General features: G+C 45.0%; 1 protein-coding gene across 1 annotated transcript; it reads right to left on the bottom strand.

Moving 5' to 3' along the window:
* Positions 1–24,740: 24,740 nt before the first annotated feature.
* Positions 24,741–116,940, bottom strand: CPM (carboxypeptidase M). The gene is made up of 11 exons (XM_030549477.1): positions 116,907–116,940; positions 116,150–116,219; positions 105,467–105,611; positions 101,099–101,255; positions 63,451–63,548; positions 45,731–45,903; positions 41,516–41,700; positions 41,092–41,262; positions 37,592–37,744; positions 27,243–27,391; positions 24,741–24,987 (listed from the first exon to the last, which is right to left on the bottom strand). The coding sequence occupies exons 1-11, from the start codon at positions 116,938–116,940 to the stop codon at positions 24,754–24,756; spliced, it is 1,569 nt and encodes a 522-aa protein (XP_030405337.1). The 3' UTR covers positions 24,741–24,753.
* Between the last annotated feature and the right edge of the window lie 24,824 nt (positions 116,941–141,764).

Below are 141,764 nucleotides of genomic sequence, written 5' to 3'. Positions count from 1 at the left end.
TTTCTACAAATTCCAGTATCTGTTTCTTAGTCAAGTCATTGGGGAAAATCGGAACTCCTTAAGAAATTCCTAGGAAAATTTCTATTTTGAAAAATAAAATGTTGACGTCATTGCTGAGAATTAAATTTATTTATCAAAATAAATTGGGGGAAATATTTCTGAGACTACTTCAGATCACCCAAAGATGTGAAAGCAGCACAGTGATATTTTGCATAAGAGTTGTTTTTTAGTTCAGTAGTTTTTTTAAATTGAATCTGTGATTCTTTGTTTTGTAAGGTTTTTCTGAATATTGAAGAGTTGTGAGGTGTAGATTGGCCAGTTATATATTGAAATCAGACTTCAATATAAAATGTTGATCAAATTTCTTTGGAAAAAAATCTGTAAAATTAAATATCCTTAAAACTAGTGTGTCCAGTTCCTTGGTAACTCACTTTTCAGTAATGAATTTTAAAAAATCTCTCAGTACTTGACCTCTCCACCGTGCCCCCCCCCCCCCAAATTCACTGGCTTGTGAAACTTCTCTGTACTTTACATGTTGCTGAAGGTTTTGTTTGTGTGGTGAATTCCAAGAATGCTGTGAAAGTGTGCATTTACATAATTTTTTTTTAAATGCCGTTAAGTTACTTAGTTCTACTGGTATTTTGAGGATTAAAAATGTAAGGTTTTCGATAATTTTGATGAGAATATTGTAGAAAAATGTGGCTTTCTTTTCTTCCCTAATGAGGTCCTCTTGCAGAGCGTAATATTGAGAAGAGAGGTGCAGATTTTGGGGCTTTCTGATTTCAAGGGCAGCATTCCAAAGTAGTTTAACCAGTAAAGAATGGTGAAAATGGGAGCACCGTTCATTTAGTGATGTCAAATAGTGAGGCCTGGGCTAAACACAAAAGTTGAACCATTTTAAGTGTATCAGTCATCCTTTTAACATATGCGCAAAGTGCCTCAAGTGGCCAGGACTCATCACCAAATTTGGTCTGCTGGTTGGATCAGTAGCTTCCCCAGCATGGACTGGGTACTGATGGGGTATGCGACATGAATGCTAATCGATGGCTAAGGGGTACATCTCCTCTAAGTTGGACACAGCAATACCAGTATAATAATACTTATAAATTATTCCCTCGTGGGAATGGGTATAACTGTGTCCGCAGTTGGGGCTGTACTGCTATAACTGTTTGGTAAAAGATCACATCTGTAACAGTAATAGTTATACTGGTATGTGTAGACCAGGCTGAAGACACTTATGACAGGGATATAGAAAAGCATATTACAGAGCAACTAACAGAGCCAGAAATGATACAGTCAAATCTTAATAAACCACACAATGATTTGTGTGCAGTTTGCACACTAAGTATTCTTCTAGCCTCATTTCTGAAAAAAGATTGAATTGCCAAGGACTGCAGTGAGGTTTCATTTTACTAAGACTTACTTATTTTTACATTTTTCTAGTACTTTTTTAATTATGGACATAAATAATTCATATTGTACTATAGTTGGCAAATAAGTGAACAAAACCATTTTGTGGTGGTTTCCTTTTTAAATTTTTAATCGCTGAAATTTCAGCAGTTTGCTAGCTGGAAGGATAAAGCTAGTCTCTGATAAAACTGTGGACATGTAGTCCCTTCGGTTTTGTCCCTTCTCTTAGTCACTTGAGGAACAACACCATGAATGTGCTTACAAGAGAGCAACCTGGCTTCCTTCCTCCAAAAGGATTTGGTTGTCTCTCTGTCATGTACAGCTTTTTCTAATCCATGCATATTGGAAAGAAGGGCCCAGGCATTTAAATAGGGATGGAGTAACCTATAAAATTTTGGAATAGGCTATAGCGATGGTTGCAGGATTTCTGTGGTGCTGGTTTTGTCACAGTAGAGAAACACCTTTCCATCTTTAGGCAGATGCTTCTTTGTAGTTGAGGGTTACTTTTAAATCCACAACTTTTTTTTATAAAGAACTCCTTGCACAGCTTCTGCTTATTATTATGGTGTGTTACTTCATAAACATAACTATGCTAAAACTTGCAGACAACTCCTGTGTTGGATGCAGAAGATCAGAACCAAACAGCAAAGTGATCTGGGGGCTATTAAGAGTAGTGGGGGCTATTGAGAAGAAGGAAACAAAAATGTAAAGTCATATGTTCAGAAAGAGGCAGTAAATACAATTGCTACTAAGGGTTTTAACTCTTCTCTTCTACTCTCATAACAAAATACTGCTGCCTCTTGCTAAAGAATTGCACCTCTAGCTAGCACAGTGGGTATGTATTTTTCATCATTCCCTGCTTTGGAAAATTGTCAATTATGTAATTTCCTTTTATCAAGAATTTTTTCCTCCCCTGAGAGTAGGGTATCCTTTGCTTAGTTGTCAACTTTAGCAGAGGAATAAAACAAGCAGTCCACAAAGTTGGATTCCTGATATAGGCTATTCTGTGTAAGCCTTGGAATGCTATGAACCTGCCCATAGCCAAAGTGATTTTGTAATTTATGACTAGGAAATCTTCTGACAGTTAAAAGAGAGAATTTTTTTTGTGCAAATTGTGAAAATGGGCCAGTAAAATCATTTACCCTCGTCACAGCACTGTGGAGCTGGATATTTCAGGGCTTCCATGTCCTCCTGTGTCATGGAAAATTGATATATTTGTCTGAATTAAGTCTTTCGGGAGTACTGTGTGCATTCTTGAGTGCTGCATATGAAGTAGTCTTTATCACCAAAAAAATTATAAACTTTTCTCATAAGGTAAAAATCCAAGATTTGCTCCGGAATGTATGCTATTTACATGAAAGCACAGATGCTCCTAAGACATGGCAGCTGTCCTAAGAAATCAGGTTATCAGGGTTTGCTATCGTATCCTCTCAACATTCTAGTCTTCTGAGGCTTTCTTTCAAGGTTCAGAGTTTAAAAGGAAGTAGAGAAATCATGTACCCAAATTAAATTTTCCAGTACTTTGCTAATAAGCCTGAGTCTGAGAATGGCATTCATAAACATGTCTTAAAAATATATTGGAGCACCTCAGTAATTCTATCAAATGCCAGTTTTTCTATATTGAAGTCCCAGGTTGAAATCTACACCAGACTCACTTTTTTACAAGTATCTGACCCATATGTTGAGGACCTAGAGTTCATCATGAATTATACTCCAGTTCTTCTAAAACCAGGCAAATTAAACCCGAAGCAGAGTTAATGGTGACCAACCTTCAGTACATCTCTTATTTATAATATACATAAATTATTGGCAAATGCACCTTTGTTACTTTAGTTTGTGCAGTAATCAATGCAAAACAAAGTTCACAGCCATATTACTTGTATGGTGAGCTCTCTGAAATTCTACTAATTTAATGTCAGGTTAGTTTTAACTCTTAATTTATTATCGCTTGTAAATATTCTTGTATTTTTGGAAACTTAGCAATGTTTGCTGGTTTTAATTTATTGAGTGGGAGGGGGTGGAGGTGGGGAGTGGATACCTGGAGAGACAAGGTAGGTGAAGTAATATCTTTTCTTGGACTAACTTCTGTTGGGGTGAGACATAAGCTTTCAAGCCACACAGTTTTTCTTCAGGTGTGAGACAGGTACTCCTAGTGTCACAGCTAAATGCAAGCTGGAACAGATTGTTTACTACAAGTAGTTAGCACATATTCTAATCTAAGGGCTTGTCTACATCAGAAAGTTGCAGCGCTGGTGAGGGAGTTACAGCGCTGCAACTTTGAAGGTGTACACATCTGCAGGGCACCACCAGCGCTGCAACTCCCTGTTTGCAGCGCTGGCCGTACTCCCGTTTTGTCTCGGGTGTAGAGGATCCAGCGCTGGTGATCCAGCGCTGGTAATCCAATGTAGACACTTACCAGCGCTTTTCTTGACCTCCGTGGAAGGAGGAAGCCTCTGGTAATCAAGCTGGTCTCCTTTCCCGGTTTGCTCTCTCGTTCCCGGAACCCCGAGCAAGCAGGTCTCCTTCCCTGCGGTTTGCAGGGTGGCTCCGGGAACGCGAGAGCAAACCGCGGCGAAGCTGGTCTCCTTTCCCGGTTTGCTCTCTCGTTCCCGGAACCTCGAGCAAGCAGGTCTCCTTCCTTGCAGTTTGCTGGGTGGCTCCGGGAACGCGAGAGCAAACCGCGGCGAAGCTGGTCTCCTTTCCCGGTTTGCTCTCGCGTTCCCGGAACCCCGAGCAAGCAGGTCTCCTTCCCTGCGGTTTGCTGGGTGGCTCCGGGAACGCGAGAGCAAACCGCGGCGAAGCTGGTCTCCTTTCCCGGTTTGCTCTCGCGTTCCCGGAACCCCCCTTGAAGCTGCCCAACAGCGCTGCAGTGTGGCCACATCTAACACCACTTGCAGCGCTGGTTGCTGTAAGTGTGGCCACTCTGCAGCGCTGGCCCTATACAGCTGTACTAATACAGCTGTAACAACCAGCGCTGCAAAATTTTAGATGTAGACATGGCCTGAGGGACATTCAAGGTAGAGTGGCCTGTTAACACCTTGCTGTCATAAGACAAAAAGAGGAGGCTAGTGGATTGCAGTTTGTTTGTAATGAACATAAATCCAGTGTCTGTTCAGGCCATGAATTTTAGGGCTTGGCTACACTGGCACTTTACAGCGCTGCAAGATACAGCGCTGTAAAGCCTCAGTGTAATCAGTGCCACAGCGCTGCTGCAAGCTACACCCGTAAGGGATGTGGTTTACATGCAGCGCGGGGAGAGCTCTCTCCCAGCGCTGGCGGCAGCGCTTTGAAATTTCAAGTGTAGCCATACCCTTAGTGTCTACCAGAGTTAAGAATTTTAAGCTCCCAGGCTCATCTTTTGAAAATTGTTGAGGTTTCCTTTGCGGATGAGGACTGATAACATCAGATATAACACAATCACTTTGTGGTTGGTTTTTTTAATTCATTTTTATGTGTAAAAGCCAGAGCTGGCATTAGAGGGTAGCAAGCAGTGGAAACAGTTTTTAAACAAAAACCCTTGCATTGTTTTCAACTGCTATATACCAGCATAGTATGATTGTATCTGAACCGGAAAGTAAAATGATTAGAAGCAAAAGTGGCTTGTCCAAGATGAGAGAGGAACAAATGAAAGCTACAAAAATAATGAAATCTGTTGTTTCCATTTTAGTAATCTAAGAGGCTGTTGGGTAAGAAGGTTACTTATAGACAGTGGGTATAATAGCCAAGGGATGCTGAAAGGATGCTTGGGCCATTGCCTGGCTCGCACTTCGCCCAGAGGCCCTGCTCCTGTGTCTCACTCTTACTCTGTGGCCCTGCCCACGTTGCCTCTTCCCCTGAGGCCCCCAGCCTCTCATACCTCAACCTCCTCCCCTGTGGTCCCTCCCACTCACATCTCTGTGCCCCCGAGGCACAAGTGGCACAGGAAGAGGAGCCCTTGGGGGAGGGGACAGAGAAGCACAGTCGGTGGGGGTGGGGGACCAAGGGGGGGCAGGAGGCTGAATTTGGCACTGGTGCCCCTACCACCCTTCTAGGGAGCTACCAGCCCTGGGACTCAGCCTCAACTGCAAGAGTCATGTCGCCCATGAGGTTACTTTAGAGTAATTTCTTTTAGGTGACAATGGCTCTTAACCCAGTTTAAAAAACTTAACTAATTAGTTTGAACCATGTGTGGATGGCTGAACAGCTGTGTCCCCTCAATTCCCCAATCTGGGGTGCCTTTTACACTGCTTTGCTGTGAGAACAACCGCTTGTGGCCAGTTCATTCACAGCCTCTAGCATGCAAAACCCTGTTATCTCAAGTGGAGGTTCTCAAACACTGGATCCAAACACACACTGATTTAGATAAAAAGTTTATTAACTACAGAAAGATAGATTTTAAGTGATTGCACGTAATGAGGCATAAAAATCAGATTTGGGTTCAAAGAAAATAAAAGGCAAACTAATACCTAACTTAACAAGCTAAGTGTACTTAAAAGCATAATAGTCTCAGCATAAGCTTACAGCAGTCTGGCTGGATTGCTTCAGCCAGAACCACCTCTAGTTCAATAATGCTTCCTTTGTCTTTCAAATGTTCCTGATGGTGTGAGTAGAGATGAGTGGAGAGAGGTGGTTTAGCAGCCTCTGTTTCTCATTCTTATACCCTTCTTCCCTCTTTGAGGATTACCTTCAGCTGAGGTTCAGCAACAGTCAGTCTGTTTACATAGAAGACCCCCAGCTGTTCCATTACCAATATGTAAAGTTCTCATTCACACCCTTTTCCCTGCCAAATAATGGCTGCTTAACTAGATGATAGTCCTTCCGTCCTCCCATAGAATATCAGGGTTGGAAGGGACGTCAGGAGGTCATCTAGTCCAACCCCTCAAAGCAGGACCCATCCCCAGACAGATTTTTAGTCCAGTTCCCTAAATGGCCCCTCAAAGATTGAATTTACAACCTTGGGTTTAGCAGGCCAATGCTCAAACATTTGATTGTGCTGATAACTGCCTGGAGTCTCAATGTGTTTTTGTCTCTGAAAAACCAGTTAGGGCCTGCTTTTTTTAACTTTGGAGCATGTCACTGCAATGTTATACAGTGTAGAATCTTACAACTTTACATACAATGTTACCACACGCATTTTACCAGGACAATGTTCAGCAGATTATGTCCAAATATCTCACTTTTTTTTACAAAATGTATCTTATTCTTTTAAAAAGGATGAACATGGGGGTAGAGTCTGTCACACTGCTATACTGCTTTTACCACCATGTAGGCACACTCAGACTATCCCATCAGGCCAAATGTTTTAATACATAGACTCATGAGACAAGTTGAGGGGTATTCTTGCTACTACTTACACCAATCTGCATGTTGTTATCAGAAGGATCTTTTTATATATTTAACTGCATGTGTGATATTTAGTACACTTTTTTGTGATCCTTCACCTCATCTGGTGCAGAATGATACAAGGTGTGGATATTTGGATGATCACATGGTGAATTATAACTGCAGGGATATTTGTGTATTTATGTAAACAGAAAATACTGCATGTCTTTATGCAACGATTCCAAACCTCGTTCATTCCCTGGTTTGGAGAGAGAGACACTTTCCTCATTGGCAGTTATCTATTTGTGCTTAGAAGGATTGATTTAACACAGCTCACCAGAAATAAAGCCCCCAGTCCACAACACCCCTGAAGCTAAAATCTTGGATGTTTAAAAATTGTGGCAAAGAAAGGATATATTTTTTTAAATGAAAATCCCAGAGATTTTGCTGATCTCTTCATAACTGTGTAACAAATATATAGTTATATAGAAAAATTGGAGAGGGGGGGCAACCTGTCTACTTAGTTACTACTTCTAAGTGTATACTGTTTTACTTTAATAGCACTGACACTATAAAAATTCCAAGTGATTGAATTTTTGTAGTATATTGTAGATGTTAATATTTATTAACAGTACTTTAGAAATCTGGTATATTTTCCCTTGGTCTTAGTAAATATTGCCCTTACCTTAAAAAGTGGTTTTGGTTTTGGTTTGATTTTAAGGACAAACTTTGTTTGCAAACTGAATTATATCTGGTGGATTAAATAAATCCTGAAAATATTTGCTCAATCCTGCAGTTTTTCTGCATGTAGAATTCCTTTGGTCTTTGAGGATGTATATGGATTACAGGATTGGGCCCTTGCTCATTCAAAATAAGACCACACTGCATTGTAGTGATTTCAATATTGACACCACTCATAGGTTCATCAATATTTTAATGGCTGGATTTGTAATAGCAAATCTCAATAGTATCTGTCAGTGGCCATTAAAATTAAATAGCATTTAAAAAGTGCATGTACCTTTTAAAAGAAACAAATCTTTTCAATGCTGGAAAAAATATGTAGGATATATTTGAATTATTTTAGTGTCCTTTGTACGAAATCACAAATCTCAAGGAACTTAAGGTTTTATTTTCTGTTTATAAAATAGAGCAAATGTAATAAAGAATAATTTGAAATCCCTCCTGACATTTGTTGTCTTATTTTTTTTCTTCTTGACTGTATTAATCAAAATGATTTGAAGGCTTCAAGGTCAGTATTTTCTTTGTTAGAGAATGAGATCTGTGTTTCCTCATTGCCAGCATATATTTTCTTTTTTCTTTATTTTTTTTTAATTAACTTTTTGTAAATCCATGTATATGCAGCCTTGATCCAAAGTCATTTGAAGTCAGTGAGAAGCTCTTAAGGCTCCTCATTGACTTCAGTGGGCTTTGGACATGTACTACTTATGCCAACTTAGGTGAAAACAATCAGAACTTAATGTCTATGAATACTGCTAACTAAAAGGTTCTGAGCTCCTGCTGCATTACAGATTTGTGGTTTCATACAGTCAATGATCTTGCTCTGTGTTTACTGGTTTGTAACTCATTTTTCTGTTCTTACACTACCTCAGTCCCTACTATAACATAGAAAAAAAATAATAAATGCCTCCTATAGAGAAGCTAACAAATATAGGAAAATTCTTATGGTTAACTTTCAAAGAAGCAAAACTCAGTGAATTGTAATTTGCATGTGCAGAGATATTGTTGTGAATCTCTGTTGTTCTTGACAGTCTTTTTTTTTTTTTTTTAATTCACCTTGTAAACTACATGCGTTTCTAAGGGCTTGTCTACATCAGAAAGTTGCAGCGCTGGTGAGGGAGTTACAGCGCTGCAACTTTGAATGTGTACACATCTGCAGGGCACCACCAGCGCTGCAACTCCCTGTTTGCAGCGCTGGCCGTACTCCCGTTTTGTCTCGGGTGTAGAGGATCCAGCGCTGGTGATCCAGCGCTGGTAATCCAATGTAGACAGTTACCAGCGCTTTTCTTGACCTCCGTGGAAGGAGGAAGCCTCTGGTAATCAAGCTGGTTTCCTTTCCCGGTTTGCTCTCTCGGTCCCGGAGCCACCCAGCAAACCGCAGGGAAGGAGACCTGCTTGCTCGGGGTTCCGGGACCGAGAGAGCAAACCGGGAAAGGAGACCAGCTTTGCCGCGGTTTGCTCTCTCGGTCCCGGAGCCACCCAGCAAACCGCAGGGAAGGAGACCTGCTTGCTCGGGGTTCCGGGACCGAGAGAGCAAACCGGGAACGCCGCGGTTTGCTCTCTCGGTCCCGGAGCCAGCCAGCAAACCGCAGGGAAGGAGACCTGCTTGCTCGGGGTTCCGGGACCGAGAGAGCAAACCGCGGCGAAGCTGGTTTCCTTTCCCGGTTTGCTCTCTCGGTCCCGGAACCCCGAGCAAGCAGGTCTCCTTCCCTGCGGTTTGCTGGCTGGCTCCGGGACCGAGAGAGCAAACCGCGGCGTTCCCGGTTTGCTCTCTCGGTCCCGGAACCCCGAGCAAGCAGGTCTCCTTCCCTGCGGTTTGCTGGCTGGCTCTGGGACCGAGAGAGCAAACCGCGGCGTTCCCGGTTTGCTCTCTCGGTCCCGGAACCCCGAGCAAGCAGGTCTCCTTCCCTGCGGTTTGCTGGCTGGCTCCGGGACCGAGAGAGCAAACCGCGGCGAAGCTGGTTTCCTTTCCCGGTTTGCTCTCTCGTCCCGGAACCCCCCTTGAAGCCGCCCAACAGCGCTGCAGTGTGGCCACATCTAACACCACTTGCAGCGCTGGTTGCTGTAAGTGTGGCCACTCTGCAGCGCTGGCCCTATACAGCTGTACTAATACAGCTGTAACAACCAGCGCTGCAAAATTTTAGATGTAGACATGGCCTTAGTCACTAAAGAATGAGGGAGGTTTCGTGCAGCTCATTTAACACGTGTAGTTTCCTATAGATTGAAAGAAGTTGTATAGCATAGTGGATAAAGTGTTTGAAAATGCAATGGTAGTTTGCACTAAGGCTGTACTTTTATTAATATTGTAGTTGATTGATTTTTTCCATTAATGGAATTGCATTATTTTTATAACAAGTTATATATATCTGTACCTATAATAAACCTGATACAAAACATATCACGAAAAATGTTCTTGTGATTTGATCATTCAAAAGGCCCGGTATTCGAGGGGATAAAGACACCTCTGTAAGATTTGAGGGAGATCCATAAGAGAGAAATCATTACTCAAAAACTTTCTGATTTTGCTGTAGAAAAGGGATGTCTAACAGAACTGGAAGAAAGGAGAGAAGTCGAAGCTATTTAAGAGAATTATTTTAGAGAGAGTATTACTGACATGGGACTATTTCTACCATCTACATGAGAACCGTACAGTTAAAACGTTACAGTAGTTGTCTTTAACCATACTGTATTGAAATGTCTGCATTCTGATTTTTAATGCTTTGCTGTCAGTTCACCTCCGGTGTAAATAACAAACATAGTTGTCCAGCTTCCCATTTTCCCCCAGCTAAAAACATGTTTGATTAAAAATTTTAATAGCGAACTTCTGTGTTTTTAAAAAATAAATAAATAAATTGTGTGCTGATTGATGCCAAAGACTGAGGGGGGTTAGAGTTTATTCAGCCCAAAATACAGTGAAACAGAATGTTCTAAAAGTGGACATGGAAATAACCGGATGATTGACATTTTGTGTGCTGAGCACCGATATCTATTATGTATGCAATCCAAAATACAGTAACATTGCTAACGAATAGTGTAGTAGATAGTGTTTCTGAACCTTATAGAAGGACTTGTGTTGCACTCTATTATGCCACACCCATATATATATATAATATATATATAATATTAAAAAAAAACCAATAGAGTGTCTGTGCTGTAGGATATGTTTGTGAAATAAACAGCTGTATTATAAGATTGATTATGAATAGTAAAGACATAAAATATGCTCAAAATCAAAGGATCTATTGGAGAGAGAACTAAAATCATTACCTTGGAAAAGTTTGATACGCAATAGTAATACTATATACAACATTAGCAAAACATTAAATATTCAGTGGACTAAATGAGCTTTACAATGCTGCAAAATTATTCCATTTCTACAGAACAGAGGAATAAGAAATCAGTTCCTAGAGGAATCACATTTTCAGAAAATCGGATTATTGCCTTCTGTCTTCTCAGTGAGCGTGGATTATTTCAGCAGCTTTCTGAAAATAGGAGGTAAGAATTTTTCACTGCCTCTCAGTTTCCTCGTATACATTCTTGTTACCGCTTGCCATTCTACTACTGGTTCTTCACGTGCTGGGCCCTGTGTGTGTTCCATTGTAGGTATGCATGGGCTCCATGCGCCTGAGACCAGGAGAGTCGCTGGGAGTGTCCATTGGTCTGTGCCTGTGCTCTTCCCCTCCTCATGCTCTGAACTAAATGTGTAAGGGGGGTGTGTGTACCAATTGCCTCTACTGTTCCTTCTTATCACTGCATGGTTTGAGATGGAACAATCCAGTGTCCTCCAAGTTCTTCCTTGGACTTTACATAGTGTACATACAGTGCTTATTAGAGAGTTTTATTTAGTACAGCGAGGCACTGAGGAGTCATATATCCCCTTTGGGGACTCCTTGCCTGTGTCCTGTTGTGGACATTGAATTATGCCCAAGGATACAGGATTCAAAAACTATGTTTCCTGCCTTCAGGCCTTCCCAGTCAGCAACAACCTTCAGAAGTGATGGTACTGCCTTGAAAAGCACACATCACCAGATGCAGATACTGCTCCTTGCCCAGACACACCCAGCAGGCATGGGAGTTGAGGATCAGAAATCCTCTTATGGAGCAGGTGAGACTTCAGTCTGATCTAGGCTGGGCGACTCACCTATACATCAGTCAGAGGTGTTGAGAAGCATGCCTCCTAGCACCGTGGCTTCTTTAACAGGGGTGAGTAGCAAGTGGAGTTGAAGACTCCTGAACACAAGGAAAGCGCACTCTAAAATCTAGAGAGGTCTCCCTTCAAACCCTCCTCTAAGATGAAGATTTCCTCTCCAACTCTCTCTGAGTTGGCTGAATTGTTGCACTCTGGTCACAGATCCCAAAAGAGTCGTGGTGCCAAGTTTCAGGCATGGAAGGCTAAGATTTTGGTTCCAGGGCCAGCTTCTACTGCTTCATCATCGGTACAGAGCAAGGAGAAACACTGTGGCTTCCACTACCCTCTGTACCAAAGAAGACAACATTACAAAGAGCCATTTGCACCGGTGGTACTGACATGCTCACATATATAAACTATGATTTCCAAGACACTTCCTATACCTGCTCCATCAGTACAGGAGACAATCTTCATTCCCTGTCCAGGGAGAGGTATACTACCAGTGAGGATATCATTCTCCTCCCTGATCCATGCACTTCTCATTCTTTTGGAATCTGTTCTCTGTTGGGAGATTTTGATACCATTTGGTACAGAAATACTACTAAGAAAGTGATTGTTCTCCACTGCCATCCAGCACTAGGGATGCTATGACATTGATGGAACCGAGGGTGTCGCCATGAGAAAAGACGGTTACTTACCTTTGTAACTGTTGTTCTTCAAGATGTGTTGCTCATATCCATTCCAGTTAGGTGTGTACGCGCCGCGTGCACGTTCGTCGGAGAAATTTTTACCCTAGCAACCCAGACGGGTCGGCTGGGCGCCCCCTGGAGTGGCGCCGCTATGGCGCCCCATATATATCCCAGCCGACCCGGCCACCTTTCAGTTCCTTCTTGCCGGCTACTCCGACAGTGGGGAAGGAGGGTGGGTGTGGAATGGATATGAGCAACACATCTCGAAGAACAACAGTTACAAAGGTAAGTAACCGTCTTTTTTCTTCTTCGAGTGATTGCTCATATGCATTCCAGTTAGGTGATTCCCAAGCCTTACCTAGGCGGTGGGGTCGGAGCGCAATGTGGCGGTATTTAAGACTGCTACGCTGAAGGCCGCATCCTCTCTTGATTGTCTGATCAGCGCATAGTGCGCGGCGAATGTGTGGACCGACGACCAGGTCGCTGCACGGCATATCTCCTGCATAGGCACGTGCGCAAGGAAGGCCGCCGACGTCGCCTGAGCTCTCGTGGAATGTGCCGTGAGGTGGCCAGAGGGGACACGAGCTAAATCGTAGCATGCACGAATACATGCAGTTACCCAGGAGGAAAACCTCTGCGAGGATATAGGCTGTCCTCTCATTCGTTCCGCGATCGCCACAAACAGCTGAGGGGACTTCCGAAATGGCTTTGTTCTCTCGATGTAGAAAGCCAGCGCTCTACGTACATCTAAGGAGTGTAGCTGTTGCTCCCGCTGAGAAGCGTGTGGTCTCGGGAAGAAGACGGGGAGGAAGATGTCCTGGTTGGTGTGGAAGGTGGAAACAACCTTAGGGAGGAACGCCGGGTGGGGCCGCAGGTGTACCTTGTCTTTATGGAAAACGGTGTAGGGTGGGTCCACTGTGAGAGCTCTCAGCTCGGAGACCCGCCTGGCCGATGTAATGGCCACCAGGAAGGCAGTCTTCCATGACAGGTACATGAGCAAGTCGCCAGTGGCTCAAATGGTGGGAGCGTGAGCCTGTTCAGGACCAAGTTAAGGTCCCAGGTAGGGGCAGGGTGGCGTACTGTGTGGTATAGACGTTCCAGGCCTTTAAGAAATCTGGAGACTAAGGGATGGGAGAATACGGAGCGACCCCCTTCCCCTGGCCGGAAGGCGGATATGGCCGCTAAGTGTACCTTTAAGGAGGCAGTTGCCAGGCACTGCTGTTTAAGGTACCAGAGGTAGTCCAGGACCGTGGACGTCTGAGTCTGTGTAGGGTTCACCCCTTGAGAAGCGCACCAGCAAGAGAAACGCTTCCACTTGGCCCTGTACGTTGAGCGAGTGGAGGGCTTCCTGCTGTTAAGGAGTATATGCTGGACCGGTGCGGAGCAACTGAGCTCCACCGTGCTCAGCCATGCAGGAGCCACGCCGTGAGGTGTAGTGCTCGTAGGTCCGGGTGACGAAGCGCGCCGTGATCCTGGGTAATCAGGTCTGGGTGGAGAGGAAGAGGAATTGGGTGGTCCACAGATAGGTTCAGCAAGGTGGTGAACCAGTGCTGTCTGGGCCACGCAGGTGCGATCAAGATCAGATGCGCTTTGTCCCTGCGCAGCTTCAACAGGACCTTGTGCACCAGAGGGAACGGAGGGAAGGCATACAGGAGTTGGTGGGTCCACGGCAGGAGAAATGCGTCCGAGATCAACCCCGGAGAGAGACCTTGGAAGGAGCAAAACTCCTGGCACTTCCTGTTGGACCTGGTTGCGAAGAGGTCTATGCGGGGAAATCCCCACCTCTGGAAGATGGAATGGATGATATCCGGTCTGATCGACCATTCGTGGGAGAGGAAGGATCTGCTGAGGCTGTCCGCCAGCGTGTTCTCGACCCCTGGGAGGAAGGATGCCACCAGGTCTATCGACTGGGCTATACAGAAGTCCCAGAGTCGAATGGCCTCCTGACATAGGGGAGACGAACGGGTCCCCCCCGCTTGTTGATATAATACATGGCCGTTGTGTTGTCCGTGAGTACGGAAACACAGCGGCCTTGTAGGTGTCGTTGAAACGCCTGGCAGGCGAGGCGGACTGCCCTTAGCTCCCGGACATTTATGTGGAGTGACAGCTCCTGGGGCAACCAGAGGCCCTGGGTGCGCAGGTCCCCTAAGTGGGCTCCCCACCCCAGGGATGACGCATCGATTGCTAGAGTTACCGATGGTTGCTGTGAATGGAATGGCATGCCCGCACATACTAGAGATGGGGTCAGCCACCAGTCGAGGGAGCAGAGAGGGTCGGGGGGGATCGTCACTAAAACATCTGGTTGGTCCCTGCTCGGTCGGAATACTGAATGAAGCCACGTTTGGAGGGGCCTCATTCTGAGTTTGGCATGCTTTGTCACATAAGTGCAAGCGGCCATATGGCCGAGCAGTGTGAGGCAGGTTCGAGCCGAGGTGAGTGGGGAGGCTTGCAAGCTCCGGACGATCACCCCGATCGTCTGGAAGCGAGGTTGAGGTAAGAAGGCCCTGGCTTGAACTGAGTCCAGGGTCGCGCCTATGAAGTCCAACCTCTGTGTGGGTATCAGGCTGGACTTCTCGGCATTGATAAGTAGGCCCAGCTGTGAAAAGAGGTCCGTAACGGCCTCGACATGCCGTCGCACCTGAGACTGGGAGGACCCTTTCAGGAGCCAGTCGTCGAGGTACGGGAAGATGTGGATTTTCCGCCGACGGAGGTGGGCAGCCACGACGGCCATGCACTTGGTGAACACCCTCGGGGCTGTCGAGAGGCCGAAGGGCACAACTGCGAACTGGAAGTGCTGGTGTCTGACCGTGAAGCGGAGGTACTTCCTGTGTGGTGGAAAGATGGCGATATGGAAGTACGCGTCCTTCATGTCGAGGGCGGCGTACCAGTCTCCAGGATCCAGGGATGGGATAATGGGTCCCAGGGAGATCATGCGGAACTTCAACTTGAGCATCCATTTGTTGAGGCCCCTTAGGTCTAAGATGGGCCTGAGACCTCCCTTGGATTTGGGAATCAGAAAATATCGGGAGTAGAATCCCTTGCCTCTCTCGGCTAGAGGTACTTCCTCTATAGCCCCCGCCGCCAGGAGGGAACGAACCTCCTGCAGGAGGGTTTGCTCGTGAGAGGGGTCCCTGAAGAGGGACCGGGAAGGAGAGTGGGAAGGGGGAGAGGAAGCAAATTGCAGATGGTAACCCTGCTTCACTGTGCGTAGCACCCAACGGTCTGACGTTAATCGGGACCACGCCGGGAGGAAGTGGGAGAGGCGGCTGGAGAAGGTAGGGGAAGGATCCTGTGTTGAGACTGGTAAGTCGTCCCCGGGCGCACCTTCAAAAGCCGGACTTGGGGCCCGACTGTGGTTTGGAAGGCCCTTGGTTCTGGCCTCCCTGGGAGTTGGGTTGGCGTTTGCGTCCTCCCCGGCCACGCCATCTATTGAGGTCCTGCCTCTGACGGGGTGGGAAGTATGGGCGCCGTGCTTGGAGCCTGAAGGGTCTATGCTGGGTGGAAGGGGTATGCATCCCCAGCGAGCGAATGATGACTCCGTTGTCCTTTAAATTTTGCAATTTGGAGTCCATCTTCTCCGAGAACAACCCTTTCCCGTCAAAGGGTAGGTCCTGGATTGTATATTGCAGTTCCGGGGTAGTGTGGAGGCTTGAAGCCATGAGATGCGCCTCATGGTTATCCCAGATGCCAGGGTTCTGGCTGCCGAGTCAGCCGCGTTGAGGGAGGCCTGGAGGGAGGTCCTGGCCACCTTTTTACCCTCCTCCAGGAACGCGTTAAATTCTGGGCGTGAGTCCTGGGGAAGCAGTTCGGCGAACTTTCCCACCTCCGTCCAGATGTTGTGGTTATAGCGTCCCAGTAGGGCCTGCTGGTTGGCCACCCGGAGTTGCAAAGCCCCTGCCGAGTATACCTTGCGACCCATGAGGTCCATTCGTTTTGCCTCCTTGGACTTGGGGGCTGGTGCCTGCTGGCCATGCCGTTCCCTGTCATTAACCGACTGGGCCACTAGGGAGGAGGGTGGACATACAGGTACTCGTACCCCCGAGAGGGTACCATGTACTTCCTCTCCACCCCCTTAGCTGTCGGCGGGATGGAGGCTGGTGATTGCCATAGGTTCTCGGCAGTGGACTGAATGGTCCTTATGAACGGAAGGGCTACCCGGGTAGGAGCATCGGCCGAGAGGATGCTCACTACCGGGTCCTCCACCTCTGCGACCTCCTCGACCGGGAGGTTGATATTAAGAGCCACTCGACGGAGGAGGTCCTGGTGTGCCTTGAGGTCTATCGGTGGAGGTCCCGATGCCGACGACCCGGCCACTGCCTCATCTGGTGAGGAAGAGGAGGAGGATACCCCGGGGATGAGGGTCTCCTGTACGGCCTCTTGCTCTTGACCTGGTTCCTGCTCTTGTTGTCCCGGGGAGTGCGTGGGCGACTGTCTGTCCGACTCAACCACTGGGGGGCGGGAAACAGTGGCCTCTGGTACCTGATGCTCTGAGGCGGTGGGACGTATCTGAGGCACGGGGGCGCCCTGGGCCTGATGGTAAGCCCAGGGTGTCCAAAAACCCCACTGTTGGGCACCCGAGTCCTGTGGTCGGGGGTCTTGGAACACACCCAGCGGTGCCTCGGGGTCCTGGTCACCATAGTAACTGCCCGCCTGGGAGGATGCTGACGTGCCCCTTGATGGCCACGGTGGTGCTGCAAAAGTCGGTGCTGCGGTACCGACCGACCTCACACCTCTGGACAATGGTGACCGGTGCTGGCATCGGTGCTGGGATTGAGACCTGGACCTGCGACTGGCTAGGTGCCGGGAGGTCGACCGGGATCGCGAGCGCTGTTGCCTAGATCTGCTCCTGGAGGTGCGGCGCCCACCTTGGTGCCGAGAGCTGGAGTGGTGTCGGGAGTACCGAGTTGACGCTTGGGAAGTAGACGGGCGCCGGGAGCCCGACCGGTGCCAGGAGCTCGAGCGGTACCGGGGTGATCGGTGCCGGGAATCTGAGCGGTGCCAAGGCGATCGGTGCCGGGATCATGATCGATGCCTTGAGCCTGAGTGGCGCCTTGATGTGGAGCGTCCACGGGACCGCGATCTGGAGCGGTGCCGGCCTGTTACACTGACTGAAGCTGGTCTGGTCAGGGTCGGTTTGCCCACAGAGCAGAGAACCTGCTCCGGCGGTGCCGGGGGTAAGGGCATCGGTGCCTCGGTGATCGCAATTAGCTCCCTTGCCGCTGCGAATGTTTCCGGGGTAGAGGGAGAGGCGAGCTCTACCACGGTGTGTACCGGGGAGCTGCCAGGTGCCGGACTCGACAGCCCACGCGGGGTCGGAGTCAACGGTACCGGCTTCGGCGGTGCCGCGGCAGGTATCGGTGCTGGGCGATCCACCTTCTGTGCAGGGTCTGACTGCGGGATGGCTGAAGGCGAGATGATCTGTGCCTTTGCAGCCTTTGGCCTCGGGGAGAGGGAGCGGCTCTGGGCCGGTTTCGGTGCCGGCTTCTTGGTGGTGGCACTCGGTGTGGCGGTGCTCTTGCTCACCGGCTGACTTGCGCTCGGTGCCGAGGGCAAGGGTGTCAGGGCCACTTCCATGAGGGAGCTGTCGCAGTCTAATGTCCCGCTCCTTCTTGGTCCTCAGCTTGAAGGACTTACAGATCGCGCACTTGGCTGATAAGTGCGACTCCCCTAGGCACTTCAAGCAGGAGTCGTGGGGGTCTCCCACGGGCATGGGCTTGTGACAAGCCGAGCACTGCTTGAAGCCCGATGAGCCGGGCATGGGCTCCGGCTCCCGGTGCGGGGGGAGGAGGGGTACCCCGATCCCCTCGCTACCACTACTAACTAAACTAAGTACTACATATCTATATATGTACAATAACAACTATAATTACTATATACAACGGTAGCAAAACGAGCTGCTAGGGAATGTGGAGGTCAGCGAAGCCACGCTCCACAGTTCCAACGACCGACACGGGCGGTAAGAAGGAACTGAAGGGTGGCCGGGTCGGCTGGGATATATATGGGGCGCCATAGCGGCGCCACTCCAGGGGGCTCCCAGCCGACCCGTCTGGGTTGCTAGGGTAAAAGTTTCTCCGACGAACGTGCACGCGGCGTGTACACACCTAACTGGAATGCATATGAGCAATCACTCGAAGAAGAACTGGACTCTGTTTTCATCTGAAGCATCTGACATTGAGGAAGGACTATCATTGGTCCCCACCAAGGGAAGTTAGCCTGGCTGCAGGATCCAGAAACTCCTGGCCCCTCCATAACCCTATAGGGTGGCATACCATTGATACCCTATGCTCTGGGGACCCCCTCAATGGTGTTAAACCCCCAGTAGGTTGGAAGAGAAGCCAGGAAGTAATTTCCCCTCCCTCCTTCCTATAGGTACCCTTGATCTGTATCTGATCACGGGTAGCAATCCCCTTCTCTCACCCCCAGACTTCCCCCCCTCCCCAAAGGAAGGAAAAAGCACTAGGCAAGTAATGGGTACTAACAACAATATGATTTATTAAAATAACTAATAGTTAATGCACAAATTGGCATAAAGCTAGGACCTCCAAACTATAAGTGGGTCAACAAGATAAAGAGATAAAACAGTACATCACCATTTCACAGGGATACCAGGAGGGGAACAGGGATGTCACAACAGGATCGGGACCATGGCTGGTAGAAGAACAGACAAGGACAGCAACCAGGAACAGCGTGGCCTGGACAAGGATCAGGAGCACTCTTGGGAACAGGTGAGTTGATCTTCCTTGATGATGTTCTGCAGACATTGAGCTGCCTGTGGGACAGACAGCATGCTTCACAGGGTGTGCCAGGCTTTTGTGCTCTCCTGTTACTAGGCAGGCTATTCCCAAGTCACATGACACAATTTTCCCGCTCCTACTGAAAAAGGGCAGCAACTGATGAACAAGAAGGGGGTCAAACATGGAAGCAAACAACCACTTAAACAAAATGGAAAAACCCCCAAACAAGCCTTACAATGGACCCTTCTCATTGGCCATATTGAGGACCATGGGATCTTTATACACATTAGCCAGAATTGGTACAGTCCTGTATAGAATTACACTATATCCCTCTTCAAGAGAGCAAGCTGAGCTCTCCCAGAGCCCAAGGAAGAGGAGGAATGAGGATTGGATCTATCATCATCATCTCCTGAGAAGGCAGTTGCCCCAGCATTACTATGTTGTGCCTAATAATCACAAACCATTCCAGCAGCTATTAAGGAGCATTGATAAGGTGCTTCAGATCCCTGTGGACAAGGTCCAGAATCGCCACACAACGCCTGGACAGTCTACAGAGTGCAGGGCTAGTAGGGTGGTGCTCTTAGTGTAGTGAATGAGGTTCTCCTAGTACCGGCTAAGATGGCGTGGCACACTCCAGCACCATGTGCACCTACTTCTAAAAGTAGTGAAAGATATATATTTTCTTAGCTAAGGGAGCAGAGTTTTCTGTTCACTCATCCTGTCCCAAACTCCTTCGTGGTGCAAACTGGTGGTGAAAAGTGGAGACAACTGCATAGCCGGTTTACCCCTTTGGATAAAGAAGCTAACCACCTGGATCTTCTGGGAAGAAAGGTATTCACAATCAACCAGCTTGCAATTCCAAATTTAGTCAATTATCAAGCATTACTGGCAAAGTAGAATTTTGTCAACTATTCCAAGTTTTCAGATTTTTGAGACACGCTTCCACGGGAAGACACACTTCCAGGCCCTTACTGAAGAAGGTAGGCTGGTGGCCAGATCATCTCCAGGCTGTAGTAGACATGGCCAATGCAGCCTCTAGACTGATGGCAACAAGAATCCTGGCTTCACTTTTCAGGGTTCCGTGTGTAGGTACAGGTCACTGTTGAAGATTTACCCTTTGAAGGGGCAACTTGTTCAGCCAAAAGACTGAATTATTGCATATGTTAAGACTCAAGGTCAAACTTCTGCGCTCAGGGAACATCCCTGAAGTGTTGCTGACCTCTTCACAATTGTCTAACAGATATATTTATATGAAGAAGAAAATAAAGCCTAATGTTATTATTTCTAAGTAAAGCTATGTTTTAATCAAGGGTATTCTTAGTAAAAGTCATGGACAGGTCACAAGCAATAAACTAAAATTCATGACCCATGACCTGTACTGCACACCCACTTGGATGCTCTGGGGTGGGAGGTGGCCCAGGGTGCCGCAGGTACTGTGGGTGGGGGGGCAGCCTGAAACCCCCATTGGTGCTGGGAGAGGGCGGTGGCAGTGCACAACCCAGGACCCCACTAGTGCTGGGGAGGAGAGGTGGCTGACAGCTTCGCATGGCTTCCCAAAGCAGCTGGCCTGTCCCGGCAGCCCCTAGGTGGGTGCACTTGGGACTACCACCATTGTAGAACTAGATGTGATCAAGTTCTACTCAACCATACTCTTTCAAAGGCCTTCAGTTTCCAAGGTGGATTGGTTAGGATGGTATGGCCAGTCTGCAGTTCCACATTGGTGGACAGAAAGAAATTGGTCCATATATTTACCTTTGTCCAGAAAAGACAGCTCGCAGGACAATCCCAAAGCATATGGTGTAAGTTGAGTACCTGCTGCATTGCAACCAGCATTTGTCAAACCTGGGTACTCTGGACTTGAAAAGTCTATATGGAATCTAGTGCATTCTCCAAGGAATTTTCTATTGGACCTATCTTAACACTGCTTGCTAGATTTGGGGTTGTATAGTGGAAGAAATCGGATTCCACTCAATGTTGATAAGGGAAACTAATCACTCATCTTCTCATTTCTTTCTAACGTTGTCCGTGCTGATTGCCAGTTTGCCTGATAGTTTGGAATACAGACTAGACAATGACTTAAGTAGACAGTGTAACTTTTTCAGGAAGCTCCAAAGTTAAGGATTCTGGGGCTGCAAAGCCATCTGAACCAAATTGGTGTTGCAGAGCATGAAATTATTGCCATTCCTTCTTTGGGTCCAGTTGGAATTTCTTCCTAAGACAAGGAAGGAGCATGAAGGAATCATTTTCAATTATGTGATTAATGCTCAAAAAAATTTTTTTTTTTTTTTAAATTCAATCAGGCCACAGAGTGCGTCTACATGCAATTAAAATTTTTGAATGACTCCAAACTGAAGTCTCTGAATGTAATAAGGAATGATATTTAAACTGAGGCACAACCAGATACCAAGCTTTCCAAGATGTCAGAATTGTGACCGATTTCTTCTTCGGAAAATTGTACAAGTCTGATTTTAGAATTTATTCTAGCGGTGGTGGGGCTACAGTTCCTTCCTACATGTTCAGCCAGCCTGGAGAGCCTGAGCATTGAACGGCCAATCATTATGCCATTTGTCTCAAGATTCAGGCTAATATAGTAAAGCCTAAAGTTGGGTAGACTCAAAGCCTGATTTGATAGGCAGTTGCAGTTTTTCCTCAAAGGATATTCTGGGCTTGTTGCCCACACCCCGCAAGAAGATCTTAAAATGTTAATTCTGAAAAAAAAAATACCAGAAGGGTAATTATAAACTGACAAGGAGCTAAGCATAAATAGAAGCATTAGGAGGACATTCATCTTTAATATATGAAACTCTACTCCAAAGGAATAGAGGGAGGGAGGGCCTGCCATCTATGTACATCCAAAACTACTGGTGTGGTAAGAAGATCAAAATTAATTTTGACTCTCTCTTTTATATTACTAGAAAAGCAGACTCCTAAACCACTGGCTGATTTCCTCCTGTTGCCAGCGAAAAGTTTTGTCTAAGAGGGTGACATTATGCACTTTCTGAGAGATACTGACAGCTTCCAACTTGTGCCAATTAATTTTGTGCCCTGGTGATGAATAAAAGTATATCATCATATTTTTGTCTATTAGGACCCTATGTCTAATACCTTGGATCCCCTACCGTGCTCTGATTTGTATTGCATGCAGCTCCAAGGCGAAATCAAATAGGAGAGGAGACAGGGACAACCCTCTCTATTACTGAGGGACTAGAGACTGAAAAGGGGAAATGTAGTTATTGGTTGCAACCTGGGATTGGAGCATGGAAGTCTAACCTAGGAAATGAAAGAGGGACGAAGTCCATATTTTTATAGGATGAGGAAAAAATACCTCCAATTTGCTCTATTGAAGGCTTTTTCCACATCCACCAACAGAACAGCCATCAGTTTTAAGGCATTTTGATAGTAGGACAGCACATTAAGTTGAGTGTTTTCTGACCCTTGTGTCTCTTGTATAAAACCCACCTGGTCCAGGTGTATTATGCTCATTACTTTTTCTAATCATCCAACTAGGATTCTAGACAATATTTTAATATCAGTTGATTATGGATATTAGTAAATAGTTAGCATGTTCATAGGCATCTTTGTCAGGCTTAAAACTGACAGAGATTAGGGCTTCATTCATTGAAGAGAGCAGAGTGCCTCTACCAAAAAGCCTCAGTGTATACTTTGGCCAGTCTGGAAGTCAGAGTGTCTTTGAACTGGGCATAAAATTCACCAGGAAAGCCTTCGAGGCTGGGGCCTTACCCAATTTCATGTTGCACAGGACAGCTATGCACTCAGAAGTTTGTAAAGGGGAATCGAGCAAAATTTTTTTGTTCTTCTGTTAGCTGGGGGAGTTGCAGGGTTTTTTTTTGGTGTATTCCTCAAGTAATTAAGCGTTAGGGGAATTTTCATTTAAATATGAGCATTGGTAGAATTTAGAGAATTGTTCATTAATACTTTTTTGATTGGTGAGTATCTGCCTCTGACGAGTGAACTGAGAGGATGTTAACTCTCACTGAATTAGTTTCTCAGTTTTGTTGCTAAATTCCTAGTATGTCTCTCTCTCTCTAAACAAAGCAAATTCAGCCTGAGCCAAGGTTAACCTATTAATTTCATATCTGAGATGGGTCATCTTGGAGTTTATCAGAAGAGGGAGAATCAGCCTGCTTGAGCCTTTACATTACATTCACCAGCTCACCCTGCTTAGCTCTCTCTTTATGAGAGAAGTAGGATATTATTCTTCCCCTTAAGTATGCCTTGAAAGTGTCCAGTGAGATTGCTTAGGAGATCAAATGGTTGTCATTGGTCTCAAAGAAAAATTGTGTTTCTTTTCCACACAGTTTTTTTTTTTAAATTGTGTCTCTAATAATAAAGAGGAGTTTAACCTTCATCTTCCAGTAGCGCCTATATTTCAGGAGATGAGTAGCAACACCACAGGTGCATGATCAAAGATCATAATAGGTGTTATTTCACTGTTAATGAAATACAAAGCCACCTGATACCAAAAAGAATTCACTCTGTGATTATAGAGAATGCAAGGGTGAGAAAAAGGTTTCTACCTCTAGGATTCTGCCTCCTCCACGTGTCCTTTAAGCCCCATTCTTTCGTCTGGGCAATAATGGTCTGCCTCACAGAGGATTAGGAATGGTGGAGTCTGCTCGATCTGTCCAAAAGCAGGTCTAACATTTTGCTGAAGTCCTTTGATATAATCAGATTTCCTAGGGAGGAGTCAATCTCAAAATAATTGATTGAAAAATGAGGAATCATCTTTGTTGTAACAAAAGTTAACAAAAAAGTGTATGTAACATGGGAGATGCCAGCGTTGTTAATTAAGAGCCTTCCTTCCATGTCTTTATCGGTTGATAGGATTTATGGGTTCAGTTTTTTTATTGAACTGAATTAACACCTGCCTAGACTTGGCTGGGTAATTACTAAAAAAGCCTCAGGCTCAATGAGGTGGGGTTCCTGGAGGACTGTTAGATCAGCTTTCAACTTGAAATGACATTTGTTTTTGTTTTGTTTTTGTTTTATAGGGTTATAGTGACCCAAGGACAGAAAGGCACATATGGATTCGGGGATCCCCAGGGTTTACCAAAAAGGGATCATGAAAGGTCTCTACTGAAAGCCTGTTTCACACTGGTCATCATGATTGTGAGATGTCCGTACAGAGAATATCTGAGAGGTTATGTATCCATGCTGAAAATTATTCTAACTAGGCCTTGTAGTCAAAGGCAGGTCACTCAAAGATAGTGTGCCTTGAGTCATACTTCTCCAGACAGGGAGGTGGGAGACACTTATATCCCTGGTGGACCATTGTGTGTCTTACAACAGAAGTCTATAAGCATACTGAGTCAAGTGTTAATGAAGAGCTTACCTGGACTTCAGAAGGCAATTAATGGGAAGAGTTACACAGTGTGGGGGATGACCCTGTTTTCAGGTGAAGATCAAAGGTCTTGGTCTGGTATATCTGGGGTGCAGACAGATACCTGAGCTACCTTCAACTTGTGAAGACAAACCTGCTGCAAGCTTGATCTTGTGAAAGGGGGATGGATTTCAGCATTATTCTGGTATATTTAAACAGTCAAAACATTTATTGATTGTCCAGCCAACATTTTAAAAATATGGTAAACTTGGTTAAAAAAAATCTTAGGTTTCAATTATACAATAATAAACACTCTTTTGCAAATACAACTTTTAGCTCTTAAAAAAACACATTTGTACATTGATGTGCTAGAGATAATGTCTTCAAGTCTCACCTAATTCATTCTTGGCTTTATTTGAAAACTGTATACAAAACAGTCATTAAAGCCAAGAAATGCAAAGTAGGTTTTACTGCTGCTGAAATGCTTTCAAAATCCTGATAAAGAGGTTTGGTAGGGCATGAAGCATCTCCTGCTAGGGTGGAGATCTCTGAGAAAACAAAGTCATATTTCAAAGCACTGAAGTTTTCAGGACCATTTGGTACTAGCAGTGTCTTTAATATTGATCCAGATCCAGGTGCTGTAGCCTAAGGACAAACAGGAAAATGTTCTTACTAGCTTGTTTAACATGTTAGCTCTTGTCATTTTAGTTCAAAATATGTGTAAAGTAAATTATGTGAGTGCTTCTTTGCATCTAATGCAGAGATTGGATGTTGTGCTCCTCCTGTATAAATTAGTTAGGTAGATTGTGAAAGTAAAGATATAGAATGAACATTAAATGAGAAGAGTGAGAAATATTTTACACAAGTTTAAGTCTATTTGCAATAACATTGCCGATAACAGAGGAAAAAACATACTAGGTATCTCTTGGCAATTTTTTCACAGAGAACAAACGGGATTTAGTTAATTTTGCTTTAGCTGGTTTATTGGCTAATGATGAATGAACAATTAACTATTGGATGAGACAAATTATCAAAGCAAAAGAAATGAAGTCTGCATTGAGTGAGCCGAAGTAAGAATATTTTGTTTGATTAAGATGCTAAGGACAAGAATAAGTGCTGGGTAGAACTCAGAATGTGTTTGTCCATATTGGATGGAAATATCCACAGGGAATAATAAATATTGAACTCTGACATCACTCAGGATTTCTCCTTGCTGTTTGTTGCATGTATTAACAGTTAGATGGGAGTCTCTGCCTTGCATAGGCCAAACAACTAGAGTCAACAACTGTCATTCACTTTGCTGGCTGTAGGTTGGGAAGTGTATTTATTTCTTTTTTTAAAATGAGATTCTATTCTTCTGAAAAGTGACTGTATAAAAATGGCAGCTTCTTACTCAGTCAGTTCCCTCATAAGGTTTAGAGTCATATCTGTTAATTTAAGTGATATGTTTACTCTTGTAACTCTGCGGAGTCAACACAGCTAAGATTGAGTGAGCAGTGGATTTTATTCTATCTTGTAACTTAATACACATTTCTGTTAATTTACAATTAGTTAAATCTATGAAACTCTTTTGAAGAGCTGAGTGATGCAGTCAGAGGTCTCAGTTGGCCTGCAAAACCTATCAGTTGTGGTGATGCATTAGAAGGAAAAATCCAGCTTCACTTTCAGATCCCCAATATAAGTTTACAGGGCTGGTTGGTAGAAAAAAAAATCTCGCCACTTGTAAACAGACATCTGATGCGAAAATCCACTGAAGCAATAAGTAAGGTTACGACTTAGTCACGGATGTCATGGAATCCATGACTTCTAGTGACCTCCGTGCCATCAACCTGCAGTGGTTGGGTGCTGCTGAAGGCCTGTCATGTTACTGCCTAGATATTAGGCTTTAGAAAATGCTGATAGTTTGTCCAACTTTGCATTCCTTTTAGAAAATAGGATTTTCTGTACTGATTTTTCTCATTCAAATGTGCAAATATGGCTCTGCATACACAATGAGAAGGTGCCATTTTTTTACAGTCACTTTTCAGAGCAGCACCATGCCTCAACTGGAAACATTGGAAATAGGCAGGTGTAGCTGCATTTTTTAATATTTTTGATGGATACTATTGATGGTTTTTTTTAATCTTTTTTTTTTTTTTTTAGATTTGACAAATTGTCAACCTGTCAAAACACAGAAAGTAAATATCCTTAAATCAAGCTCTAATAATTTCTTAAGCAACATTTTTCTTTCTCTGCCTCTAATTTTGATGATCATTAATGGAAATAGTTTTGTTGGGGTTGTATGTGTATGATGAAATCAACATTTATTGACAACCAATAAAAATCTAGCAAAGAATCCTGTGGCACCTTATAGACTAACAGACGTTTGGAGCATGAGCTTTCGTGAGTGAATACCCACTTCGTCAGATGCATGTCTATAAGGTGCCACAGGATTCTTTGCTGCTTTTACAGATCCAGACTAACACGGCTACCCCTCTGATACTCAATAAAAATCTAATCCTGCTCACCCTAGAAATATGCAACTACTATTTAAAAGGCCTCTGAATGAAAGAGATTTTGTTCTGTCATGCCAGTCCTTGCCATTCTCCCTCCCCTTGTACTGTGTCCACATGAGGCTTTTTGTACTTCTCACCTACTCACTTTTCAATAAGTAATGGGTATTGCTAAATGCAAAGTTGATGAATAGTGATTTGATGATATTACCAAGAGGAGAATGGCTGGCTGTTTTCAGCAATTAGGGGAACTCCCTGCCCTGTGTAGACACTGTACATTTATTTTATTAAAACAAAACAAAAATCCAAACCCCAGCACCTTAATTTTATAGGATCCTGTCTCTGGCAATTTCAAGAACTCTCTGAACATAATTTAGAAATGAAGACTTAGCAGAGTAGTCATCTTACATTAAGCACATAGCTTCCAGGCAGGAGGAGAAGATAATATTCTCCATGTTGATTGGTTCTGTAAGGACAGATATGTTCCCTTCCTTTGGCTTCAACTATTACATTTGGTATAGGCTGTCCATGCCTGTCAAGAACTTGACCTTTGACACCTATGAGGCAGGGAGAGAGTATGTAAATGTGATTGTTGGTTTCACTTTCCGGTCTGGAAAAGCCAGTTTTTTCGGCATTCATTGCAGCATATGCTTGTTTCATTAATTTCCTCCGAAAACTAGACACAGAATTCTTAATCATTTACCTTCCATCAAGTTAAAATGCAGCAGTGTCAGCTTTTCCATTTCATTCTCTAAAGATACAATTTCGTAATTTACACTGATGTTGCTGCAGCTGTTCTCTACAGAAAAACTTGCTTAAATCTCTTTTATGCCCTTGAATTTATTTACCTAGCTTGAAACAAAACAAAAAAATTCATTTACCCTGTTAGTGTGGTCAAACATTGCTTCTTGACTAGTGTTTCAAAAAGGCAGAGTAGTATTGTATATTTACTTATATTTTAGTCTTCCCAAATCTTCTAACACACCAGATTTCCAAGAATGAGCAGTTTTGTTAACTGACTTGTCTGCAGCAGTTAGTTGAGACAATATTGATAAAATGTTTTAGCTCAGTTTCTGCTATTTTAGTCAATATATTTAATTAAAAAGGTATAATTTTGGCTCAGTAGCAACCTTGTCACTGTGTAAAGGTTGTGGGTTCAGATCCACTCACCCAACCCCATGTTATTGGTGATTTGTTTTTTACTTATCTTGTTCAATGACACCCACAGGTTGAGCAATCTTACTCTAAGGTTTAAACAGAGCTGTATTAAATCCAGATTTCATTGTATGTGTGTCTTCCAAAAGAATATCTATCTGTTAAAATTAATGAGTAAAGTCTAGCCTATCAACCACCTTTCAATAATCAAGGACCATGGGCAAAAGGCTAATGGGTATCTCTTGCTCCAAATTACTGCAACAATAAATAACATTACCATCATCTGTTACAATAAAAACAACAAAGCCCCAATACAGCAAAGGCTCAGTTTTCCCTTTTGATATTACATTTTTTTTTTCTTCTTAGTTACAGGTTAATTTTGATGTTGATCACCTCGGAGTTAGATTTATTGCAATTTCCTTTTATTCTGCTTTAGGACCCATGCAGGCAGCTTCTGTCTCAACCATCCCACTCCTCCCCTGCATCTACCACCACACACACACTTCCACTAAAGAACTCAACATTGTCATCTGGGACAGATGTTCAAGATGAACACTTCTGAAAAATTTGGTTGCCATGAGTCGCTTCCCACCACTCTCTGTTGCTAAGCTCATGCAGATAAATGTATAACCAGTGTTTATCTAGTTTATAAAGCCTTTCAGACATTCATTTTGCCTCCTTGCAAGCTCTAAAGATTATTTTGCCAATAGGGTAACAAGAAGCAGTCAGTCTGTTAAAAGTGCCAAAGAAAAGGCACATAGGTCAGTTCAGAATGCAGAGAATGTGCTATGACCATTAAAGAAGAGAAGACATTAAGTTTTAAAACTGAGTTAGAAAATGAACCAAATTTAGCAGTGACATTAGGAATGTAAGCAGGAAAGTATGGTAACTGGCACTGATTTGACAATGTGTGTATAAAATTAATAATTGATGCTGAGTGTGTATTTTCTAAGGACCAGATTCATTCCAAGTGTAAGCAGGTACATTCCTCTCATTCCCCATATGCAAGTGGAGGAAAGCTATACAGGCATAAGGCACCTTTATAACGTATTCACACTAGGGGTTGTACTGGTATAACTCTTTCAGTAAAATATCATACTCCTAGCCGATTCAGAATCTTAGAAATGCAGGGCTAGAAGGGACCTCGAGAAGTCACCAAGTCCAGCCCCCTGCATTGTGGCAGGATTAAGTAAACCTACACTATCCCTGACAGGTGTTTATCCAAAACCTTCAGGGATGGGGATGTCACAACCTCCCTTAGAAGCCTATTCCAGAACTTAACTACCCTTATAATTAGGCAAAACTTTCTAATATCTAACCTAAATCTCTCTTGCTGTGAATTAAACCAGTTACTTCCTGGCCTACCTCCAGTGGACACAGAGGATTGATCCCTGGTCTCCATATAGCAGGCCTTAACTTACTTGAAGATCCTTATCATGTTCCCCCCTCAGTCATCTCTTTTTAAGACTAAACTTCCCCAAGTTTTTTTAACCTTCCCTCATAGGTCAAGTTTTCAAAACCTTTTATAATTGTTGTTGCTCTCATCTGGACTCTCTTCAGTTTGTCCACATCTTTCCTAAATTGTGGTGTCCAGAACTGGACACACTATTCCAACTGAGGCCTCACCAGTGCCAAGTAGAGTGGGACAATTATGGCCCATGTCTGACATACAACACTCCTGTTAATACCCCCCTATAATTATATTAATACTTTTTGCAGCTGCATCACATTGTTGACTCATATTCAATTTGTGATCCACCATATCCCCTCGATCTTTTTCAGTAATACAACTGCCTAGTCAGTTATTCCCTATTTTGTAGTTGTGCATTTTTTCTTAAGTGTTGTAATTTGCATTTGTCTTTAATCTTGTTGATTTCAGAGCAATTTTCCAGTTTGTCAAGGTTGTTGTGAATTCTAATCCTGTCCTCCAAAGTGTTTGCAACCCCTCTCAGCTTGGAGCCATCGACACATTTATAAGCATATTCTCCACGTCATTCATGACAATATTGAATAGTATCTGACAAGGACTGCACCCCGTGGCACCCTACTAGATGGCCTGGATCTTCCCTTTTCCAGTCCCCCAAGCGGGCTGCCCAGCTTCCAGGACCTCGGCCACCCATTACTCCCCCTTGTCTTTGTCCTGCTTCCCAGGCAAAAGGTGTCACCTGGTCACTCTCCGCTCCTGGGTCTCAGGTTACATTTGCGTGGACAGCTTGGCAGCTTCACCTGCTCCGAGAGCCTGAGCAAAAATCACACTCCCACTTCCCACCACCGAAATATTGATGCAGTACACAGGAAAAGGCAGTACACATAGTATTAGTATAGGACACGTCACACTTTGTAACCTTGTTATCCTCTCGGTGCTTACAAAGTAGTTTAATAATTTGTTCCAATATCTTCCCAACTATCAAAATTAGGCAGACTGGTCTATAATTTCCTGGGTTCTCTTTGTTGCCCTTTCTAAAGATAGGTACTATGTTTGCCCTTCTCCAGTCCTCCATGAGCTCTTAACAATAATTGTTAATGGTCTGAACTTGCTTCAGCTCAGTCCTTAATTACTCTAGGATGAATTTCATTGAGCTCTGCCAATTTGAATACATCTAATTCATCTAAATATTCTTTAACCTGGTGTTTCCCTATTTTGGCTTGCATGTCCTTCCCCCCCACCAATGTTGTTAATAGTAATTTGTTCAGGGCTGCCCAGAGGATTCTGGGGGCCTGGGGCCGTCAGCGGCGGGCGGCTCCGGTGGACCTCCCGCAGGTGTGCCTGCAGAGGGTCCGCTGGTCCCACGGCTCCAGCGGAGCATCCGCAGGCATGCCTGCGGGAGGTCCACCGGAGCTGCGGGACCAGTGGACCCTCCGCAGCCACGCCTGTGGGAGGTCCACCGGAGCTGCGGGACCGGCAAGCGGCAGGGCACCCCCCGCATGGTGAAATTTCTAGAGCCGGCCCTGTTCGGCGGCGGGGGTCCCTTCTGTTCCGGGACTCACTGCCGAAGTGCCCCGAAGACCCGCAGTGGGGTCCCCCACCAGCAAATTACCACCGAAGCGGGACCCGCCGCCGAAGTGCAGCTGGCTCTTTGGCAGTAATTCGGTGGTAGGGGGCTCCCGCCGCGGGTCTTTGGGGCACTTTGGTGGCGGGTCCTGGAACGGAAGGGCCCCCTGCCACCGAATTACCGCTGAAGACTGGGCTGCACTTCGGCGGCGGGTCCTGCTTCAGCGGTAATTTGCTGGCGGAGGGTCCTTCCGCCCTGGAGCGGAAGGACCCCCCCCGCCGGCGAAGACCGGGAGCGGAAGAAGCTCTGGGACCCGGCCCCGCAAGAGTTTTCCGCCCCCCGGAGCGAGTGAAGGACCCTGCTCCCGGGGCCCTGAAAAACTCTTGTGGGGGCCCCTGCGGAGCCCGGGGCCTGCCCCGCCCTCTGGGCGGCCCTGATTGTGTTCAATATCTGTTCACCATTAACCTTCCTAGTGAAGACTGAATGAAGCATAACAGTCATTAAACAGCTTTCCTGATGTCATCAGTTATTAGCAGGCCTTCCTCACTAAGTAGAGGAGCTACACTTTCCTTTGTCTTTCTCTTGCTCCTACTGTATTTAAAGAACCTCTTCTTATTGCCTTTTATGTTGCTTGCTAGGTGTAATTCGTTTTGTACCTTAGCTTTTCTGATTTTCTCCCTATATACCTATGCTATTCTGTTGTACTATCCTTTAGCAATTCATCCATGTCTCCACTTTTGCAGGATTCCTTTTTGATTTTCAGGTCATTAAAGAGCTTCTGATAAAGCCATATTGGCCTCTTACTATTTTATCTGTCCTTCACATGAGGATAGTTTGCAGCTGCGCATTTAATATTGTGTTCTTGAGAAACTACCAGCTGTCCTGAACTCCCCTTTCTCCCTTAGATTTTCTTCCTGTGGGACTTTACCATGGCCTTCCCTTTTCAGATTTACAACCAATTCTTCCCTGTTGGCAGGGCTGATGCTACCATTTAGGCGACCTAGGAAATGGCCTAGGGCGCCAGAATTTTGGGAGGGGCGCTATTTTGCCAGGGGGGGCGGCACGCGGGTCCGGTGGACCTACCGCAGTCATGCCTGTGGCAGGTCCACTGGAGCCTTTAGACCAGCGGACCGCCTGCCGGCATCACTGTGGCAGCTCCACCGGAGCCTTTCCAGCAGCGGACTGTCCGCCGGCATAACTGCGGTAGGTCCACTGGACCTGCGGGGGGGCGGCGAAATGGCCGTCTGCCTAGGGCGTCAGAAACCCTGGCGCTGCTCCTGCCTGTTGGTCAGTCTAAAATGGCTACCCCCTGGTTACTTCCTCCACTTTCTGAAACAAAAAGTTGTCCCCAATACATTCCAAGAACTTACTGTAAATTTTGTGGTTTGCTGTATTAATTTTCCAACAGATATCTGGGAAGTTAGTCCCCCATTACTACTCCATCTTGTGTTTTGTGTATTTCTGTTATTTGTTCTAGAAATACCTCCTCATCTTGATTTGGTGCTCTATAGTAGACCCCTACCATGACGTAATGCCCATTTTTTCCCTTTTTTCTTTACCCAAAGACTTTCAACTGGTCTGACTCTTCCCTCCTTCTGGTCCCCAGAACAGTTATACCAATTGTAATTATGTATGTAGAGTCCCATTTCAGACAGAGATACAGTATAAAGTAGGGCCATCCAAACTTTTACTCAGCTGAGGGACCATAATAAGAATGGCTGCAGCATTCAATTAGGCAAATTTCAGGCTCTTTCACCTTTAATATGAAAAGCATGGCCAGTGGATAGAACATAAGAACAGCCCTACTGGGTCAGACCAAAGGGCCATCTAGCCCAGTATCCTGTCTTCCAACAGGGGCAGGTGCCCCAAGGGGAATAAACAGAAGAGGTAATCATCAAGTGTCGCACATTCCCAGCTTCTGGCAAACAGAGGCTAGGGACACCATTCCTGCCCATCCTGGCTAGTAGCCATTGATGGACTTATCCTCCATGAATTTATCTTAGTTCTTTTTTGAATCCTGTTATAGTCTGGCATCCTCTGGCAAAGAGTTCCACAGGTTGACTGTGCGCTGTGTGAAGAAATACTTCCTTTTGTTTGTTTTAAACCTGCTCCCTATTAATTTCATTTGGTGCCCCCTAGTTCTTGTGTTATTTACTCATTTACTTTCTCCACACCAGGCATGATTTTATAGCCCTTTACCATGTCCCCCCTTAGTCATCTCTTTTCCAAGATGAAAAGTCCCAGTCTTATTAATCTCTCCTCTTATGGAAGGCGTTCCATACCCCTAATAATTTTTGTTGCCCTTTTCTGAACCTTTTCCAGTTCCAACTGATATTACAAGTCCTAGCCTGCAACGCTTTATTAGCATCTAAAGGCACATCTACATGGCGTTTTTTTGGGAATATGATTTTGCATATAAACTTTGGCAGAATAACAAATCCAAAATAAGCACTTATGCTGAGACTGCTAGTTGCTGCAAGGTATTCTTGCATATAAAATATTCCGACACTGTAGAAACCTGTGGGCTTCCCCTCATGTGCCACTGATAAATTATGTAAGGGAAGAAAACCCATTTTGGCCATCTACTACACTGCTTATGTTTTTCCTTGAAAGCAAAATATCTGTAAGCATCTAACTTTTTTTAAAAACTATTCAGAAAGAGAAGATTATTTAGGCCTGTGCTTCTCAATCTTTTTGATACCAGGGAGTGACTTGCTGCCTTCCTAAGCCATATTAGGGCAATCTCAGGGATTGGTGCTGGTCCATAGGCTGGTCGTTGAGTAACAATGACTTAGACTACGTCTATACTATGAGCAAGAGGAGTGATTCCCAGCGGGCCTGTGTACACATACTCACACTAGCTTTCATCTGTGTATGTGCACATGAGCAGGAAATTGCACTCCTAGGTCACAGTGTAGATATAGTCTTAGAGTGCAAGCTCTTTGGGGCAGGAACAGTTTTTTGTGTTTATACAATGCCTACCACAATGGGGTCTTGGGCCATGACTGGGGCTCTAAGGATCTATGACAAGTTTAAAGAGTAGGGTGTATTTCTGCCTGTGAATCCTGATCATTCCCTGCCCTCAGGTTTTCTTTATAACAAATTTTACAAACACGTTAATTCCATAATATGCTATAAAATACGTAAGTATGCTTACTAGAAAAGTGCACCTACGTTTTCCTTCCAGGATATGGAATCAGGGCCCATATGAGCAGGCTCCTATTTAAGCACTGTATGCCTATGCATTAACCCGTATATGAAAACTTGAAACAAACTGTTGCACAGGGAAATGTCTCGTGTGTGCGCTGTGGGTTGGTCTCTGTTAAATCACTGCTCGCTTCTGACCTCTTCCATTTAAAAGTTGCTGCCCTCTAGCACTGCCAGCCTTTGCCCACATGGGGGCAGAGTTGCTACATTTCACTTAAAAAAAAAATCTAATTCCTTCTTCCCCATGCTGCATTTCTCTGAAGTGAAACCCTATAACTGTCTTTAATTACTGAACATCCCAATAGAAACTGCCATCTCTAATCACACACAGCCCACTGTAAATTACCCAGGATCGCCTCATCCTTTGAAGTGTGGGCGTCACTTTTAGGTGCACCACACTGTGCAGAAAACTCATACTAAACCACAGGTCGTAGGTTTAGAAAGAAGTTTAATGAGGGTGAGTTCAGTGACTTCTGTCTTATTCCTGGCTGAGGGAGGGACTGGGAGGGTTCCATTGTGGTGACATGAGGCAATACTCCTTGAGTGACGAAGGCTTCTGCTCAGTTAGGGTGACCAGATGTCCTGATTTTATAGGGACAGTCTCAATATTTGAGGCTTTTTCTTATACAGAAGCCTATTACCCCCCACCCCCTGTCCCGATTTTTCACGCTTGCTGTCTGGTCACCCTATGTTCAGTCCTTGCTGGGCAAGCAGGGCAAATGTTCCTCTCTCTCCCCTTCATACTAGGGAGCATATGAGGAGCATAGGTGGACAGTTTCCTCAAGGGCTAATATCATAAAGCTGAAGTCTGTTGCAATGTTATCAAATCTTGCAATACATGACGTCTTTCTTAGAGACACAGCTTCAAAATTAATGTTTTGTTTTGTTTTTAAATGAAAAGTAAGATTGTAGCCCACAGGATTGTGGAGAAAAGCTTGAAAACGTGACCTCAGTACATCCCACTTGCTTAGAAACCAGAAGGCAAAGAAAGAGAATCCAAATTATTTTTTTTTAAATCTTACTGCATTTAAGCTAATATCTTGGGATTTGGGGCGGGGGGGAAGGGAGGAGATGGGGCATGACTAATGAATAAGGATAAGATTGTTACGGAGGTCACGGAAGTCATGGATTCCATGACTTTCAGAGATCTCGATGACATTTTCTGCTTCAGCCATGGGGTACAGGAGCTGAAGCTGTCAGCCAGTGGGGACCCAGAGCCTTGAGCTGGTTTGGACAGTGGGGGAACCTGGAGCTCCCAGCCGCTGTGAGTGGCGGGGGACACAGAGCTGCCGTTGTGGCAGTAGTTGCTGAACCCCTTTTCCCCCCCTCACAGCAGGGCTTGGGTGTCATCATCCCCCATCAGCCTCTCCCCTGCCAATTATTTTTAGTAAAAGTAACAGACGGGTCTTGGACTTCTGTGAATTTTTGTTTACTGCTTGTGACCTGTCTGCGGCTTTTACTAAAAACAACCATGGCAACTTCTTAACCTTACTAATGAGTTTTGGCAATACTAGTTGCCAGCTGCTTCTAACTGGCTCCTAGTTCTGACACCTCAGTAAAGCCACAGAGGAGTGGGAAAAGCCATTAATTTTCTAAGTAGTTGAGCCGTGCTCCTTCACCTGTGTGTGTGTTCTCTCCCTGCACCTAGCTACTACAGATTACAATCTCTTATGCCCAGTATTGGCTGTATGCCCCTCTCCCCCTCAGCATATGTCTCCATCAGAGCTGGACTCCTGTAGATTTTAGATCCCAGCATCTCTCTAACTCCTTTTGCCTTCTGAGCCTGGAGGATGGAGGCAGAGGCTAGGATATTTGTCTGACTCCTCAGAGGATCCTGTTTTGAACACTGCCCACTGGTGTCCACTTCCCAGAGACTGGTTGAACACAAGTCTCTATTTTAGGTGACTTCAGTTTTGTAGCTGCTCTGCATATAGGAGCACTATAGAGATCAATGGGAAGATCTGTGCAGAGAACAGCTGCAAAAATGGGCCCTCTGTGTGGTCACTGGCTTATGAAGTTTTAATTGATACGTTGAAACCTGGACGGCTGTCAGGCATGAGGAAGGCAGATGAATTCTGCTCTTAATAGCTCCAGGAACCTGAATGAAGCAAAGCCACAAAAAGTAAGCCCCACCCTTTTCCCATTTGACACAAATGATATGTTTTGTCAGTCCATTTAAAAAAGCTTTTTCATAAATGTCTCTTAGAATGGCTGCATCTTTCCACAGATTTCTATTTTAATCAATGCTAGTCATTGTTCACTGCCCCAATAGGTGTGAAAGCTGGATGTATGTGCTTTGACTGCTATGTGTCACTACTGTGACCATATCTATCCAACTTGAATAAAGCTAGATACAGTAAAAGCTTTGTTATCCATCAGGTTGGAGGAATCGGGGGTGCTGGTTAGTCAAAAATTCCGGTTAACTGAGTTATACTTACCAATGGAGGGAGGGAGGGAGTTTGGGTGCAGGAGAGGTTGTGGGACACGGGCTCTGGGAGAGAGTTTGGGTGTGGGTGAGGCTTGGGGCAGGGGGTTGGGGCATGGGAGGGGTTTTTGGGTATCAGATTCCGGCGGCACTCACCTTGGGCAGCTCCCTGCAAGTGGTGACATGTCCTTGCTGCTCCTAGGCGGAGGTACGACCCGGGGGCTCTGGGTGCAGGCACTACCTCCGCTGCTCCCATTGGCCATGGTTTCTGGCCAATGGGAGCTGCGGAGCCAGTGCTCGGGGTGAGGCAGGGGCAGCACACAGAGACCCCATAGCCATTCCTCTGCCTAGGAGCAGCAGGGACATGTCGCTGCTTCTGGGGAGCCACGCAGAGCCAGGTAGGGAGCCTGGCATCCCTACTGAAGATTTGAACTTGGAGATTTCAGAAATGCCAGTTTCTAAAGCTTTCTGTTTGGTAAAGTGCCAGATAACACAGCTTTGACTGTAAATGGGTCCACTTAGTTTGGAGATTTCCTCTATTTTCTCAAACCCCAATCTCAGGTTAAATGGGGCTCACCTACATCACTCAGTTTTTTAAAAAATGTTTGCATTTTTCTTCAGAACCATCTATGAACGAATGCATTCACAATCTAATATTCCAGATGTCCAAGTTGCTTCTGGGCAACATTCTCTGTCTCACTATCCTCCCTTAGCCACCATCATGCTCACAAGATTGTTTCTAAAATGAGGATGGCGCACACAGCTCTCTGCTACATCCGTCTCTTAATTCAGCAAGAATCAAGAAAAAACCGATTCTATATTGAAAGGCAAAGTCCCTTATAGAAGTAGTTCTTTTGGTTCTAGCCTGTTGCTGGAGAGCCTGTTACATGTCCATGTCCATGTTGTTACTGCAGCTGACCCTACAAGCTGTATTGGAAGTTGAGCAGATGAAATTCAAAATACAAAAGCCTACCCACCGAGATGAACTTGTTTAATGTATTCAATCAAAGCAGCTTTGTTGTCATTCCAGAAGTCCTGAAGTTGACTTGCTGGTGGATATTTACAGCATGACAACTCCAATGTAATTTCAAAACATTGTCCCCAGATGTAGTTGTAATCCTGCATCCCACCTAAGAGAAAAAAAATTCTTTGATTATTACAGCAAGAGCCACTGAGTAAGAGCTAGAAATGGTCTAGAAGACTTGCAACTTTTTCTAAACTCTAGCCTTCTTGAAGCATTTCCTTCATTTCCATGATGCAAGGGCAATTCAGTTAGACAAATTACCACAAATTGGGAAGTACAATTGTTTTTTAATCCCATAGTCAGTTAGATTTATGATCCCCCGTGGAAAACCTGCTTACTTAAAAAAACAACCATCCCAAAGTGCGGTGGAATTACTAGAACGAGGCTATAATAATGGTTGAAAAAAGGCACCCTTTGATACAAAACCTCTCTTCAACTACTTGTATCTATAAGGGAGACACAAAATTATATTTTGGCACTAAGTTTGTCATGCTCAGTTGTGCCTCACAATCCTTTTAGTCATTTGAATTATGAATGTGGGGAAAATGTGATTTTTTTTTTTACAAGAAAAAAATTGTTCAGGTGTGGGGTTTTTTGGCATGCTGAGAACCAAAGTGAATTGATTTAAACAGGGAGGATACACTATCTTACACATATTTATCTAAGCAATGATTTAGCTTAAAATACATTTATTCAGCATTTTAGTTTTTACACATTTTATTATGTTAGAAAATGGCAAATGATATATCTTATTTACTAGATTTATTTTTATTTTTTGTGTGTGTCAAATTATTTGGATGGAAACTGGAATTAAATTAGAAATTCACAAAAACAGCATTTAGATGTTTTTATTAGTTAAATAAAACTTACTGTAAACGTGCTGGGCACAAAAGGAAAATATGTATTTTTATCAAAGCATGTTCTGCATTTAAAACTGATTTATTAAACAAAGGAAGTATTATCTGTAGTTCATGAATTGAACTGATTGTTTCTAGTCACTATGTCCTTCAAGATTTTAGAACTAGAAGATCTCACTCTCTCACACTGAATTTTTATTCATAGATTGGAAGAGGAAAATAAGCTTCCATGTTTTTTCAACTCCTAATTGATTTCTTAACTTTGAATTAACTAGCTAATGAACTGAAATACATGAATAAACTGAAATGAGGAAAATATTCTCTACAACTTCAGAAGAGGTTACTGCTGGACTAGCACTACAACAATCTCTGGTTCCAGGTGCTAAGCCAATGGCTTCCACCACTTCAGTGGTTTGACTTTCTTTAAAACTTTGGCAGTAAACAGGTTTGAATATATTTTTTATTTAAATGCTTTAAATAGGTTATAGTAAGTTTGGACTAAACATAGGTTGTCATAATTTCAAATTTAATTTTGTGTGTTTATTTTTAAAAATAAAAGGTATTTAATTTAAATAAAATTCCATTATATATATTTTAATATAATGATTTTTATCCACCTGCTGTAGTACTTTGGTTTTAAAAACCTGGATTTGGCATTTGACAAGCTTGGGAGAAGACTAGTTGAGTAGTTGAAAATAGTTTACTAAATACGTGTATAGTGTCACTTTTCGTAATGATTCTAGTACATAGAATGTGGTTATTCAGGTGTGTATATCTGGTTATTTACACATGGATATAAATAGGGGTGTTTTTGTTTCAGTGGTTAGACATGAAGATGTGTTATGTAAATGTGAAACTGGTTCTTTCATTTTTAAACAAAAGGAGAGAGATTTTTTTATCTCAGCTACACCAGATGAACTCTACTGATAACTGGAGTTACACTTGATTTACACAAGCATAGCACAGATAAGAATTTGGCACAGAGTTCATCATATATGTATGTGCATCTGTTAATGCATAAAAATTAACCTCTTCCCTCTCAATTTGTGTATTGTAGGGGCGGGGGTGATGGAGCAAGTGCAAATGAAGGAGATGGACTTGTGGTGTTATTTGAATGAGGAAAAGCTGGCCTGACAGCAGAAGGGAAGGGGAAACCTTCATGGCTGCTTGCCAATAGACAGATAGCTGTGCCAGGTGGTTAAGGAGGAGCTCTGAAGAGATGTGACAGATTGACAATGTTCTGCACAAACTTAATTTCATAAAGATAAACTTTACTGCATTAAGTATAATACCCTTTGGTCCACTGTATTAAAAATGCACCTTTATGTACTATTGTGGAATTGTATGGAACTTTGTTAGCCAGAAGACACAATTAATGCAATCTGCATTTAATTGCAATTAATGTAATATGAGGAACTTCAAAGGACCTTTTGGAACAATGCATGTAAAGTGGATTTCCTAGGAAATACTTGGGAGTAAGGGGAATGCAAATGACCCATTGGAATCCATCCCTTTGAACTTATGCCCTTGGCAGAGAAACCAAGTGTCTGCTAATTACCTGCTCCCGGAAACTCCAGATCAAAGATCCCTGAACTGTATAAGGGCTGGCCTAACCGAGTCATGAGTGTGCTTGTTCTGACTGAAACTGTGATGAACTTGAAACCGTCAGGAAATCCCTTGGGTGGGGTTCTGAAGGATTGCTCCTGCCAGAGCTCATGGTAGGGTTGAGGTGAACTCTAGTTAATAAATTAGTATGTGTGTAGGTTCTTTTATTGTTTTTGATGTTTTCTCTGTAGTGCTTTTATCTTAATAATAAAATAGGAAGTGCTAGGTGGTTAACTTACAATTGTTACTGATCCCTGTTAGTCTCTGAAGAGAAGCTTGCTCTGAGTGCTTGTCTTTTACTGATAACAACATGGGAGGGATAGCTCAGTGGTTTGAGCATTGGCCTGCTAAACCCAGGGTTGTGAGTTCAATCCTTGAGGGGGCCATTTAGGGATCTGGGGCAAAAATCTGTCTGGGGATTGGTCCTGCTTTGAGCAGGGAGATGGACTAGATGACCTCCTGAGGTCCCTTCCAACCCTATGATTCTAAGTCAGAGAACTGTTCAGCCTGGAGATTACTTGGTCAGAAGAGAGAGAGATGCACCCAAGAGAGGTAACAGCCAGGGGAGATGGAAGCCAGAGAGCTGATGCCCTTGCTGGACCACAGAGGGGGAGTACGGGTGCAATTGCCCTGATCTGTGACAAGTGCTATGCTGGCTGATGGAGCAGTAAAAGAGCCTGGCTTAAGGGCAGGAAGGAGCTGAAGACCCAGCCAATGGAAGCTGGCCCATTAACTTGGGTTAGCTAACGTACTGGTACATGCTGAATGATCCACAAAAGCTTGGGTCCTGAAGTGGCCAGATTAGTATGTGCAAACACAATGGATAGCTCAAGTTAATTAACAATCAGCTCACTTGAGTAAAACTTGTGTGGACAAGTCACAGAACTTTCGCTGTCAAAGAATGCAAAGGTGTGTTTTAGCAAGTACATTTTGGAGAATCAAATAAAAGTAGTGGAGATCAGAGAAAATTGGAAAACACTGAAATTTTTACCTTGCAGTTGGTACCAAGCATACCCATTAGTAATGCCATATGGAAAGACTGGTTTATTCCCACATTCATTTCCTTTGTACATGCTGGCATGGTTGGAGGAGTAGGTTTTTGCAAGGTGTATGAAAACGTCATCATCTCGTGATCGGCTATAGCCTTGTAAAGAGCCAGTAGCTGTATAATAGAGATGGCCACAGTACAAGCCAAGTTAATGTTAAAACACACAAAATATTGTCTTACATAAAAAATATGAAGCCCCCAAACCTACACATCAGTTTGTGTGATCCAGTGAAACTGTACTTTCAGTGTATCAGTGAGCTTGTGTAAGTCCGGTGCTTCTCTTCAACACATCAGGCATTTTGTTTTGCTCATACTGAAGCAGGCAGAAAAAACTGGACCCAAATAAGAAACACAGATATTAGCTTACCTGGGTTACCGTTATCAAATGTATAACTGGCAACCAGTGCTCCACCATGCAAGTTAGCTGAAAGAACAAATGTCTCATTTTGTATCCAATTTATCACTGCTTGAGTCTCTGGCTGGATTGTGACATTGTTACTGTTGAAAACATCAGGGAAATTCCTATTCAGATCTTCCCCATTCTTATTGAACCTGTGAAAGAGAAAATATAGTTCTATATTTGTTAATCTGTTGAATCTGAGTAGATTCACAATGCTTTGGATCTGTGTTAGTGACTGTTGGGAACAGAGTTACTGGAACGGTACATGGAAAGAATGAGCATCACAAACTGTGTTTTCACAAATCACGAAATAGTGACTTTATTCTGCATTGTGTATGCTACTAGCCTCTGCCCACAATGGGCAGATTACTGTAGAGTAATTAATATATTTCCAAGTGGAGACATTGGGAGTGATGCTTGAAACATCACACAAAACATAGTAAAATGTAACATTGCATAAGCAAATAAGGGAGTGTATGAAATAAAAGGGTGTGTTTTCCACTTGTTTAGAAAGAAACCATGACTCACACATGACTGCCAGTCATAATGCAGTCATTCCAAGCATGTGGCTACAAAAACTTTATAGATATTCAAAGCATTTTTTCCTCTGACGGTGTTTGAAATTCCAACCTGTGTTCAAGTGCTTATTTCTGCCTTTCTTTTCTCCACTAGGAGGACAGTCTACCCATCTGATTAATATTGAGCTTTGGGTGTTAATTTTTAAAAGTCTCTGTCATGGTACAATTCCCCACACTGAACCTTAGCGTTCAAAATATAGGGTACCAGCATGAATTCCTCTAAGCTAATTACCAGCTTAGAACCTGTAGCGCTGCCACCAACCAGGAATTCCAGTGCCTGGTACACTCTGGTCCCCTCAAAACCTTGCCCGGGGACCCCCAAGACCCAGACCCTCTGGATCTTAACACAAGGAAAGCAAACCCTTTCCCTCACCGTTGCCTCTCCCAGGCTTCCCCTCCCTGGGTTACTCTAGAAGATCACTGTGATTCAAACTCCTTGAATCTTAAACAGAGAGGAAAATGCACCTTTCCCCCTCCTTCTCTCTCTCCCTCCCAGATTCTTCCTGAGACAGAAAGTAATCCTGACACAGAGAGAAATTAACCTCTCTCTCCCCCTTCCCTCCTTTCTCCCCACTAATTCCCTGGTGGATCTAGACCCAGGCTCCTGGGGTCTCACCAGAATAAAAAAACAATCAGGTTCTTAAACAAGAAAAGCTTTTAATTAAAGAAGGAAAAACAGTAAAAATTATCTTTGTAAATTTAAAATGGAATAGGTACAGGGTCTTTCAGCTATAGACACTGGGAATACTCTCCCAGCCTAAGTATACAAGTACAAATTAAAATCTTTTCAGCAAAATACCAATTTGAACTCCTTTCAGCCAAATGCACATTTGAACTCCTTCCAACCAAATACACATTTGCTAATAAAGAAAACAAACATAAGCCTAACTCGCTTTATCTATCTCGTACTCACTATTCTGGATCTATAAGAACCTGTATCAGGGAGATTGGAGAGAAACCTGGTTGCACATCTGGTCCCTCTGAGCCCCCCGAGTGAACAACAACCAAAACTAACAGCACAGCACAAAAACTTCCCTCCCTCAAGATTTGAAAGTATCCTGTCCTCTGATTGGTCCTCTGGTCAGGTGACAGCCAGGCTTACTGAACTTGTTAACCCTTTACAGTCAAAGAGATATAAAGTACTTCTGTGCTATTAACTTTTCTTATCTGTTTATGGCCAAAAGAAGGCTGTGGGGGGATATGCTTGTTCTATATAAATATATCAGGGGGGTTAACGTTAGGGAGGGAGAGGAATTATTTAAGTTTAGTACTAATATAGGCACGAGGATGAATGGGTACAAACTGGATATTAGGAAGTTTAGATTTGAAATTAGACTAAGGTTTCTAACCATTAGGGGAGTGAAGTTCTGGAATAGCCTTCCGAGGGAAGTAGTGGGGGCAAAAGACTTATCTGGCTTTAAGACTAAGCTTGATAAGTATATGGAGGGGATGTTATGATAGGATAGTTTAATTTGGGCAATTGATCTTGGATTATCACCAGATAAGTCTGCTCAATGGTCTGCGGGGAGATGTTGGATGGGATGGGAACTGAGTTACTGCAGAGAATTCCTTCTTGGGTGCTGGCTGGTGAGTCTTGCCCACATGCTCAGGGTTTAGCTGATCGCCATATTTGGGGTCGGGAAGGAATTTTCCTCCAGGGCGGATTGGCAGGGGCCCTGGAGGTTTTTCGCCTTCCCCTGCAGCATGGGGCATGGGTTGCTTGCTGGTGGATTCTCTGCAGCTTGAGGTCTTCAAACCAATTTTGAGGATTTCAATAACTCAGTCCGGGGTTAGGGGTTGTTATAAAAGTGGATGGGTAGGGTTCTGTGGCCTACCTTGTGCAGGAGGTCGGACTGGATGATCATATTGGTCCCTTCTGGCTTATGAGTCTATGACAGTCTCATTAGCTTAGCATCAATCCTTTGGATGCTTCACCCAATGGGAAAAAAAAAACACACCCTCCATTTAAAGATTCTTAGCCCACTTGTTTCAGGAATAAATATCTACCTTATCCAAAAGCAGGGCTTACTCTAGTTCGATAAGGTGCCAAATCCCCTAGGTTGCCAAAGTGGCTATGATAGCCATGGCAAAAGACCCAAGAGAACCCAATTCTTAGTTACACAAGTAGTCCTAGCACAATCAGCACAACTACTTGCATGAATATGAGTTGCAGGATTGAGCACTTTGTTCTTCTCTATCTTCCCAACTTTGTTAATTTGTTCTCTGCCACTTAGCATTTCTCTTCCTTATACTTTTCCATTCTGTCTCTTTTTCCTCTGGTTTTTTAAAATTGTCTACCTTTTTTAGTCTCTGCAGGGTCACCAGCAATAACACTAGAACATACAGGGGTTTGCAAAAGTGGCACAGCGTTTATGTTTTCTTTGGCATCAAATATTTTGCACACACAGAGCCAGCTGCCATTAGTGCAATATCCCTTGAAGCCAGGACCATTTGCACAACCTTATCCACATTACTGAGACTGCTTTTTAATACTGTTTTGTAATTCTGCCTTTTGTTAGCATAGATGGGGCCTAGGGCTTTGTCTTCATTGGGAACTTGACAGTTCTCCTGCCAATGGTCTAGTACCACTGCAGCTATTGTGAACATGGCTGCTAATATTTTTACCCTGTCTTAACTGGATAAAAGCAATATGGACAATGTACAAATGTAAAAATGCTGCGGGCAGTCTATGCTAGCAACATTGGAGCTAGACCAACCGTCAGAGAATTGACAAAAATTCTCAGTGGAGATGTGCTGTAAGAATACAGCCATCATTGCTTTAGAGGAAGCACTACACAGCACCTCCCCACCGATGCAGAGCTCTCTATAGCTGTCTGTTCCATCTTTGCCTAAAATTGGCCCAGAGTAGAAATCAACTGAGACACCGTAAGTGTTCTGCTGTAGGGGTGGGTGGAATAACGTGTGCTTTTGTAGTGCATAAAATGTCTAGTTTTAATGTGAATTCTTAAATTTTCTTTCTTGGTGGGGCAGGTGAGAAGTGGAGGCTTCACCCAGTTTGGCATTTGTATTGTTAAACACTGTATTCATTTATGTCTTCCCCCACCCCCAGCAAACAGATTCATTTTAAGATTTCCATCTTCTACCTCATCTCAAAGAAGGGTTGGGGGCAGAGGGCATTCCGCCTGTCCCTGATTCTGAAAATTTGAGATTCTCAGTTGAAGTTAAGTCCTTGTGACTGTTTTTATTTTTTGGCATCTTGGGGATCCCGAGATGATGTACTTTGAGTCAGAATCCAGAACAACCCAAGGTTAAAACCACTTAAAACCGATGATCATTCCTCTCTAGTTCAGAGCTGGCATTCTCTCTCTCCTCCCTGTACCCCTAGATCTCCAAGGGCACATGCATGCACATGCTTTCTCTCTCGCACACCCAGTGTCTGATAGCTTTCTTCAAAGCAAAGCCCTGTGGTCTTCTAAAGACTGTGGCCCAAAACATATCCCGAGTGTAGCTCCTAGGCTATTCTATCCACCAAGTATGACCCAGCTGCTTGGCTATCTCTAAATGTTAACAAAACAAACAACAACCTCCCTATTTACTGTCTCCTCTGCCCCCTACTCTACCCTGAAAAAACACATATCCTTACCTTCCTTCTGAGTAATAACAATCATGCGTTGTTGTAGCTTCAAATCCATCCGGGTTCATTGATGGCATGATATGAATCCGTGTGCTATTGATTAGCCTTGTAACAACTGGATCACTCTTATCATTGGTCACCAGGAAGTCTATCAAATAGAGCAGCAGCTCCCTGCCAACTGTCTGTATTGAGAAGAACAGTTTTTATTTTTCAAGTCCACTGTGAAGAAAGGAAGACACTCAACACAGTGCTTATTTGATCTGACAAAGATAATACTGTATGATATAAACATGACACAAAACTATAATTATAAAAGAAATGCACTGTGGTCAACATTATTTTGTTACAATTCTTGGCCTCTAAAAAATTAAATGTAATTTAATAGAAGATAAAGAAATGAATGTGCAGGGGCCACTTCTAACAAGTGATTTTAAATTCGGATTGACTGGGGTTTCTTCTGTAGTGGGAACTGAACTGTGCCAGCTACAATGATGTTTAAGTAGTATACAGATAGGGATTGTTTGTTTGAGACCCATCTTAGAACTATGCATTGTTGGCACGTTAGAATATTAAAACCATCCTATCAATGCAGGGTTGTCTGTACTAGGGAATTGCACTGTTGCATGGGGCAATATCTTCTTACTAGCCATCTTGTTTGGGTGCACAGCGTGCACCATATCTACACACAACACACTATTCAACCACTGGTGGGCCTGTGGATTTCTGCACTGATCCCACAGTCCCTTGGACCTTCCTGGGGCAGGTGCATAATGCCCTTGTCCAGGGGCCCGTTACTTCTGTCGGCAGCGCTGCCTATGGATCTTTGCACTGGGCCCTGTTTATTCTACCACAGAACACTGCTCACCCATATGGATACATAGCTTCCACGCATCACTTGTCGGCTTTCAGCACTGCTACTCGCACATTACGGGCACAGAAAAATCACCACCACAACTGTGGCTTCCAATAGTGGTGTACAGACTTATGTCATACATCAGCATTTGTAAAACTGTCAACATAACAATTTACAATAACTGCTACAGTTCTTACTTAGTCACAAACTTCTACGGAATAAAGGATTCTGGTTTGGGCTAGTTCCTAACCAGCATTTTACACGGGATTTAGAACTATTCATTACAGGATTCTTGAAATATGATGTGATCTTTGCAGCAGTTCATGTATTGCTAGGCATCAAAACACCGAACTTAACTAGTCCCACAAGAGAGGATTTCTTCTAAAAAATAACATGAATGTTAAATGTTTTTTTAAAATTCATTTCTTTTACACTTAATCTCTTTAAAAACATAGAGGATCCCAGTAATAGTCACTCATGAGTTTGCCGATTTGTCTTAAATTGTTGGTAATTATCTTCCTTGTCTGGTATATAAACAAAAAACTCTGTTTTATGAATCCAGAAATTAGTAATAACTAAGGCCCTGACCCTGCAACAAACTCCTTAGGGGGGATGCCCAAAATAAGTCAACAGGGCTTTGTTTTGGTGCAGACCTCCATTCTCACAGACAGGGGTGAAAGTAACTTAATGGGGTTGTGTTGCAGGGCGGCCAGGGTCCTGGGCAAGGTGGGGGGGGTGGCTCTGGGCTCCCAGAAGAGACGGGGCCTGGGGTGGAAGTGGCAGGGCTGGGGCCAGACTCCCCCAGCCAGCCCTTCAGTGCTGCCCGGCCCGGGGCTCAGGTGGTGATTTAAAGGGCCATGGGCAGACGCTCCTGGCACCCCACATCCCATCAGTGGCCCTGCCAGTACAGACGACTGTGTACCAGTGCCCACTTTCTTAGTGGTACGCTGTACCAGACCAGCTTACTTTCACCTCTGCTCACAGAGCTCATAGCAGGATGAAAGCCAAAAAAGAGAAGAAGGTAAATGCACTTTGTCACATTCCCCTACCCCCTATTCCACAAAATCAACAGTACTTAATAGCCCTCAGTTTTTGTGCAAATTATTTTATTATATGGCTCTGAAGTGTAGGAGTAGAATTTAAAAATAAGTTTATCGAAGAAGAGGAAAGTAGATGCTGAATGATGAGTATTTAACAAACAAACAATGGACTTCAAAATACTTTTTTACTGATGTGGCAGGGAAAGCTGTCTGCTTACATTGCAAAGAAAGTGTGGCACTATTCAAAGACTACAACTTAAAACCGGCATTTTGAGAGCAAACATGCATCTACATATAAGAACATGTCTGCCGAAGAGAAAGAAAAGCGCATTAGATGGTTACTCGAATGCAAAAGAGCAAAGTTTTTTCACAAAACTGTCCACAGCACAAGATGGAATTAGAAGAATGAGCTACATGATTGCACACAATCTCCAAAAACAGCAAACCATTCTCCGAGGGAGAATTTATCAAGGAATGTTTGGTTGACTCTGCTGCGATATTGTGCCCAGACAAGAAAAAGCACTTCGAAAACATTTCATTGTCAAGGTGAACAGTGGTGAGACGTATAGAAGAAAACTCTGAGAACCTGGACCAACAGTTGAAAAACCAAGGTAAATGATTTCTCATACTTCGCACCAGCACTCAACAAAAGTTATGACATTAGAGACACAGCCCAATTGTTGATTTTCATTCAAGGTATTACTGCAAATTTTGGACTCACAGAAGAACTGGCATCGATGCAGTCAATGAAAAATATGACCACTGGAAAAGATCTACTGGAGGCAGTAAATAACAGTGTCTCAAAATTGGGATTGGAGCGGAAGAAATTGGTGTGTGACCACTGATGGAAGCCCTAATCTGACAGGCAAAAATGTTGAATTGTTGAAAAGAATACAAGACCAAGTGACAAAAATAAACTCAGAGCAGAAAATAATTTTTCTACATTGTATTATTCACCAAGAGGTCCTCTGTAAAAGTGTTCTAAAATTAAGCAAGGTCATGGATACAGTTACAAAATTGGTCAACTTTATTGGAGTATGAACATTAAACCACAGGCAATTTGTCTCTCTGCTAGAAGAGTCCGAGTCAGAGCTCAGGGATCTTCAGTACCATACAAATGTTAGATGGCTTAGGTTGGGGGAAGTTCTGAAAAGAGTGTGGAGTCTGAGAGCAGAGATTGATTTGTTTTTGAAAACGAAAGGCCAAGATGTGGATTTCCTTCAACTGAACGATGTGAACTGGCTCTCTGATTTCGCATTTGCCACTGATGTTATGGGTGACATGAACAAACTGAACTAGAAACTTTAAGGTAGGGGGATTTTTGTTCATGACATGTATTCCCTTGTCAAGTCTTTCATGACAAAGTTGCTCCTGTTCCCATCAGATTGGAAAAGATGGTTACTCACCTTTGTAACTGTTGTTCTTCGAGATATGTTGCTCATATTCATTCCAATTAGGTGTGCGTGCACCACGTGCACGTTCGTCGGAAGATTTTTACCCTAACAACACTCAGTGGGTCAGCTGGGTCGCCTCCTGGAGTGGCGCTGTTATGGCGCCGGATATATACCCCTGCCGACCCAATGGCCCTTCAGTTCCTTCTTGCCAGCCTACTCCAACAGAGGGGAAGGAGGGCGGGTTTGGAATGGATATGAGCAACACATCTCGAAGAACAACAGTTACAAAGATGAGTACCGTCTTTTCTTCTTCGACTGCTTGCTCATATTGATTCCAATTAGGTGATTCCCAAGCCTTACCTAGGCGGTGGGGTTGGAGTGAGATGCTGCAGAATGCAAAACTGCTGAGCCAAATGCTGCATCATCTCTGGACTGTTGAACTAATGCGTAATGTGAGGGAAAGATGTGAATCAGGTAGCTGCTCGACATATTTCCTGCATAGTAACATGGGCCAGGAAGGCTGCAGATGAAGCTTGAGCCCGAGTGGAATGGTCGGTGAGGTGGCTAGCCAGAACATGAGCCAAACCATAGCATGTACGGATGCAGGATGTTACTCAAGATGAAATTCATTCGGATGAGACCGGTAGGCCTTTCATCCAGTCTGCCACAGTTACAAAGAGCTGAGGTGACCTTCGGAAGGGTTTTGTTCTCTCAATATAAAAGGCGAGAGCCCTGCGAATGTCTTGGGTGTGCAGCTGTTGTTCTCGAAGCGATGGGTGCGGCTTCGGGAAAAAGACTGGGAGGAAGATGTTTTGATTGACATGAAAGGCGGACACCACTTTAGGGAGTAAGGAGGGGTGTGGTCGCAGCTCTACCTTGTCCTTATGGAATACCATACACGGGGGGTCCGCTGTCAAGGCCCGAAGCTCAGATACTCGTCTTGCTGAAGTAATAGTGACGAGGAAGGCTGTCTTCCAGGAAAGGTACAGCAGCGAGCAGGTGGCCAGTGGTTCGAAAGGAGCACCCATAAGCTTGGCTAGCACCAGGTTGAGATCCCAGGTAGAGGTCGGGCATCTGACTTGAGGGTACGAACTTTCCAATCCCTTGAAGAACCCTGAAACTACGGGGTGAGAGAAGATTGATTGGCCATTTTCCCCTGGATGGAAGGCAGAGATGGCTGCCAGATGCACCTTTATGGAAGAGACTGCTAGGCCCTGTTCTTTCAGGGACCAGAGGTAGTCCAGGACAGTAGGAACAGACACCTGCCCGGGGAATGAGCTACACTGAGCACACCAGCAGGAGAAATGCTTCCACTTGGCCAGATATGTCATCCTAGTGGAAGGCTTCCTACTGCCCAAGGGCACCTGTTGGACGGAGGCAGAGCAACGCAACTCAGACTGGCTCAACCATGCAGCAACCATGCTGTGAGATGAAGAGACTGCAGGTCTGGATGGTGAAGCCTGCCAAAGTCCTGTGTTATGAGATCCGGCCAGAGTGGCAGGGGAATCGGGTCTGCCATTGAGAGGTCGAACAACATGGTGTACCAGTGCTGCCTCGGCCACGCTGGAGCAATCAGGATCAGGTGGGCACTGTCCCTGCGGAGCTTGAGTAGGACTCTGTGGACGAGTGGAAATAGTGGGAAGGCATAGAGCAGGTGCCTCTTCCACGGGATCAGGAATGTGTCTGAGACGGAGCCCAGGGAGCGTCCCTGGAAGAAGCAGAACACCTGGCATTTCCTGTTCTCTCAGGAGCCAAAGAGGATGTGGGGAAACCCCCATCTCTGGAAAACAGAATGGATGACGTCCGGATGAACTGACCACTTGTGAGACAGGAAGAATCTTCTGAGGTGATCCGCCAGAGTGTTCTGGACTCCTGGGAGAAAAGACGCTACCAAATCGATCGAGTGGGCTATGCAAAAGTCCCAGAGGTGGAAGGCTTCTTGAGAAAGGAGGGAGGAGCGTGCTCCGCCCTGCTTGTTTATGTAAAATATGGCCGTTGTGTTGTCCATGAACACTGATACATTACGGCCTTGGAGATGGTCTCCACACCTGGCATGCTAGACGGACCGCTCTCAGCTCCCGCACATTGATGTGTAAGGCCAGCTCTTGAGGCGACCAGAGGCCTTGAATGCAGAGGCCCTCGAGGTGGGCACCCCAACGCAGAGATGATGCGTCCGTGATTAGGGCCATCGAGGTTTGCGGTGGGTGGAATGGCATCCCTGCACAGACTAGAGTGGAGTTTAGCCGCCAGGTTAGGGAGCCCAAAAACTTCCAGGGAATAGTGAGCACCGAGTCCAGGCTGTCTCTGTGTGGTTGGTATATTGAAGCAAGCCAGGTTTGAAAGGGACGGAGGTGTAGCCTCATGTGCTTGGTCACGAAGGTACAGGAGGCCATGTGACCTACTAGGCTGAGGCAAGTGCGCATAGCCGTTGTCGGGAAGGTTTGAAGACCTCGAATAATTGAAGCTATTGCTTGAAAACGCGACTGCGGGAGGCAGGCTCTGGCCAGATTGGAGTCCAGAACCGCTCCGATGAAGTCTATTCTCTGCATGGGTGTCAGAGTAGACTTCTCTGTGTTGATCATCAGGCCTAGGCTCCCAAAGAGCTCTTTGATGATGCACAGGTGCTGCGACACTTGTAACTGGGAAGTCCCTCAAAGGAGCCAATCGTCGAAATACGGGTAGACGTGTACCCGATGATGCCAGAGGGAGGCGGCGACTACAGCCATGCATTTTGTGAACACACGCGGAGCCATAGAAAGGCCAAACGGAAGTACAGTGACCTGAAAGTGTTGATAGTTGACCACAAAAAACGGAGGTACCGTCTGTGTGGTGGGTAAATTGCGATGTGGAAATATGCATCCTTCATATCGAGGGCGGCATACCGGTCTCCCGGATCCAGGGACAGGATAATGGTCCCCAGGGTTATCATGCGGAACTTCAGCTTTATCATGAACTTGTAGAGTTCTCGCAGGTCTAGGATCGGTCGTAGACCTCCCTTTGCCTTGAGGATTAGGAAGTAGCGAGAATAAAACCCCTTGCCCCTCATGTCTTTTGGCACCTCCTGTATGGCTCCAAAAGCTAGGAGTGACTGGACCTCTTGTAAGAGGAATTGCTCATGAGAAGGGTTCCTGAAGAGGGACGGGGAGGGAGGTTGCGAAGGCGGGGTTGAAACAAACTGGAGGTGGTATCCCACTTCCACGGTGTGCAGGACTCAACGATCTGAAGTTAGCTGGGACCAGGCAGGGAGGAATTGGGAGAGGCGGTTGAAAAAGGGAGGAGAAGGATCCGGTAGAGCAACTGGTGGGTCGCCCTCGGGCATCCCATCAAAAGTTCTGCTTGGGCCCTGCTGGTGGTTTAGGGGGCGCCTGATTTTGACTTCCTTGAGGGCCAGACTGTCTCCAACGATTCCCTGTATCACGCCTTCTGCTAAAGTCCTGACGTGGCCTAGGCAGGGCGTAAGGGCGGTGTGGCTGGGGCCGGAAGGTCCTGCGTTGGGTCACTGGTGTGTGCATACCCAGCGAGCGCATTATAACGCAATTGTCCTTCAGACTTTGCAATCTGGGGTCAGTCTTATCTGAGAACAGGCCCTGGCCTTCGAAAGGCAAATCCTGAATAGTTTCTTGTAATTCGGAGGAAGGCCTGTTACCTGGAGCCAGGAGACACGCCTCATCGTCACTCCTGATACCAGAGTTCTGGCTGCAGAGTCAGCTGCATCCAGAGAGGCCTGGAGGGAGGTTCTTGCTACCTTTTTACCTTCCTCAAGTAGGGCCGTAAATTCTTGATGGGACTCCTGGGGAAGAAGCTCCGTAAACTTCCCCAAGGACACCCACGTGTTAAAGATATATCGACTTAGGAGGGCTTTTTCGTTTGCCACCCTAAGTTGAAGGCCCCCGCCGAGTATGTTTTGCGGCCTAGGAGGTCCATGCGTCTAGCCTCCTATGACTTAGGAGCCGGGGCTTGCTGGCCATGACGATCCCTCTCGTTCACCGATTGCACCACTAAAGAGCAAGGAGGTGGGTGAATGTAGAGATATTCATACCTCTTTGAGGGGACCATATATTTTCTCTCTACTATCCTTGCTGTAGGTGGAATCGAGGCTGGGGATTGCCAAATGGTGTCCGCATTAGCCTGTATGGTACAGATAAACGGAAGTGCCACTCTAGTAGGTGCATCAGCCGATAGGATGTCCATGACAGAGTCCTCTATTTCAGGGACCTCCTCCATCTGTAAGTTCATATTCTGAGCCACTCGTCTCAAAAGGTCTTGATGGGCCCTGAGATCAATTAGTGGACGGTCTGAGGAGGGTGTTCCCGCCACCGCCTCGTCAGGTGAGGAGGAGAGGAGGAGAGGCCCGGGACCAGGGGGTCCTGTGGAGGCTCCTGTACTTGAGGAGCGTCATCTGGAACCTGTGTGTCTGCAGATGGTATCGGAGCCTCATCCGTGCCCGTGGGGGGAGGCGGCTTACTGTCGCCTGTGGTACCCGGTGTTCTGACGGGGCCGATCATGGAGCCACTGATGGAGCACCTTGGGCTTGGTGGTATGCCCACGGTGTCCAGAAGGACCAGTGATGAGGCCCTTGCTCGTGGCTCTGGCTCTCTGGAAATATATGGCTGGGGACGTCACAGTCACACTCCTGAGGAAAGGATGCGCTACCAGCCTGTGATGACACCAATGTGTGTGTTGATGGCCACGGCGGTGCCAATAGGCCCTGGGAGGGAACCACTGTTCTGGATGCTCGATCCCGGGGCGGTACTGGGGAGTGGTACCATGAGCGAGACCGGGACCTTCTACCGTAGCGGTGCCTGGAGGTCGACCGGGATCTCGAGTCCCTTCGTCTGGAGCGACTGCAGGATACACGGTGCCGAGAGCAGTGCCGTGAGTCGGATCAGTACCAGAAGTATCTGGCTGGCGAACGAGATGTCGAATGGTGCCGCGAGTGCGACCAGTACTGCGATGGAGAGTGGTGCTGAGACTGCAAGTGGCGCCGGGAGCAGGAACAGCATGATCGAGAGTGTCTGTGAGACCGTGATCTTGAACGACATCTCTCTGTTGGACCAACGGAAGGTGGCCTTACTTGGGCCGGTTTCCTGATGGATTGTATGACCCGCACTGGCGGTGCCTGGGGTTGAGACCGTGTCGGCTCCATCATGGTGATGAGCTCTCTTACCATGCAGAAGGTCTCTGGTGTAGAAGGGAGGGCAAGCTCAACCATAGCATGAGCCAGGGAGCTGTCAGGCATCAGACTCAATGACCCTTGTGGGACCGGAATCGATGGTGCCGCGCTCGGTGGAGCCGCAATCGGCGGTGCCACAGTTGACGGTGCCATGGCAGATGATTGTGCTGGACAAACCATCTTCGAAGAGCACTCCTTCTGTGGAGCTGAAGCAGCTGGAGTGCTATGTTTCTCCCTGGGCCTCGGGGACAGGGAGTGGTGCCAAACAGATGTCGGTACCGGTAAGGGTCAGTGCCGGGGCACCTTCTCAGTACCGGAGCGGTCCGGGGTCGAAGGGGCGCTCCTTACAGAAGCAGTCTGTTGGGCGCTCGATACAGACACTGCAGGATTAAGTGTCGACTCCATGAGGAGCTGTTTCAATTGAAAGTCCCGCTCCTTCTTCGTCCTTGGTTTAAACGACTTGCAGATGCGGCACTTATCGGTAAGGTGGGATTCCCCAAGGCACTTGAGGCAAAAGTCGCGGGGATCCCCTATTGGCATCGGCTTTTGGCATGCCAACCACGGTTTGAATCCCGGTGCCTTGGGCATGGGCACGTACCGGGGTGGAGGAAAGGGGCTAATCTCCAATCCCCCCTTAAACTATATACACTAACTATAAATATAACAAATAACACTAACTATAACTACAAGAACTCGAACTATACACACAATAAACAGCAAAGAACTACAAGTAGCTAGGGACGTGGAGATCAGCAAAGCCGCGCTCCACAGTTCCAACGACCGTCATGGGCGGTAAGAAGGAACTGAAGGGTCGTTGGGTAGGCAGGGTTATATATCCGGCGCCATAATGGCGCCACTCCAGGGGGCGACCCAGCTGACCCACCGAGTGTTGCTAGGGTAAAAATCTTCCGATGAACGTGCACGTGGCGTGCGCACACCTAATTGGAATTGATATGAGCAAGCACTCGAAGAAGAAACAAGCAGTTCACACACTTCCCCACTTTGCAACAGATTACAATATCTGACCAGAACCTGGAAATAATTTGTTACTGATATGCATGCTGAATTTTCTTGCCACTTTGAGGATTTTAGAATGATAGAAAATAACATGGCTTTGATCTCCTCCCCTTTCACATGTAATATGGTCTGTGGACAACACTCCAAGTGACCTCCAACTTGAGCTTATTGACTTGCAGAGTGATGCATTGCTTGTGGAGCAACTTAACTAGTGTCACTTCCGAGGTTTTACGCATCTCTCAATGAACAGAACTTTCTGAAGATCAAGGCTCATGCCCAAAAGATGTTTATACTGTTCGGATCAATTTGTGTCTCCGAGCAGACATTTTCTGTGATGAAATTCAATAAAATCAAAGAACAGATCTTGGATCAATTATGACCACCTTGCAGCAGTGCTCCGCATTGCAACAACAGAAATGACATCTGACAACCTCCCTTGTTAATGCCCAGAGACTCTCTTTTTCACACCGAGTTTAATTTCTTCTTTTACACTTAATTTTAATAATGAACATAAGTTGTAAGTAAAAGCTTAGTGTTAGTGTTGTTACAAATTTTACAAGTGTTCACAAAACAGTTTGCAATATAAATTGCCTTCTATGATAAGTTTTGGATAATCACATATTCAGTTAATTTTTATTAAGTGTAATTACTTTGTGTAAACAATATAACGGGGGTCTTTTTACAATAGATGGTGAGGTAATTTCATTCATAGGAAATGTGCAGTCTGTGACGACTTACCAAAATTTGTGGAGTGGGCCCCCTGCGAAAATCATTGCCCTCCCCTGATCTAGAGACTAAGACCAAAGAAATAGTTCCCGCCTCTATAGATGTGCAGGTCCGATGCAAAGAGGCATGTCTGGAAACCCATGATAAGACGCTGAGCATGGAAAGAGAGTACCAGGAGGCTTCTGTGGATACCAGTGCGTTAGCTGATGAGCTAGACATGCAGAAAGTCCCCCCAAAAGGAGCAGGTAGCAGTCTAATAAAGAAGCAGGTGTTCTGCGGCATGAACACTAAGATCCCATGCACAACAGAGGCAGCAAAAATGGCAGTTGCCCCCTCATCTACAGAGCAAACCTCTACAATAAGGGACTGGGGCAAGCTAGAAGAGAAAGCTGCTACTGCTGATCGGAACCAGGCTGAAATCCTGGAATTATGGACACAGGTCACGCAATACCGGCAGATGCTGGAAGATATCTGCTCTTTATGGGACAGGATTGTAGGGCAAGCAGTAAAACAGGAGTAAGGCTGACCTGCCTCACAGTGGAGAAGGAGATAGGGGAACAGCAGTGCTTTCTGCTGCAAAAGGAACTTACTAAGCTCCAGAACCTGCTCAAGGTCCAGCCAGGATCAAAGTCCAACTCGGCTAAGGAGAAAGAGCTGGAGTTGTGTGGACCAAGGCCACTGCAGAAGGAAGATGATTTGGACAAGGACATATATCTGCCTGCTGAAGCAGAGAGCTGCCAGACTATGGTTCTAAAACCCTAGGATCTTGATGAGGCAGCAGAGCAAGGCCAAAACCAGAAAATCAAAGAACTATACTAAAAAGAAGAGCTCTTCTCAGAGGAAAAAGGAAGCTAAAAATAGTCCTAACATGCTGAATGTTGTCCACACAATAGTGTGGGTATGGAAAGAACTGTTGCTAAGCCAGGTATTGAAAGCAGTGGGCAAAACAATACAGTCCCTGGTCTTTGGAAAACCTGGAAGGGATCTGAACCTGGATAGAGAGATCTTTAACTCTGAAGGATGTACATGCAGATGCATCCAGAAGGACTCCTCTCCAGATCTGGAGGCCACAGTAAAAGAGTTTATTTCTTGGGAAATCCCAGCTTTGTTGATCTGAATGCCTCGCATGTGGTAAATTATGACATGCCACTGAATATGGACAGGGCAACGAGTTGTATGGGCCTGTGGTGCCCGTGCTCCACCAATATGAGAGCACAGCGGACTGGTTCCACCAAAGTTCGGGACCAGGTCTCTCCCCCGGCCCTACATGCTGCCCCCATGTACCTCCCCCAGAGCGTCCCTTCCGGCCTGCCACCCTTGGGAAATTTAAAAGGGCCCCGGGCCCCCGCCACCACTACTGACAGCGCAGCAGAGCTAAGGTGGCTTCCTGCCCGCCACTTCACTTCCGGGAGCAGCCAGCATGTCCCTGCGGCCCCTGGGGGGGGAGTGGGCATTTCCATGCACTGCCCCTGCCCCAAGTGCCGATTCTGCCAACTGCGGCCAATGGGAGCTGCAGTGGCCCAAGCAGCGGTGCGCGGAGACCCGTCTGCAGCTGTCTGCAGCTGCTGCCAGAGGGGGGTGTGGTAAGCACTGCACCCAAACTTTCTCCCAGAGCCTGCCCCCGCACCTCCTCTTGCACCCCAATCCCCTGGCCCAGCCCAGAGCCCACACCTACTCTGGCACCCCAACCCCCTGCCCCAACCCAGAGCCCACACCCAAACTCCCTCCCAGAGCCCGAACCCTCCCTCTCCCACACCCAAACTCCCTCCCAGAGCCTTAGGCAGGTGGAGGGGGGCAAGACTTGGACCTATTCTGGGCACCACCAAAAATTATACAAACCTGCCACTCCTGAATATGGAGGGTTATGTGCAACATACGGGCTACCTACAGAAAGGAGGACCCAGGCTGTGGTAAACTTCATATTTCTCTGAGGGAGATAAGAGTATTGCCCAGGACCTGGTGGACTTCCTAATGTTAGCCAAACAAGATGTTCCCCCTTGGCTGAAGAACATGGGTAAAGAGTAACTAATTCAAACTGGATTCTCCAGAGACCAACAGACAAAGAAACAGCCAACAAGACTGATGGGTGATTTCTGGTAAGCTTTTAGCCTGCATCTAGAAATGTTTATGATTTGTTTTCTCTGTAGTGCTTTTACCTTAAGAATAAATGTGCTTGCTTACAGAGAGCTGTGTGGTACTCATAACTGCTGGCAATGACGCTACCTTAGCCTTTACGGAGAAAATAAAGTGCAGACTTTAGCCTGTTTAGGCAGTCTGGCTTGCTGGGAATATCAGTGTACGCAGGGACCTGCGCTGTTTCCGGGGGAAAAAAACCCAGTCCGGAAGGAGAGAGACTTGTGTCTTCACTCAACAGAGGTAATGGCTGAGGAACCAGGAACCTAGAGTGGGTGTGCTTGGTGTACCACAGAGGAGGAATACATGTGCAGTTGCCCTGAACTACAATACCAAGCACTAAATGCTCCAGGTATACTCCACTTGATTTGCTGAGTTTATACTTGAATGAGCCAGAGCCGGTTTAAAACTTGTATTTGTACAAATACATTTCCTTATTGGATGGTACCCAGCTGTATCTGTGCCAACCTGTTGATATTTGGCACTTGTAACAAAACAGGAGAACTACTGAATATCATGAGCATGCGGTGTCTTCCTCCCTTTTGCCACTGAATGAAATGTCAAAGCCTGTTTCAGAGCTAGTAAGTGCACTAGGTGTTGTTACCAATTAGACCTGTTCTATCCCACACAGTCTCTAGTTATCTTAAGATATGGTTTAGAAGAAGAATAGAGGGAGCTGGGGTGAGAGGAGGAAAGGAGTGGGGAAGTAACTTGAGATTGGTTTAAAGCACTATGTATGTTGTGGAAGAATGTTAATCCTTTGCCTTTTTAAAAATGTCATGTTCTGGTGAATGGACTTCAGAGATTTCCAAAGACAAAAACAATCATAGTGCTACTGACCTTGTTTTTTAGTTACAGTATAAACACGTGTGTGTTATGCTGCTTATTGGCAAAACACATCACATCCAAGTTATTTAACTTAGGCTAGAGTTGAAAGACAGGAATCTAGCAGAAAACAGAACAGTCCACTCTATAATCAAACACATCCTTTGCAAGCTCTTTTCTCAGCATCTTCCACTTTTTTCTTTTTTTCATGCCATGGTGCACAGCAGAGACAATCTGCTAGTCAGTTTTCATACGGTTCCTTGAAGCAGTTTCTTGGGGTTTTGTTTTTTCCTGGTGCTCAGCAGGTCACCTTTAGCCAGACTCTTCCTGGGAATTTTGAAGATCTAGATGTGGTTTTCACTTATTTCTATTGTCTAGAGTTAGGAGGCTTCTTAAAATCCCTGGGAAACATCCAAATATATAAAGAAGACACTTGTCTAAAAGAAAATCTTGGGACACAAAACACAGGAACTGCAGAGGCAGCTAGACGGAAAGATTTGCTTTGGCAGGTCTTTTACCTCAATAATACTTGATATTTGAACACAAACAACCAAAATGCAACCCACTTATCCACCAGATTATCTACTTCCTACCTAGAAGCCTTTCTTCAATAATAATTCTTTTCATTACATGGAGGTTAATGTTTTGTGATGTCACAAGAAGCCAACATTATAGATACATTCTTTCACTTAGGCTAGTTCAACACTGATCATGGGCCCAGTTTCTTGCAACAGAAAAAAGATAAGATAGCTGTAATTAAAGGAAAAACTATTGTGAGTTGTAATAAGATAATAGGGCAGTGGGAGCTTTCTTCTGAGGCCCAGACAACTTGATAGCTGTAACAAAGTTAGGGGAGCCAACTGTTCAGATTAACTGGTGAATGGGATAGAAATGTCCAAGTAGGTAATACTTAGAAGTTTTAATGAAACTATGGGGGAAGCTGCATACCGCGGTGTAACTGGGATCTCTAGTTTAGTTGTGCAAATGGGGCTTACATCATTAGAGCTGGCTGGAGAACAGCAATTCCACTGCACAGCAATGGTTGAGGTTTCAAAATTTGTTTTTATTCTGCATTGCAACAAAAACAAATCTTTTCAAAGGTGGGAGAGACTCGTGTTCCAGTCCCTGCTTTTCAATGCACTTTTCATTCCAGATCACTCTGGATCAGGCAAAGCAGGGACCTTGAATCTGGGGCTCCCACATCCCAGGCCAAATACCCTATCACCAACCAGAGAATGAGTCTCTGGCTACGTCTTCACTACCTTCCGTATCGGCGGGTAGCAATCGATTGCTCGGGGATCGATATATCGCGTCTCATCTAGACACGATATATCGATCCCCGAATGCGCTTATACCGATTCCGGAACTCCACCAACCCCAACGGAGTTGCGGAGTCGACATGGGGAGCCGCAGACATCGATCCTGTGCCATGAGGATGGTAATTCGATCTTAGATACTTCGACTTCAGCTACGTTATTCACGTAGCTGAAGTTGCGTATCTGAGATCGATTTTCCCCCGTAGTGTAGACCAGCCCTCTTACTTAACTTCCTGATGAAAACTTCATAGAAACAGACCAGTCTCCACACAACCTTTTGGCTTTTAAACAGTATATTTTGTCAGAACTTCATTTAATCAAAAATGTTCTGATCAGTTCTAATCTGACCTGAGCTGACAGTGATAAAAAACAATAACTTTAACATTGTTGATCTGAGCTCCATTCAGGCCCAGGGACACGGAGCTATGCCAAATAGAATGAAAATTTGTTCTGGTCTCTAGACACACCAGAGTGGAGAGTATAAAACAAACTATTAGCATGACTTGGTTATGTCACTATTAAAATAATTTAACCTATTCTAAAAATAACTTTAATGTTCTGATTCTGAAAAATAAACAAATCTATCTGCTCTCCAAAACAGAGGCCACAACATTAAAATGTCAACTCCTCTGTTGGCAACCTTCCAAAACCACAGCATGTTGTGTTTTTCTTCCAGCTGCAGATATGCATGGACTGCACACAACTCAAACACATCACAGATCATTCTTATGAGCAGGGTCTCCACTGTAATACCCAACATTCCAAACAAAATAAGTAGGTCCAATTTTAGCTTTACCTGTCTGAACACTGTCCTTCTAAAACTCTTTGTTGTTGACAACTGGCTCCTCAGGGGGATATACAATACATACCAGGTATGCTATACAGCGGGCAAATGATGAACGTACAGCTTCATTGTAATAGTTGCTAGCCTAAATAAATCAAGTCAATGCATGCTGTACACGTAACACAACACTTATTGGCTTTATACATTAAAGGGGAGGTTGAATACCGCACCAGGGGACCAGCTCAGCAGAATTTTAGACTATGTGAATGAACATTCAAAGTCCCTGATGTTTTGCTGTATAGGACTTAGCTTCCTGTACTATAAAATCTGTTTATGGCCAGAGAGGAAAACTAAATGTCAACTTTACACATGTTAATTCCGTACACAGAACATGGACCTAAAGGTGATTATGTGTCCCTGGAAAGCAGGAACAGCCCTGTTTCCAGGATCTCTTCCAGCTTCCCAATTGTTTTTTACATATGCACCAGAGTGCTGTTACAGCGTCTTGAGGATTTGATTGAAACTGGTTGTTAGAAGGAGCTGATGGGCAACTGAGCTAATGAACTGTGCAGGTCAAGGACTACTCCCCTACAAACAAGCCTGTCTTAGTATCACTGTTTATCTCTGTCTACTCAGTCAAATGCACATAGTGAGATTCTGAGCAGTGCATTGAGCTTAGCTACCCAGTGCCCAAAGAACAAAGTCTGTGCATTCTAACAAACAATGCAAGAAACTAGTTTAATTAGGGGACATTTGTCATAGGTCAGTGTTGTAATTACCTCCGTAAGCGTTTGGGGGCATTGACCGTTTTTGTTCTCTGTTTGTATGGCACCTAGCACAATGGGGCCTGGTCCGTGATGAGGTCACCTGGTGCTACAATAAATTAATCCACAATATTGTTCTAGCATAGTTTGTGCTATTCTTTAGGAGTAGAAAGCCTGTGCTATATAATCTATATTTCTTTCTAGATTTCAAGAATGTATAACATGGAATTTTGCTGCTATCCTACAGAATTATTGCCAAGAACTCCCTCTCAGATTGGGAGTCTACATCAGTCAGATGTAGTCGATTTTGAGGTAAAATTTAAGGCATCTTTTACATGCCTATTAAATGTAGCTATAGCTTTTGTTTTAAAAAGGGACTTGAGTAAGATATAGATGAAATATTTGAAGAAAGGAGAAATCAGAAAAGTGAAAAAATGAAATCTGTGCTCACAGGTACAGTGGATATTGTACAATGGGATTACAGTAGTAGCCAAAGCAGCAAAGAGTCCTGTGGCACCTTATAGACTAACAGACGTATTGGAGCATGAGCTTTCGTAGGTGAATACCCACTTCGTCGGATGCATGAGTAGTAGCCAATGTATCTTCAATAAAGACATTCTTTCTACAATGCCCTGATGTCTGCAAGTTTCTGTTTTGTATTCATAAACTGTTATCAGCCACATTAGGTGAGGCATTTTAGTGATGGGTACCAATGCAGAGTCTGTCTTCAAAAGTAAGCCAGCTGGCACTAGATAAGGCAATTATCACTCATTTTTGGACTCACTGGGTTGTACTTAATATTACTGATAAGGCTGTAGTACTTTCCTAGAAAGGCTCTTACATTTGAGACTCATTCCAAGTTATGCTAGAGTCTCAGGGCATTATCCAGAAAGGGGACATGTAAAGTTTACTCCATGTCTGCCATCTCAAACAGGTATCAACTGATGCAAGAGGAAGTCTAATGTGCTCTGTGTAAAGTGCTGAACTCTGCAACCTTACATTTAGCTTCTGTGGACATTCTGCATGAGGTCCATATACCATACATTGAATGTTTAATGTGCTTTCTCTCTAGTGGACCTTAGAGGTGATCTGTAATGGAGAAAAGAGAATGCTTGTTCTCTTTTTGATATATGAAGGAAGCCTAAATGATTTGTTTTTCCTCAAAAAATAAATGCTTATTTACATTAGAAATTCAGGTCTTGTCTGGGGTGGAAAAAGACAGGCGAACTAATGAAAATGGCAGTATCACAGATCCAAGGGAGGGAAAGTTGTGCTATTAAAAGGGAAAGATTTTTAATCTGACTGTTTAAAAGCTTTTTTGGAAGTTTTGTTGACAAATTTTGGAGAAAGGAAGTCTTCTTGTTAAAAATTAATACACATTCCTTCAATTAACTTAAGAGCTCACACAAACACCTGAGACCTTCCAGAGATCCTCCACCAAACCCAGGAAAGATCAGACTTGAGATTTCTTAGATTGAAGAAAAACAAATAAAATGTAAACATTTCAGGCTTTTTCAAATAGGCACAAAGAGCATAAGCCCATTTCAAGTCCTTTGTAGGTCACCTTTTAGAATTTGGGAGAAACTGGAGGGGTACAGTAAACCCCAATAACTAGTAATACGAGCATAAGCAAAATTCCTTTTAAGATCCCTGGTAAATGTTTTGCTACAAATTACATTGCAAAAATTGAAATTGTAGACGTACCTCATCCCCATGCATATTAGCAATATACTTGAATTCTGGTATGCCAATGGTATGTTGGGTTGGAAACCTTCCCAGAACAAGAACCCACAGGTCTCTACCTTTAAGAGGGGAAGGGGAAAAGAAATTTTAAGTGTCAAATGAAAAACTTTTTTTTACAAGCCTACCCTCCGTATAGCATAATATAGTAGTTCTTTTTTTAAATAAACTTCAGAACTGTATTTTGTCTTCAAAGCCCAAATTAAAAATGTACAGAAGTATTTTTGTATAATATTCCAGTCTTCAAGCTAGACAGTTATCTAAGATATTCATCTGGGGGGGAGGGAACCACAAACACACAAGTCTGCTACTAAGCAACAGGAAAACAAAAGAAAACAGCTTCCTCAAGAACAGGCAAAATATTTCAACACCAAGTAAAGTAGGACCATCAACTTGCAAAATAAAATACAGTAATGAATTGTTGGTGAGACATCTGGAGACACTGGAATAACTATAACAACGTTTCTCTGAGGTAAACAGGGATAAGAAATGAGTCATAAAAATAAAGTTAAACTATAATGTATTATCTATAGCAATAGTTTTTGTTGTTGTTGGGTACTGGTCTTGCCACCTTTCCTCATGGGAGGAAATTGCAGGATTAGGCCCTTGATTATCAAATTTAAATTGGCTGCCAAAATGTGATCAGATTTAGGAAGTGAAGTAAGATACTCTGCCACTATTCAAAGCTACCATCTTATCTTTCATTGAAAGGGGAGAGTTAAAGGGAAAAATAGATTTGCTGAAATTAATATTCTGCCTAGCAGACCCTGGAACTACCCACAACCAAAGCACTCATTACTCTGTGTAAAATAAGCTAATGGATGGAGACAAAACTTGTCTTGTACATGTAAATAAATGGACCTAGTAGGTGTCTGTTCTTATTAGCAGCATGCCAAAATTATAAATGTTAAAGAAAAACAGGAAGCCTATACCTACTTTTAAAAAGGATAATATATGGAAACATTACTAATCTGTAGCAATTCCACACAAAGGATTGCACTACAGCAAAAATAAAGGTACATACTAACAGAAAACACTGCCTTATTGGGTGACCAGATGTCCTGATTTTGGAGGCTTTTTCTTATATACGCACCTATTACCCCCCACTCCGTCTCGATTTTTTATACTTGCTATCTGGTCACCTTTCTGCCTTACCTAGTGGATCTGTGGGCCTGCTTTTTCCAATCTTTTTTTAAGCTTGTCAATTTTTTTTAAACCAAAAGCAGACCACATGTAATGGACCACTCTGATGCACATACACATTTAGCCCTAAATCTGACTTCTTCAAAGTGGATTGCATTCAGATATTCGATCAACAAATATTTTTGTGACTAGTAGAGCTTCTGTTTTACCATATTAGAGCCATTTTACATTTGTGAATCTTCAAAACTGGTCTGCATGATTCGTCTGAAGAAATCAAATAAGTTTATTCCATACTTTAAATACTTGGCTGATCAGTCTGTGAGTTCTAATACCAAATACTCTGAGCCAACCATGGGTGATATTCACTTAATACCAAACTGCTTTGCAAACAAAAAGGCTTTGGCAATATTTCAGTATACAGTCTCCCCCACTCTCCTCTCCTCTCCTCTCACTCCTCCCCAAAAAAACCCTCCCCAGCGCAATAAAAAACAAATTAGAATTCACCAAAATTTTTATTTGGCTAGTATCATTCAGCCAGATCTATTTAAGCCCAGTATGTGCCACCCTTACTCGCAGTTAGCAATAATACCTTACCATACAAGTAGTCCCACTGAAGTCAGTGGAACTACCCTCAGAATAAGTAACAAAATGTGAGGAAGAATAGCAGAATCTGATGATTCTTGATAAGAAAGAAAAGAGATAGTAACAGCATGCAAATCTATTATCTATCTGAGGGTTTTATACTGCTGCCCACCATCATAGCACTTGCAGAGTGCTCTGAGACTGACTCCTGATGGTCAGCGCAGGTGACCAAGACTGGCTAGAGCTGCCTCTCACTCTAGTCAAGTTCTCAGAAGCCCTCCGCCACATGCCCACCAATAAAGTATAGTATCTCAGTGCCTTCTGTGTAAAATCTATAGCAATAGTGAAGTCCCTAGTGGACTTAATGGAGTTTCCAGCACATATCCCTTTTTGTCAAACTCTGCTTGGGGTAGGATGTTTGTTGGGGGAAAGAGAGAAGGGGAGTTAGTAGGGGGTTGGAAATAAAAGTGATGTTTAGATTGTCAGAACCATTTATGATGGAAGGCTTTTGCAAAGAGGAAGGTTTTGCAACATTTCTTAAAGATGGGCAGACTCTGGACTCACTAGATCACCTCTGGAAGACTGTTTCACAGCTGGATCCCCTTGCCAGAGAATGCCTTCTTCTCATCTCTCACATCTTTGTGATCTGCATTGTTCCAGGGAAGCGCAGCCCTCATGGTGGTTCATAGTCAAAATTTAGTCTTTGATGTAGCTAGGGCTTGACCCGTTATTACTCAGCCTAAAATCTAGAAAATCATTATTTGCTATAGGATGCAAAATAAACTTTACATAGCTTTGACACATCCACTTCTGTTCCATACAAAAGTTATTAATGAAACTGTTTATGTTAAAAGGTCACAGGCAGGTTCCACAAGGGAGAAACCCAAAATATGAAATAACTAAACTTTTAAAGCACATCCACTCTCCCAAAACACAAGACAAACTTGCTGTAGTAGAAAGTCTCAAGCCTGGAAACATCATCTCCTGAAAAGGTGCTACTTTTATTCCAAGGTGAAATCCTGGTGCGGAGCAGCATGCAGTCCAGATAACAGGACTAAGCATTCAGCCATGTGCACATGGGACCAAATAATACTTTGAGTGCACAGCGTCAAGGTATTACGGAGTTCTTGACTGGGAACAGCATAAATTAACAAGCTCACCAAGGCAGGGACTATTCTTTAACAATTGTTGTACAGCATCTAGTACCTGGTAGAGGCCTATAGGAACTACTGTAATCCAAACACTGTTAAACTCTTGGGATTTTTGGTGTTTTTCTTAAAATTACAGTGCTTAGAGTTGTGCAATTATGTTAGAATGAGTTTTTTTTTTAAAGTTTATAGTACTCATGATTGTAAAGAATCTAGAAAATGTGAACACCCAAAGGCACAAAAGGCAAAATAAGACCCCACATGTTTTAAAATCTTGTGATTTTAAAGCCAGATTTAGTTCTGTGCATTTGGGATTGGCAATACTGTATTTTCTTATAGCTCTTGATTAAACATTTGTGTTTCCACTACCAAATACAAAGGACTTTGAATTTATCTAAATAATTCCGCTTTGAAATAGGACAGTATTTAAACAGAGATTCATTAGGCTGTTTCAGTAGGAAAAAGGCAAGTGCCTCTTCTGGAGAAGTAGCACCAAATCATTAACTTCACTGAATTTTTGCTTGAATAAAGACTGAAGATTTTGGTTCTTCATGATTAGTGAAGGGTATGAAAAAAATGGTTACTCAACTTGGTAACTTGTTCTTCGAGATGTGTTGCTCATATCCATTCCAGTTAGGTGTGCGCGCACTGTGTGCATGTTTGTCGGAAGATTTTTATACTAGCAACACTCGGTGGGTCGGCTGGGTCGGCCCCTAAAGTGGCATAGTTATGGCGCCGGATATATACCCCTGCCGACCCAATGGCCCTTCAGTTCCTTCTTGCCGGCTACTCCAACAGAGGGGAAGGAGGGCGGCTTTGGAATGGATATGAGCAACACATCTCAAAGAACAACAGTTACAAAGATGAGTAACCGTCTTTTTTTCTTCGACTGCTTGCTCATATCGATTCCAATTAGTTGATTCCCAAGCCTTATCTAGGCGGTGGGGTTGGAGTGAGAAGCTGCAGAATGCAAAACTGCTGAGCCAAATGCTGCATCATCTCTGGACTGTTGAACCAATGCGTAATGTGAGGCAAAGGTGTGAATCGATGACCAGGTAGCTGCCCGACATATTTCCTGGATGGGAACATGGGCCAGGAAGGCGGCAGATGAAGCTTGAGCTCGAGTAGAATGGGCAGTGAGGTGGCTAACCGGAACGTGAGCCAAATCATAGCATATACGGATTCACGATGTTACCCAAGATGAAATTCGTTGGAATGAGATCGGTAGGCTTTTCATCCGGTCTGCCACAGAGCTGAGGTGACCTTCGGAAGGGTTTTGTTCTCTCGATATAAAAGGCGAGAGCCCTGCAAATGTCTAGGCTGTGCAGCTGTTGTTCTCGACACGATGGGTGCGGCTTCAGGAAAAAGACTGGGAGGAAGATGTCTTGATTGACATGAAAGGCGGACACCACCTTAGGGAGTAAGGAGGAGTCTGGTTGCAGCTGTATCTTGTCCTTATGGAATACCGTATACGGGGGGTCCGCTGTCAAGGCCCAAAGTAATAGTGACGAGGAAGGCTGTCTTCCAGGAAAGGTACAGCAGCGAGCAGGTGGCCAGTGGTTCGAAAGGAACACCCATAAGCTTGGCTAGCACCAGGTTGAGATCCCAGGTAGGGGTCCAGAGTCTGACTTGAGGGTACAAACGTTCCAATCCCTTGAGGAAACTTGAAACTATGGGGTGAGATAAGATTGATTGGCCATTTTTTCCTGGATGGAAGGCGGAGATGGCTGCCAGATGCAGCTTTATGGAAGAGACCGCTAGGCCCTGTTCTTTCAGGGACCAGAGGTAGTCCAGGACAGTAGGAACGGACACCTGCCTGGGGACTGAGTTACGCTGAGCGCACCAGCAGGGGAAACGCTTCCACTTGGCCAGATATGTCATCCTAGTGGAAGGCTTCCTACTGCCCAGGAGCACCTGTTGGACGGAGGCAGAGCAACGCAACTCAGACTGGCTCAACCATGCAGCATCCATGCTGTGAGATGAAGAGACTGCAGGTCTGGATGGTGAAGCCTGCCAAAGTCCTGTGTTATGAGATCCGGCCAGAGTGGCAGGGGAATCGGGTCTGCCACTGAGAGGTCAAACAACATGGTGTACCAGTGCTGCCTCGGCCACGCTGGAGCAATCAGGATCAGGTGGGCGCTGTCCCTGCGGAGCTTGAGTAAGACTCTATAGACGAGCGGAAACGGTGGGAAGGCATAGAGTAGGTGCCTCTTCCATGGGATCAGGAATGCATCTGAGAGGGAGCCCGGGGAGCGTCCCTGGAAGGAGCAGAACATCTGGTATTTCCTGTTCTTTCAGGAGGCCAAGTGGTCTATGTGAGGAAACACCCACCTCTGGAAAACAGAATGGATGACGTCTGAATGAATCGACCACTTGTGAGACAGGAAAGATCTGCTGAGGTGATCCGCCAGAGTGTTCTGGACTCCTGGGAGAAAAGACACTACCAAATCGATCGAGTGGGCTATGCAAAAGTCCCAGAGGTGGAAGGCTTCTTGACAAAGGAGGGAGGAGCGTGCTCCGCCCTGCTTGTTTATGTAAAACATGGCCGTTGTGTTGTCCATGAACACTGATATACTACGGCCTTGGAGATGGTCTCGAAACACCTGGCATGCTAGATAGACCGCTCTCAGCTCTCGCACATTGATGTGTAAGGCCAGCTCTGAGGTGACCAGAGGCCTTGACTGCGAAGGCCCTTGAGGTAGGCACTCCAACCCAGAGATGACATGTCCATGGTTAGGCCATCAAGGGTTGCGGTGGGTGGAATGGCATCCCTGCGCAGACTAGAGTGGGGGATGGCCACCAGGTAGGGAGCCCAGAACCTTCCGGGGAATGGTGAGCACTGAGTCCAGGCTGTCTCTGTGTGGTTGGTATACTGAAGCAAGCCAAGTTTGAAAGGGACAGAGGCATAGCCTCGCGTGCTTGGTCACGAAGGTGCAGGAGGCCATGTGATCTATTAGGCTGAGGCAGGTGCACACCAATGTTGTTGGGAAAGATCTCGAATAATTGAAGCCATTGCTTGAAAACGCGACTGCGGGAGGCAGGCTCTGGCCAGATTGGAGTCCAGAACCGCTCCAATGAAGTCTATTCTCTGCGTGGGTGTCAGAGTAGACTTCTCTGTGTTGATCATCAGGCCTAGGCTCCCAAAGAGGCCTTTGATGATGCGCAGCTGCTGCGACACTTGGTATCCCACTTCCACCGTGCGCAGGACCCAACGATCTGAAGTTAGCTGGGACCAGGCAGGGAGGAATTGGGAGAGGCGGTTGAAAAAGGGAGGAGAAGGATCCAGTAGAGCAACTGGTGGGTCGCCCTTGGGCGTCCCATCAAAAGTTCTGCTTGGGCCCTGCTGGTGGTTTAGGGGGCACCTGATTTTGACTTCCTTGAGGGCCAGACTGTCTCCAACGATTCCCTCTACCACACCTTCTGCTAAAGTCCTGACGTGGCCTAGGCGGGGTGTAAGGGCGGTGTGGCTGGGGCCGGAAGGACCTGCATTGGGTCACTGGTATGTGCACACTCAGCGAGCGCATTATAACACAATTGTCCTTCAGACTTTGCAATCTGGGGTCAGTCTAATCTGAGAACAGGTCCTGGTCTTCAAATCCTGAATAGTTTTTGTAATTCAGGGGGAAGGCTTGATACCTGGAGCCAGGAGATACGCCTCATCGTCACTCCTGATGCCAGAGTTCTGGCTGCAGAATCTGCTGCATCCAGAGAGGCTTGGAGAGAGGTTCTTGCTACCTTTTTACCTTCCTCAAGTAGGGCCATAAATTCTTGACAGGACTCCTGGGGAAGAAGCTCCGTAAACTTCCCCAAGGACACCCACGTGTTAAAGTTATATCTACTTAGGAGGGCTTGTTGGTTTGCCACCCTAAGTTGAAGGCCCCCGGCCAAGTATATTTTGTGGCCTAAGAGGTCCATGCGCCTAGCCTCCTGTGACTTAGGAGCCGGGGCTTGCTGGCCATGACGCTCCCTCTCGTTCACCGATTGCACCACTAAAGAGCAAGGAGGTGGGTGAATGTAGAGATATTCATACCCCTTTGAGGGGACCATATATTTTCTCTCTACTACCCTTGCTGTAGGTGGAATCAAGGCTGGGGATTGCCAAATGGTGTCCGTGTTAGCTTGTATGATGCGGATAAACGGAAGTGCCACTCTAGTAGGTGCATCAGCCGATAGGATGTCCATGACAGGGTCCTCTATTTCAGGGACCTCATTCCACCTGTAAATTCATATTCTGAGCCACTCGTCTCAAAAGGTCTTGATAGGCCCTGAGATCAATTGGTGGAGGGCCTAAAGAGGATGTTCCCGCCAGGCGAGGAGGAGGAGAAGCCTGGGACCAGGGGGTCCTGTGGAGGCTCCTGTACTTCAGGAGTGTCATCTGCGTCAGCTGGAACCTGGGTGTCTGCAGATGGTATCGGAGCCTCATCCGTGCCCGTGCGGGGGCGCAGCTTACTGTCACCTCTGGTACCCAGTGTTCTGATGGGGCCGACCGTGGAGCCACTGATGGAGCACCTTGGGCTGGGTGGTATGCCCACAATTTCCAGAAGGACCAGTGATGAGGCCCTTGCTCGTGGCTCTGGCTCTCTGGAAATATATGGCTGTGGATGTCAGAGTCATGCTCCTGAGGATAGGATGCGCTACCAGCCTGTGATGACACCGATTTGTGTCTCGATGGCCACGGCGGTGCCAATAGGCCCTGGGAGGACGCCACAGTTCTGGATGCTCAATCCTGGGGCGGTACTGGGGAATGGTACCGGGAGCTATAACGGTACCGTGAGCGAGACTGGGACCTTCTACCCTAGCGGTGCCGGGAGGTTGACCGGGATCCCGAGTCCCTTTGTCTGGAGCGACTGCAGGATACACGGTGCCGAGAGCGGTGTCGTGAGTCAGATTGGTACCAGGAGCATCTGGCCGGCGAACGAGATGTCGAATGGTGCCGCGAGTGAGACCAGTACTGTGATGGAGAGTGGTGCCGGGACTGCGAGCGGCGCCGGGAGTGAGAACAGTGTGATCGAGAGCGTCTGTGAGACCGTGATCTTGAACGACATCTCTCTGTTGGACCAATGGAAGGTGGCCTTACTCGGGTCGGTTTCCCGATGCATTGTATGATCAGCACCGGCAGTGCCGGGGGTTGAAGCCGTGTCGACTCTGTCATGGCGATGAGCTCCCTTGCCGTGGCGGTCTCCAGTGTAGAAGGGAGGGCAAGCTCAACCACAGCATGAGCCAGGGAGCTGTCAGGCATCAGACTCAACGGCCCTTGTGGAACAGGAATCGACGGTGCCGCGCTCGATGGAGCCGCAATCGGCGGTGCCACAGTCGACGGTGCCGTGGCAGATGACCGTGCTGGATGAACCATCTTTGAAAAGAGCTCCTTTTGTGGAGCTGAAGCAGCTGGAGTGCTATGTTGCTTCCTGGGTCTCGGGGACAGGGAGCGGTGCCGAGCAGATGTCAATGCTGAGGCTCCCTCTCGGTACCAGAGCGGTCTGGGGCCGACAGGGCGCTCCTTACGGAAGCAGTCTGTTGGGCGCTCGGTATAGATGCTGCAGGACTAAGTGCCAACTCCATGAGGAGCTGTCTCAATCGAAAGTCCCGCTCCTTCTTCGTCCTTGGTTTAAACGACTTGCAGATGCGGCACTTATCGGTAAGGTGGGATCCCCCCCAAGGCACTTGAGGCAAGAGTCGCGGGGATCCCCTATTGGCATCAGCTTTTGGCATGCCGAGCACGGTTTGAATCCCGGTGCCTTCGGCATGGGCCCGTACCAGGTGGAGGAAAGGGGCTAATCCCCGATCCCCCCTTAAGCTATATACACTAACTATAAATATAACAACTAATACTAACTACAAGAACTTGAACTATACACACAATAAACAGCAAAGAACTACGAGTAGCTAGGGATGTGGAGATCAGCAAAGCCGCGCTCCACAGTTCCAACGACCGTCATGGGCGGCAAGAGGGAACTGAAGGGCCATTGGTTAGGCAGGGGTATATATCCGGCACCATAATGGCGCCACTCCAGGGGGCGACCCAGCTGACCCACCGAGTGTTGCTAGGGTAAAAATCTTCCAACGAACGTGCACACAGCGCGCGCGCACCTAATTGGAATCGATATGAGCAAGCACTCGAAGAAGAAGTTTCTTTTGGGAGAGTACTGAAGGGGGAAATTTTTTTTCCCCTCACGTCCATCCTCAAGTTTAAATAAAAACTAAGAAGATGACCTCTTATGGGTATCCATGAGTCTATCTACTCTGAGAGAGAGTTCAGTTGTAAATCCCAAATAGAGGGAGGCCCTTACTCCACACAGCCAAGAGTTAGGAAACTAAAAAGGTATGTCTGCACTACTACAGCACTGCTGCAGCTGTAGTTTAGATGATTCCTACATCAATAGAAGGGATTTTCCCCATTGCTGTAGTTAATCCATCTCAAGGGGTGGTAGTTAGGTTAATGGATGAACTCTTTTATCAACCTAGCTGCACCTACAGTGGGGGTTAAGTCAACCTAACTGTCACACTGGGCATGAAATTTTTCACACCTCTAAGGGATGTAGCTAGGTCATCTAATGTTTAGGTGTAGATGAGGCCTAACTCCCTGAGATAGGTGGGACTTAAGCTCCACCCCTCTCCTCAGCATGTCTTACTGGCTAGCTTCGGCACTAGTGTTTCCCCCCAGGAATTGAAATTAGGGGGAGTGTTTGAATTTATGGGGGGTCAGAGCCGACGAGCGGTGAGACCGTGAGGGTGAAGGTGGGCTCTATGGTACCACAGTAAAAAATGAAAAAATGTTTCATGGCCAATTTATTAGATTTAAACTCATGTTTTAAAATCATCACACAAATTAAAGTTGGCTGCTCAAGCCTTCTATGAAGCACCACATTTACAGCCTTTTTGGTTTCTTGTTTTAATTTTGCACAACTCTGTTAATGAACTTCTTGAATGCAGTGCGTTCATCTTTGGTGGCTTCTCGTGTGTCCGGTACTTCCATTCTGTCAACTGATATGCTCATTAGATCATTCACATGATCAGGCAGAAGGCAACTTCTTTCAGAACACAAAATTCAATGAGGCAAACGAACACTCAATTGTAGCTGTTGTGACTGAGAGTAGCAAGAGATGAATTCCTACTTCTTTCATCCCAGGAAACATGCATAAAGATCAGGTCAAGCCACTAGTGATGATAAAAAAGAAGTTGAAGTCAAATCTTCATTCATTCATCATATGATATTCCACTCTGTGTTCAAATTCTCTATTCTGTCCTGAGCACATGGCAGCCCCATTGCTGGTAGTGCCTTACTCCACTCAACCGCCGGTGTTTTATAGGACAGGGACCTATAGAAGCTATGCAGAGGTTGAGCAGAAGCTATAAGTCACCGTTGTAGATTTTTAAGAATCAAGTCTGTGTACTTTTTCAGTTGCCTTAACAAACACTTCTTGTCCTCTTTATTTAAGGATTCAATATAAATGCCTTCATTAATCAACTTCTGGACTGAAGTCTTTGCTTCTTCCAGTACTTTTTCAATGGATAGCTCTCTGATCCAAACGTAGCTTCTATTGCTGGATAAAGATCTACTAATGTTGTAGCAGATGCCTGGATGGCATTGTTTAATGACCCAAGTGGTTTCAACAGTAGACTTACAAGAGAGAGAATGGCAATAGTCGTCTGTGAATGTAGTAGCAAAAGTAATCCACCAGCCTCACTACATAGATCCATCCCATCTTGGAAGATACTTTCCAAAGCCCGTAATAATGGCTGGAGTAATTTCAAGACAACAGCCAAGGATTGCTCATGAGAAAGCCAGCGGGTTTTCCCAGGTTGGACTAATTTGAACTTCAGTCCCAGTGTATCTTCTATGTTTTCCAAGATATTCAGTCTTTTTGGACTCTTGCTGAAAAAAGAATATAATGAAGACATTGCATTTATAGCTTTTTTTTCCCAAATGTCTTTTGAAGAGTCTGCAGCTCATACTAGCGCTAGTTGCAGTAGATGGCCTCTGCAGCGTGTATAGGAGAGATAAGGGTTACACTTTTCTCTGAGCAAAGCTTGTACTCCACCATGTCTTCTAGTGAAGTTTGCAGCTCCATCAAATTCACAAGCTGCCATTTATCTGGAGTTCCATTGACAAGAATTTAACTCTAAGATATGGGTTGTCACAGATGCAGCCAATGTGTCTTCTGTTACTTGAACATCTAGAAATGCACCTACTGGACTACCACTGACATCAAGATAATGTACACAATGACTTAATACTTGATGCCCATTTGCATCATTGCATTCATCAGCCATGTATGCATATCTTTTTCATGGTGAGAGAGTTCTTCACTTTTTCAGCTGTTGAGTCTTTCACTGTTGCACTGCATGCTTCTAACCAGTCAGCTGAGTTTCTTGCAGAAAGATAGCGAGCATTTGCTGGTCTTGTTCGGAACCAGTGTTCAACTTCAGGATGAACAAGTGACAATGCACTTAACATTGGCCTGGAGTTTGTAGTGTGTGTGGTCTCTCTCTTGCTTAAATAGAAAGTATGATGCCACAGCCATGTTTGTTCGCATGAACTTTGTGTCTCCAGCATTCTTAACAGCCTCATTAATGCTTACCAGTGTTGTCCTTGGTCAGTGGAGACTCAGAGTTCAGAGGTCCTTTCACATGAGTTCACCTCCCAGGTGGGGAGCAAGAAGGCACCCTGCTCATTCCTCCAGCTGCTCACTGTTCACTCTGGCCACTGTTGTTCATTCTGCCATGGTTCACTCCATTGTTCTGTTGCCAATGGCCCTGCACAGTCACCTTCTGCTGCCACCTGCCACTGTGACCTCTGCTAGGTGGTCTCCTGAGGTTCCACCCAGCTCTCAGTGATTTCAGCTGAGCTCTCAGTGGGAGAACCTTGCTGCTAGTGCAGACTAGGCTCCACAGAAACACTGTCCCACAGCAGGTCTAAGCACTTAGACCTGATTTCAGCTGCAGTGGTCACTTAACAAAACAAAAGACTATCTATGGAGCCTAATCAGCTCTGTCTTTAAACAGTGGAGAGGGGCAGGTCAAATAGTACTTGTGACTCAGGCAGACCATCAAGCAAAACATCTGTCCCCACTCTCTCTTGATGCCCTCAATCAGCACAGGCTAAGTACAGTTCTACTGCCCTTTACTCATACAATAAGAACAACATTACATTACATTACCCCCTGTGCCACATTAAAGTGATTTGTAACTCAACCCCAGCCAAAATCTATGACTTGGGCAACGCAGGTCTGTTTGCTGGATACCTATGTAGATTAAGTGTGAATGTAAATACAGTCTGGTCCTGAAGTCTTTTTCCCATAACTCATCACTAGCTGTCAGGGAGAGCTCATTTAGACTTTGCTTCAATAATTTGAAATTATTAGGTTGGCCAACCTCCCCAGAATGAATGCTCTGACATTGTCATAAAAAACAGCTGTATAAAGAAGCTAGTCTATATTTATACTTTTCAAATCTATTGTACTTTTTCAGATACACATATTTTATCATACACTGTATATGCTTTTAAAGTGTGTATTAATGTTTCAATTTCAATTCAAATTTGCAAACAATCACTAAACTGGCAACACTGCATATAACTAGTTCACAAAACTAGGGTGGGGGTGGTACGGGCTGGTGTAGGGAAATCCCTGTTCAGCACCTACGCTATTGGCATAGCTGAAGTCAAAGTATCTTTGTTCGACTTGCCACCGTGAGGACGGCCAGATGAGTCGACCGCGGTGGCTCCCATGTCAACTCTGCTTACTCCTCCTGCTCAGGTGGAGTACAGGCATTGATTCAGGGATCAATTTATCCCGTCTAGATGAGAAGCATTAAATCAATCCCTGATACATCGAACACTACCTGCTGATCCAGTGGGTAGTATAGACGTACCCTAAGAGTTCCCAAAAGCTTAAGTTTAATTCGTCTAAGTCTCAGTCTTTGATCACCAAATCTATACAGTTTGCTGAGTCTAAAACAACCTCTTCCCTCCACTTGCTTGTAGGAATCTTCAGTTGGAATCCATGCAAACTCTTCCTCTGCTGAAATCACTGCTAGCCAGTCAGCTAACTGATTAACCAATCACTCAGTTAAGTCACACGTGTATAGATGTAAAGAAAACCCTGCTGCAAAATGCTTCAGAATTAGGGACAACAGCTTGTTTTCTGCTCCTGGGCTCAGCTTCTCCCAGCTCACAGGACACGTGGCCCTTGGTAAAGCAGCTGCTCTGACTGCATGTCCTCATGGAGTCTGACCTCAGCAACAAGGAACATACAGTAACTCCTCACTTAAAGTCATCCCGGTTAATGTTGTTTTGTTGTTACATTGCTGATCAATTAGGGATGGTCATTTAAAGTTGATCAATGCTCCCTTCTAACATCTTTGTCCACTGCTTGCAGGAAGAGCAGCCCATTGCAGCTAGCTTGGAACCAGGGTGGAGCGGTAGCCTCCCCATTAGCCTCCCCATCAGCTTCCAGCTCCCCTAAGTTCCCTGTGCTGCAGCCGCCCAGCAGGCTATCAATCAGCAGTTCAGCTATCCCTCCCCCCATGCCATGTGCTGCTACTGCCCTCTGCCTTGGAGTTGCTCCCAGAGACTCCTGCTTGTAGGGAAGGAAGGGGGCTAATGTCAGGGTGTCGCCCTCCCACTTACTCCTGCACCTCACTTACCCCTTCTCCATATAGAGCAGGGAAGGGACACAGATGGAGAGAGACAGAGGCCTTGGCTACACTGGTGCTTTACAGCGCTGCAACTTTCTCGCTTAGGGGTGTGAAAAAACACCCTCCTGAACAGAGCAAGTTACAGCACTGTAAAGCGCCAGTGTAAACAGTGCCCCAGCACTGGGAGTGCAGCTCCCAGTGCTGTAAGCTAATCCCCACGGGGAAGTGGAGTACCTGCAGCGCTGGGAGAGCTCTCTCCCAGCGCTGGCACTGCGACCACACTCGCACTTCAAAGCGCTGCCGCAGGAACGCTCCCATGCAGCGCTTTGAAGTTGCAAGTGTATCCATACCCAGAGAGAGCTTGGGGCAGCAGCTGCTGTCTCAACTTCCTGATCCACTTAAAAAGACAATGCACTTAAGAGTGGGTCAGCTTACTTAAAGGGGCAGGGTGCATCTCTCTCACTCTCCCACACATAAGGTGAGTGTCTGTCTCTGTCTGCTATGCGGTCTTCCCTCCCTCCTGTTTGTGCTGCCTTGATGAAAGGCTACATTAACAAGGTGTTCACTCTTGAGGGCTCAGCCTCAGAGGCTGACATCAAAGGAACTCCCACAAAAGAAGCTGAGGTGCTACAGTCGCTTTGAGGCGGTCACTCCACCAGATGCTTCAGTTTTAATAGGCCATGAAGGATTATTTGAGGATTTAAGGTGAAGTACTATTAGTAGTAGATAGCAAAGTTGTTATCAAGGAGAAGTTAGGAAAGAATTGCTAAAATGCCTGCATCAGTCATCCAAGATTTCAGAAGGATTAGAGAGAGAGAGAGAGAGAGAGAGAGACCACTACAAGATGAATGAGGTAATACCTTTTATTGGACCAACTTCTGTGAAAATGAACTTCTGTGAACTCTTCTTCAGCTAGAGCTGTGATGTATTGACCAGGTACATCACATGACATTCAGAATGCAATACAGATGTGCTTGAATACAGTGACCAGAAAGATCCCATGAAGAAACGTAAGACTTTTAGGTCAGCCATCAGATAAAAAAAAAGACATGGGTTTTATTTTTTGTTTCAAGGGAAAAATTTCTTAGTAGTTGTTCACTGTTGTTCTAAACAGCCTGTAGTATTCAGAGAAAATGAGAAGACAGACTAAAAACAGCATTTTCTGACAGACCATTGGACGTAAGGACCATGTTCTGTTGCCAGTCATATTGGACTTTGCAAAGCATCTGGGAATATATTTGTCACATTCAAGGGCTAGATATCAACAGTGAAAGGGCATGGCAATAGAGGATAAATGACAGTTAAAGTCATGATTTATAAGGTAGTAGAACTGGGGTCGGCAACCTTTGAGAAGTGGTGTGCCAAGTCTTCATTTATTTACTATAATTTAAGTTTTCGCATGTCAGTAATACATTTTACGTTTACAAGGGCTGGCAGATGGAACCCCAGACTGGCAGTGAGGGTGGCAGATGGAACCCCAGATCGGCAGCGGGCTGAGCCGCTCAGCCCATTGCCAATCTGGGCTTCTGTCCCCTGGCCTCTGCCAGCCGGGGTCCCAGCCGCCAGCCCCACTCAACCCGCTGCTAGTCTGGGGTTCTGTCCACCCAGGCAGGCAGCAGACTGAGCAGGGCTGGCGGCTGGGATCCCGGCTGGCAGGAGAGTGCCACTTAAATTAGCTGGCGTGTCTTTGGCACATGTGCTGCAGGTTGCCGACCCTTGTAGTACAGGCATGCAACAATCCTCCATTTTGCTCTGACTTGTATGTTATTCTTTTGCACAGTTGTTTTTAGAAGTGTACTTACTGGCTTCCATTACAGCAAGGAGATATTACAGCTATTCTTGGTTTTGCTGTACTAATTAAATATGAAACAAGTAGCACCACAGGAGCAAAGACAAGTTCCAATATTCAGAGTGTGGCAACAACTCATCTGACAGGAAATTTCAAACAGTTTAATGCATCAGAATTGGTGATACAACCAGATCTCAATAGGCTTATGTTATTTCAAAATAGACCAACACACTTTTGAGTGAAAATTGCTTGCTCTGAGCAGAAAAAGGTTGTTGAAAGGTAAAGACAACGAGGCTAGTTGGAAGTCCTATCACCTTTGCAGTCCATAAAACGCTTTGTACAAAACATAGAAGTTCACAGATATGTGCTATAGCTTTGAGATAGTGTCTATCTATGGTTCCCAGATGCAGACAACTTGTTTTATGTCTTATAATGTAAAGAGACTAAACATCTCAGTGACTGATATGCTGCAATGCTTGTAATAACTGCCACAGTTAAAAGGATAACTGCACCTCTGACCCCTCCTGATCATGAGTGCCCCCCTTCTCAGGTATCAGGCCTCCAGCAGTCATCTTGCTCCAGGTGGAATCATTTGATTCTTCACTCTCAGATGGGGTCTCAGGCTGCAGTCCTCTGGTGCTAATTAGGACTACCTCGCAAGCCTGAGTTATGGTTGGTACCTGCAGTTCTACTCCTTGAGAGCAATGACCAGCAGCCTTCACTGATCAGCAGTGCCGTCCCTACCTATACACAAAGTATGCAGCTGTGTAGGGCACCAGGAAATGTGGGGCACCAAATTTCCTGGTGCCCTGCACAGCTGCGTGCTGCTCCAGCCGCAACCCCTGCCCCATGGTCCATACCCCAGCCCCGCCCCGCCCCCACTCTCCTAAGGACTGAAGCAGGGCTGGGCCTGCACTCATGCGTAGCAGGAAGTGCAGCAACCCAGCTCCATCCGTGCTGCTGGTGAGTGCTGGGGGAAGGAGCGGCGCCAGGGTTTTTGGCGCCCTAGGCGGGGGTCCTTCCGTGCTCCGGTCCTTGGCGGTAATTCTGCGGCGGGGGAGGGGGTGTCCTTCCCGGTCTTCGGGGCACTTCGGCGGTGGGTCCCGGAGCAAGTGAAGGACCTGCCGCAGAATTGCCGCTGCTGACCCAGAGTGCGGAAGGACTCCCCACCGCTGAATTGCCGCCGAGGTCGGCAAAATGCCACCCTCCCAAATCCTGGCGCCCTAGGCGACTGCCTAGGTCGCCTAAACGGAAGCGCTGGCCCTGGCTGGGGGGGGCGGTTCCCCCCTGTCCTCCAAGTCAGCCAGCCCCCCTTGCAGAGGCCTGCTTCTTCCTCCTCCTCTCCCCCCCCCCACATAGAGCCCCCCAGAAAAGCTAAGGACAGCCCTGCTGATCAGATAGCCTTTCAAAACACAGTACTATTTATTTAGAACCAAAGCATTCCAGATAAAAAGATCTTAAAATATTAAAACTTATGTCTTCCTTAAGGCTTACCATCCCCTGGCAGCGACAACTGCTTCAGATACTCCTGCAGGGGATGTCTGTTCTTGTCAGTGGGTTCTCTGAATGAACAGCTCACCCCTCACTCTCTCCAGAGAGTTTCTTTTTAACCATTTAGCAACCCTTTATTCTCTTGGTCCCAGTCTTGGCAAGACAGCGTGTGTAACTTTGGCTGGACCTGACTTTATAAGGACAGTCCTGATTTTTGGGTCTTTTTCTTATATAAGCTCCTATTACCCCCCATCCCTTGCCCTGGTTTTTCAGATTTGCTGTCTGGACACCCTACCACTAATAGCTCAGCCATTGTTTTGTAATCACCACCAAATATGTTTGAGACGCTGCTTATCTAGCTTGTGTTGCCTTCCTGCTTGTTTTTCCAACAGCCCCCTATTAAACTAAATACACTCACTGGGGAAACTCCACTAGTTACTGTATATCTATACTGGACTTAAGTCATACAGCATTCATTAAATTATTACACAGCAGCTCCACGTCCACCAGAGTAACATCTTAGGGCTGTCTATTAGGACTCCAAGTAGAGGCAGTCATGTGCTTCAGGGCTACGGTGCATGTCTCAAAGTTCTAAATAGTTTTATATATTGTATCCTCTGTTTAATTATGAGGTGCCCAGGCTCAGAGTAATCCTGCTCCTTTAGAGTCAGGAATAGCACTGTAAACCCTCAAATATCCACATAGCCAACTTGAATGTTGGCACAAAAGCCAGTTACTATACCTGTACCAAGTATGTCCTTCAAGGCATAAAAGCAGTAAAAATTGCTTGCATCTAGTACAATCTCTGCAATATGATTTTTTTTGATTCAGATGTGTTTTATAACACAACTATCATGTAATACTCCATTCCATCACTAAAAACTGGTTGGTGATGGGAACAGAACACCATAGATACATAGAAAAGGAAAGTTAAGGCTGAACGGGATCTTGTTATGTACAACAAAAAGCCTTGTATCTCTACTGTAATCAGTTTGTTTACTTAGTTCTATTTCTGGGATTGCAAGTTGCTAAGAAAAACCAACAACATACTTTTTACAAGTGAAGAGATCTTAAATGTACATGTGATGCATCTAACAATACATAGTAGGAGTTCTAATCTATTGCTCTTTTTTGTGAGAAGTGTGAAATTGCTGTGTGATTAGTACAGAAAAATTGCTAAGGGCAAGAGTTACCACCATATTAATTTTTTTTAATTTACACAGGTTTGTAATTAACTGATCAAATGCTGCCAAGCGAAGACTCATTACATTACAAACAAACGAGTTTTTGGCGTGATCTACACTGGCCAGGGGAACAGGATTAGAATGAGTTTGAGCATAGCACTGCATAATGAGAATTAACAAACAGATTAACATGAAGTTTAATGTTACTTCATGGGTAACACAGGCATGCATCAGCACTGCAATGCACGTCCTGGAATTCTTGGAGCTAAATGAACTAAAACTACAGGTGCCTCAAACATCACAGATCCATGTCAGTGCCCTAATGAATAATTAACAAAGTTCTCTGGGAAAGACACTCTTTATTGCCTGTATACAACCATGCTGTTGACACTCAATATCTAGAACAACCTGTTTTGTTAAAACAGGAAGCACTACGTTCAAGATATCATCGCAAGTATGTTGGTGTTATGAATTCAGTCACTGTTTAGCCTTATTTAGCAGAATTTTGTGAAAATGACAAGAGATGTTTTTAAATTGGAATTTAAAAAGTCTGATCCATACGAACATAGTCCTAAATAATTAAATGAACCAGAAACAACAACATTTTAATTTGAACAGCCGCTCTCAGATTCTGTCATTGAAATGGGAAACAAGATCTCATATCCTTTAAGGAGTATTCATGACAGTCTTTTAGCAAAGACAACTTGTCTTTAACAATTTCTACAGTAACTAAATTCTAAGCACTATGGCTGCCTATAACAAATGGTATAACACAGCTCTTTGTCACACTCAGAGACACATTCTAATGTCCTTTGTTTCCCCTTGGTTTTGAGATATCAGTCTGAAGTTAGTGTGTATCAAAGCGAGCTCTGTACTTTAACCTAGTTTTGTGCTGCCAGGATTGGAAAGCACAACTGGCAAAATACTACCACATCCAGTCAATTCTTTATGAATATACAATCTATTGTGGTCTGAACTTGTACCAGGAGTATCCCTGTGACTAGATGAGAGCACATGTGAAAGAATCCATTAGCCATGCTTGAAGTTCCTAGATGTGTTACCCTAGGATTACCTTTATTCAAGTAGATCAATCTCTCTAGACACCCACAGACAAACTAACAGTCATGAATGAATACACAAGTCCTTCAAGGCCCAGTGGGCTGGTGTGGAGGGTTGATGAAAGGATTAGTGAATGACACTATAGCCCAGATTTCTAGAACAGTCATTCTCAACCAGGGTGTGCATACCCCTGGGAATACGTAGTGGTCTTCCAGGGGGTAAATCAACTCATCTGGATATTTGCCTAGTTTTACAACAGGCTACATAAAAAGTACTAGCTAAATCAGTACAAACTAAAATTTCATACAGACAATGACTTGTTTATATGGCTCTTTATACTATACACTGAAATGTAAGTACAATATTTATATTCCAATTGATTTATAATGATATGGTAAAAATGAGAAAGTATGCAATTTTTTGGTAGTAGTGTGCTGTGACACTTTTGTATTTTTGTGTCTGATTTGCAAGCAAGTTGTTTTTAAGTGAGGTGAAGCTTGGGGTATGCAAGACAAATCACACTCCTGAAAGGGGTACACTAGGCTGGAAAGGTTGAGAGCCACTGATCTAGAGGCACTGCAACCTGATCTCCCTTTTCAGGAAGGTGATTTTCTCTTCAAAATAACTTCTGGTGCAAATATTTGTGTCCATTACAGACCTGGTTGAGCTCTCCCTGATGGATATTCACCAGGCTGCTCTGGCTGTATCCAAACACTGGATCTACGTGCTTCCACAATCCCCGTAGACCTCAGAAGGCTTCAGCCACAGCCTGTGGCCTCTCAGGCACATGCTCTGTCTAATACCACTTCCAGGGAATGGCACTCCACAGTTCAACTGCCCTAAGCCTCCAAAGACACCCCAGTCACTCAAGAACAAGAACACCATTTCCAGAGCTTGATCCTCACGGGTATTCTGCTTTATAGTTTAACACTTCTTCAGGGATGCGTAGTTGAAGCAAGAACCCAGAGATTTTGCAAAAAGAATTCTAAACCAATCACACTTTACTCATAGAAAAGCCAAGGAATTATATATGGAAAGACAACAAAACCTGCACACAAATCCCTGCCTCAGTTTCCTAACCACTCCCACAGTCCTTTGGGATTTGGTCAGTGTCTGTTCAGAGACTGCAAGATTTTGCCCTGCCATACCCATTCCTCCTGTTCAATCCTGTCTTCTTGTTCTGGTCATTGAGAGACCTTGTCCTTTTATAGTTTCTAGTCCCCTCTGCCAAGTGATATGCCTGGTCAGTCTCAGTTCCTCCATCAGGTGATCTATTGCTTTGTTACAGCCCACTTGGAAGAGCTGGTTTCCTTTGGCAGTGGCCAGCTCTTCTGTCTAGATCAAAGGTAGCATTTAGGGAGGTTTGGGGGTGTCGCAGGGAAGGAGGGGAACTGTTGTCCTCCCTCTCATAAATTTTCTACCATATATGGGTGAAGTTTGCAGCAGGAGGGAAGATGCAGCCATGTTCTGCTGCCATCTGCATCCACTGCCCCACCCCTACCCCACCCCCACCATGGAGTGCCGCTTGGGACTGACAGCCTGATCTGCTGTGCAGAGCTGGGCAGGGGCTGATGTCAGAGTGTCCCCCTCCCACCACCCCTTGTGTCCCTGGGTGGGCAGAGCACGCCCCTTGCCCCAGCTCCCAGAGTAGGGTTGCCACGCATCATGTTTTCAGCCGGAATACCCAGTTAAAAAGGAACCCTGGCAGTTCCGGTCAGCAGTGCTGACTGGGTCGCTAAAAGTCTGGTCAGTGGTGCAGCAGGGCTAAGGCAGGCTCCCTGCCTTCTCTGGCTCCACGCAGCTCCCCAGAAGCAGCCGGAATGTCCAGTTCCTAGGTGCAGGGGCAGCCTGAGTGCCGGCTCTGCAGATCCCATTGGCCCAGCCAACGGGAGCTCCAGGGGCGGCACCTGTAAGCATGGGCAATGCACAGATCCCCGTGGCCCCTCAGCCTAAGAGCCGTACATGATGGCCACTTCCAGGAGCCCATAAGCTCTGACCGGTCAGAGCCTGGACCCCCACCCCCCGCCCCAGCACTGAGCCCCCTTCTGCACCCAAACTCCTTCCCAGAACCTGCACCCACTCTCGCACTCCAAATCCCTCAGTCCCAGCCCTAAGCCCCCTCCTGGACCCCAAGCCCCTCATCCCTGGCCCCACCCCAAAGACTGCACCCCTAACTGGAGTCCTAACCTCCTCACACACACCAACCCTCTGCCCCAGCCCAGATCCCCCTCATGCACCCTGAACCCCTCATTTCTGACCCCACCCCAGCACCTGCACCCCCAGGCAGAGCCCTCACCCCAACGCCCTGCCCCAGCCCAGTGAAGATGAGCAAGTGAGCAAGGGACAGGAGGGACTGAGTGAACAGGGGTGGGGCAAGGGTGTTCAGTTTTCTGCAATCAGAAAGTTGGCAACCTTACCTCAGAGCTGCCCCCACTGTGTCACTGAGAGACTGAGTGCATGGCTGGTCCCTCAGCAGCAGCACCCCCTCAGACACAGCCCCACTCTGCATCCTGAGCTATGCCCCTCCTGAGTCCCAGCACACAGGCCCTAGCTACCCCCTGCCTGGACACTGGGCTACACCCCTCTCCGGACAGTCCCTCCCTGCAGCCTGAGCTACCCACCCTGCCTCCACCCTGAGTGGGTTTCAAACTTTTTGAGCTGAACTCCCCCTTTGCATTATAATTTTTGTTTGTGCCCCACCCCCCATCTTCAAAAAAAACTAGTTTTCAGGTGCCTAAATAGCCCCTGGAATCACAGTTAAAGTTGCCTCCTCCAAGTTTGAAATGGCACCCCTGCCTGAATCCACAAAGGGACTTAGGCATTGTGATGCTCAGTGTTGCAACACCTAACTTTTAGGCACTTCGAAAGTAACAGGAAAATCACTGTGATCCACAATACTGGAGGTTAGGTGCCTAGGCTCCACACACAATGAATGGGGAGAGATAGGCACTCTCACACAGAGAGGTGCCTAAGAGTATGTCTCCACTGCAAACAAAGACCTGCCGCAACAGTCTCAGAGCCCAGGTCAACTGACTCAGGCTTGCGCTATGGGACTAAAAATAGCAGTGTAGATATTTGGGTTCAGGCTCCCTGGATTTCAGAGCCCAGTCCCACTTGTCTACCCTGCTATTTTTAGCCCCAAAGTGAAAGCCTGAGTCAGTTGACTCACCTAAGCAGTTTCTTGCAGGAATGAGTTAGGCCCCTGCCTCATTCAACACAAAACAGCTGAGGGAGAAGGAAGCGGTACCCACCTTATAACTTGTAGCCCAGTGGCTAGAGCATTCAAGTGGGAGGTGGAAGACCCAGGTTCAATTTCCCCCCACCTGAAGAGAAGAAAAGCAGTGAGAGATCCATGTTCAAATCTCTTCTCCCCCTCTGGCACATCCCAGGTGAGTGCTCTAGCCATTGGGCTAAAAAGTTATAAGGCTGGCAGCACAGCCACCTCCTCTTCCTCTGGCCAGATTTTGAATGGACTGTAATCCACTAGGCAGCCTCCGAGCACACCTAATGATCAGGTATCGCAGGTGAGATAGCCGGTGTTCATCTGCCTATCTCCTGTTAATTGGTGGCTCACTCTGGGGCTTAGGTAGGACACAGGCATCCAGATACTTAGAGACAGCAACAATGTGCAAGCCCAGAATCAGAAACTTAGGAGCTGAGAGAAATTTTACCCTGAAAACTTAGGCAACAAGTGAGCTTGGCCTCTGCAGGGACTGGGGGGAGTTTTGAGTATCGCAGTGAAGCCTAAAACTGGCATTTAGGCCCCCCAAGTACTTTAGTGGATCATAGCTTTTGTCCAAGGGTCAGCCACTCTCCACTGTTAGCCCTCTGCTAGGTCCAATATTTCTCCTGACACTCCCTGTGTGTTTCAGGTGGCTACAATGCCCAGGTGAAGGCACAGAACAGGTTTACAATCAAATTATCCCTCACAAAACAACATAGGTACATGCAGACATACTAATCCATCACAGTCAGCATTTGTATAGATAATCACTCTACTTCCACCCACAAAAAGGAAACTAGCCTTTTGAAAAAATCTAGGCCTCTACTCTCTAGTGACTTGTCAACTTCTGACTCGTGTTACCAAGAATAGCCATCTCAGGACCATTTGTATTGAGACAGGCAAGATGTGAATGCCCCAGGGCAGCTCCAGGCACCAGAGTAGGAAGCTGGTGCTTGGGGCGGCCAATTCAAAGGGCGGCACTCCGTCTGGTATCGGGGCAGCATGTCCAGGTCTTCAGCAGGAATTTGGCGGCAGGTCCCTCATTCCCTCTCTTCCTTCTTGAGCTGCCGCCGAATTGCTGCCAGAGAGGAAGATAGGGAGGACCCACCACCAAAGAAGCAGCATGATTGAGCTGCCACCAAAGTGCCACCGCTCGTCTTTTTTTTTTTTTTTTTTTTGCCGTTTGGGGCAGCAGAAAAGCGGGAGCCAGCCCTGGAGCTCTCAGGAGAATAGTACAAATTGTAACTGTATGTGATGTAATATAATAAAATGGATTCAATTCATGCTCACTGAAAGAGAGACACACATGAATACAGATCTCAGTGGCCTAAACACAGAGCTGGGAATTAACAAGGGAATCCACCTGGAGCAACAGCTTCACTTTTAGCACTCCATAGAGGGAAAACCCTTGTGGCTTTGTGAGCAGTCCAGAGATGGACAGAGGCTTCTGGCAGTGGTCTAGAAAATGCAGCTGTTTTCTTACTCCCATTTCTTGACTGGGTGAGAGAAAGCAGCTGTTCTAGCCATTTGGAGCAGGCACCTCATCGCCCTGATCAGTGACTATAAAAACATTGCTCTCCTCTTAAAGGCAAGAGAAATGAAGACAAACAGGAGGATCTGAGACAAAACAATGCGTGGGTACAGATTCTAATTTAGTTTCTGCTCACATACTTTATGTGTCTAAATGGGTGCATGTACATGCTTTATAAAAACCTAATATACAAATAAGATCACTGTCAGACAAACAGCTTTTAAAAAAGTGACTACATATTGCTTTCATCCCATCTCCTTCCAGGTATGAAAACAACAACAACAAAAAACAGACGGACCTTGTAGCATGACCTGAAGGTCAACGAATCTAGGCTCTGACAGTGTGATGGCTGAAGCTAATTTCACAGAGGAGGACCCTTCACTGAAAACTTCTTCATGATTAAACCAGAGCGTATGTGTTTGTTTTATCTTTGGTGTCTCAGCTGATCTCACATGCTGTGGTGTTGCACAGGGAGAGAGCCAGTCTGAGATAACCAGAACATGATTTTTCTTATAAAGCCCTGCAAAAGTTAACACCATAAATTTCCCATGGATATGAGTATAAAGGCAGAGCAGATCATGGAGCACTGACCTAATGTGCCCCCAGTGAGGAGTAACACTATCTCATTCTACTCTCACTGAATTATCAGTGTACTTGCTAGGTATAAGAAGAAGAAATATTGTTCTATGACAGACTTTTTAAATAAGTCACTAGGAACTCCACTATAGCACTCCAGAAAGTGGCACTTTATAAAGGAAAAAGAATTGCCGTGGCCTGTTTGTTCCATGTTGTTAAACCCCAGTTCTTTTACAGACATTACATATTTACTTTCTAGCATCAGTTAAGGATGTTGGCACAAATAAAAATGCATGATACAATGAAAATTATTGTTTTTGAGTTTCACAAGACTTTTGGGGTTGTTAATTTCACCAGCTGTGTTTTGGTTCACAGGTAAGAATTGTACTATCCACTTGCTTTGCCTGCTCATTCTTATCAGCAAACAAGACATAAAAAGCTGTAAGGATCTTGCTTATGGGGGAAAAAGGGCTTTTGTAAGTTTAAAATCCCTGGCTTCTCCCAAGCACAGCAGACAGAAGGGGTGGCCTGACATGCCTGTACATGGATGTAGTTAGAAGATCCACTCCAGGCTTGTTTCTATCTCAAAAAGGGATAATGGGATTTTTCCATATGCTAGTTTTGAATGACTCCATTTTCATGATCTGGATGATTTTTTTTTTTTAAAAAGAGCTTGAACTGGTTCAGTCTTGGTCATTTAAAAACTGATAACCTAAATATTTCTATAATAGATGCTGGTTCTACACAAATAGAAGGGTATGGTTTGTTTTTGCCAGGTTAGTTTTTTTCTCTCCCTCATGCTTGAGTGAACAATATTGCTTTTCTATGTTACTATAACAGATGGGCAAAGTGCAGTTTGTGGGCTAAATGCAGATTAGGGAGTACTATATGGCCTGTAGTCACCCTTATCTTCAATACAAAAGGGTGGCTCATCGAGGCTGATTTTGTTTGGCTAAAGATAGGCAAGCTGCACCTCCATATTTAGAAGGGAACAATTACAGTCTCCTCTTGTAAGTACCATTTTAAGATGACATGCCTCCCATTGTAACATTCTAGATAAAGTCATTATCCAGTTTAGATTCATAACTGGAACTGTATGAAAATCTTACACCAACATTTTAAATTGAAAATGAATTTTTTTTGGGAAAAAACAACAAAGATTGTGGAAAAAAATCCATTTGTCAACAGCCCCCCCAAACCATTTTTTTAAAGCTTTCTGCACCCTTCCCCCCCATACAAAATGAAAACAAAACTGTTTTACATTTGGGGGAAGAGGAGAGGAATTTCCTAATGAGCTTTACTCACCATGATCACAAGGGACACAAACAACAAAAAATAACCTTTATAAATCATGCACATAAAAATTGCAGTCATATTGATAGGCTACAAAGGCCTATAAAACATCATGAAACAATTACAGCCAGGTAACACCCTGTATTTCTCACAATCTGTTATCCTTAGCAGTCCTCAAGTGTTTGAGTCAAGTTATCACAGTCACTGAAATGATTACCAGAGGTAAACTGCTGTTTTTTTCTTCCTACAAATAGGTATAGGAGATATGCATAGGCCCTAGAAAACTACAGATTTCAAATGTAAGATTCAGTCTAATGAAATCCCTCAGTACATTTCAATATTGGTCTAAAAGGTGTATTTTAAAATGTATTAGCTAAAATGTTTTAACTAACATGTCATAAGAGTCTGATGAAGACAAGATAAGTTGTGTTTCAACATGGCTTGTAGAGGTGAATTCCAGCCTAGAGCCAATGGTTTTAAAGAGCTAATAAATATATTTAAAAAAAAACAAACCCAAAACAATCCACCTTTTAGTCTAGTCTAGACAAGCCTTAAAGGTCTTTTTCCTCTGTTTTTAACTCCTTTCCCCTTCTGCCACACACTGAATACATCACGACAAGATTTCATAAGGCTGTTAATATGTCAAACTCACCTACCCATTTGGTTTTAAAATTAACATTTATGCATTATCTGGAATCTTGTTAACATGCACTTTAATGCCACAGGCACTGACAAAGACCAGAGCAATGCTAGCTGGGAGGAGAGATAAAGCTAGAGGGAAAGAGGCAGGAAAAAGGGGAAGTACCAGGAGAGCCACTATCCTCAGGGTGAGTGGGCAAAAGTTCAACTAAAACATCATAACAGTTTTTAGAATGCTCCACTTTTATGAGGGCCTGATTCAGAGCCCACTGATGTGTAAAATGTTCCATTTAGAAAGAACACTGAAAACCTGAATAACTATGTTATCCATGCATCTTGTGTCATGTCTAACTAGTTCTGCGAAATACCAGTTTAAGATCAATTTGGGGGGAAATGTGCTATCAAGGACCAGTGACAGGAGAGAAAAGCCATGTCTATATTAAGCAGTCAAATGAAACAAGAGAAGATAAGATTCTAATATACAGGAATGTGATTCACATCACGTATCCAAGGGAAAAGATTTGCATCATTTTCTCAGTAGGCATTGTTCCCTGTGGATTTTTTCTTTTAAAAAAACAAACAAACAGAAAAAAACCCTTAAGTCAGTCATAAACTCACTAACAAACTGATCAGTCTTAAAGTTAAAGAGCTGCTTTTATGGGGTACACACAAACGGGTAATAGTTGAGATGGCTGTGTGATGAGGAACTTTCACCAGACACAGCATTTAGCTACTTTTAATAATGGGTGCTATAGAGAGAAACATTTTTTTGGTTCTGTGTTTGGTTTCAGCGCCTAGCACACTAAGGTCTCGTTCTATGGGTACATCTACACAGCAGCTGCGAGGTGTAATTCCCATCTTGGGTAGATATACAAATGTGAGCCTGTGCCTAAAAACAGCAGCGTGGCCACTGTGGCCTGGGCAGTGGCTTGGGTTAGCCACCCAAACATATAATCAGGAGGTTGGTCGGGATTGTACTCAAACCACTAGCCTGAGCCACCGCGGCTGGCCATGCAGCTATTTTTATGTGCTAGCTTGAGCAGAAGTAGCGTCCGTTCATCCATTCAAAATGAGAATTACATCTCCCAGCTGCTGTGTAATGTACTTTCAGATTAGGACTCCTAGGTGATACTGTAAAACAAATAACTAGACTCTGTGTCCTGTTTTTTTCTCCTGTTTGATCACTTACTCATTAGATTCAATTACAGTACAGATACAGATGCAATGCTGCAGCTATGCCACTGCACTGTAGTGTAGACACTTGCTACAGAGACCCTCCATCTCTCCCCTCAAAAAGCAGTAGCTAAGTTGATGGATGAATTCTTCCACTGACCTATTAGTGTCTATTACTGGGGCTTCAGTTGACTTAACTACTTCTCTCAGGGGTATTGCAATTTTGTTCATCTTAACTATATTCATACAAAGATTATTTACCTATTATCAAGACCTTGTAAGAGCCACAAGTTTGCAACATTTTTAGAGTGATGGCAAAGTAACAATACTAAGGAAAGATATAGGGTTATGCCTTTATGATATGTTACCAGGAAAGAAATAAGTTTGTGTTACTTACTACAAACTACTGAACAAACTGGAATATTTTCCCCTCAACACTGGGCCTCAGTTACACTCTGAAAGTCTTCCAAATCTTGTGACTCTGGCATAAATTCAGAGTACCTCTATTAAAGTCAAAATGTTACACAGCTGAAACAGATTGACAAGGCCTTGCCATTTGCTCTACTGAGTGGTGGTTACACAAGTCTATAAACTAAGGGCAGTGTCTGGGCCACTCTATTTTTGAAGTGTGAATGATTTCTCTCTTAACAAACTCTCTACTCAAAGAGGCAATTAAAGCAGCATGGCACTGGAGAGCTACAGGCACACTCCATTTTGCAGGAAGTAGAAAGTAACATGGGAACCAACTACAGATTTGGTTTTAATTAAGAAATTATCTTTTTTGTTATATTTATTTATGGAGGTGAATAAAGCAGCAATTACTCTGATTCGCCACTAATAATACAATGCATAATGCAGTAGTGCTTAGGAGCCCCAGTCATGGAACAGGAGCCCATTGTGCTAGACAGTGGACAAATGCATAACAAAAAGACTAAACTCTTAGGGTGAGGGACTTAGGCTGTGTCTATACTATGCAGCTTTTAGCGACACAGCTGTGCCACTACAGCCAGGCTGCTAAAAGGCACAGGGTGCAGCCATTATTTGTTGTCAGGAGAAAGCTCTGATGCCAACAAAAAACTTCCACCCCAATGAGTGGCATTAGCTTTGTCAGCAGGAGAGTATTCCTGCCGACAAAGCGCTGTTCACACTGGTGCTTGTTGGCAAAACTTGTGTCTTTTGGGACTGTGTGTGTGGGTTTTGTTTTGTTTTTTAAAAACACCTCCGAATAACAAGTTTGTCTTTCACTTGCCAGTGTAGACAAAGCCTAAGTCTAAATCAAGAAACAACAGGCAGAGGAGGGAAGGATAGCTCAGTGGTTTGAGCACTGGCCTGCTAAACCCAGGGTTCTGAGCTCAATCCTTGAGGGGGCCTGTAGCGAAGCGGTGTGGCTCCCCTCCCGCTCAGGGAGGGTCAAGCCCCGTCAGTCATCCACAGGGGCGGGGCTGCAGGGCGGAAGTCCCGCTCCTCAAAAGGTCAGGCGGCAACCTGGAAGAATAAGCCAGGCCCCAGCCTTCAGTTGTGGCTCGGCCACCGGCAGGAGCAGATGTGCCTGCTGCCGCTCGTGACTAGGAGGCTGCCCAAGCCAGAGGTCGAGACCAGGAGCTGCCAGAGCTGCCTCGCCCCTACTACAGCCCCGAGGAGCCCCCAGACCAGGCATGGCCCGAATTCCCCGAAACCCTACTGGACCTGCCGCCCAGCCCGGATTGGGAGGAACCGATGGTCCTGGACGTCTCTGGAACAGAGGCCCCGGACCAGGTAGGAATAGAGGGGGAGTTAGGAAGTAGTCTGGGGGCAGCTGACTCCAGTCAGGCTGCAGAGCTACCGTTGCCCATGTCAGTGTGTTGCGGTCAGGACCCCACTGGCCAGCAGTAGCAGTGACAACTGCTACCAGGGCCCCGGGCTGGAACGCAGAGGAGTGGGTGGGCCTGCGTTCCCCCTGCCACCTGTAACCGGGTGGCAGATTCCCCCTCTTCCCAGTCGGAGAGGCCTGTAACTGTTTAAACTGTGTTTGGGTGCCCTGCCCGAACCAAGGGCTGGGCCCCCTCTGACTTTGCCACTGCTCTGCCCTGCTCCAAAGGGCCAGGGCTGTTTAAATTGTGTTTGGTACCCCGCCCGAACCAAGGGCTGGACCCCCTCTGACTTTGTCACTGCTCTGACCTGCCGAAAGGCCAGAGCAGATTGTAATTGCAGGGAAGACATTGAGGCCGGTGTGGCTTCCCTCCCCCTCAGGGAGGGTCGAGCCCTGGCGGGACCCATCTACAGGGCCACTTAGGGATCTGGGGCAAAAACTGGTCCTGCTAGTGAAGGCAGGAGGCTGGACTCAATGACCTTTCAAGGTCCCTTCCAGTTTTAGAAGATTGGTATATCTCCATTTATAGATATAATACACATTAGGGGCACCACAATAAACAGTGTTTTGTTTCTGACTACTTTATATTGCAACCTACAAATGTGTTTAGGTGCTTTTCAAACAAATAGGAAAACACAATCCCTGCCAAACTACATACACCAAACAATAAATACTACATGTTTCTCAATATTCCTGTCTCATATGAACTTCAGGAGGAAATAAGCTTCCCATCATGCAATGTCTGTCAACTTGTGTCCCCTTTCATGGCTGGCTTAAAAATTAAGTAGAGAAACTGTAGGTCTATTATTGGTGGAGTCAGTCAACACTCTCTCAGGTAAAGAATGGTACCAGTATCTCTTAAACAAGCAATTGCATAAGAAGTGAAATCTTGACATGGGTCATCTCTCCAGTCACCACCCTATTCTAACCCATTTTTTTCTGGAAGGTCGTTGATAAGGCTGAGGTAAATCAGTTCCACAAACACCTGCATTTCTGAGATCTGCAGCATTTTAAATCTAGAATTAGACCTGGCTATGGCATAAAGACAACCTAAGTCTCATTGGCTGATTTTCTCCTTTTGGTGATGGGTAGGCATCAAGTACCCATGCCAATTTATTTGAATCTATTGGCTACCTTTGATACCATTGATCAAGAGGTTGATGTGTTTTGTTGACGTGTTTGCTGACACTGACAAGGTTAGATAGAGTGGTTCTTTTCTGTTTGACAACACAGACTAGTGTTGGTCCACCACTCTTCTGGCTGCACAGCCTGTATGTGGGATGATAAGTTCTGTCCCGTCAAATCGCTACTGGATGTATGTAAAGCCATTGGCGGGGGGGGGGGGAGGGGAGAAAATGAGACTACTTGGGCTCTTAGACCATCAATATGCAAAAAGCACTCAGCTTTGTTTCCTTTATATTAGATCCAGATGGTGAAGTATTTTAGCTTTCTAAGTACTTAACTGGGGATTGGGGCTATATGACCAACTCGACAAAATTCATGTTTTCCCCACCTGCTCTGGGTATCTGCTTATTCAACATAATGAGTTTGTCTGCATTGTTAGTAAGGTGAGTTATCTAGGATGCCTACTAGATCCTTAGTTACTTTGTTGACTCATAAAAAGAAACTGTGGCCAGCCACAAACATACATACTCTTGATTAAGAGATTATGACCTTTCTTCTCTGATGTGGGTCTTGCCAGTTATCCATACCTGTGTCACTTTCAGACTGGATTAATGCAATGCACTCTGCTTGAAGAGCTACACCTGAGGACCACACTGAAGTTGCAACCTGTACAGAATATGACTGCCTCCTCCTTTATAAGTGTTTCTTGCATGACATTAGTGTACTATAATCTCCACTGGCTTCCTGTTCATGTCCAGATGCAATTAATGTTGGTGTTTCCACTATGTACATCTTCTTTAGATTCCACATCTCCTTGTTTCATGTTGACAGCATATCAGCTGAGATGCCCAACCCTCATATTTAAATGTCTAGGGACTGGGAACAGGGCATTCTCAACCCAGAATTCATTTTTCCCACTGGTCTGTCAGAGCTGCTGTTAGAGATGGGGTACATGAGGAAGTATCTTTTATTGGACCAACTTCTGTTGGCAGGGAGGTACAAGCTGAAGAAGAGTTCTGTTAGCTCAAAAGCTTGTACCTTCAACCAACAGAAGTTGGTCCAATAAAAGATATTACTTCACCAACCTTGTCTCTCTCATATCGGGGACCAACACAGCTACAACAATACTGCAAAAGAGCTGGTGTTGACTTTTAGGACATGCAGTGAGTCTGCTCTGCTTGCAGAGGGAGGGAATGGGAATTTCATCAATTTCTTTAATTCGGTAGTGTCCTTGATATTGGGACAACTGTTTGATTATCTCTTTAGTGTGGAGGGTTTTTTGAACATATGCTTAGAAGTATATTTTGCAAGTTTAAGATAGAATATCTACTTTGGCCATATTATGCATATGAAATGCAGTATGATTGCTTTACACATCTATTTTAAAGAACTGTAATGTGTAACCTTACTAATCAGTCCCTACAGAGAAGATACATTGCTTGTTTAGTCATTATGACCCCAATCATGCGATGATCTCAGTGAGGATGGACACTTCCATCATGTGGAGCTCATTACACAGTGAGGCCTTCATGGGCTGATCAATATTCTGTTTAAGAATCGTGCCTCAATTACAGTTAAATATCCTTCAAATTCCAATAAAAGCTGCAGTACATAATCTTAGGATAAAAGCTATAACTTTGGCTTCTCTCTCTTCAGTCATCCCACTTAAACACTAAATCCTTCGTTACCATTCAAGAAAGAGATCTTGGAGTCATTGTGGATAGTTCTCTGAAAACATCCACTCAATGTGCAGCAGCAGTCAAAAAAGTGAACAGAATGCTGGGCATAATTAAGAGGGATAGATAATAAGGCAGAAAATATCATATTGCCTCTATATAAATCCATGGTATGCCCACATCTTGAATAATCTGTGCAGATGTGGCCACCCCATCTCATAAAAGATATATTGGACTTGGAAAAGGTTCAGAAAAGGGCAACAAAAGTGATTAGGGGTATGGAATGGCTGCCATATGAGGAGAGATTTATAAAACTGGGACCTTTCAGCTTGGAAAAGAGACAACTAAGGGGAGATATGATAAAGGGCTATAAAATCATGACTAGTGTGGAGAAAGTAAATAAGGAAGTGTTATTACTCCTTATAACACATGAACTAGAGGACACTAAATGAAATTAATAGAACTCCTTGCCAGAGGATATTGTGAAGGCCAAGACTATAACAGGGTGAAAAAAAGAACTAGATAAATTCAGCCAGGATGGGCAGGGATGGTGTCCCTAACCTCTGTTTGCCAGAAGCTGGGAATGGGCAACAGGGGATGGATCACTTGAAATGAACAGAACAGATAATTATCCTCTGGGGCACCTGGCATTGGCCACTGTCAGAAAACAGGATACTGGGCTAAATGGACCTTTGGTCTGACCCAGTATGGCCGTTCTTATGTTCTATATTCTTATCTAAGGATCATATAAGAATATTAATTCAGTGCAACAGTAAGATGGCATAAGTACTGGGTTTCTAAAAATAAATTGTGTAACTATTCAATAAATAAATTCCAGTTAGTAGAAAATATTATCCTGAAAATGAAATGGTGAAGTTATGTATTGATGACTGCCATATACACCTCTACCTCGATATAACGCTGTAATCGGGAGCCAAAAAAATCTTACTGCGTTATAGGTGAAACCGCGTTATATTGAACTTGATTTGATCCGCTGGAGCGCACAGCCCCTCCCCTCCGAAGAACTGCTTTACCACATTATATCTGAATTTGTGTTATATCGGGTCGCATTATATCGGGGTAGAGATGTAATTTGTCAGACAGAATTTTTCCAGTTGCAAGCACTGCAAAATCAGCCTGGGATTTAAAATAACAAACTCTGTTCTTTCTCATTGCCAGTAAAAAAAATTCTGCAATTAGGATTTAGCTGATAAATTTTGTTGATCCAAGAGGCAGAATAGAACCTAGCACTACATAACTTTGGGAAAGTGAGCTAAATGTGGCAGAAGAATTTGTTTTATTTAAAGTAAACAGACACCAAAGATAATGGGTTAAATTCTCCCCCGAGTTACACCAGTTCCTATTAATGGTATTGTAAGTGCAGAAAGAATTTGGCCCACAGAGCAATTAAAATTAGGAAGCTGTCACTTTACAGTCAGAAAGTCATCTGTGTAAATCTTAAGGCCTGATTTTCAGAAGCTCAGCATTCCAAAAATAAGGTCCTCACTGTCCCTATGCAAGTATGCATTAAAATAGGGTAATAATAATAAAGTTACATGTTCAAACATCATGTCTAAAATAATGCAAAATGCCACACGTGGATCTAAAAATCATAACATAAAGACCAAATTCTCCCCTAACTTAAACCTCATGCAAACCTACTGATGAACACGGCTCCTACTCTGAAAACTGAAGGAAGTGTAAACCAGGGTAGATTTTGCACAGAAGAAGGTAGAATTAACAGTGACTCACGCAGTCTGTGCACCTTCAAAAGATGTTAAATTTATCTAGCCCAGGACCTGAAAGACAGCATGAAAATTATTCCCTTTTCCTCCTCCTCCTATTACCTCAACTCATTTTCCTATTTTTTACTAGATTGGTATAAGGTCTTCTTATACGTCATTGTACAGAGCTACAAGTTTAGATAGAACTATTAGTAGAGTCCTGCAAATCCATGGATATCCACTTCATATCTGCAGACCATTTTTGCAGATAATGTATTGGGTGGGCTCTGCTCACCAGTAGCACTTGGCCCATGGTGTCCGGCTTGGGCAGCTGGAGGATTACAGTGTGCTCAGGGACAGCAGCCAGTGGTTGGGCCTTGGTGGAGGCCGGAATTGGGGATTTCCAGCCCACACTCACCGCACCACTTCCTGTCCAGCAGCTCGGGCCCCTTGGGCTATGCCAGCATCCCCAGCGACCATGGCCTGGTTGGGTAGCACTGGCTTCACTCCCGGTCCGCTGACTCCTGGTCAGCAGGGCCCTCCCCCCAGCTGCAGGGATTGGAGCAGGCAGAGCCCCAGCACCCCACCCCTCAGCCCCGCTGTGATGGAACACACGCTGCTGCTGCTGTCACTTGTGAGCCCCCAGGGGCAACACCCAATGCAACAACCCTTTTCCTCCTAGCCCTTTTCTCCTTGAGACCCCACCCTTGTGCCACCTCTTATCCCCAATCCTCGCCCTTATGCCGCCTCTTCCCTGCAAGACCCACCCTCTGTTCACTCATCTCCGCTCTCCCACTATTTTCGCTAGCCCTTGTGAGATGCCTTGCTGCTGTGGATACACATAAGACACCTAGCAGATCATGGGTCAGATGCATATTAATTCTGGCAGATGCGGATCCACATTTTTGAATCCGTGCAGGACTCTGTTAGTCATAAGAACGGCCATACTGGGTCAGACCAATGGTCCATCTAGCCCAGTATTCTGTCTTCTGAGAGTGGCCAAAGCCAAGTGCTGTTTGCCTGTTCTTCAGAGGGAACAATCAAGTCATCCATCCCCTATTGTCCACTCCCAGTTTCTGGTAAACAGGGATTGTATTGAGCATCTGCGTGAAATCGCACTAGCTCAAGTGGAGAGTAGAAGTAAAGATACAGATAAGATAATTGATAAGAAATGGCATGTAGTAACACTGTTCCTTTAAGTTAAGTGTAGCTACTGATCGGGATAGTATCTTTATAATACCAATTCTTCTATTAGTCTTCCATGGACCTTAATGTTGCCATAAGTATCTCTTGACCGTTTTCCTTGGGGAAGAGGATTGATGTTTAGTTTTTAAGTTTTCCTCAGGATCCTGGCAGGGATATAAAGGGTGATATATATATGTTCCATCTCCCTTGAGAAAAGCTTGAGAGAACTGTATACCAGAATCCAATGTTGATCCCAGTGATGTTGGGAAAGGGTTAAAGTAAGCTCTAGTTTCATCATTCTGGAAGCCAGTTATCTCTGCTAGTGGTCATGTGGGAAGGTTTCTAACTGTTGTTACTGGAAGTGGGATGAGATCCTCTGCTGGCTGCTGAGAATGAAAGGACGTTCTTGCTTTCTCTTCACCCAAATCCCAGATACCACTTCCCCCGACTCCTCCAAATACTTCTGGTAGATAAAAAATGCAATACTGCTGTCTTCTCCTGCAGGGTTCCCTATCATCTTCATTTGTCTGCCCCACCCTGCTTTATGTGGTATTAATACATTGTTCAGTGCCTATCTACTATTTTCACTGCTCTGCTTAAAGTGCTTAGGAAGGGCAGGGAACAAAGTGCTTCTCTTATCACTTCACATGATGCAAGTTTAGCAGGCAGAGCAGGGGGCGCTCTTGAGACAACACTTTTGGCTTCCACTTTTCCCATGTGCTTAAGCAAAGCGGGGAAAGGGATGCCAAAATCCTTGGTAATCTTTACTCACACAAAGGATCAGTTTGGGGTTTTAAGTCAGTGGGAGCTGTGGGTGATCAGTTCTTCTAAATGAAGGGGTCTGATTTTTCAGATGCCTAAATATTTATTATGGGGCCATACTTTAGGAACTTAAGTTAGAAAAGTTTAGTCTTATGAGTCCAAATTCAACTTTAGTTTTGCCACATAGAAAAGCCTGTGTGGTTCTGGGATGGGAATGAAGGCAGGATTTGGCCCTATAGTTAACAGTGAAGGTCCCTCAAGATAAAAATATTAAAAGTGTATTAACCTTACTTGCTGATCAGTTATTTCCTTAAATCAAGAGTGAGTGAGTAGTCTGGCAGCTGCTTTCACAATTAATACCAATGGTGATTGAGATCTAGCCAAAACAGAAGAGCCTGGACTTTAAAAATCAAATTCTCTTCCAGACAAGTACTGTTTCAGTCAGAAAATGTGAAGGCATACATTTACCTTTATTTTTAACTATACATGAAAGAGCAACTCTAGCTACTATAATTCTTCATGCTAATCTGCCTACAATGATGCAGCTTTATCTAGAACATAATCATAGATTTGATCATTGCTACAATTGCTCTTGCTTAAGCAAAAACAGATTAATCAGGATTATGTGAACAGATGTTTCTCAAGAATGTAATTTCTCATCTCTAACTTTATACCATATTTCTTAGAATAATTTCATTGTTCCTTGATCAAATGAAAACTACTGTACGTAAATTTCTTTTTCAGAACACTTAAGATGTGCATAAATGTACATGCGTGCTAATGTCCTTATTAAACTGAGTTTTTAAATTTCTTTAAATAAAAAAATCCCAGGCACAGCTATGTGTATTTTAGACAGCGCTGAAATCTAAAAAATAAATCAAGCTAATCTATCTACATAAAGCCAGAAGCCTCAGCTGTAACTGGTTATATTTTCCCAAAGAGTTCCAGAGTTGGAGTTAAATGAGGGACACAATAGTGTTGATTTCAGCACCTAAGTACTTTTTACAGTCTTGTATTTGTTGGACTAGTGGGTGAATCCAGGAAGACTATATATCCTTATATATCCTAGGCTGGATTTGTAAAAGCAGCAAAGAGTCCTGTGGCACCTTATAGACTAACAGACATATTGAAGCATGAGCTTTTGTGGGTGAATACCCACTTAGTCGGATGCATGGGTATTCATAAATTAGAAAATACACATTACAATATCATTGTTGTAGCTCTGACTGGCTTGGACTTTTAGTAAGTTAGACATCTTACACCCATTTTAAAAATACTGGGATCAGCTCTATTTTTGAAGTTGTAGCCCAGTAACTGTCTAACTTCAGAGCAGTATTTCAAAGGAGAAATTACATCGTGGTTTAATATACACTGTACTAAATGCTGCATTGAGGAAGTTTGCGTCTCTCAAGCTGTAGTAACAATCTACATTTAAACACACACAAATAAATCCCTGAAGGTGCAGATTTAAGTAGACCGATGCTAGGAACTACAGAAATTGAGCAGTCGCCAAGCCCTTTACTTGTATCGCAATCAACTACCTGAGTATGTCAAATATCAAAGCATCTGCTCCCGGGCACAAACTACGGAGTTGAGAATTATTTAGTGTTTGGCTAGAAGTCATAAGTCAAGGCGCAGTTAGATCAGGCGTGGGTTGCTAGCCATTCGTCATAGGTTAATGAATTAACATACGGATAAACAGCTTTACACCGTCTGACTTTTTATTCTGGCTGCTCTTCACATACTGTATAAGAGAGCCAGCCAGACAGACACACACACACGGGTCTCAATCTGCTCCGGAGCTCGCCCAGCAGCAGCCTACCTGCCACGGACCGCCCGATGCTGCGCAGGGCGGTGATGGAGGGGTGCTGCCGGTGCACCCCCTTCAGGAAGGTCTCCAGCTGCTCGCTGTGGTGATAGCTGAAGTCCAAGCCGGCCACCACCGGGAGCAGGAGCGCCAGGCACAGGCTGCCCGCCCCCTGGAAGCAAACAGAGACTCCGTGTGACACGGGGGACGGAGCCCCGCTCGCCACGGCCCGTGGGCTCCAGGGGCTCAGCGCCTCCTTGTCCCACCACCCCTCCCACTACGCCGGGCTGCAGCCGGCCGGTCCCCGTTAGCCCGCCGGGGCCAGGCAAAGCTGGGGAAGGGGTGCAGGGGCTGCCCCGCCCGGGCTGAGAGAGGCGTGTCCCCCCGTTCCCGGCAGCAGCATCCCGGGGGCCGCGCTCCTACCCGCATGGCTCTGGCTCGGAGCAGCAGCGGCGCCCGCACCTCCCGGCACAAGCTCTGCAGCCTGGGCAGGAGGCGGTGTAACCCCCTCAGGGACCCTGCCCTGCCCGCTGACTGACGCAGGAGCCGTCCAGTCAGGTCCCCGAGGCCCGCCCATCGGGGGTGGGCGGGGGTGAGAAGGGCTCGGGTCTGTCTGCCCCTCTCCCGCCCTCACTAGCCCCGGGGAAGCCTGAGGCTCTGTGGGAGGCAGCCGGGCGGCGTGGACGGTCTCACCTGCTCCAGGAAAGGGGGCGGGGAGCTGAGTTCTCAGCAGAAAGGGTGCCTGCCGTGGCCGCCAGCCTGAAATGCTGAGCGGGGCAATGGGAGGCTCCGGGGCTGGAAACATCCCGCTGATTGCAACGTTCTGACAAGCCCGTGGCTGAGCCTTTTCACGCCAGGGAGCGATCCCCACTAAGTCCCTCTGGGGCGGGAAGGGGGCTGGTGAGAGACACACGAGGTAGAGGGGCAATCGGGGGTGGCTGCTGCCTCAGTTTCTCCAGCTGCAAAAGGTGGATAATACACCTTACTCTGTGACACAGGTGTTTAATATACTTAAAAATATGCAAGGATTTAGTTAAACAGCAAAAAATAATGAAGAGGATTTTTAATGGAAAAATGTGAATGTTGAGGGGGTGAATATAAACCATGAAACTTTAAAATAGAATGTGTACGTGTGTGTGGTGCGTGTACACAAAGTTTTATTACACGTTACATCTATGAGAAAATAAAAGCGAACACTTTCTAGCTAGTGTAGATAGACACGTCTTACATATTACTGCATGCATTTTAAAATGTCCTTGAGTCAACATTTGTGTGATGTCAGGTTCTCCTCTTCCCCTTTTGCTTCCCTCTCCCGTAAGAAGCCCTTTTAAAAAGTTACTTGTTTAAGTTTTAACAGTTTATAGATGATCACCCTAGGGATATCTGAAATACAATATTAGCCCCTAGTCCTGCAAAGACCTAAACCTTTAACTTTATACACTGTGAATAGTTCCATTAAACGTGTGTATTTGCCGACTAAAGATAAAATGGCAGGATATTTTTCATTTAAGCCCCTGTTCTGGTGTGGAAGTAGAGAAAGAACTGACAGGGATTTGGGGTTGAACTTGTCCAGGTCCATGTTTCAGATCTACCTAAATGTGCTTTGTTGTTTGTTTAAATTTGAGCAAATTCTTTTCAGCAATTTGAGTTATGTAAGAATGAAAAGTAAACACCATTCTCATTTTTAAAAAAACAAAAACCCATACATCCAGAAACAGAGCTACAGTAAAAATAATTGATGTTTAAAACCTCCAGCTTGGTATGGACAAATCCTTCACTGAAGCCTAATTTTGGTGGTAATCATTTATAAAGTTCTGTAAATGTCCAGGGCATTGTACAGCTGTAGGTCAGGGTCCTGCCTGATTCTTTTACAATATAAAGACACAAGTGAAGGAGCGAGGAGAGAACAGAGTATTTGCTGTATGCCAACCCCAACTCTGCAATGACATGGAACAGGCATTCCCATAGGAAGACTTTAAAATACTCTGGTTCACTGGGAGAAGCACTCACACTCCCCATAGCCTGCCAGAATCTTCTCCCCCCTCCCCCCAAAAAAGTGAATTGTGCTCATCATCACTAATCCCGATCATAAAGGAGCACACACATACACAATATCTGGGTGTGGACAAAGGACTGGCCAGTGTGTATGCACACAAAATTCAATTATCAGCTACTGTACATGCTTGCATGGGGGCAAGATGCTGTGCTATAAAAGTCAAGTCAGTGTGCTGCAAGCTATTGTCTGGAAAAATCTCCTTAACAAGTAGCAATAAAAAGTTTATAGTGTACCTAACTCTCATATTGTGTTTCTGAAACACCTTTTAAAAAAAACTGCTTCTGAATTAAACTAAAAATCTAATTAATTAACTTTCCCCCTTCTTGCCTTCCCTCATCCCTTCAATCTTGCAATCAGATTTTTGAAGGCACAAGGGCCATCCAAACAGAATTGAATATAGGAGCAGGCCTGCCTCGCCTTGTAAAGTCAAGCTGCCTTGGTTACCTCTGTCCAGCTCAAGTTGCAATTGACCACTATTGCTTCCCAGAGGATCTGGTTCATCTGAGATTACTGGAATTGCAAAGGTAGTCAGGGACACTCTGGGGGTTCAGTTTGTTATCTATTTATTATTGTTAATAGTAAATAAAGCCCAGGGACTGGAATACATATTCCTTATGTATATGCCAATGTTTGTAATTTTTGGCTAAAAATTTAGCCCCTTTTAAAATTAATTCATACATCATGTCAGCATGGTCCAGGGATAGGGCACTGGACTAAGTCAGGAATCCTGGGTTTTGTCCTTGACTCTGTCACTGACCTCGGGCCTCTCTTTTCATCTCTCAGTTCTCCGTCTATAAAATGGGGATAACATTTGCCCTGTGTACCTTGATTTCAGGGGGAATTAGATGCCTAAATACTTTGGAGGATCTGGGCCATTAAGCACTACTGATGAAAAGCACTATATAAGTTTTATATTCTGAAATCTCCTAAATTTTAATTGCAGGGACTACAATTGACTTTAGTTAGCAATATAAAGTTTTACTGACAATTTTTAATCTGCAGAATGAACCAAACAGTCATGCAAATAACTGGGTTTTTACAAGACGACGACGACGACTTGATGCTTCTGATTTCATCTTTAAAATGTTTTTACAAATATTCTACAATTAAGGGTCTGATCCTTCGTTCCATCCACTGAAGTCAGTGTGAGTTTTAACATGCCACTTTTAAACGCACAACAAATGCAGGCTCTAACTGCTTTATTAGACAAATGTAAGTCACATTTTAAGGCCCATTGTATGTTAACAGTGATCAATATAGCCCTGTAAAATATACATATTTTTCCTGTAGGAGTAACAGCATTTCCAACTAAGTGTTCAAAAATCATAAGTCTGATCCCCAAAATCACAGTATTAGCTTTAAAATAATAAGATTTGTTTAATGTTTCTATATCTCATATGATTTCTGAGCCTTTAGGGTGCACTTGAATCATATTTTCATTTCAGGCTTTTTGCCACAACCATGAGGACTAGAAATGTACTATTTTTTAAATAAAAAAATGAAAACAGATTCTCAACCAATCACATCTCCCCAAGAGTTGGGACTTTAAGAAAAATAGCAAATATTGAAAGATTTACAATAAAATTGCAAGAAATGGCAACAGTGAAAACCCAACCCTCCATCTCTCCACGCTGGTGTCAGCAGAGGGAATATGCACAGCACAAGAAACACAGTCTCCCTGCTTTCACTTCCTGTGCCTGGGGCCACTGCAGCCCTCAGGAGCTGGAAGAAGCAATTACATGGAAAGTCCTGCTCAGCCTCTGCATTCCTGGGACGGACCATGTTCAGCGCATACAGAAAAATCCTCAAAGAATTTGGCTGCCCAACTCCAACAAATCTCTGCTGAACATTTGTTATCTGAGACTTTCCAAAAACTCATCATTTACCCAAATTTGAGTGAATTTTCTCAAGGCACCAGTGTGATTTCTTTTCCCTCTCCACCACCACAATGTCCAGCCAAATTTCAAGTCCCTGCTCCAAAAGCATTGAGGAGCTAGAGCTTCTCGACATGGCAGTTGAAATAATATTTGTTAAAATGGGCAAAACAGTGTATTCCTCCCCCCCATTTTCATTCTTGGAAACAAATGACCTATTTTAGCTGAAAATTCTAAACAAACAAAACTAAACTAAACAAAACAAAAAACAGCCTATGGCAGACACCCAGCATGGAAACTTTCAGCCCAAGCACTTAAAGTTTGGCAAAGCTACTAGCAAGTGAAAATGGGATCTTATAGTGGAAAGTATCCGGCAACTTCAACTATATTCAGTGCTACCAACTCTGGCTATAAAACTGAAAAGGACTGAATTGTTTCTACAGAATGAAATACTTTTCCTGTTTGGGACCAAGTGTAATTTGCTTGATTTAGAGAGATGTCGGCCTTAAGATCTATTGCCCCAATATTTTCCACACCTTTTATAATGATTGTTAAAAGTCTGAGGTTGAAATAGCCTGACACAGGAAAGTCAAAGAACCTGCCAAGAAAAAATTAGGATAGCATCAAGATTTCTTTTAAAACATGCTTCAGAAATTGCGATATGCCAATTGTTTTTTTTAAAAAGCCTCTATCTCGTGACACCTTCCAATGAAAGTAAAATGGCAGTAGCGTAAACCTATCTTTTGTAATTGCCCACTGCCCTGTTCTTGCCAGAATCTGTTTTGCACCAACTTCTGAAGTATCGTGTACTGGTCACTGTCAGAGACCTGATACTAGATTAAATGGACCATTGGTCTGCTCTAGAATGGCAATTCCTACATTTCTATCAGCAGAAAATTCTCTGCTTTGATTAAATAAAAAGCTGTCAAATCTTATAAAAATCATTTTAAACAAGTATTTGTATTGTGCAAATTAATTTGTTATCAAACATTTAAATTTAAAAAATGAAGATGTAAGACAGCAAAGTTTCTAGTTTCAGGACTGCTTGAAAGATTATCCTAATGGCATGATTTGAGTGAGTGAGGGAGGAAGGCAAATTTCTTCACCCTGTAATGAGTCTAGCTCATAGTAGGTCATAGTTCTATTGACAGCCATAAAAAAAAAATAAATCAAAGTACATGATTGAGGTAGAGCACAGATGTAATTACTTAACTTGATTGGAACAATTAAAATCATGTCTGATGTCATGCAGTTGTAACCTTCGGGTCGGCTAGAGTTCACTTCAGTTCCTGTCTCCAAGTGCCTTAAAAATAAAAACAAACCAAAAAAATCCCATAGAAAGTAGCTGGAGACCCAGAGTTCAGTCTCTAAGGATTTTCAGCAAGGATTGCACAGGGTCAACCTCTCCACATTCAAGTCCCAAAAGGAATTTTAAAAAATGAATTTAATTAAATAACTCTATAAAATTTTATGATAAAACAAATCTAATTTTTACAGCATGACATGGCTATTTTATAATCTGCACGTTACCTTCAGTTATACAGAAATAAAACTAATTAAAAACTGAACAGTCCAGTCCCCACAGAAACACAGTGAGAAGAAACAAAGTTCCCAAAAGCTTAGGTTTAGTTCATCTAAGTCTCAGTTTAGAGTCTTTGATCACCAAATCTACACAATCTGCTGAGTCTAAAACATCTTCCCTCCACTTGCTTGTAGGAATCTTCAGTTGGAATCCATGAAGACTCTTCCTCTGCTGAAATCACTGCTAGCCAATCAGCTAACTGATTAACCAATCAGTTAAGTGTATAGATTTAAAGAAAACTCTGTTACAAGAAAATACAAAACTGAGAATAGCAAAATATAAATGACTCTTTCTCCATTACTACATTTAAAGAAAAGTTGATGAATCAGACTAGTTGAGACAACTAGACTAGAACAGTTTAGCTAACATCAAAACATTCAAAGCATACAATTAAAATAGAAGTTATTTTTCCCTCCCATGCTTCCCTGTTAAAGTGTTAACAATATCAATAGCCTGCTGCAAAATGTTTCAGAGTTAAGTACAACAATCTGCTTTCTGCGCCTGGGCTCAGCTTCTCCCAACTCACACAGGACACATGGCCTTCTGCAAAGCAGCTGTCCTGGCTCCAGCAACAGAGAACCTATTGGAGAAGACCCAAAACTACCACACCCAATTCCAGAAGCTTCTGCATGTGGAGTGTTTAATCCACCCAACAACAAAGAGCTTCCAGGTCCTGTGGATCCTCCCCTTAGGCTGGGGGAGGAAGAATCCTTCAGCAGTGGGTGGGCTTTTGCCCGCTCACTTCCTGGATCCTAATAGCATCACTCTCCTGTAGCCTTCTGGCTCGACCCTGTCACTATATATATATATATACACAGTACAAAGAGAATAGATGATCAGATTGGTCCCTTCTGACCTATGAGTCTATGAGTCTAAAATCGTTAATTTTTCTGAAGGATTGCAGTTATATGGATCACATTAATATAGCGGCACTAATCACATGGCTTTTCTAAATACCATCAACAGTATTTACATAACATTCTTCTCCCTTTGTTTTCCTTAATGCTATGTAACTCTGCAGTCCTGGTGTATGCCAAATTGCCACTGAATTCAATGAGAATTGCATGCATCTAAGAGTTGTATGATTGGACCTTTTCACAAACAAAATATAAATTTTAATACATATTTTTGATTAACAGTTTGTCCCATTACAAATAAACAAATGTAAAAGAATGTAAAGAAAACAACAAAACAAAACAAAAACAATGAGCCAGAAAAAGCTCACTCCTACCTCCCCACCCACCCTAGTAGCTCTCTTAAAGAGATATCTCCCTATTAGGCACATGTGTTACACAATCCTAGCCTTCTCACCTTTTGAGATTATGCAATCCTTTCATTCACAATTGTGGTACAAGTCATTATTAAGGGCCAGATACTATCTCCACTGTAGTCCATAGATTTTATTGGGAACTAATTTCAGCATTATCACCAGCATTGTAACAGACAATGCATCCTTTATGAAAAAAAGCATAAACAGAAAAATTCAGGTAGATACCATGTAGCATTAACAATCATTTGCTGGCATTTGGTGTGTTAAGAGTCCACACAAGGACAAATCTGAAGCCTCAGTGAAGACAGCATTTTAGTGTGGGTCTTGCAGGAAGGAAATATTTATGGACTGTGGACCCCCAAAAGAGAGAGCAAAACATGTTTTGATATAACAGAATGGGGTGGGCAAACTTTTTGGCCTGAGGGCCTTATCTGGGTATAGAAATTGTATGGTGGGCCATGAGTGATCACAAAATGGGAGGTTGGGGTGCAGGGAGGGGTGAAGGCGCTAGCTGGGGGTGCAGGCTCTGGGGTGGGGCTGGGGATGAGAGGTTTGGGGTATAGGATGGTGCCCCAGGCTGGGACTAAGGGGATCAGAGATGGGAGGGGGATCAGGGTGCGGGCAAGGATTTGAGGTGCGGGGTGGGTGGGTTCAGGGGTGCAGGCTCCGGAGGGTGCTTACCTCAAGTAGCTCTTCGAAGCAGTGGCATGTCTTCACTTTGGCTCCTAAGTGGAGGCATGGCACCAGCCAGGCGGCTCTATGCACTGCTCCATGCACAGGCACTGCCCCTGCAGCTGCCATTAGCCATGATTCCCAGCCAACGGGAGCTGTGGGGGCTGCGCTTGGGGTGGGAGCAGCGTGAAGAGCCCCCTGGCTGACCCTGCGCATAGGAGACGGAGAAGAGACATGCCACTGTTTCCGGAAGCTGTGCAGAAAGCCCCTGACCCCATTCCCCAGCTGGAATGCTAGAGCAGGGCGAGCCCCCAACCCCGCTTCTTGTGGGGAGATCGAGGGCCAGATTAAAAGTTCTGATGGGCCAGAGTTTGCCCACCCCTGTAACAGAGCATTCATGGAAGTGACTATGTTGCCCTTTAGTGACTTATTGTAGCTTACAGAGATAATGAAAATCCTACTGCGATTGACTAGTATTGGATATTCTCCTTCACTAATAATTACTTATATTTCACCACAGGTGTATTTAGCACTTTGCAGACATATAGAAAAGATAGGTCCCTGCACATGAGGCCTAGTCTACACTAAAAACTTAAGAGTGGCCCAACTACATTGCTCAGGGGGTTGAAAAATCCACACCCCTGAACACGTGGACCAGTCTAGACAGCGCTAAATCAAGGGAAGCATTTTTCTGTCAACCTTTCTGCCTTTCAGGGAGATGGATTAACTACAGCCATGGGAGAACCCTTCTCGTCACTGTAAGTGAGTGTCTAGACAGAAGTGTTACAACAGTGCAGCTGCAGCACTGCAAGTGAAGACATAGCTTGTGACTTATTGGATGATTATTCTTTCACTGCAGCAAATGAAGAGCCGCGTACAAAGCTCACCTTGAATTTGAAAATTTCCTCTGTCTTGCAATCTTACCTACAAGACTGTCATGTGATGCATCTCCTGCACTGATCAAAAACAAGTGAGAAAAAAGTGCAATGACTCATAATGAAGAATTCAAATATTTTCAGTAAAACAAATGATAAACTGTAACAATATTGCACTCCAAGAGAGTGAGGGACAGGCTGTGGGAGAAAATAGTTTTCCGAAGCTGTGGTCCAATTTTTGAAAGATGTCTTTGTACCAGCTTTAGCAGTAAAACTTTCAAATGGATTCATATAATTAATGATATTACAATTGGGAATAATGCTGTATGCTCACAGGCTGCAACTTTCAAGTTCTGTGCATCTGCATGTAACATCAAAGATAGGACAACTGGAGTTTTGGTGCGATGAAGAGTCGTGACACAGCTTTCCTAAACTTACAGCTGTTTCAAAGTATGTCTGTGGGTATATCTTCACTGCAAATTAACTTGGGCTCTGATGCATGCATTGCCCCAGCTCCTTTCTTGTACGCACATAAATCCCTCTCACCTGAGTTTTGTGGCTCCTTCAACCCCAGGCTAATTCGTCTGGAGATGTAGGCTACAATTTGAGTGAGGCTTTCACTCAGGGAAGTAACCTGTCATTTTGCAGTGAGGATGTAGGCTAAATCACTCAAGTCCTAATAGTCCTCCAGAGTCTTCCCACAGTTCCCCCTGGATGCCCAGAAGAACTGACAGATTCACCAAAAATTCACTGGGAAAGAATTTTAGAAGCTCAGCTTACTGCAGCACAAAGTATCATGGGATATGCCCCTAGAAGTCCTAGTGATGTAGGTGGGTATGTACAGCACTAGTGAGGACATAGTAACTCTAGTGTGGCTTTGTGGTGTGTCTGCTCACGCCTGCACCATGGCTAACCCAGGTGCTCAGAATTGGGTGTTTCTCAATGCAGAGTTAACTCAGATGAAGACATACCAGTAGCATAGCTAGGAGGGAAGCAGAGGAAGCAGCCGCTTCCCACCAAGCACATTCCCCAAAAGTGGCGCCTTTTTAATTTTTACACTTACCCCAGCCACACCAGGTCTTCGGCAGCAATTTGGCGGTGGGTCCTTCAGCCGCTCTGGGTCCTCGGTGGCAAGACTTGGGTTTTTCTTTTTTTTTTTCCCCGCTACTTCAGCGCCTTTTCTGGGAGGTGGGGGCAATCATCATTGAATGAGTGTGTTTCCAGTTGGATCCCGCAGGGATTGGTTCTTGGCCCAATGCTATTTAACATTTTTATCAATGACCTGGAAGAAATCATCATTTGTACAGTTTTCAGCTGACACATAAATATGGGGATTGTTAAATAATGAAGAGGATAGGTCACTGATTAAAGTTATCTGGATTGTTTAGTAAACTGGGTGCAAGCAAACAATATATGTTTTAATATGGCTAAATGTAAACATCTAAGAACAAAAAATGTAGGATATACTTTTAGGATGGGGGACCCTATCCTGGGGAAGCAGTGACTTTGAAAAAGATTTGGGAGTTGTGGTGGATAATCAGTTAAACATGACCTCTGAGTGTGATGCTATAGCCAAAAGAACTAGTGCAATCTTGGGATGCATAAACAGGGGAATCTCAAGTTGGAATAGAGAGGTTATTTTACCTCTGTATTTGACACTCGGGTGGCCACTGCGGGAATACTGTGTCAGGTTCTGGTGCCCAGAATCCAAGAAGGATGTTGATAAAATTGAAGAGGGTTCAGAGAAAAGCCATAAGAATGATTAAAGGATTAGAAAACCTGCCTTATAGTGATAGACTTTTCTTTGTTAAGCTCAGTAGATAGACTCAAAAAGTTCAATGTGGTGGCTTGAATACAGTCTGTAAGTATCTACATGAGAACAAGATTTAATAATGTACCCTTCAATCTAGAAGACAAAGTCAAAATAACACATTCCAATGGCTGAAAATTAAAGTTAGACAAATTCAGCATGGAAATAAAGTGTACATTTTTTATAGTGAGGGTAATTAACTATTGGAACAATTTACCAAGGGCTATGGTGGATTCTCCATCATAGACCATTTTAAAATCAAGGTTGGATTTTTTTTAAAAGATATGCTCTAGAAAGTTCTATGACAGATGTTATACAAGAGGTCAGACTAGATCAGGGGTGGCCAACCTGTGGCTCCGGAGCTGCATGTGGCTCTTCAGAGGTTAATATGCGGCTCCTTGTATAGGCACCGACTCCAAGGGTGAAGCCACAGGTGCCAGCTTTCCAGTGCTCACTGTTCAATCCCTGCCTCTGCCACAGGCCCTGCCCCCACTTCACCGCTTACCCCAAGGCCCTGTCCCTTCCTGCCCCCTTCCGCTAGCCTGCTGCACCCTCACTCGTCTCCTCGCTCCCCAGAGACTCCTGCGTGAGGCACAGGGAAGGAGAGGAGGCAGTGATGGGTGGGGCAGCTGGCAGGCAGGGCAGAGGAGCTGATGGGGGCTGCTGACATAATACTGTGTCTCTTTGGCAATGTACACTGTCAAATTTTGGCTTCTTCTCAGGCACAGGTTGGCCAGCCTTGGACTAGATAAACACAATGGTCTCTTGTAGCCTTGGGATCTAAAATAGTAATGACATAGTGAGAGCCGTTTTTTTTTATATGACCAAGTGTTCACAAAGCAGCACAAAAGAATAAAAGAAGGGATTACAGGCTAGATTCTCTGATGCATTCAGGGAGCATAAGGATGCTTGTGTAACCCTTCTGCCTCTCTAAGTTGGCAGCAACAAGGGCCGGGTTCAGTATCCAGGGGTTCCGTTTCAGTAACACAATGCATAACCGGCTCGAGCCCCCACCCAGTGACCTGGGACACTCACATACCACACCCCCCTGGGCGCCTCTAGGAGGCAATACTTCCCCTCTCGCAAGCACGGAGTCTGAGTGTAGCAAAATCTTTTTAATAAAGGAAGGAATCAATGCGGCATCCCACTGGAGAAACACCACAAACAGGGTTATAACACAAACCATAAACAAAAACCCACCTCCAAGTACGTTTGGCACTGTCCTTTTTCCCCTTAGGGTTTTAAGTCCAATCACCCCAAAGTCCAACAACCCAAAAGTCTCTGGTCAATGCCACCCCAAAGTTCGAGAGTTTATCTGTAGAGGTCCCTCCCCCCAGCCTGGGTAGAAAGGGGCACCTTACGTGGTCCGGGGCAAACTTCCCTGCCTCTCCATGGGTTCTGCTTCCGCCTTCTCCACGAACTGCTCCGCTTTACCAGCTGCTCCACTCTGCTCCTCCAGCTGTCCTCAGAAACTGCTCCGCTCCACCAGCTGCTCTGCTCCATGAGCTGCTCCAGTTCTCTCTGCAAACTGCTCGGCTCCGCTCGCTCTGTGGGCCGCTCCACCCGTCCCACAGCTACTCCGCTCTGCCAGCCACTCCGCTGTCACCAGCTGTCCCATGATCTGCTCCAGCCGTCCCCACGACTGTTCCACTCCGCCAGCCGCTCTGTTCCACAGCATATCTTCAGGCTCCCCCACTAGTTAGCACAGTACTCAGTGCTCTCAGCTCAGTAATTTCAGCTCTTTAGTGATCTCAGCTCTTAGTAGGGGAGCCCAGTGCTAGTGCACCATTAGCCCAAAGTGAGTTCAGCTCAGTAACCTGTATTTAGATTCTTGAGGGAATAAAAAAATCAACTCTGACATTCCACAGTGGAGAGAGGAGGGGGTGGAACTGGTGCTTCTGGCTCCACAAGGAGACTGCACCACCAGGCACAGATACATGTCCCCAGCCTCTCTCCATTCAGTGGGTTTTGGAACCCATGTCCCTTGTCTAGCAAGTACCACCCAACTGAGGGTGAGTCATTTGTCACCAAGCAGTCCCACAGCTCAGCAGTCTGGGATAGGGTAGGCGTGCCTATGCAAATACACTCTCTGACATTCTTTCCACCAGATGTCAGGGTAGAGCTTATCCTGACTCTGCTTACACTTGCAATTGGCCAAAACTCACCAGCTGAGATTTCTCTGGCATGAGGGAGTTCTCAGTTGGTGTTATGACACCCTCTCCCCACATCCCAGCATAGGGAACATGCTAGGAGCAGAAGGGGATGTGGTCAGATCACTGTTATTCTCTAGTAATCCCCAACTAGTGGATGGCCTCAAGGTTCTTTACCAACTGGCACAGTTTAGAGCAGTGGTTTTCAAACTGTGGGTCATGACCCAGTACTGGGTCGTGAAATGTAAGGCACTGGTCTTGGCAGCTCTGGTCAGCACTACTGACCAGGCCATTAAAAGTCCCATCAGTGGTGCTGTCCAGCTAAGGCAGGGTGGTTCCTATCTGTTCGAACACTGTGCTGCACCCTGGAAGTGGCCAGCAGCAGGTCCAGCTCCTAGGTGGGGGGGCCATGCTACCCCTGCCCCAAGAACTGACTCTGCGCTCCCATTGGCTGTAAACTGGCCAATGGGAGATGGGAGGGCGGTGCCTGCAGGTGAGAGCCGCGTGGAGCTGTTTGCGTGCCTCTGCCTAAGAGCCAGACCTGCTGCTGGCCGCTTCCAGGGTGTAGTGCTGTCCGCAGTGCCAGGACAGGCAGGAAGCCTGCCTTAGCACCCCTGCTACGCTGTTGATTGGGAGTCACCTGAGGTAAACTTGTGCCCCAATCTCCTGCTCCAGCCCCAAGTCCCCCAAACCTGGAGCTCCCTCCTACACCCCAAACCCTCATTCCCAGTCCCACCCCAGAGCCCTGACCCCATCCTGCACCCCAACCCTCTGCCCCAGCTCAGAGCTCCCTCCCACACTCTGAACCCCTTATTCCTGGCCCCACCCTACAGCCCTTACCCCAAGCCTCCGCCCCACCCCTGAGCCCCTCCCACACCCTAAATCCCTTATCCCCAGTTCTGTTGGGTCACGAGCATCAACAAGTTTCTTCAACTGGGTTGCCAGAAAAAAGTTTGAAAACCACTGGTTTAGAGCAGTCAGGGCTAGAGTTGAGTTGGCCCGATTCTGACAAACCTGCCATCCAGCGAACCCTGCATGCAGCAAAAACTGCATACAGTAGAGAAGCTGGGCCGATAAATGGCAATGGTTCACTTAAATTTTATTCTGGAATTGGTTTATGCTGTTCTCTGCAGTGGATTGGTGTATTAATTTGTATTTAGATACTGGTATTCACAGAAATGTGTTCTAGTTGTTCTCCAAATGTCTTTAAGATAGTATGGTGGCTGCAGTAATGGAATTGCACAGTATTTTATATTTGAATTCTGTTAATTGAATTGGTACATATGCTGAAACACTCATAAATATAGTCTCTCTTGTTTGTGCTGGTCTCCAGCTGTGATGACTATTTAAACTCTTTCAGTATTTAAAAAAACCAAACAAACCTTGAGATCCTCACCTCTTAGTTTGATTGTGCCTCCTCTTTGTTAGCTAGCAGCATTATTGAATGCTAAAAGAGGCGCCTGTATTTCAAAGTAGAACTGTTGAGAAAAATCACTTTTCAATATTTTTGGTTTAAATTTTACAATACAGTTTTTTTTCTGCGTGGTAGCTGTGTTAGACTGTATCACCAAAAAGAACAAGGAGTACTTGTGGCACCTTAGAGACTAACACATTTATTTGAGCATAAGCTTTCGTGGGCTAAAACCCACTTAATCGGATGTATGCAGTGGAAAATACAGTAGGAAGAGATTATATATATATATATATATATGAAAGAGAGGTTAACATGAATAGAAAGTGTTAAATAAAATAATGACCAATGGCCAGGAGCAACGAATTTATATTTATATAACTATATTTATGAGTGCTTCAGCATATGTACCAATTCAATTAATAGAATTCAAATATAAAATACTGTGCAATTCCATTGCTGCAGCCACTATACTATCTTAAAGACATCTGGAGAACAACTAGAACACATTTCTGTGAATACCAATATCTAAATACAAATTAATACACCAATCCACTGCAGAGAACAGCATAAACCAATTCCAGAACAAAATATATATATACACACGCGTATGTTTTTTTTCTAGTACTCATAGAAATGGTCAGTAATATTATTTTGTGACTTTCTTGTATTGCACTTAAGTCCTAGCACTTCACTCTTATAAGTATACTCTTGGTCTCTTGAATCATTTTGGGAGTTTTCCCGTGCTTTAAGTATTTGCTTACCTATAATCAGCTTTTATTTCTTTTTCAGCTACATGGACCAGAAGAAATGTTTTTGTGGGTTGGAATTAGAAGGCTGAATCACATATGGAATTTTTTGAGGTATAATAGTTTGATTTTGATGTACAGCAGTGTTTCCCAAACTTGGGACGCCACTTGTGTAGGGAAAGCCCCTGGCGGGCTAGGCCCTGTCTGCACGTTCCGCTGATCACAGCTCCCACAGGCCACAATTCGCTGCTCCAGGCCAATGGGAGCTGCTGGAAGCTGCGCAGGCCGAGTCGCTGCTTCCAGCAGCTCCCAAAAGGCCGGGAGCAACGAATTGCGGCCAGTGGGAGCCTCGATTGGTGGAACCTGAGGATGGGGCAGGTAAACAAATCGTCCCGGCCCGCCAGGGGCTTTCCCTACACAAGTGGCATCCCAAGTTTGGGAAACACTGATGTATAGAATTGCAGGAAAAGATTACCAAATTTTTTTAATAGCTAGATTTGTTGATGCATGAAAGAGAGATTAACATAAATAGAAAGTGTTAAATAAAATAATGAGCTTCTGGATCAACCACTGGAGTCTGATGGTTAGCTTTTCTGTTGATTAAATTCATAACTTACCTTAGTGCAAATGACAGGTAGCGGCATCTATTAACACTAGATGTATCTTTAAGGGAAGATGTTTCAGACCCTTGGAAAAAGTTGAGAGGAAAGAGGAATCTCAGTGCGCAGTCAGTCCGCTGCTCCTGAACAAATTTTCTCTGACCAAGTCTGCTTTCTTGCCTTTTATTTTCAAGGAAGTTTGCCATTTTTTAATTTTCCTTGGCTTTCTATTGCCAGCTGCACATCAGTATAATTTATTTTGCCTGATTGGGTTTTCTTTAGGGTATTGTGGCCCTAAGAGAAAGAGGGAAAGATGACTGAGAACATTAAAGACTCACTGGACATCAGGCTAGTACCTTTGGTCAGGGCCTTGTGATATGGAGGAAGGAAATCTCAGCTGGGCCTCTGCTGAGGCTGTCTTTACTCTTCCACAGACAGCAAATAAAATAGGGGAGACTCAGATTACTAGTGAAACTAGTTTGACTGGGCTGGAGATAACTTTGCAAGCTGTGGTTTCCTCAGCAAAAGCCCAGACCCTCTATACTGCAGCTTTTGGAAAATGTTATGATCACACACCCTTACAGTATGAGCTTACTAAAATATATCTGAAAGTGTTTGGTCTTCATCACTGGCATTGCAGGAAATATAAACTTACGTAAAAAAGTGGAAACTTTACAAAGCAAACTCTGATGCTGCATTTAGTTTGTGGAATTCCACGCAGGATTATAAAACACTGTCCTCCTACAGCATTACGCAGCGAGGGTAGGTGACTCACTTTCTGAAGGTTCTGCATTTGCTTTTTGTTCCATTGTCTCTAACTTCTCGTGTAGACAGTGCTCTCACCAGCTCTTCCATGGGTATGGATTCTTTTACGCTGACATTGTACCATTGATGTTCTTTTTAGGCATTCAGTAAACAAAACAAATAATTTGTGATATCTTTCTGGAACTCTGACAGATTTTTGTGCTCTGGCTCTAAGTACTCAGTGTCATAATTGTTTCTGTCTTCTTCCACTTCACAGACCATCAAGCTTAAGTTCTGTCACAGCTGTTTCTTTTGTTTCAGTAAATAAAACTAATAATTTTGTGATCTCTTTCTGGAACTCTAACAGAACCATCTAGTCACTTGTGCATTCCTCTCCTTGTTTGTGTGCATCCACTGGAGTGGGGCGTTGTCCGTCACAAGGGTGAACCACCGCCCAAGTAGGAAATACTGTAGAATCTCCATGGCCCATTTAACCACTAGGCATTCCTTTTCTACTATGGCATATTGTTGCTCCTTGGGAAGGCACTTCTGACTGGGGTAAAGGATTGGGTGCTTCTCATCCCCCACCATCTGTGAAAAGCGTCTGTTTGTAGAATGTATTACGTCTTGAAATCTGGGGCTTTGAGCACTGGATGACTGCAAAGGCTGTCCTCAGGTCTGTGAAAGCTTTTTCCACTGCCTTGGTCCACTTAACTATCTCTGGGCCCCGAGCTCTTTTTGGGTCCATCAGAGGCGTTGCCCTCGTCATGAAGTAAGTGATGAGTAACTACCCTACTATCCCTAAGAACAGTCTGACCTGCTTCTTGTGGATTGGTCAGGGCTATTCCTGTATTGCCTTAACTTTGTTCCATTGGGGTTTCACCAGGCCCCTTCCAAGTACATACCTGAGGTATCTGGCCTCTGCTAGCCCCATTGCACATTTGGATGGGTTAGCGGTGACGACGGCATGTCTAAGAGCATGTAGTACCGCTTCCACTTTCCCCAGGTGTGTCTCGCAGTCAGGGCTATGAATTACTATGTCATCTAAATAGACAGCAGCATGCTTGGCATGGGGTCGAAGTATTCTGTCCATCAACCACTGGAAAGTCGCGGTGGCTCCATGGAGCCTGAAAATGAGGACAGTATATTGGAAGAGGCGGTCAGGTGTAGAGAAAGCATTTTTTTCTTTGGCGTCCTGAGCCGGGGGATCTGCCAGTAGCCCTTTGTCAGTCCAAGGTGGTCAAGCATTGGACCTTGCCTAACTGATCCACCAGCTCATCAATATGTGGTATTGGGTAGGCATCGAATTGGGATACCTTGTTTAACTTCTGGAATTCATTACAAAACCTCAGGGTGCCGTCAGGCTTGAGGACCAAGACAATAGGGCTGGACCACTGGCTTCTGGATTCTTCAATCATCCTGAGTTCCAGCATCTTCCTTATTTCCACCCTAATTTCTTCGCTTTTTGCCTCTGGTATGCAATATGGTTTTATTGTCACCCTTGCTCTAGGACAGGTGATGATGTGGTGTTGGATAGCGGCATATGGCCTCGTTGTGTGGAGAACATGTCATGGTTACACTGGATCATCTCAACAAACTCTGTTGGTTGTTCTGGGGCTAATTTGGGGGATATCCTCACTGACCTTGTGGGTCATCTGCCTGGGGTAGAGCCAGCAGGATGGTCAGGCATGTCTCCCAGTTGAGCCAGGGTTTCGGTAAGTTCACGTGAGATCTGTTCTGGCCTTCGGCAGCCTGGCTGCTTCACCTTATAATTCACCTCCCCTACGGCTTCCACAATCTCATAGGGTCCACACCAGCTGGCCAGGAGCTTGCTTTGTGTTGTTGGTACCAGCACCAGCTTCCGTTCTCCTGGTTGAAGTTTCTATGTTTTTGCCCAAAGGTTGTAGTAGGTTTTCTGGGCCTCTTGTGCTTTATCCAAATGTTTTTGTACTATGAGGGTCACTTGGGCTATTTGTTCTCTCATCTGGGCCATGTGTGCGATGATGTTCTTCCCCAGTTGGGTTGTTCCTCCCATTCCTCCTTGACGATGTCTAATATGCCACATGGGTAGTGTCTGTACAGTAGGTCAAAGGGGGAGAATTCACTAGATGCCTGGGGAACTTCTCGTATTGCAAACATCAGGTACGGGAGGAGGGTACACCAGTCTTTTCTGTCTTCAGCCACCACCTTTTTGATCATGCTCTTGAGAATGCAGTTAAACCACTCGACTAGACCATCTGTTTGGGGACGATAGACCAAGGTCCGCAAAGCTTGGATGTGGAGCAGGGTACATAAGTCTTTCATTACTCTTGACATGAAGAGAGTCTCTTGGTCTCTCAGGATCTGCTCTTGGGGTGCAGAGGGCCCCACTAGTGGCCCGGGAAGGTGGTAGAGGAGGGAAGCGGGGAAGGGGTCTGGGTTTGCTCCTCATTCTGAGCCCAGCCCCTCTCAACCCCCTTTATGGCTTCCCAGGGCCTTGTGCCTCCTCACCCCCACTGTGGCTGTGGCTTGGCAGGGGCTGCAGTGGGGGCCGTGCTCCCTTGTCCCACAGCTGGGTCAACTCTTGAGCAGGGGCTGTGTGCCCCCCATGGCTGTGCCCCTTGCTGCAGCCACTGGAATTGGACTGTGCCCTCCTCCATAGCAGGGGACTGGTCCTGTCAGTCTCCCCCTGCCATAAGACTCCATTACTCCCTCCTACTTAGCCCTGCCCCTGGAAAAATTAGTTGTGTAATCCAAAGAAAAACTTGCTGTGAAGTTCCACCAAATTATGCATGATAGGCCTTTTTGCAGACAACTGAGCAAACAGTGTTCTTAGGAAAGTCCTGTCAATGATCAGTGTACATCACTCTAGGATGGTGCTATAAAGTGAACTCTCTCATTTTGGGAGGGAAATAGAGGAAGAGCATTTGAAACATAGAAATCTATTCATTTGCCAGTCAATAGTCTGGAAGCAAATATTTAGCACTGAAGTAAAGCAGTATGTTGCTTATTTCACCTCATAAGGTGGTGATATCTTTGGCCTGGTCTACACTACGCGTTTATACCGAATTTAGCAGCGTTAAACTGATTTAACACTGCACCTGTCCACACAACAAAGTCCTTTATATCGATATAAAGGGCTCTTAAAACCAATTTCTGTATTCCTCCCCGACAAGGGGAGTAGCACTGAAATCGGTATTGCCATGTCAGATTAGGGTTAGTGTGGCCGCAATTCGATGGTATTGGCCTCCGGGAGCTATCCCACAGTGCACCATTGTGACTGCTCTGGAAAGCCATCTGAACTTGGATGCACTGGCCAGGTAGACAGGAAAAGCACTGCGGACTTTTGAATTTCATTTCCTGTTTGGCCAGCGTGGAGAGCTCACCAGCACAGGTGACCACGCAGAGCTCATCAGCACAGGTAACAATGCAGTCTCCTGAGAACTGAAAAAGAGCTCCAGCATGGACTGCACGGGAGGTACTGGATCTGATCGCTGTATGGGGAGAGGATTCCGTGCTTACAAAACTCCGTTCCAAAAGACGAAATGAAAAAATATTTGAAAAAATTTCCAAGGCCATAATGCAGAGAGGCCACACCAGGGACTCAATACAACCCCGTGTGAAAGTTAAGGAGCTCAGACAAGCCTACCAGAAAACCAAAAAAGCAAACGGAAGGTCTGATGCAGGGTCAAAAACATGCCGCTTCTACGCTGAGCTGCATGCAATTCTAGGGGGGTCCGCCACCACTACCCCACCCCTGTCCATGGATTCCAATGTGGGTGTGGTAATCTCAGCCATGCCTGAGGATTCTGCGGACGGGGAAGATGAGGAGGAGGAAGAGGAGAACGAGCTTGTAGAGAGCACACAGCACTCCATTCTCCCCAACAGCCAGGAGCTTTTTCTCACCCTGACTGAATTACCCTCCCAGCCCTCCCAAGCCACTATCCCACACAATGAAGCCATGGAAGGGACCTCTGGTTAGTGTGCCTTTGTAGATATAAAATATGGCTTAAAAGCAAGCATTTTTTAATGATTAATTTGCCCTGAGGACTTGGCATGCATTCGCGGCCAGTAAAGTTACTGGAAAAGTCTGTTAACATGTCTGGGGATGGAGCGGAAATCCTCCAGGGACATCTCCATGAAGCTCTCCTTGAGGTACTCCAAAAGCCTTTGCAGGTTTCTGGGCAGGGCACCCTTATTCTGTCCTCTGTTGTCATAAACAGATAGTTAAGGGCTAATGCCTCTTTTACCTGTAAAGGGTTAAGAAGCTCAGTAAACCTGGCTGACGCCTGACCAGAAGACCAATAAGGGGACAAGATACTTTCAAATCTTGGTGGAGGGAAGTCTTTGTTTGTGCTCTTTGTTTTGGGTGTTGTCCGCTCTTGGGACTAAGAGGGACCAGATGTCAGTCCAGGCTCTCTAAATCTTTCTGAATCAGTCTCTCACGTTTCAAAATTGTAAGTAACAGCCAGGCAAGGCGGATTAGTTTTATTTTTGTTTTCTCAACTTGTAAATGTCCCTTATTTGCTGAGATGATTTTACCTCTGCTTGCTGTAACTTTGAACCTAAGGCTAGAGGGGGTTCCTCTGGGCTTTATGAATCTGATTACCCTGTAAAGTATTTTCCATACTGATTTTACAGAGATGATTTTTTAACTTTTCTTTCTTTAATTAAAAGCTTTCTTTTTAAGAACCTGATTGATTTTTCCTTGTTTTAAGATCCAAGGGGATTGGATCTGGACTCACCAGGGATTGGTGGGGGGAAAGGAGGGGGGATGGTTAATTTCTCCTTGTTTTAAGATCCAAGGGGTTTGGATCTGTGTTCACCAGGGAATTGGTGAAGCCTCTCAAGGCTGCCCAGGGAGGGAAAGGTTTTGGGGGGGGACGACAAGAAGTGCTCCAGACACTAAAATTTCTGGATGGTGGCAGAGTTACCAGATCTAAGCCAGTAATTAAGCTTAGAGGTGTCCATGCAGGTCCCCACATTTGTACCCTAAAGTTCAGAGTGGGGAAGAAACCTTGACATCCATGGTAGGATACTTGACCACGCCATGCATGTAGCAAGTAATCTGGTATCATTGCATGACAAAGCCTAGCTGCGTATGGTCTAGTGTTTGCTGGCATTAAAGCAACATCCGTTCTTTATCTCGCTGTGTTATCCTCAGGAGAGTGATATCGTTCATGGTAACCTGGTTGAAATTAAGGAATTTAATTAAGGGTACAGAGATGGTTGGGCTGTTTGCCTGTGGCTTAAAAGAAATCCTTCCCTACATTTAGCCAAGCGGGGGGCGGGGATGTGGAGGGGAGAGGTGACTGTCACTGAGCTTTTTTGTGTTTGGCTAGCAGCGATCTTCCATGATACCAGCCACACAGTGGAGGGTGTCTAGCAGCGATCTTCCATGATACCAGCCACATGGTGGGAGCAAGGGTAAAGCGATCATCCCAGAGAATTGAATGGGGTCAGTTCTGGTGCTGCACATTAACAAGAAAGAAGCAACACTCAACGGGCTTTGCTTGCTATTTGGGAAAGGAGGGCGCTGGATATATGAAGGCTGCAGAAGCCGAAAGACAATGGCTTACCATGGCCGCATGCAAGCCGAATTCTGCTGCCCAAACCTGTGTCTGTGATTTCTAACACTAAAGCCGCAGGCACTCAATATTAAGATGCAAAATGTGACCTTGTAGCGAGATCACATGTGCTATGTAAGGTGAATAGTATTGTTCACCGTGAAAGAGTTTAACCATTGTTCTGTAAAATGTATCTTTTAAAACATTTCTCTCCCTTTTTTCCCTCCTTCCTGCAGCTGCAAATTTTTCAAGTCGCCCTCCTCCGTCTCAAAGGCTATCTCAGATAAGGCGGCAGAAAAAAAAGTCGCAAGATGAAATGTTCTCGGAAATCATGGAAGTGACCCACAATGAAAGAGCTCATCTGAATGATTGGAAGGACGTGGTATCAAAGTACAGGAAAGATGCCAGTGAACATGAGGAGAGGAGGGACCAATGTGAGGAGAGGAGGAACGCTCGAGATGAGAGGTGGCGGTAGGAAGAGCAGAGGAGGCATGATGCAATGCTGGGGCTGCTGCGTGATCAAATGGACATGCTCTGGCATCTTGCGGAGCTTCAGGAACAGCTGCAGGATCACAGAGTGCCACTGCAGCCCCTGTATAACCACCCTCCCCCCTCACCATGTTCCTTAGCCTCCTCACCCACCAGACGACTAAGAACGCGTGGGGGGAGAGGCTCCATGCACCCACCCATTCCACCCCAGTGGACAGCCCAACCAAAAGGCTGTCATTATTTTGAAATTTTTTTAGTGGCCTTTTCCTTCCCTCCTATTCGCCTCCCAAACCGCACCTGGGCTACCTGGTCAATTCTCTCCCTCTTTTTATAACTAATTAATAAAGAATACATCTTTTTAAAAGAAAGTAACTTTATTTCCTTAGGAAGCAAGTGGTAATTGGGTGGCTTACAGGGAATGAGTCAGTCAAGAGGGGGGGGAGTGTTTCATCAAGGAGAAGCAAACACAACAGTCACACCGTACCCTGGCCCATGATGAAACTGGTTTTCAAAGCTTCTCTGATGCGCACCACTTCCTGGTGTGCTCTTCTAATTGCCCTGGCCAGGTGATTTGTCTTAGCCTCCCACCCCGCCATAAAGGTCTCCCCTTTACTCTCACGGAGATTGTGGAGGACACAGCAAGCATCAATAACTATGGGGACATTGGTTTGGCTGAGGTCTGAGTGAGTCAGTAATGTGCACCAGCATGCCTTTAAATGTACCAAATGTACATTCTACCACCATTCTGCACTTGCTCAGCCTATAGTTGAACAGCTCCTGACTATTGTCCAGGCTGCCTGTGTATGGCTTCATGAGCCATGGCATCAAGGGGTAGGCTGGGTCCCCCAGGATAACTACAGGCATTTCAACATCTCCAACTGTTATTTTCTGGTCTGGGAAGTAATTCCCTTGCTGCAGCCATTTAAACAGAGTAGTGATCCTGAAGACATGAGCATCGTGAACCCTTCTTGGCCATCCCACGTGGATGTTGGTGAAACATCCCTTGTGATCCACCAGTGCTTGCAGCACCATGGAAAAGTACCCCTTCTAGTTTATGTACTGGGTGCCCTGGTGCTCCGGTGCTAAGATAGGGATATGTGTTCCATCTATCACCCCACTACAGTTAGGGAATCCCATTGCAGCAAAGCCATCCCCTATGACCTGCACATTTCCCAGAGTCACAACCTTTCGTAGCAGCAGCTTAATGATTGCTTTGGCTACTTGCATCACAGCAGCTCCCACAGTAGATTTGCCCATTCCAACTGACTGATTCCCAACTGACCGGTACCTGTCTGGCGTTGCAAGCATCCAAAGGGCTATCGCCACTCGCTTCTCCACTGTGAGGGCTGCTCTCGTCTTGGTATTCTGGCGTTTCAGGGCAGGGGAAAGCAAGTCACAAAGTTCCATGAAAGTGCCCTTACGCGTGCGAAAGTTCTCAGCCACTGGGAATAGTCCCACACCTGAACACTATGCGGTCCCACCAGTCTGTGCTTGTTTCCCGGGCCCATAATCGGCGTTCAATGGCTAGAACCTGCCCCATTACCAGCATGATCTCCAAAGCGCAGGGGCCCGCGGTTTGAGAGAATTCTGTGTCCATGTCCTCATCACTCTCATCGCCGCGCTGCCATAGTTGCCTTCTCCTCGACTGGTTTTGCAGGTCCTAGTTCAACACTGACTGCACGAGAATGCGTGAGGTGTTTACAACATCCATGATTGCTGTCTTGAGCTGAACAGGGTCCATGCTCGCTATGCTATGGCGTCTGCACAGTTCACCCAGGGAAAAAGGTGCGAAACGGTTGTCTGCTACTTGTATGGAGGGAGGGGTGAGGCTGTACCCAGAACCACCCGCAACAATGTTTTTTGCCCCCTCAGGCACTGGGATCTCAACCCAGAATTCCAATGGGCAGGAGAAACTGTGGGAACTATGGGATAGCTATGGTATAGCTACCCACAGTGCAATGCTCCGGAAATCGACACTAGACTCGGTACATGTACTCACACCACTGAATTAATGTGCTTAGTGTGGCCACAGGCACTCTACTTTATACAATCTCTTTTAAAAAACCGGTTTCTGTAAAATTGGAATAATCCCCTAGTTTAGACATACCCTTTGATTAGATAGTTTGCACTGTATAATTTATAGCCTCTCTTTATCTAAATCATATGGCCACGTCAGCGGTGAGTGGGCTTCTAAGTACGTGGGCTTCAGCTACATTATTCATGTAGCTGAAGTTGCGTAACTTAAATCGATTTCCTCCACCCTCCAGTGTTGACTAGGGCCCAGTGGAGCAATTCAAAGACTGCAGCAGTCCATGAGCACTTTGAGCTGGAGAGAGAAGGCCCAAGTTAGCCTTAATTATGTCTTGTTTCATTTAATTATTTGTGTGGTTAACCGTTTCTAATGCTTCTGGTTTTCTAAAGATCACTGCTTGATGTGGCTGAATTCTTCTTTTTTTATAACTTGGCTTTTTCACATGCCACATGTTTTGAAGTAGATCAGTATGCGTCTAGGTAGGGCCATTGTCTGAGACTGATGCTGTAAATTGGCATAGAAACTGACTTCAATTTGGGTCATGTAGGGCCGAGCACATTGTCGGCATTTAACACATTATAATATTTTGGACTGACATCTCTGCTATGTTAGGGAAGTTTTGTGCCACTTTGCTGATGCAAAGCTGCCTTAAAGCCGACCACTGGATTATTAATCCTGCATGGGGTAATTCTTAGTTGGTGCAGAACTGCCACAGTGCCTGCTGTGACACTTCTCTCCCACTTGCTAGCACAGAGGGTGTGGCTGTGACTCCGGTATACCTGGCTCATCTCTGGAATGGTTTTTTAAAACCAGCATAAATTAGAGAAGCCTTAAGGTTTACATCAGGAACCAGAATGGGCCCAGGATTGGGGGAGCACAAAGGTGGATACCTTTTATCCTAAGATGTATGGAGTGCTCCTCAGCATCAGCCTGGGAACTGGATACATTTGTCTTGGGTGTCAGGCTACTTCTGTCACCATTCAGTATATCCTATTATTATATAACAATATATGTCAGAATAATGTATACAGCTATGTGGAAATAAGATCTTAAAGTGTTTAAAAATAATAATCTGGTTTATGTTAGTTATGTTCTTTGACTGCCTCCCACATAGGAAGCCTGAAAATACACATGAGGAAAAAAATCAACTCCCCAGAGGAGCCTATGCAAAGGAGATCAGAATGAGCTCACTGTTTAGCAAATGTGGCAGTAACTTACAAGCAGTCCCTGTTTTAAGGATTTATGTTTGTCCTTTAAATTTCATCTGTTCAATTAATCACTTAAAACTATAACACACATGTTGCATGCAGTGCAAAATTAGGTTACAAGCTATCTCTAGTAAGAGAACGCCTATAGTCCAGAGGTGGCCACATTCACTGACTCTCTGAGCTGCATACAATAATTTTCAGAAATTTGAGAGCTGGATGTACCTGCTGGGGTTTCAGCCCTGTGGGACATGCCTGCCAGGGTTCGGGGCTGAAGCACCATGACCCCCCCCCATCTCTGCTGAAAAGAAACTCCTTCCCCACCACCCCACTACAAGGCAGAGGTCCTGAGGGCCTCCTCCCCCCCACCTCCCTGGGTCTAGTAGATGGAGAATGGGCAGGAGCATGGGGGGCTCTGCGAGCTGCACTTTAACTGTAAAAGAGCTGCATGCAGCTCGCGAGCCATGATTTGGTCACCCCTGCTATAGTCTATATTCTTCAAAAAGTTGTTAATTAGTTTTATAAAAGATAACACAGAGAATTCACCAAATTAGAGTAAATAAATATCAACAATCATGTCTGATAATGGTAACTACTAAAGTTTCCCAACCATTTTGGACATCAGAACATGCTTTTTTATAACTTCACCAACAGCTAAATTCCTCTCCCTACTCCCTATCATGGGTGTGTGTGCAGACCTAGAACATTTTACTGTTTGTCTATGAACATACTGGTTCATATAAAACAAACATCAAGGATATGACAGAGCTCTGGTACCTTTTACATTGGATCTGCTTTAACACTTATGAACAACCCCTCTTCCCAGCACATAGCCTGAGTGAACTGGCTGTGTACAGAAGAGGTCAGCAGAATTTAGGGATAATAAAGAGGGAAGGAATCTCACTCCCATGGGACATCATGAGAAATGGAACTGCTCCATGGCAACCTCTGGCCTGCCATAGGAACTATGGCTGTTGCACTCTTCAGTCAGTTTGTGTGAGTAAGGGGTTGGCTAGTGCAGTAGTTCTCGCCCGGGGCCCCCTAGGCGGACTCAAGTAGGTTTCAAGGGGGCCTCCAAGCAGGATCAGCAATTAGACTTGCTGGGACCCAGGGCAGAAAGTTGAAACTCCATTGCTTGGGGCTGAAGCCCAGGTCCCTGAGCCCCACCACCTGGGGCTGAAGCTGAAGCCTGAGCAATGTAGCTCTATGGGGGCCGCTGTGGCATGGGGCCCCAGGCAATTGCCCTGCTTGGTATCCCTAACACTGGCCCTGGCTTTTATATGCAGAAAACCAGTTATTGTGGCACAGGTGGGCCATGGAGTTTTTATAGCATGTTGCGGAGGCCTCAGAAAGAAAAAGGTTGAGAACCTCTGGGCTCGTGGATAGTTACTGATCCCCAACCTGTCCTCAAAACCCTTGCACAGTGGTGTACAGGGAGCCCATTGAAGTCACTCCTCTTCAAAGGCTTTCTACCTCCCTCTGCACCATTTCAGCTGTATTTAGGGCCTTCTTTAGATGTAATTTTAGCCAGAGAATTATTTGGCTCTTAAATACTTTTGTACTTGATATGACCTAATGCAAAGCATTGCATTTCATCATTAGATATAGTCACTCAAAATGTTGCCACAGGGTGTTTTTTGTTGTATTGTTGCAGAACAGGATTTTCTCCAAATAGTGCTTTTTTGTTGGATTAGAGATGCATACTAACTATACAAAATTAGCACTTTCCTTATCCACCATGTCCCATGGATTGTTCCATCTTGCCCTGATATACAACAAACCAGACATTAGTTCCAGTTGGTGAATTACAAATGTGTTTTATTACAGCATAACTCTAGCATAATTGCAGACCTAAAGCCTAAGACTGCAGTTTATCCTCATGGCAGCTGACAGAAATTGTGCAGGATGGGGCCCCTCAGCAGTTCTCAAATGAATGGAAGAAAATTATAATATACACTTTGCCTTTAACCATTTAAAATAATGGGCCAAATGCAAAGATGTAAATACATCTTCATTTAGCCCCAGTATGTAAACTACACTAATGGAGAATCTGAGTCTACAGTTTAGATTGGTTCTCTTAGATTTGAGTCCCTTAGACATCACCTTTGAATTTGACCCTTTGAGTTTAAGGGTGTCTAAGTTGTTATAATTTATCTACTGAGGATGAATTACGGGTGTCACTTTATATTGTGTCATATTGCAAGTCTTCTCCCTTTGCCTTGACACATTTAAACTTATCTATTGTTTTGCTAGCTGAGGGTCACAGTGCTCTGTAAATGTGTAATTTCACCAGCATCACAACAGATTTACACCAGTATATGTAAATTCAGAATTTGGTTCCTGAGTATATGCATGTGTGATTTCTAGCATCTCTTTCTTTTCCTCTTTATACCTAAGTATGGAATTTTGTTCAGAATTCATTCTTCCTATCATATTCTGCAGCAAAATCCCAGTGATTTGCTGCGTCTATCCAAAATCTTCTAAGAAAGTGCACTAGTCAATGGCAAATTGCACACTGGGATACCTATCCGTGGTGCACTGCACTGTGCATTGACACAAGCACTCCTGATGAGTATGTGCAGTGGCAACACAAGGAGCCAATTATGCATGTGCATGAGCAATATACTAACTGCAGCAGATTTATGCTGACTTAACTTGTATCAATCAAAATTTGTAGCGTATACATGATCTTAGTTTCTCCCAGTTAGTCTACTCCACACTCCCCAACTAGACTTTTTCCAGACACACCCTCTCTCCACTTCTTGTCAGAACAATTTCTGTTGGACTCCTCCACTCTGTGTATCATTATTGATTGTAGGCTGAGTGTTTTGAAATACTGGGATAGGCATTGTTCTAGTATGTTGCACAGTGCTAGGTGTATCAGAAGTAAAACAGAAATTTGTAGTAGTGACAGTACAAATGAGGCCTTCATATATAAATTTTATTGTGTTTAGTTAGTACTGTTAGATCATGATTGCTATAGAGGACAGCTCACTTACTTACCAGATCCGTAGTCAGGTGTCACCAGTATTGTTAGATATTTGGCTGCATGTGTGTGTTCTCCCTGTGTGCTGCCCCAGTTCTGCGCAAACAGCTGGCACAGCAGACTTTGCGCAAACTGCCCAATGACCAAAAGATTCGTTAAGGTATGAAGGCACCAAGCCAGGTTTATTGTCAACAAAGCCCAGTAATAGCACCTGGCAGACTCTATGAGGATATTAAGACAGGTATGCCCGTGACAATAGACTCTTAGACTTTAAGGTCAGAAGGGACCATTATGATCATTTAGTCTGACCTCCTGCACAATGCAGGCCACAGAATCTCATCCACCCACTCCTGTAACAAACCCCTAACCTATGTACGCATCTCAGTGAACGGCAGGAGTTTCCATTTCCCCCTCACCTGGACCAAGACACTCTCTCAGAGATACCTCTTTATACCCTGATACAAACAAGTTATGTACTGCCCCACTAACATAGTTAGTTACTGCCCCTTGACATGGCTAGTTATCACCCATCTCATTGTACATATTGATTCTATCAAAATATCTTTATTCATCACACTGTTATTCTGACTTTATCTTTTAGAAGGGGTGAGTGTGTTCCTCTTATCCTTGGGGAATGTTTTTGGTACCACCCTTGATATCGGAATGTTCTGGTACCACTCTTCTGGAATGTGTTTGCATGAATACGCTGTGCCAAGCACTTCTTAGGAATGTGTATTTTTGCAATATCAGCCCTGTTCTTGCCAGATACTGTGAACTTGCAAGCAGGCAGGACCTGACATTTGCTCAGAGCCTGACTTTTGCTACCCTTGCTTTCTATCAGCAAAGCATTTGCTCACTATTTTAGTTCAGGCCTTAGGCTACACACCTGGCCTCTAATACAAGGCCTTATGTTTCAGGCTCTCTTTCTACTACACTCCCTTGGACTGGCTCCTAGCCTAAGCTTGTCTCCTCAGGCTCCTCATCTAATCTCAATATCTACTCCTCCTCCTCTTCCAGCTTCTTGTTCCACTCTTTTTGCAAAGTAAGTCCCATTTCGCCCCTCCCCTACCTGCAGGGGTGGCAGGTTTGTAGAAATTTTGGTGGTGCCTAGAATGATCAGAGCCTGCTCTCCCCGAACTCCACCCCACACCTGCCTAAGGTTCTGCGAGGGAGTTTGGGTGCCGGAAGGAGGTCTGGGGTGCAGACCCTGGGTTGGGGCAGAGGATTGGGGTGTAGAACGATTGAGATGTCTGGGGTGCAGGCTCTGGGATGGAGTTTGGGTGCTGAGTGCAGACTCCAGGCTGGGGCACAGGGTGGGAGTGCAGGATGGATGGAGAGGTGCAGGCTCTGGGAGGGAGTTTAGGGATGGGAGGGGCTGCGGAAGGAGGGAATACAGGCTCTGGGCTGCGGTGAGGGGTGGGCGTGTAGGAGGGAGTTTCAATGCAGGAGGGGGTGTGTGGGAAGGGGGTGGAGGTGCAGGCTCTGGGAAGGAGTTTGGGTGCTGGGTGCAGGTTTTGGGCTGGGGTACGGGCTGGGGGGCAGGATGGGTGGAGGTGTGCAGGCTTTTGGAGGGAGTGCGGAGGGCTGGGTGCAGGTTCTGGGAGGGAGTTTGGGGGCAGGAGAGGGTGTGTGGGAAGAGGTGGGGGTGCAGGCTCTGGGACAGAGTTTGGGGGCTGGAGGAGGAGTGTGGGAAGGGGCTGGGGGTACAGGATCTGGGACAGAGTTTGGATGCTGGGTGCAGGTTCTGGGCTGGGGTACGGGCTGGGGTGCAGGATGGGTGGAGGTGTGCAGGCTCTGTGAAGGAGTGCTGAGGGCTGGATGCGGGCTCTCGGAGGGAGTTTGGGGCCCGGAGAGGGGGTGTGGGCTCTGGAAGTGGGTGGTGGGAGTGGGGGAGGAGACTGCCATCACATGTGGCTTCCTTCCTCCCCTGCTGCCCTTCTCCATAGCCTCACTGGGGGTGGGGGATGGGGCTGACCCTTGCCCAGTGTTTGCAGGAGTGGTGGCTGGGAAGGGCAGGGGAGCGGATCACTGGGTCAAACACTCACCAAAGCCTCAGCAGCTGCTCAGGTGAGTGAGGTCCACTCCAGATGTCTCCTGCCGGAAGCCCCTTCGACGTCTGGTGCCGGGGGAGGGGAGGGCTGCCAAGCGTGTGTGTGCCCCCTCCTCCTCCTCCTCCTGAGGTGCAGTAGCAGCAGCAGCTGCCTCAGTCTGATGCCAGCGCTGCTCTTGTGCTGTGCTGTAGCTGCCGGCAGTGGAGGCGAGGGAGATCCACGCCGCTTTTACTCAGGTTGGGGTGCTCCAGGGACCGCTCCAGGCAGGGCCAGGGGAGAGACCCAGCTCCAAACATTGGTGGAGCAGGGCTCCCAGCCCTGAATACTGCTGAAGCCCGAGCACCACGAGAGAATATAACTCGCCACCCCTGCTCACCTGTGCCTCAGCAACTTGTGAGATCTGACTCTGCTCTTCCTTTCATCCATTCCTCATGGTGGTTCCTACTCCCAGTCTCTTCGTCCAGTCAGTCCCAGATGCCATCTCCCCCTGTTTCTCACCTGATCTGAATTTTTCGCTTCCAACCATCTGACTCCCTGTTCTCCCCCATTTCCTTCAATGATTCCCAGTTCTAGCCTCCCCTCCATTCAATTTAGACAGCCATTTATGTAAGTGGTTTGAAACGTCCACATTTGTTGATGTTATAACATGACTAAGTGATGCAGGTAATGGGAACATTTCTTTTAAAGCTTAACTTCTGAGGCTGCATCTGTGGCCTCAAGGTAAGAAACAGAGAGATTTGCCAAAATTAGGCTTAAAACAATTCTTTACATGAAGATCTCATAAGGATCTTACTGTTGATCCTCTGAGGTTTTTCTTTCCTTGTCTTCAGTTTCAAAAATGTACAAGAATAAAATTCCTCAGTGGAACTACTACTGGTAACTTCTCTTTTCAACTCCTTTCCTGCTATAGAAAAATATCACCCTAGCTCAGTCATTATTCAACACAGAGCACCAAAAGTAAAGCAGCACAATATAACGTTAAATTCTACCCAGCTGGAACACATCAGAGATTCTGTCAGAAGGAGGAGCATGGATTAGAAAGTGTCTGAGCTATAACTCAGGCTTCACCACCCAAAATTTAGAGGGCAAATCAGGCCTTCCATGACAGGAGTGTTTGAGGGACATTCTTATGATTAGGAGGCATGATCTATAAATCTGTGCAAATATTACTTTGACCCAGCAATGGCATAGCCACCATTCTCAGTGGAGATTATTCCTCTTTGGGTAAGAAATTATCCACACCTGGAAATATGAAGTGGTTTGTACATGGGACAACTGCTAGCCAGAATATACAGTAGGAGCATATGCTGCTTTGGCATTGTTAATAATGCATCCTTTTTTTTTTCTGGCCAGATAACATGGTTCCAGAGTTTGCTCTGTATTGTGCATTTACTGAGCAATCCTATGATTACTTTGCGAAAATAACTTGGATACCTTATTATTTTACCAGTTGGAAAATGTTATGATGAGATGATTTTTCTAACCATAATTCAACCCTCTAGCTCTGCCTTATGTATGAGGATGATGTCAATACAAAGGTGGTACTGTTCAGGGTGAGCTGTACCTCTGCCCTCTCTGTGTTCATCTGTGGGAATCCATTCCGAGTGACAGAGGCAGTACCTGCACTTCTGTCAAGGTGGAATCTTATAACTAACCCCATTTTTAGACTGGGGCTCCAGATTTCTGCTCCCCCTATTTACCCACCATGTTTCCCTAGCAAGCTCAGCTGGGTTTGGTGCTTACCAGAGATTTGCCTTTGAGAGCTGTGAGTGCTATGAAATACAGTGACATTGGACAACTTCCTCAAAACAGGTATGATTTATTTATTCACAGGAATGTAGCAGTGAGAGAGAAAGGGGTTGAAACAACTTAAGGGTGATACCCTTATTGTCTTAACTGAAGCTTAGTACTTCCCTCAAGATATAGGCCCAGCTTATCTCAGGTACCCCTGCTTCTCAGTAGCGGGTTACAGTCTCCTTTGGAAACCCTGCCTCTGTAGTTCCTTTCAGCTTCAAGATAGAGGCCATTTAATCCCTCCCAAACTCTGTTTTATTTTTCCCACTTAGTAGCCTCAGTGGGGCTAGAAATCCATCCAACTTGTAAATCAGCAAGATGGGTGTGGGGCAGGGCCGGTGCTACCATTTAGACAGCCTAGGCAATCGCCTAGGGCATCAGGATTATTCAGGGTGAGGCATTTTGCTGGGGGGGGAGGGTGGCAGGCGGCTCTGGTTGACCTGCCGCAGGCATGCCTGCGGAGGGTCCGCTGATCCGCAACTCCGGTGGAGCTGCCGCAGTCGTGGCTGTGGACGGTTGGCTGCTCGCGCTGCTCCGGTGGACCGCCAGCAGGCATGCCTGCGGCAGCTCCACCAGAGCCACGGACCAACGGACCCTCCGCAGGAATGACTGCGGCAGCTCCACCGGAGCCGCGAGATCAGTGCAGGGGGCGGCAAAATGGCTGTGCATCTAGGGCGTGAGAAACTCTAGCGCCAGTCCTGGTGTGGGGGGACTGTAATGTTTAAATACCAGTGATTGGTTATCTGGAACCATTGACTTTGGGCTTGTCTACATGATGGGAAAATGCAATTTCTAAAGCACAGAAATGTGTTGCGCACTAACTGTCCTGCTGGTGTGAACCAAAAGTTTTATTATAGTGTGCTTTAATGCAGTGCTGTTTTAAATCACTATGCTAAAGCACAGTAGGGAATTTTTAATGCACACCAGCAGGGTCTACATGCAAAACATGTTAATGTTCTTTAGAAATCACACCCCCATAAGGTGCATTATCCCAATGTAGATAAGCCATTTAATGCCTTCAGACATGCAATCCCACGTAAGACTGAACCTTTACTTATATTTTAACAAGCAACACCATGTCCAGGAAGCAAATAGGGGAACACATAATAGCCACAAAAAATGTTACAGATATTTCCCATATTCTTAACAATCAGTATGTTACTTAGTAATTGAGAAATCCATGTATATTACTTACACCACATAACAGTAACTATGAGATCTTTATTCAGTAAGTTACATGTGTGTCAGTTTTAGCTGAAACAAGTAAAATACAATCTATATAATAAAAAATCTAATATTAAAAGTCACAATAGTGGCTTGAGAAAGAAAAAGAGTATTATTATTAATGTCTGTTCAGGGCTGAACTTAATGGGAAATCCAACACTGAAACCTTGTTCTTTTGAATCCGTGTTCTGGTGGTGGGTTGTGTATGTGTGAATCTATTCAGCAATACTGATTATGTGTCGAAAGCCAAAATATGATGGTGTATGTCTTTGCATAGATTTAATCACTCTAGTATCATACACATACTATAAAATGACAACCCAAAATTAAAAAGCATCCACCAAATGCTAGAATAATGCAATAGTTCAATTAGTTATGAAAAGAGAAGCACATACTGAAAATTCCATAGAGAAGAGCTCCATAGGATTATAAAATAAATGATGGCTTAACCCCACCCCACCCCCAACCAGAAACCAACAACAACTCAGATACCACATGGAGCAACAGAGTGCTCTTATTCCATTAATAAATTTGGATTACTTTAATCTCCAGTCTTCCCTCGTTTAAGCATATTTCTGTCATGCCTAGGCTGGCTCACTAGCATTTGAAGAACTTACTGTAGCTAAATGGTTTTCTATCAGTGATGTGACAAAAATTGTATCTGCACTTTAATAGTAAACAGATTCTTGAGACAGAATATCTTTGTCTATGTAGCTCCATCCTGCTAGTTTAAACACTATAATTTCTGTTGGATTCTCCTACCCTCACTCATTATGAACGTGATGAAAAGCCCATCAAAGTCAATGGAAAAATTTCCATTAGGACTTAATATTTATCCTGGGAGATGATCACTTGGGAAAACAACTGATATTAGCCCCTGACTAAAATTAGCAAGATTCAGGTTTGTCCTGGTCGGTCTGGTATTAGTAAACATTGCAGCTCTTGGTGACACATACAGTATTAAGATCCATTCAATAATAACTTTCAACAGGAGCCCATTGTAGGTACTTCCTCAGGGCAGGGACTACAGTAAAACAACCAATTTTCATATTAAATTGCAGTATGTCAACACTTTTTATATAATATTTTAAATATTAATAATGACTAATCATTAAGTTTTTTCCAGTACAGATTTAGTAGTGGCAAATCTGTATGTGCAAATATGATTTATGATGCTAAACTGGCTAGATAGGAGTGCAAATGTTTTAAAAACTGATAACATTCAGATTTAAATTGTTCTGTCATCTATAATTTTGCTTCCACAGTTTTCTATCATTTTGATACAACAAAGTGTGATCTAACGTCCTTCACAAACATAGATTTGCAGTAGAAATCTAGATCTTCAGTTTAAATGTTAGAAGAAAAAGAAGGAACTCAGGATTACATTCCATCAACCACATTTCAGCCTCTTCCTGTTTTCAACTCAACATATGACGTTTGCTTTTGGGGTCAGTCTTTTGGCTAAGAAATAGAAAAGATCCATTGTTCTCTTGAATGTTTTTTTTAATTTTGTCTTTGGTGACACTAGTTCTTTGTTAAATAGTTCAGAACAGTGTTCCACTGAGACACCAGACTGACTAAAGTACATTACTGTCAGTATCTATCAGATTTCTCTTTCGATTTTTATATTGATGTAAGCAGAGTCAAGATGAGCTCTACCCTGACATCTGGTGGTGAATTGTGGTGAGTTGTGGAAAAGAACTTCAGGGGCTGATCTTGTTTGCATAGGCACACCCACCTCACCTAGCATGAGCCCAAATGATCACTTTGGCTGCTGTGGAATCCCCAGTTTTTCTGTTATTGGGGCAGGAAGAATAAAGTGTTGTTACCCTGATTACATGAATCAAGGACAATGAAACTGTTTTATGACAGAGGTACTCACCATCAACTATGTAGCATTCACTAGACAAGGGACATGTCTTCCATAACCCAGTGAACTGAGAGAGGCTGGGGACAGATATGTGTATCTGATAGCATGGGCCCCCTTTGAGGGCTTGAAATACCTCTTGCTCTTTGCTCTTGCTACTGTGGAATATCAAAGATAATTTTAATTCTATTAGAAGTCCAATTACAGGCTGCTGAGGTGAGGCTGAAATGTTGCTGAGCAGCTGGCAGAGCACAGCAGTTTGTGGGATGACTGGAGTGGCTCGTGGGACAGCTGGTGGAGCAGAGCAGTTTGCAGAGTGGCTGGAGCGGCTCATGGGATGGCTGGTGAAGTGGAGCGGCTCACGGTGAAGGCTGTGGCAGAACCCCATGGAGAGGCGGGGCAGTCGGGCTCAGGCCATGTAAGGTGCCCCTTAATACCGCTCCCCACCCACCGGGCTAGGAGGTAAATCTCTGCAGATAAACTTTTGAACTCTGGAGCTGCACTGACCAGGGACAGAGACTTTTGGGTTGTTGGACTTTTGGGTGATTTTTGGGTTGCTGGACTCAAGAGACTTTTGGGGTGTTGGACTTTTGGGACTTTGGGTGATTTTTTGGGTTGCTGGATGAAGACCTTGGGGGGAAAAGGATACTGCCAAACTTACCAGGGAGGGGTGGTCTTTTGCTCATGGTTTGTGTTATGAATCCTGTTTATGGTGTTTCCCCAACATAATGCCACATTGTTTCCCTCCTTTATTAGAAGGATTTTGCTACACTCAGACTCTGTGCTTGCGAGAGGGGAAGTATTGCCTCTTCGAGCTGGTTTTGCACTGTGTTATTGAAACGGAACCCCTAGATACTGAACCGGGCCCTTGTTGCTGCCAACTCGGACAGGCAGAAGGGTTACATTAGCTTAGTGTATTATTGCAAAGCCCCTTGTTGTGTGAAATGCAAGCTATGTTTTGCTCAAATTCCTCCTCGTGCTCACAGCAAATTTCAATATATAATTGCTGCAAATGTAGAGGACCACTATTCTATATAAACACAAGCTAATTATCTTTACTTTGAAGACCTTTCACTGCCTAGCTTTGCCCTGCCTATCCTCTTATATCCTATTGCTGACCCCTACCTTGCCAATAATGCCAGTTCATTGCCCGCTAGTCCAGTTTTCCCTCAGAAATCTGTATTCTTTTTCTCATGGTATCCTTTAACTCTTTTTTTTTCTTCACATGTAGTATCTAGTTGTGAACCTGAGAACCGAAATCTATCTGGAGCAGTATAGCCAAGACAGAGTGCTTCATCCATTTCTTTAAACTGCTCATTTTGTGCCATATTGAGGCAGGATGATATTAGACTCATAGACTCATTGACTCTAGGACTGGAAGGGACCTCGAGAGGTCATCGAGTCCAGTCCCCTGCCCTCATGGCAGGACCAAATACTGTCTAGACCATCCCTGATAGACATTTATCTAACCTACTCTTAAATATCTCCAGCGATGGAGATTCCACAACTTCCCTAGGCAATCTATTCCAGTGTTTAACTACCCTGACAGTTAGGAACTTTTTCCTAATGTCCAACCTAAATCTCCCTTGCTGCAGTTTAAGTCCATTGCTTCTTGTTCTACCATTGGAGGCCAAGGTGAACAAGTTTTCTCCCTCCTCCTGATGACACCCTTTTAGATACCTGAAAACTGCTATCAGGTCCCCTCTCAGTCTTCTCTTTTCCAAACTAAACAAACCCAATTCCTTCAGCCTTCCTTCATAGGTCATGTTCTCAAGACCTTTAATCATTCTTGTTGCTCTTCTCTGGACCCTCTCCAATTTCTCCACATCTTTCTTGAAATGCGGTACCCAGAACTGGACACAATACTCCAGTTGAGGCCTAACCAGCGCAGAGTAAAGCGGAAGAATGACTTCTCGTGTCTTGTTTACAACACACCTGTTAATGCATCCCAGAATCATGTTGCTTTTTTTTGCAACAGTATCACACTGTTCACTCATATTAAGCTTGTGGTCCACTATGACCCCTAGATCTCTTTCTGCCGTACTCCTTCCTAGACAGTCTCTTCCCATTCTGTATGTGTGAAACTGATTGTTCCTTCCTAAGTGGAGCACTTTGCATTTATCTTTATTGAACTTCATCCTGTTTACCTCAGACCATTTCTCCAATTTGTCCAGATCATTTTGAATTTTGACCCTGTCCTCCAGAGCAGTTGCAATCCCTCCCAGTTTGGTATCGGTCCGCAAACTTAATAAGCGTACTTTCTATGCCAACATCTAAATCATTGATGAAGATATTGAACAGAACCGGTCCCAAAACAGACCCCTGCGGAACCCCACTTGTTATACCTTTCCAGCAGGATTGGGAGCCATTAACAACTACTCTCTGAGTACGGTTATCCAGCCAGTTATGCACCCACCTTATAGTAGCCCCATCTAAATTGTACTTTCCTAGCTTATCTATAAGAATATCATGCGAAACTGTATCAAATGCCTTACTAAAGTCTAGGTATATCACATCCACTGCTTCTCCCTTATCCACAAGGCTCGTTATCCTATCAAAGAACGCTATCAGATTAGTTTGACATGATTGTTCTTTACAAATCCATGCTGGCTATTCCCTATCACCTTACCACCTTCCAAGTGTTTGCAGATGATTCTTTGATTACCTGCTCCATTATCTTCCCTGGCACAGAAGTTAAACTAACTGGTCTGTAGTTTCCTGGGTTGTTTTATTTCCCTTTTTATAGATGGGCACTATATTTGCCCCCTTCCAGTCTTCTGGAATCTCCCCCGTCTCCCATGATTTCCCAAAGATAATAGCTAGAGGCTCAGATACCTCCTCTATTAACTCCTTGAGTATTCTAGGATGCATTTCATCAGGCCCTGGTGACTTGCAGGCATCTAACTTTTCTAAGTGATTTTTTACTTGCTCTTTCCTTATTTCTCTTCTAAACCTACCCTCTTCCCGTAAGCATTCACTATACTAGACATTCCTTCAGACTTCTCAGTGAAGACCGAAACAAAGAAGTCATTAAGCATCTCTGCCATTTCCAAGTCTCCCGTTACTGTTACCCCCTCCTCATTGAGCAGTGGGCCTACCCTGTCCTTAGTCTTCCTCTTGCTTCTAATGTATTGATAAAAAGTCTTCTTGTTTCCCTTTATTCCCATAGCTAGTTTGAGTTCATTCTGTGCCTTTGCTTTTCTAATCTTGCCTCTGCATTCCTGTGTTATTTGCCTATATTCATCCTTCGGGATCTGACCTAGTTTCCATTTTTTATATGACGCCTTTTTATTTTGTAGGTCACGCAAGATCTCAAGGGTAAGCCAAGGTGGTCTTTTGCCACATTTTCTATCTTTCCTAACCATCGGAATAACTTGCTTTTGGGCCCTTAATAGCGTCCCTTTGAAAAACTGCCAACTTTCCTCAGTTGTTTTTCCCCTCAGTCTTAATTCCCATGGGACCTTGCCTATCAGCTCTCTGAGCTTACCAAAATCCGCCTTCCTGAAATCCATTGTCTCTATTCTGCTGTACTCCTTTCTACCCTTCCTTAGAATTGCAAATTCTATGATTTCATGATCACTTTCACCCAAGCTTCCTTCTACTTTTAAATTCTCAACAAGTTCCTCCCTATTGGTTAAAATCAAGTCTAGAACAGCTTCCCCCCTAGTAGCTTTTTCAACTTTCTGAAATAAAAAGTTGTCTGCAATGCAGTCCAGGAACTTATTGGATAGTCTGTGCCCCGCGGTGTTATTTTCCCAACATATATCTGGATAGTTGAAGTCCCCCATCACCACCAAATCTTGGGCTTTGGATGATTTTGTTAGTTGTTTGAAAAAAAGCCTCATCCACCTCTTCCGCCTGATTAGGTGGCCTGTAGTAGACTCCCAGCACGACATCACCTGTGTTTTTTACCCCTTTTAGCCTAACCCAGAGACTCTCCACGCTTCCGTCTCCTATGTCCATCTCCACCTCAGTCCAAGTGTGTACATTTTTAATATATAAGGCAACACCTCCTCCCTTTTTCCCCTGTCTATCCTTCCTGAGCAAACTATACCCATCCACACCAACATTCCAGTCGTGTGTATTATCCCACCAAGTTTCAGTAATGCCAATAATGTCATAGTTGTATTTATTTATTAGCACTTCCAGTTCTTCCTGCTTATTACCCATACTTCTTGCATTTGTATAAAGGCATCTAAGATACTGGTTTGATCTTGCCTCCCAGCTTTGCCCTGACCCTCCTTCCTCTCTGCTATTATAGCCCGTGCTCCCTCCTGTTTCCAACCCATCTCCCAGGTCTTGTTCCCCACTTACCTGTGGGCTTTGCTCACCTGTCCCCGTCGAACCTAGTTTAAAGCCCTCCTTACTAGGTTAGCCAGTCTGTGCGCAAATAAGGCCTTTCCCTGCTTCGAAAGGTGAACGCCATCTGTTCCTAGCAGTCCTTCCTCAAACAGCATCCCGTGGTCGAGGAAGCCAAAGCCCTCCTGGCGACACCATCTTCGCAGCCAGGCATTCACCTCCATGATGCATCTGTTTCTGCCCGGACCCCTACCTTCAACAGGAGAATCGAAGAGAATACCACCTGCGCTCCAAACTCCTTAACCCGTACTCCCAGAGCCCTGTAGTCACTCTTGATCTGCTCAGCATCACACCTCGCAGTATCATTTGTGCCCACATGGATGAGTAGCATGGGGTAGTAGTCAGAAGGCCGGATAATCCTCGACAATGCCTCTGTAACATCTCGGATACGGGCCCCTGGCAGGCAGCATACCTCCCGGGATGAACGGTCAGGGCGACAGATGGGTGTCTCCGTCCCCCTCAGCAGAGAGTCTCCAACCACTACTACCCTACGTTTCTTATCAGTGGTGGCAGCAGACCTCCCAGCCTTAGGGGTACGAGGCTTCACCCCCTTAACTGTTGGGGGTGATTTCTTCTCTCCTGTATCAAGAACAGCATAACGGTTATCTTTTACCACAGCAGGAGGGTTCGCAGCAGCAGTGGAGCACTGCCTGCTGCTAGAAGTAACCAGCTGGCTGTGTCCACCCTGAGCCTCCTCCTCCACTGCTGTGTCAGATACACCCTGAGGCATCTCCTCCTTCACTGGAGTGTCAGTAGTCCTGTCAACTGGGACAGCACCATCAGCTGTCTCCACATGGATACTGTCCAGGAATTGCTCATGGACATAGATGTTCCTCAGCCTGGCCACCTCCTCCTGTAGCTCTCCCACCTGCTGCCTGAGAGATTCCACCAGTAGGCACCTTTCACATTGGATGCCACCGCCAGCCTGGATATCAGTAAGTGGAAATTGCAAATTACAGTCTTTGCAAGCCCACACCAGAATCTGGGTAAAAGCATCCATGCTTTGGTGCTCTGTCTGGCTACAGGCGCAGGTGGAGGAGACAGAAGCAGTGCTGGCACAGGTGTTGCGGGTCCTCCTCACCATTGTAAGCCTCCCTCTGTCAAACACTCTCAAATTCCTGTCTACAGCTCCCTATCCGCTCCTCTCTGCTGTAAACAGAAAGGTTTTCGATGTGGCTCAGGTTATGGGTTCAGGGGACCAATGGGTCACAGATGAGACTGACAAGAGACCCCCCCTTCCTACTCCCCTTCCAAACTCCCTTGCAAAACTCCCTGTTAGCAGCTCCTGTTCACTAAGCTCCCTGGTCGCTTGTGCGCAGCTTTATAAAGCCCTGGC

This window comes from Gopherus evgoodei, chromosome 1 (genome assembly GCF_007399415.2).
Source record: "Gopherus evgoodei ecotype Sinaloan lineage chromosome 1, rGopEvg1_v1.p, whole genome shotgun sequence".
NCBI lineage: Eukaryota > Metazoa > Chordata > Testudines > Testudinidae > Gopherus > Gopherus evgoodei.
This window is presented reverse-complemented; position numbering and strand designations above follow the sequence as displayed.

What these genes read in the sequence shown, in the direction of transcription:
- CPM (XM_030549477.1), bottom strand. Translation starts at nt 116,940, where the DNA reads ATGGAACAAAAAGCAAATGCAGAACCTTCAGAAA. An exon ending in TACCTGTCATTTGCACTAAG is followed by an intron (nt 105,612 to 116,149) that starts GTAAGTTATGAA and finishes TTTTCTTGGCAG; the next exon opens with GTTCTTTGACTTTCCTGTGT. An exon ending in CTTGGTCCCAAACAGGAAAA is followed by an intron (nt 101,256 to 105,466) that starts GTATTTCATTCT and finishes GTTTGCTTCCAG; the next exon opens with GGGGCGGGCAGCCTGTGCCT.